Below are 144179 nucleotides of genomic sequence, written 5' to 3' on the forward strand. Positions count from 1 at the left end.
GGAATTGCAGCCTGTACTCTTTTAATAGCAATGGTTTCTGCATAGAAGTATGCAAGCATTACCTGGCACTACTTGGTGGTTCAGACCATTATGTACTGATGTACTCTACCTGCTTTAACCACAAAATTGAGTATTTCACCGTAGACAGAAATACAGGCCTCTGACACCAAACATGCTGACCCATCAACCATTTACATTGAAATTATCCAGAAATCACGGGCAACCCTCTGCCTGAACATGACTGCCGATTTTGCAACACCTACTTGAGGCTGGCTATCCCAAATACTCTGATTCATGCTCTGTGTTTAAAACTTACAGCCTCCTCTAGTGCGTAACACACACAGCTTAACCATCTTAGGCTTCATAGTACCTCTTGGCATGCACGCCCAAGACATCAAGTCCTAATGCAACAAATGAAAAGCCAAACACGAGACTAGGAGAGGAACTTGTAGCAACTCATAGAACTTACATTTAGCCAAGTGTGTGTGGTCAGTCCATGAGGCTGGCAATTGCTCTAATTTTTGTTGGTTTTGTTTTTCAGACAGGTCTCACCGGGTGGCACAGATGGCCTAGAATTCTGGATCCCTTTTCCTCACTTTTTTAAGAGCTGAAATTATAGGTATGTGCCACTACACCTGGCTCTGATGATATGACAATATTTGAGTTTGTTCCAAATGTCTAAGGAGAAAGTTTTCAAGAAGCAGATTGTTAAGTTAATATTGTATTTTAAGATGGGCTTATTGGGACGTCTGTCATCATATAAACATACTGAAAGCCACTGAACTGTGTCGTATGTGGGGATCACTTTAAATGGAACAGTATTGCAGTTTAAATACAAAATGTCCTGGAGAGGCGAGTGTGTTTGAACATTTGGTCCCCTTCACTGTTGTGAAGGTTCTGGAACCTCTACTCTAGGTGGATCCTTGCTGGGGAAGAGTCACTGGGGGCATATCTTAAGGTGTAGAGCCCCACCAACTTTTTGTTCTCTCTCTCTCTCTCTCTCTCTCTCTCTCTCTCTCTCTCTCTCTCTCTCTCTCTCTCTCTCTCTCGGAGCTTCCTTATTGCTGACGCCATGTAACCAGGTGCTTACCCCTCCTGCAGCCATGCCTTTGCTGCCATGGGGATCTGTGCCACCTTAAACTGTGAGCCCAAACAACCCCTTCCCTACTTAAGTTGCTTCTTGTCACTTATTAGGATCACATTCACGAGGAAAATTAACAGATACAAGTGATATTCAAGTTTTACCTTAATAAAACCTTTAAAAATCCATGCGTCATGTGTTTCCTAAAGTTTGAAGCACTGGTTATAGCATGTGTCACCCTCTCTCGTGCTTCCTGTGGGACCTTAGCAATGGTCCTTCCCTTTGTCAGAAACACCTGGATTCTGCATGTCACAGAGAGGCTTCTGCCTGTCAGGGCAGCATATACTTCTGTCTCCCACAACCAAATCTGATGACCTCCCAAGCTATTGCCTTGATGCTCCTGCCTCTGGAAAGTGTCCCTCCATGACATTACTGCCTGCTCTCCGCCGCCGATGTACAACTCCAGAAAGAGGATCAGTCACTACCCACCACCCATTGTGTTTTCATGCGGTGTGTAAGTGTCTGCCAGTGTCCTCGGTACTTACTCCCTAATTCACATCTGTGTGCTATGTCTGCTTTCTTGCTTAAACACGAGTCTACTGTCTGTCTCCCTTACCACAGCAAACACTCTTCTGAGAATGGGAGCTCTGTCATAGGTAGCCCACAGCACCACACCTGGAATGAGACTTTGTTGTCTAAATTTCTTTTAGGTTGAATAAAACACAAACAAATTGATTACTTCTTCCCATGGAGCTGAGGATGTGTCTTCATGGTGAAGTACTTGCCTAGCATGTGGCAGGCCCTGGATTCTATCCTCAGGACCACACACAGATAAAATAGTACTTATTCTTCTTTAAAATTCTACCCCCATTCACCACCCCCAACACCACCCTCACCAAGACCAAGTAAGAATTTCCTCTTCATCTCTGACATTGGCATTGGAAACCTCTCAAGAACCTGATTACAGGAAAGCATTCCCCTTCATCGACAGTCCAGCACAGCTCAGTGAAAACGGTTTCATAAAAGCTACAGTCTCAAGGAGAAAAGCAAGGGACAAAGGCTAGCTGGCACTTCTAATAGTGAGAATCAAAGCCGAGCCTGTCCCAGAGGAGCTGAGACAATGGGTGTCTAGGAGCTGTGCACACAGGGCTGGTCTATTTCTCAATGAGACAGCTCCAGTCAGCCCATCCCCCGACAAAAGGAGGAGCACTTGGACAAAGAGGAGAGCTGCAGAATTCACTGTGTCTGGAGCTGCCCTAAGATTTATAGCAGGCTTTGTGACAGGAGCTGCAGAGCACTGGGCCCCTTCAATATTAAATTAGTGAGAAAGGGAGAAGAAGGGGGAGGAGGGAGAGAAACGAAGAAGAATATGAATTTTCTAAAAATAAGACAAATAAGAGTTTTTCTTCACTTTTTTTCTTCATACAAGAGCTAATGAAGGGATGCTTGCCTAGGGTACAAGAAGCCAGCCCTGGGTTCAGTCTCTAGCACAGAATAAACAGGCTAGTGTTGCACACCTATGATCCTAGCAGAAGCCCCTCTGCTCCACAGTGAGTTTGAGGCCAGTCTGGACACTCCGAGACCCTGGCCCAATAGAAAGAGCTAATGAAGGCATCTAAAGCATGCTAATGGTTGATTCCCGTTTGACATCTTTGACACCTATTGGGATTAGAGAAACAGTCATGTAAAGCTACATATCCATTCTTGAATTTTTTCTCTGTAAGAACAAAGACAGAGGCAGAAATAGAGACAGAGGATCCAGAGAAGGCACCATTAGGAGCACAAAACAAGGAATGCTCAGTGTCTTTTAAACCTGAGAGATTGACAGCATTGACAAACAGCAGGCAATAAGACAAGTGTCAAAGGGCTTTGCTAATTTACCTGTCAGACCACGAGAGACATCAGACCCAGAGCCCTGGATGACAAGAAAGTCTCCAGCCAGATTCTCAGGTCAGGGGTAGAAGGAAAAGCGACTGGTGTAACTGTGTCTCCGGCATGCACAGCAAAGACCAGCACTGTATCTCAGAGGCCAGTAATATTTAGGACCAGGAATGTCCTCGTGTTCAAACAGGAGGACATGTGGGATTACAGAAGGTCTCTCGCACCTAAGCCGCCACTTCCCCCTCCTCTGCTCTACCCCCACATGTCCCCAAAAGTTCTGCCAAGAACAAGTGTGACATCAGCTGATCGTAGGCTCCTTTCTTATCCTTGCAATTACATTGCACCCCGGCAGGAGATGAACCTGGCAATCAAGGCTCCCTTCCATCTCTTGCATCTGGCATGTTGAGGCCTCAGAGCACGAGGTGAGACTGCATGCAGAAGCGAGAGACTGCAAGGCCTGCATGGAATCCCAGTTTTGGCACTTTTCTCATAGGAACTTGGCAGGTGAACTTGGGTCAGCACATCTGATCCCACTTTGAAGGAATATGGGCATCTAACTGTTCTTGGCACTGGTAGCTTCTCAGTAAGTGCCAGTCCCCTTTATTTAAGGCTTCTGAGATGTCTCAGTAGGAAAGGAGCTTACACAGCCTCGAGGCAAAGTGGGTGACCAGATGCCCACGAGGCCAGACTCAAATTAGGCCTGCATTGCTGGCCCAGCTCCTGTTTACAGGTGTCCAGGTACCCTATCATTTAGGCTTTTCCTAAGCTCACCTCCAGCCTCTTGACACAAGAATCAGGAGCTTGTCACCATGATATCCCTAGTCACAACAATTCTACATATTACAGACCAGTCTTGGGATGGTTTATATCTATATAAAGGGCTAAATGTAAATTCTGCCTCATGTTTGCAGTGACACATGGTGACAGGGCTACATATCCCAAACTGGCCTCAAATGAGGGCACGGAGCTGTGGTTAGATGTCACTTTAGGTGACATCACTTCTGTCAAAGGAAAGGTGAGCAGACAGTCTGATTTCCTTCGTTTGCACATCCCTTCTGTCACCATGATTCTGGTCTGGAGAGAGAAGACAACTTTGAGGGGGGGCTGCCTGGATGCAAGACAGAGAACACACACACACACACACACACACACACACACACACACACACACACACACGTTGTGGACAGTCCAAAACAGTCACATGAGACAAAATCCAGTAGCTGAGTATGTTTTATGGGTTAAAAAGAATTTTAAATTGGGTCTAGAGAAGGAAGCCAACTTAGATGTGGGCACAGTTTTTAAATGATGGCTCCAAATTCTAGCTCTCTGAAATCTTCCCTGGAGGAACTTACTTCGAGGGAATAACATCATGCCCACCACGGAGATGGTTACAAATAAATAAAGTACCCTAATCAGACTGGTGGCTTCTGTGGTGACTGTAAGCTGCTGTTCTACACTACACCAAAGGAGCATCAGATAACTCAACACATACCTGTTCCTGCATTATTGATCCAACTGGAAACTCCTCTCAGGAAAAATTTACAGACTGTTGACTAAAATATGGAAAGATTAATTTCTATCACTTCACCATTGTTTTACCTAGATGTCTATTTTTCTATATCTAAAAAAGTGTTCCATGTTTTATTGAATTAAAAAAAACACACTATACTTCACCTCCTTCCCGAGGCTCAGAGACCACAGTGGGAGGATTGGAAAGAGTTTAGGAGCCAGAGGTGCTGAATAACTAGGGAGAAAAAGTGTCTTCCAGACACAGCAGGGCTGCTGCACACATGACCTCACATGGCTGTGACTGTGAGGACAAGACTGATGCAATCCCAAAACAGACCACATCCTAGCACAGAAGGGGAGGTGGGCACAAAGTTCACCACTAGACATGGAGCTATTGGCAATTGATAGCTTCTGGGAGAAAGAAAGTTTTCTTCTACGATTATAGTCCTTGGTAAGCAGACCACACCCCAGTGGAAGGCCACACCACCAAGAATATTTAGGTAGCACAAACTGGTCTTGATATATTTTAAAGGACACAAGATTACCCAAGTAAGGTAGGCAAGTGAATCTTAGAAGAGTTGGGAAGGAGAGGGCAAGTATGATTAAATCTTATTGTATAAAACACTTAAAGAACTAATAAAAAATTAAGGTATCAGCTGGTAACTCACTCAAACTGTCAATCTACGTTTGAACATTATATCTACCAGAATAGCTGGACATCCATTTCACACATGGACTTCAACATTCATGAAATATACCCGAGAGCCAAGTCAGATGAAATCCCTGCAAGCGGACGGGAGTAAGTATGAAGTCACACTCCTGGTGAGGAGCTATTGGCAATTGACAGCTGCTGGGAGAGACAGCAGTTTTAAGAGTATAGCTACTGATACGTTGGCCATGCTCTAGTGGAAGGCCACACATACAAGAACATATGAGCAGCACAAATTGGTCTACATGTGTTTAAGAGGCAGGTGGGCTATGAAACTGGATGGGTAGAGAAGGGGGGGTGGGCCTCAGAGGAGGTTGTGGTAGGAGAAACATGATCAAAACACATTGTATGAAATCCTCAAATAAATGTCTAAATATCCCTAAGACACACAGAAAATGACTCATATTATTTGCTTATATGTAATACACCAATTAGAAGAAATATTTTCAAGACAGCTTGTTCATAAGTGACTCTAAAAGCCTGACAGCTAAATGCTATTTGACAGAAATTAAGTGGAGTGTAAGAGGATAGGGAAGCAGGACCAGGGTTTCCGACCCTGGATGACCCTAGCAGTCTGCTTCAAGTAGGAGAAAGGATGTTCATGGGGGAGCCTACTTCCTAGAGTCTCCATGCCTTTGGTTTCAGTTTATTAAAGGGGGGAAAATACACATAATCTTCCATCTGAATATCTGTATTTCCTTCAAGAAACCGGACTTCAAAGGAAAGACTCTCTTCCCCTCCCCCCACTGTTTTAGGTAATCTTTGGTAATATTTTTCAGGACTTGGATGTACAGTTCCCTAGATTTCTTCTCTCTCTGGATTAAAACAGTTATTAGGAGACTATGATCACGGCCCATCCCTGGCTTTACAGAGCAGTGTCATATCCTTACACCTTTGCTTTTCTCTGGCTTTGTTTGTGCTTTGCAGTACTGGGGTGGGTACTCCCACCTTGTGCATTTGAGGTAGGGACACTTCCATTAAGTCCTAGCCCTCACCCATGCTTTAAATTAAGCACCGATAGAAGATACACCACGACAACAAAGACAAATGCACAAAGGCCCCCACTGCAGCTCTGTTTGTCGTAGCAAAAGGTGGGGAATACTGTAAACATTCATCAGTATGGTACTGGAGAAATGAACCTGACACATCCATATTACAGAATGGTGTGTAGATAAAAAAAATGATATAGCTTTTTTCTGTAATGATGGTGTGATTTTAATCTATTGACAAAACAAGAACACAAGGGTTGCCTCAGAACTGAAAGGCACACATACACTTACACATACTCATATGCATAGACAGCCACACACACATACATTGTCTCAGAACTTATATCTATACTTATTTCCTAAGAAAGAATCCTAGTGGCAGAGGCTGGAGGGAGATATACTTTCTACCAAATACACAAACAATACACTGTATTTGTACCACATCTATTAAAAAAAAACAACACCAAGCCAAAAAGCATGGCTATTATGCAATTCATTTTGGTTGTAGATATTTTAAAAAATAGACCTTTAACATGCCAAATAGCATCCCACAAAAATACCTTCCTGTTCTCTGTGTTTTAAAATGTTGATGTCTACAATGGAGTCTCCTAGAAGACAGACAGTCAGAATCCTTGGGAACTAAATGCAGCCAACATTCTTCAAGATTCCTAGCCAATGACCTTTCTTCTACTGCTGGAACACTTTGATGAGCCCATCTTGCAAAGCAGGACCTGCAGCTTTTGTTGTATGGGGTGTGGTCTCACCACAAGCACTGCTCCCAGCCCAGATGTGAGTACCCAGCGGAAAAATCTCCCTCTTTTACTCTTAGAAATGGATACATTTACTAAGTGCATTCATTTGGTGTTTTTGTTGTATATTTCTTTGTTGTTTTAACCTCAGTTTTGGTAGGCAATCTACCATTGATCTATAGTCCCAGACTTAGGGGTTTATATTTCACGAGAGTTTATTTTTGCATTTTTAGCATAACTCTGTCTCAACTTTCTCGATGCTAAAACGAGCATGATAGCATCTATGACATAGCTTAATACTGGATACCCTAGGGTTAGAGGGACCGATGTTGGCAAAGTACTTGTTTTGCAAGCATGAAGACCTGAGTTTAAGCCCTAGAACCCACATAAAAACAAAAACAACAACAACAAAAAGCAGAGATGCGGGAGTCACACATTTCCTATGCTGGGGCAATACAAAAAGGCAAATCCCTGGGACTCATTGTACAGTCTGTCCAGCCTACATGCTGCGTTTCAGGCAAGTGAGAGACCCTATCTCCAATACGGTAAATAAGAATAAACAACCAAAGTGGATGGCATCTAAGGATCCACACACAAGCTTGTCCTGTACCCTCCATACACACTCCCACATAGGCGCATACACACACACACTCCCAAATGCACCTGCACGGGCACACCCACACACCAAACCCAGCCCAAACAAACAAAGAAGCTGGATGCAGTCTATCATGGAGCCTTTGGAAAGTTGAACAGGAGGGGAAGAGCATTTAGTCATGGCCCCCAAACTTTCTTCTTGAAGTATTGATGTTCTCAGGATTTAGCAGAGATCAAGGCAAGCCCCATCAGCCCTGAGGGCACCTGGAGCCAGGTGGGCAGTGGGTGATCTTCCTGAGCATGAAAGTTAGACCTCTTGTCAGCCACCAGAAAGGCCAGGAGAGGGAGTAGAGGTCAGGGGTGTGGAGGCACAATCAGCCATCCTTGTCACCATGGCCCGGGAATGTTTTCAGGCTTGGGAAAGATCTGAGGCAGCTGTCAAGGAGGTGGCTCTCTTATCTGTGGCTCTTTGGTTGCTGTAGAGACCAAGCTATTTGTAAACACTCTCCAGGACTCCCAGAGACTGCCGCTAAAGTTTGGTGTTCATCCACCAGCTGCCTTCCCCACAGGATCCTCTCATGTAATAAAGAAAAAGTGTGAGGAGATTGAACCCAGGAGGCCCCTACAAGAGTTTAATGGCTATGTCAGATTAAAAACCACAGCATGAGGAAAATATACTTACCCTCACCTTCGGATGTCTAAGGTTGGAAAAGTTCATTCATGATACATTTGCAAACATGCAGATAGGAGCCTAATGATACTTAATGTCCTCTGTGAATGAAAACTTGGGTCAAAATTCCACTATTATGAGAAGTGGTTCTTGCAGACGATAACCTGCCTTGGAGAGGTTGGTAGTGGTAACATGCATTAAAAACCAACCAAATAGACAAACAAAAAAGGGACACATGGCATGTTTTGGCACACACTATTGATCCCAGCACTCACAATGAGTTCCAGGTCAGTTTGGTCTACATAGGCCAGCCAGATCTACCCAGTGAGACTGTTGTAAAAAAAAGTGAGACCATTCAGAGTCTACTGACCCGTTAGAGGTCTCCAAGCATTTCCTCCAGCACGACTATAAGCAGTTACCAGAAAATGGCAATGCACACATAAATCATATTTGTTTCTCTTAGGCACATCACTGTTAGGGTGTCTGTCAGAAATGATGGCATCCCAAACAGGAAAGAGTCCTGAAGGGTGGTGATTCAGAAGGTTTCTATTGTAAATATCTCCAGGTGTGAGGAGAGATACATTTTGTAGTTCATTGGTTGTCACGACAGTGACTCTACAGATGACAAAGGACCCTTCAAGTGATAAAGACTAGATGAGGTATGTACTGTACTCTGAAACGGGGCTCATAATCTTTCACCTAGTATTTCAAGTCTAGGAATGCATGTGAAGGAACTAAAGTAGATGTGGGCAAAGACTAACTTGTAGGGATCATTCATCTTGAAAACAGCCTAAGCATCCATCGCTGAGGAATAAGCAAAATGCATCAGGGCTGGTGATGTAGCTGAGTTGGTGGAGGGTTTCCTTGGTAATACATGAAGCCTTGGGTTCAGTCCTCAGCACCACATAAACTGGATGTGATGGCTGTTTCATGCAACCTCAGCCCCCTGGGGAGTCAGAGGCAGGAGGATTAGAAGTTCAAGAGCATATTCAGCTACACAGGGAGCTTGAGGCCAGCCTTGGCTAGAGACCTTGTCTAAAAAAAAAAAAAAAAAGACTGAGATCCTCAGCGGTAAATTCTGAGCCCTATAATGGGTGGACCTTTTATTTTTACACTAAATGAAATAGAAGAGATGTAAAAGTCCACGTATTGCAGGATTCCACTTACCTGATACACCCAGAAAGGAAAGACGAACAGACACAGAATGCAGACTGGCGGTTGTCTGGATCTGGTAGGGGTGGGGAATCAGATAAACTATGATGGGTACAGGTTTCTTTTTGAAACAACAGAATGTTCTAGTATCAGGTGATGACGATTACGCTGCTTAGAATACAGTAAAGACTGCTGAACTGTAACACTTTATATGGGTGATCTATAAATTACATCTCAACAGAGCTGCTATAAAAATCATTTATCTCGTTGCTGGTTTAAATGGGGGGGGAGCAGAGCCATAAACGACCAACAGTAGAGTTGGGCAAGGTATTGTGAACAGGTGTCATTTTTTTGGATGAGGACACTAGATTATAACAGGACACTTTACCCCAGGAAGCATAAGGGGTTGGTCTGTACACACACACACACACACACACACACACACACACACACACACACACACACACCACACACACACACCACACACACACACACATACACACACACACACACCTTGTCAGGCACTATTCTATGGGCTCTATAGATAAACATTTAGTTTTTACAACAACCCTCTAAAAAGGCTAAGAAAGAGCCTATGGATTTAAAAATTCTCCCGAGACCCTTGCTGTATACAGTATACTGGAGTAGGAATGTGCCCATAGCACATGCAGCTTACAAGTCCAGTCACCCGTCATTTAAGGACAAAGATACAGATGATTTCTTACTGTGCAAACCTTAGAGAACATTTACACAGACTAAGAGGGCAATGAAATCACTAGGCCCTGTCATGGGTCTACTGCTGTCATTTATGGACTATTGCTGATGGGACAACATCAAGCAGCACATGGCAATAAATAAATAAGTGAATTTTGTGTTGTCTGACTTCTTTTTATACCGATAAGACACAGAGTCAAAACCATAACTATGCCTTAAGCATATACAACATCACCTCCAGAATAATATTACACAAAGATGAACTTTACAGGGAATAACGTGTGTGTGCGTGCACGCGTGTGCGCTTTTAAAAACAATGCCAATCCTATGACTGGAGACAATGTATCTCCCCTGTGTGCTACGGATTCTTCCTGCTGCTCCTGACTCACCCTCCTTCCCGTGGGAGGCGACAGGAGAAGGGATGAATGTCCCTTCCGTGCTCTCTCCCACTGCTGGGCCAACATCCCTGGGCCAGGAGAAGGGATGAATGTCCCTGCCATGCTCTCTCCCACTGCCTGGCCACATCCCTGGCAGAAACCCTTTCCTGTGTGATTCAGCATGACGGAGATGCCTAATCTGTGGTTCCAGCTGTGACCTGGCCCAGGCAAGCACTGTTCCTCCCTTTGTCTCCTTTGCCCTCCGGATGCTAAAAGCCTGCCATCATTGCTGGCCTTGGCTGGTTCTTCCTATCCTATGCTAGTTCCCCACCCCCACCTGCACGACATTTAAGCATCCTTGCTGAGTCTGGCTTTATGCTGAATGGTGCTCTGCTTTAACTCCAAACAAGAGCATAACATTTCTGGGAGTGTAGATGACCCACCCAGCATGGAGAAAACACCTTAGAGATCCCCCACGTATCTTCAGCCACAAGATTGCACTGCCAAGAACAGCTGAGGTCAGAAGATCTGTTTTCCTAAATCCTGATATGACTTCTGCCAGATGCACATGTGTAATCTCAACCACATGCCTGGCCTTAGTCTCTTGTCTAAAGCCAACTTTGGAGCAGCCTGCAGGACAGCTACACCCTGCTGTGCTCTCTATGCAAACCACAGTGACCCAGCTCCAACTCTGGCTTCTGGGGCTTTGCTTGCTCTGGTTGCAAAAGGCAGGGAGCCCAAGGGGCCAGCCTGTTATCATGTGGCTCTGGGGTGCTTCTCGTACCCTTGACCTCAGAGCAGACCCTTTTCTTGAGCCAAGTCTGTTACCATGTGCTTTGGGGACACAGACGCATAATCTTGGCCAAGTCAGGAAGCCATATCCAGGAAGTGGGCTGAAGACTAAAGCTAGCAGTGGGCAATAAGGGGAGACAGCTGATGCGGTTAATCTCCCTGTCCTCCTTAAATTAAGGGACTCGAGATCTGGAGAAAGAGCTCAGCAGTTTAGAGCCTTTGCTGCTCTTGCAGATGACCTGGGTTCAGTTCCCAACACTCACATGGGATGACTCACCTGGAACTCCAGACACCCTATTCTGACTTCTGAGGGCATCTACACATGACATACATGTGTATATGCACTTGATCACACATACACATATGTTTTAAACATATTAAATTGATGGACTGGGCACTAAGATGGATGCTACCATGACACTCACTCATGCTTGATTTCTCTGTCTCTGTGTCTCTGTCACCCCCCCCGTCTCTCCCTTTCTCCTTTCCTCCCTCCTGTTTCCACAAGAGAGAACAATAAAATAACCCCTTAATAAGAAAACTGTTCACAGGACAGGAGGACAGCTGCCTCTCATGAGAGACAGACAGATAGACTGTAGGGATCGGGGCTGACTCCTTCCTACACAGCTTCAATATTTAGTCAAAAACCTAGAGGTTGCCTTGCTTTTGTTTTTACTGAGCATTCTCTAACTGGTCTGCCAGAAAACCTTCTTAGCTCAAATCCAAAGACAGCCACAACTCACTCATCTATTCCCTCTCCTATAACTGGCCCGAAGCTAGCAGTCTTCTCTGCTTTTGTCTTCCTTAACTCAGTGAGCCTATCTTGTCAGCTCTTCACCAAGGAGCTGGCATCAAAAGAATGTCCTGTTTAACCGTTTCCTCCTACACTTACAATATCCCTGAACTCCACTGTACCTCAAGAGTCAAAGCTGTATGTCTTCAACTGTATCCTTCTTTTCTGGCCTTTGGGCAGTTCAAACATACTAGCCTCTCTCCCTCCTTCCTTCCCTCCCTCCCTTCCTCCCTCCTTCTCTCCCTCCCTCCTTCCTTCTTTCTTCTGTTGGAGAAGCCACCAAGCTATTTTCCACCTCAGGATGCTTATACCGCTGATCTCTTACCCAGATGCTTTTCCCAGCCCACAATCCCTTGCCCCAGCTCAAGTATCTTCTCCTTACAAAGGGATTCTTTGATTAAGTGGCCTTTCTTCATAGTTGTGTTCCTTACTTTCATTTTGTTATGAATAAATACTTGGCATGAACAAGTCAAGAAGAAGGCTTTGTTTTCATGGTATTAGGGATGTCAGTCCATCAGGGCAAGGAGGGCATGGCAGAGTGGAGCAGTCAGGATACAAAAGTGCAATGAGAGAGAGAGAGAGAGAGAGAGAGAGAGAGAGAGAGAGAGAGAGAGAGAGAGAGAGCTTCTGTGCTGTCTGTCTGTCTGTCTCTTTTCCCTTTGGTTCCTTCCAGGCTCCCCCACTTATCTGCTGGTGCTGCTCATACTCAGGGTGGATGTGCCCCCCAGTTGCTCTTTCATAAACCAAGCTTCTCTGGAAACATCTCCTTGGACATACCTAGAAGTACGTTTTGAGAATAACCCTGGGTGGGAGGGGAAATGGCTCAGTGCGTGAAGCCTGGGCTGCATAAGCAGCAAGGATGAACCAAGTTCTGCTCTGAATGAGAATGGATCTCACAGACCAGGTCCCTGGCTGGTGAAAGTGTTTTGGAAAGGATTAAGAAATGTACCCTTGTTGGAGGAGGGTGGGGGTGGGATTTGAGGTTTCAAAAGCCCATGGGAGGTCCACTTGCTCTTTCTGCCTCCTTTCAGATTAAGATGTAAACTCTAAGCTACTGCCCCAGCTTCATGCCTGCCTGTCAGCCTGACTGCAGCCATGCTCCCAACTGTGATGGTCATGGACTCCCCCTCCGAAACTGTAAGAAAGCTCCCAATTAAATGTTTTCTTTTATATGTTGCCTTGGTCATGGTGTCTCTTCACAGCAATAGAAGAATAACTAAAATACCATGTAAAAGTTGGACACAATAGCATCTATGTCTATAATCCCAGTGTGTTTCTCTGGGGACATGGGAGGTGAAACTGGAAAAATCTCTGGACACTCAAAGGTTAGATAGCCTGGCACCTGGTATACACAGTAGAAAACAACAGAGAGGCTCTGAAACAAGGCAGAATGTGAAAGCCAACAACTGAGGTCATTCTCTGACCAACACGCCCTGCCATCCACCCACCCATACACACACACACACACACACACACACACACACACACACACACACACACACACACACACACCACAGTCTCAGGCATCTCTCAAAGTATCTAAGTTGACTTTGATCATCATGATCAACCATCATCATGGCTATGTCAAATGACATCATTCCATTCCCTTTGTTCCCTTTCCAAATAGAGCATGAACATCCAAAGGCAGGAAGGTCATCAGATCATACCATCACCTCTCAGCATACCTCAAATTCTCAATAGATACCTGTTGACAGATGTGCTGGGTATCAGTACAAGTTTTTAGTAATGTGAGTCTAATACTGATTCACCTAATATTTATTACTGTAGTGTTTGGCTCCACAAGAGATACTAAGAAGTACCTACCACTTGCACGCAACAAAAATCAACTGTAAATTTATAAACTACAAAATTTATATGGCCATACCACTACCTAAGGCATTTATATGATTAGAAACATAAGAAGAACTAAATACAGCTAAAATCATTCAAGTGTTTCTTGCTTAAGCTACAAGACACTTTTCTTGTTACCTCGCATGTTTCAGGTTTCCTCAACAGCTCTGATGAGCACTTAGATCATGCATTGAGCACTAAATATATTGCACAATGATCTTCACACATTGGTGGACAGAGAATTCGGTCCATTGGTTGGCAATGGGATATTTTCTCAAATTCTGTTTTTCTCTGCCTCCATTTTGCTTATTATTAAGCACATACATTTTGGTTGTTGTTGTTGGTTTTTTTTTGTGGTTGTTGTTATATTTGGATGAACCCAGAAATTGCTGGAAAGTTCTAATGCTTTCAAAATGCCATATGACCATACACAGCCTTCCCAATACCACCAAAAGTTCCACATCTTTGTTAAACAGTACTAGGGCTCTTTCTAACTTTCTTTAGCTCTACTCATTGTATTAAATATTCATATGAAGTTGTAATTGAATATGACAATTCAGTCACCTCTTCTCCCTCTCCAACTACAAGCATCAAACCACAGCCATGTCTGCATCAGACCATTCAATTCCAATTACCTCAACACAGAAGCTGATTTAGTCTTGTTAAGTCAATGAGCCTCTATAGCAGTAGTTCTCAACTTTCCCAATGTGGAGATCCTTTCACACAGTTCTTCAGGCTGTGGTGACCACCAACCATACAATTATTTTCCTTGCTACTTTTTAACTGTAATTTTGTTACTATTATGAACTGTAATGCAAACACATGTATTTTCAGATGGTCTTAAGTGGCTCTTGTGAAAGGGTCATTTGGCCCCCAATGGGGTCGCTACCTATAGGTTGAAAACCACTGTTTTATACCCTCAGGTCCGAGAACTGAGTATCTGATCAAAGAGAGAGATGAAGGTTTGAAGAGAAAAGGATTTCCCTATCCTCTCGTCTTTTCTTCTTCATCCTCTTCCTCTCTCCTTCCGTCTCCTCCTCCTGTTCTTCCCTTTCCTCTTCTTCTTTCACTTCTTCTCCCCTCTCACAGTATTGATTTTCCACCTTGCACCATAAACAATATCACAAGAAGATCTAAGTCAGTGTCTGGTTCCTATATCCTTGGCTCTCCTAGCCTCATCTGTAAAAATAAGGTCTGCAATCTGAAATGTTCTTATTAAAACAGTAAGTGAGGACTGAACTGTTTATTCAATTTTTGTCTTGCATACTGGATATTAAAAAATAGCAACAGTTTGCTATGAAATAGAGAGAAAGACTGGGACAGTTACAGTCCTTAGAACATGTATCTAAACCCAGTTTCCCCCTTTGTACTCCTGTGTTCTGATACACACACACACACACACTCACACACACACACATACACACACTTTCTCTTACACACATACACACATATCACACAGTCAGACACACCCAGAACTCAGTTTACTCAAATCACTCAGAAAACTTCATCTTTTAGATCTGTTTGTCTAAGAAACATCCCTTTGTTATAGCCCTTATCATCTTTTCAAGACTGAACAAGTTTAAACAGTGACACCTTTGCCTGGTAGCCAAAGTCTCCAAGGACTTCTTGTCGCTAAAGAATACTTGGCACCAGCATCTAGATTCTGGCGTCTTCAGTTCTGACTTCAGGTTTAAATTCACCAGCATCATTCTGTTTTCACTCGGTTTATAAATACAAGAAAATACCAAGGCTGAATGAATGGCTTCTCTTGCAACAGAATGTTCTCCCCTGCTACAATTTCCTGGAATGGTACAGATACAATATTAAAAGTAACACCTTGGGAGCTGCCCCTCCTGTCATCTGCCAGGAACAGTGTTCAATATTGGTTAGGTGATCCTGGACCCATGTACGGTGGGTGATTCCAGAAGCAACAGAAGGCCTTGTTCATCGGGACACTTTCCTCTATAATGGTGAGTATTTCAGTTGCATCCAGGAGCATTCTCCCATTTGATCTTGGTTGTGTCCTACTGTGAATGTTTGAAAATGCCAATGGATGAGCCTGGGGAAATAGCCCATCCCTAAATCCACCAACACAGCTAGATAGTTCGGTGCCCTTTGGGTTGTACCTAGACCAGAAATAAGCCCTCTGGAAATCCATAGACTGAGAGTATCAACTCGTTTTCCTGAAAATTGCTGGAGAACCTAAAAATCCCTGAATGGTTTCAATAGGGACTGATTTTAAAGCATGGTAACTTGCATAAACAATAAAAGAGACTTGAGCTCCTGGCATTTTTACAACATTTACTAAAGCTACCATCTGTAGCAGTTTTTTAACTACAATTTTATAAATCCAATTTGTCTTTATTACAAATAGTAGCTAATAAGATAATGTAGAAAATGAACATTCACTGACTAACCCAGAGGACATACTATGAATAATGTTTTATTTGAATACTTACTCTAGTTATTTAGGTCAGACCCACAATATTCTCTACCTAGAATGCAAACGAAGCCTCCAGAGTCCATTTCCATGCCACGGATTCTCTGCATACTGATTTGGGTGTGCCTTTAATTGGGGAAATCTGTGCTGTGGGTTACTGGTAAATTTCAAGAAATAAAGCAAGAGTCCTCAGTTTAAATACATATTCCATTCTCTGCAGACAGTTACTAATTTACTTCATGCGTGTAGTGTATTTGTGCGTGCGATGCCTGTTCAAGCAGAAGTCAGAACACAGCAGTTAGCAGTCAGTTCTCCCCTCCCAGTGAGTGGGTCCTGAATTGGCCTGTGGGCATGCCTGTGGGAGACTGCCAATGAATTTAACTGACCTGTGAAGACCCAGCCTTCTGTGAGCAGTACTGCTCCCTAGGCAGGGGGTACTGAACTACAAAAGGAGGTAGCAATCAATCTGGATACAAACAAGCATGGCACATGCATTCATGTCTCTGTGCTCTTGACTATGGATGTCAGTGACAGTCGGCTCCAAGTTCTTGCCACTGTGGTTTCTCTGTACAATGGGCGGCCACCTGGAACTATGAGATGAAATAAGCCCCTTTTCTCCCCTCAACTGCTTTTTGGGAGCAACAGAAATGACACCAGGACCCCGGGGCACTGCCGATTGGCCCCAGAAGGAGTAACTCTCCAAGCTGAAGGGGTATGCATGTTCTAGTGGAAAGTCATCTAGGCACCTCTACTTTGTCTCCCAGTTTCCTCATGTTTAATCAGGGTGCCAGCCCTCATATGGGTACTATGTGTCACAGGCAGAGCTAGGAGGGACTCTCCTCTAGATGCTGCCCATGGCAGAATCGGTGGGACTGTCCACTTCTTATAACTGTGGCTGCAAACAACAGCTGAACGCTTTGCAGGCATCAAGCCCCATTCTAAGTACTTTACATATATTTTCTCAGTAAATTCTTACAGACATCTAAGATGTCAGTGTTACTGATAATGCTCATCTTGTAAATGAAGAATTTGCCAGACAAAGGAACAGAATTGGGATACAAAGACACCTAGGAGACTACGAATCCCATTTTAGCACATCAAACATTTTTATTTAGAGTCATGACTTCAACTGTGAAGGTCATGCTTGAGAGCCACTCAACTGAGTTACCTTTTTTTCCATCTCATAATAACTTAGAAGTAAGTTTACTATTTTGGATTGCATTCATAGTATCCTAGGGTTGGGTTGGACACGCCCATAAGACTGTGTTGGCTCTCTCAGGGAAAGCCCACCTCTAACAGAGTAGAGTGGAGCTGACCACAGAGGGCACCACAGCAGAAAGACACAGAACAAGCCCAGCCTGGAGGCCAGCCATGCTCCTGCCTGGGCATGCTGTGTTAGTGTGGCTAATAGATTCCCTTTCCTCCCTTAAGGGAGGTGAATGATTTTTCTGTTACTCTAGTGATCACTGAGACATGTGACAGCATTAACCCACACAGGTTCTCCTACTCTGGAAATGAAGACTTCTAGGACTATTCTCAGGACCAAACACAAGACTTGGATGTTTTTTTCCCTAAGCTGAGGAGGAGGATAACCTCGGCCCCTGGTTTCCATTACTGACTTACTAACTCAGCTTAAAATGATAGCAATGCCAGTGTGGGCCTGACCTGGGCTCCAGCATGGGCATTCTTTGGTCCACAAGTTAAGGCCAGGTCTATACCTTGTTAACTGTTCTGGAATTTTAAAATCACAAAGTTGACTGTCTGCCTAGATAGATGGTTCCTTGGCAGCTTTGCTGCTGCTGACTCTCTCCCCACATCCCTTTCAGCATGTCCGTGAACTCTGCTTTTAGCTCCACTGACTTTAGTTCTAGTATCAGTAGTTGCTCACCACAGGCAGACACACGGGCCCTTCCCGGATTCCCTATTTTTAGCCTTCGTAGGACACCCCTGATCCCAGCGCCTTACCTAGATTACTAACCATATCTTATTAGTGTCCATACAGCTTGCTATTTTCTGTCTTTCTGGGCTTCCTTGCTCATTTGTATCATGTCCAAGCATCTCCCCAGCCTAGCAATCACTTCTATTTCTAGACTGTTGCCCCACCCGATGGAAACCACCTCCCTGTGGCTAACCATTGTGGTGGACCATAATCACCAATTCCATCCAAGACATACTCATCTTAATTACTATTGTATGTAGAGCTGATGGCACAGAGATGAATAACACATGTCAACGGATGACAAGACATAGCACTGTCCTTGCTTCATACATCCAACAATTTTTATGAGGACTGATTACGTGCTCAGCTCTAATGAGCATGGGTGATTACAACCACACGAAAGGCAAATGCAGCCCTTGCTGTATGGAGAGAGACACAGAAAAAAAATGAACAAATAAAGGGGAAAACTTTCAATGCAAGGAAGGAGAATTGAGGGGACATTGGTATGGGAATGAAAGGTGGCATCTACTTAATAAAGTATCAAAGCTTCTGATACCGTAACATGTTTTCCTACCTCACACCTATCTTTGATTACAATGAACAGTAATGTCTGACTGGTAACAGTCTTGGACTCAAGTAACAATCTGTGTGTTTGGTCTGATTAGAAATAATTTTAAAAGTGTAGTACTTATGATGGGACATGATTCTCCAGTCTTTGCTCCAGAACCTTCCACTCCTGGGTGCCTCCTTTTGACCTTGACCATACATTTATGCTATCTGCCTTGTGGTTCTTACCAGAGATTAAAGTTTGCAACCATAGACTTGGCCTTTCAAATACAGCAATAAGATTTGACCTCCTCTATTGCACTATCCTTAGAATTTGATGGCTTTTTAAGTTGATTTGTCCGAAAGTTCCCCTTGTCTAAATGTTAAACTGGTAATTAAGCTAAAAACAGAGCACGCGCGTGTGTGTGTGTGTGTGCGTGTGTGTGCGTGTGTGTGTGTGTGTGCGTGTATGTATGTCTGTGTGTGTATGTGTGTGTGTGTGTGTGTGTGTGTGTGCCCACTTTGTGCTTTTCCATGCATAATGAAGAAGACACACAGCACGGATTATTTACATGAGAGAACTTAAGCTTGCGGAACTCCAGCCTTGACCATCACTCAGGTCATCACTCAAGAACCCTAATGGAGCACTTGAACCCGAGGATGCGGAAGTGCCTGCTCAGAAACACCCCTCTCTAGGAAACAGACATAAAGCATAAAATGGATGCCATAGATAGAAGCTCAAGAGCACTCAAGTGTGGCTTGGACCATTTGCCGGCCACTGGGTAAAAAGCTACTTAAAAGCAGCTAAGTGGCACTAGGAGTCATGCTGGAAGAGGAGGCTCCAGGCATCATGATGTGGCTGAACAGAGAGCACCCAGCATAATTACAGTGGAGCCCTCACACCTGAAACTCTGAAATTACAAATCAGGCAAATTATGGAGGAGGGTTACAGAAGGGCAGGCCCTATGTTGATGCCGAAAGCAATATCCTCATGAATGCATGTTTGCATTGCATATACCTGGCACATTCCAGAATCTTGTGCAAGTGGCCTACACTGCTCTATGAAAGAGAATATGATGATTCAAAATAAGGCCATCCCTTCCTTTCAAATCAGAGCCCTGCCAAAGGGCTTAGCAAATAGCTAAATCCTTTGAAAGATTTCCATTTTCTCTGGTCTATTCTTGCAGAAGAATGTTTTTTTGCTTACTCCAAGAGTCATTATAGGATTAAATTACATTTCCATAAAACACTTAGTGCACTGATGATGGTAATGCTAATAACTACCTTTGTAATTAGATAAAAATCCTTAAAGCATTAGCTACAAGCCAATGTCATAACCTCAAAATGATAGTGTCAAATGCCATGGCTTAATAAAAATTAGAAATGAAGTCAGCTCAGAAGGCTACACATAAAAGCCAGCAAGATGGCTCAGGTGACAAAAATGACTTCCACCAAGCCTGATGACTTGAATTTGATCCCCAGGCCCAACATGGCAGGAGAAGAGAACTGATTCTTCTAAGTTGTCCTCTACATGCACATGTACATGTACACGTACACACACACACACACACACACATACATTAATAAAATGTAATTAAAAATTCAGTAAGACCACAGATAAAATAGTAAGCAATCGGTCTCATCCACAGATGTTTCACCTTTCTTCACGTGGTATTTTCTTCTACCATTTTTATTAGCAGAGAGAACAAAAAAGTCATTCTCACTTGGGAAGAAAGAACCTTAGATAAAGTGTAGGCACTGTTAAGAATAGGAATCAAGGATAGCTTTTACTATCATTGGCTGAATTTCCATGACTCCTCCCTAGAAATGCTGTCAGCACCCCAAATGTGCCTTTAATGATTGATTTACATTTACATATCTAGGGCTAAAGAGCTCAAAGAGAGCCAGCAAAGGTGTTGATGACCACACTGGATAGGGTCATGCTTGGTCCTCAGGTCTTTACTCCTGGGAGAGAGTTGAGGGCAGAGAAAGGGGACATAGCTTTGTTTGTGTCCACACAGAGAGCAGGTGCATATGGATGTGGGCAACCTTGGCTTTCACTCTTCAAATGCTGACTACTTTCCTTTTTGAGATAGATCTTCTCACTGGCTTGGAAACCCCGGGGATCCACCCATCTCTTCATCCTTGGCGCTAGGTTTAGAAGTGTGAACTACTATACTCAGTTTACTCTCCATGGGTTCTGGGATCGAACTCAGGATCCTGTGCTCTGTAGAAAGCACATTGTTCTGTAAGTTGTCTCCCAGTTCTGTGAGGCAGCTTTTATAGATCAGGCAAGAAACCTCATATAACCCCCCTTTTTTTTTTTTACCACATTCCATTGCCTGGAGCACAGCCTCTGGCCTCCAACCATCCAAACTTCAGTAAGAGGTGCTGCGTAATGGAACCCAGCTGTATAGGACCCAGGAAGTGACAGAAGTGGGTGTGACAAGCCCGGGTCCATGTGGTCTGAGCCTCTTCCTTCTGTCCTCTGGGCCTGGGTCAGTCTTTCCCCTGAGACTGTGTTTCTAAGCTGTAGTTTCCCAGAGCATGCTGCTGTTGAGGGGTGCAAGCCTGGGAGGGGTGCAGGAGCCCCTCTTCCCTTCTCAACACTCTTGTCTCCCAGCGTGGACCCCGTGAGAACCAGTTAGAAGGAGATCTGGCAACATAGATTGCAGACTTCTAGTCTGGGTCACAGTTGGAGTAGGAAGAATGGGTCTGGGGTGAATTGCCAGCTAAGTGACTAGTACAGAATTAAAATTATCCACTCCATGGTGAAGGGCAAGAGGACGCAGACCTCAGCTTGGACCACAGATTATTTGTCTAAGGCCTTTCCTAAGGATCTCTTCTGACAGAGCAAGCCTTGGGAATTCAGCTGCGTATTTAGGAAAGCAAAGTACAAGAGGTGTAACTATGTTGGAAAAACATTCTGGCAACTCAAAGAGACCATCTAATAGCCAAAAAAATATCAAAGAATGGTTAAACACCAGAATGGGCAGCACTGTGCACATCTGACCCCAAGCCCAGATGACAGATGGTGGGATCATAAGGATTTGACTGTGAAGCTAGAGTTCAGGCTGTTATAAGAAGGCTGTAGAAATTAATCCAGCTCCACAAAACGATGAGAGAAACAGCCAAATATCCTTTAGCCCCGGACCTGAGAGCTATTAGATTTATTGGGAAACAACACTAAGACTCATTTATCGACATAAAGCTAAAGGATGGGGAGAAGTAAAGACCGAGTCAGGCAGCACTCAAGGGTGAAGGCCTTGAGATGGTTCTGTGGATATGGATGCCGGCAACCTGATGACCTGAGTTTCATCGTAGGCACTCACACGGTGGTTCCACACTATGGAAAGAACTCCAGCAGGTTGTCCTCTGACTTCCACGCCTACATATATATTCTGTGGTACACACACACACACACATACACACACACACACACACACACACACACCACAAGTCTAAACATTAGCAAGGTGTTATTTTCATGTAATGACTCCCAGCAGGAAGCAGGACCCGCCCATCATCTACTCTGCGTTCCTGGTCTGATCCTATGGCTCTGACTTCAAAAACCACAGATGCTTGTTCACACGTCAGCATCCTGCCTGTGTTCTAGGTAGCAGAAGAAACCCGGGAAGGCAAAATTCTATGACTCCCACCTAAGTCAGTTCCCAGAAAGAATTTTCTCTCAAGTCTCACCTTGCTGGCCAGAAATTGGTCACACCAAATTTACATAGTACGAGAGAATGAGAAATGTTTTTGTTTAAGACAAGCACATTTTCTATAGCCTCAAAGAAGACTGAAGTTGTATTTTTATTTCATTTATTTATATTTTAATGCATGAGTGTTCTACGTGTATACCTGCATGACAGAAAAGGGCATCAGATACTATTATAGATGATCATGATCCGCCATGTGGTTGCTGAGAATTGAACTCAGAACCTCTGTAAGACCAGTCAGTGCTCTCAATTGCTGAGCCATCTCTCCAGCCCTGAAGTTGTATTCTTAAGAATGCTGGAAATGGATTAAAAACAGAAAGGGAGTTAGCCACAAACAGTAATGCTGTAGTTACAAGTTAGTCAGGAAAAGTACTGACAGTGGACACTAGGTTCTGCTCTCACCACCTCCCAAGTCATCCCAACCATCCTTCCCAGGGCTTGGCTCTGTTGGGGATCAGGAGGTACCAGGCTGGGGAGACTGTCTACTGCATCGCTAGGCATTGCCTTTACACCACCTAATGATGCTGTGTCCACTAACAGGGGCAGGGAAATGCTGCTTCAAGTGTGGGAGAGATCCGTATGAAGGCATCAAAGACAGTAGTAACTCACAGCAGGGCCAGGGCAGCCATTCACATGTGACCAATTCTGAGCCCAGCATGAGGCCCAAACTAAGCTTTCAAAACTTCTTCAAACACCTGCAAAATAACAGTAGAGCAGTAGTTCTCAACCTTCCTGATGTTGCAACCCTTCAACACAGTTCCTCTTGTCATGGGGACCCCCCAACCATAAAATTATTTCCACTGTTACTTCATAACTATAGTTTTGCTACTGTTATGAATCATAATGTAAACACCTGTGTTTTCAGATGGTCTTAGGCGACCCCTGTGAACAGGTCTTTCAACACCTCAGGGGGTCAGGTCACAGCCCACAGGCTGAGAACCACTGCAATAGAGCTTCAGTGAGTAGTGACTCCCAGCCTGCCACTGTCGCGTGGTCTCTAATTCTTAGATCCACCGTGGAAAGAACTGTTGGTTCTGATCCTATACTCCCTGCCTGTCTGTTTCCTAGCATCCTCAGTCACCGCCCACCCCTCTCAAGGACTTTCTCTTGCTGCTAGAGTCATACTTAGCCAAACACTGAACACAGGTTCAGGACCAAGAATGAAAGCCCCACATCCCAGAAGTCACCCTCAGTGACAGCCCCTATTGCGGCTGACTCAGCTGGGCAAGCTGGCAGGCATGCTCTCTGCTCCTGTCCAGCTTCCTTGGTGGAGCTGACTTCTAGGTAACAGTGCAAGTTATTGGGGGCCACCTCCCATCCCTTGTCTCATTTCCTACTTCACTAGCGCTATTTCCTGTTTCCCAAGTAAATGTCTTGAGGTCACACTGTCAGTGCTTCTGAACCCAAAAAAGACATCACAGACAAAAAGAGCTATGACCTGTTCTCAAGAGGAGGACATGCTGGTGAGTACACACACACACACACACACACACACACACACACACACACACACCACACTACAATACACTGGCTATGGAGTTATGGAGTTAGATTGGTTCAGATTTCACAACCAGGCGAGTAGAACTGAAAATGCTACTAGTCATTTGGTGCCTAAATTTCCCAGACCACAAAGTGGACCCATTCCTACACATCTTGCATGGCTGGAAAGTTGTAAGTGAAATGATCTCTCATGTATTTAGCACTGTTCCTAGAACATAGGTGTTAAACAGAGTTGGCCACCTTACCTTTTCATCTCCATTTTACAAATAAGGAAACTGAGGTTTAAGGAGCTTTCCCACCTGCATGTGGTCACAAAGGTGTTTAAGTATGATGGCTTGGATTCCAACACCGAAGATCTACTCACTGACTTCCCTCACATGTTTCCCTCGAGGTCTACATTTCCTATGCACAGAGTGAGGTTAGACCTCATTCCCATGTCCCCTTCACACTGTGCTCTGTATGTCACACATCTGGTTTCCAGTTCTCAGAAAGTCCCACATTTAGGTGCCAGTCACACCTATGCTATTTACAACTCCTGTCCCCGGGGAGGTGCATGGATCTTACTCTTCATCACTCAACTAGAACACACATTTCTAATTCAGGGGCAAAGATTTTCACACATTCATCTCCAATGAAGATACAATGTCACTTAAAATAGATCAACTTACAGCAGAAGAGTGACAGGAAGCCTGGGGCAGAATAAATGCACATTATGTGTCTTACCCAGGAACACAGATGACGAGTTCTCTTCTTCTTTATGTTGGAGGGGATGCTGAGACCCTCCTAGGGATTGTCTTAATCCAGGTTTCTATTGTTATGATAAAATGTCATGACAAAAAGTAACTTGGGAAGGAGAAGGTCCATTTCACTTTATAGCTCATAAGTCTGTCTTTGAGGGAAGTCAAGACCAGAACCTAGAGGCAGGAGCTGGAACAGAAGCCATAGAGGAGCGCATCTTACTGACTTACTCTTCATGGCTTGCTCATCCTGCTTTCTTCTACAGTTCAAGACACCCTGCTCAGGGGTGGTACCACCCCCAAGTGGATAGGCCCTCTTACTTCAGTCATTAATCAAGACAATACCCCACAGAGTTGCCTACAGGCTAATCTTATAGTGACATTTTCTCAATTATGGCTCCCTCTTCTCAAATAGCTTTAACTTTTGTCAAGTTGACATAAAACTAGCCAGCACAGAGATGGCTAACTTACCTGCCAGTGCCTGTTGATTTTTTTTGTGAGTAGATGGGGACTGTGAAAGGTAAGAGGGATTCTCTGTCTTCCAATTCACCCCCTCAAACACAGTGCTTTGTTTATTTATTTATTTATTTATTTATTTATTTATTTATTTATTTTGGTTTTTCGAGACAGGGTTTCTCTGTGGCTTTGGAGGCTGTCCTGGAACTCACTTTGTAGACCAGGCTGGCCTCGAATTCATAGAGATCTGCCTGCCTCTGCCTCCCAAGTGCTGGGATTAAAGGCGTGCGCCACCAACGCCCAGCTTAGGACAGTGCTTTGTTAAAGAAAGTTCATCCAGCATCAAGGCACAGGCAGGCATGGAAATCCAAAATATAGTTTGCAATAAGAAATTTAGAAAGGTGGCTGGGGAAATGGCTCTGTAGGTAAAATGTCTGCTATGCAAGTGTCAAGTCCTGAGTTCAGATCCCCAGGATCCAAGTACACAAACCAAATTGTGTATAACTGTATCTAATCATTTTGCACATGCAAAATATATACTCACCTTGACTCATGTCAAAGAACTGTCTCTTTCCTCACGCTCCTATGGGTTAGCCACTGCTGACATCAACTCTTTCTTCTACAGCTTTCTTACCTGGCTCAGGGTGTTGCCCTGGATTGGGTTTAGGCTTTGGGAAGATGTGACGGATTTGGCATTCTACCTAAATTATGAAAATTCTCTCCCTATCAGCAACAAAATTGCTTGCTTTCTTTTTGTTTTGTTTTTTTAAGATTATGTATTTATTTTTGCTTTCACTGATTCTTGGTGGATTTCACATCATGAATTCCAATCTCACTCATCTCCCTGTCCCCTCACATCAACTCTCTGCAATTGCCAAAACCAAATTTAAAAGAAAGACCAATCAAAACAAAAAGACAAACAAAAAAAAAAAAAAAGAAGAAGAATTTTGCTTCCAAAGCTGTAGTGTGGCCTGTTGAGTCCCACAGTTTACCCTTTAGTCCATTCATCTTTACTTCAAAGTGTTCATTGCCAGCAGTCATTGGTCGGGCTCCGGGCCTCTGGTTTCTGCTACACTACCAATAATGGGCTGTCACTGGGGCTCCTCTTGGATATTCTGTTGTTATGCTGTGCCGTGCGGATCCTGCTATTTTAGATCTGTAGGTTCATCCCCTTCACATGCTCCAACAGTTCAGAGATGCAGGGAATGTTGTGTGTGGGGGGATCAACTCACACCCCTGGTTCTGGGCCTGGGTGGTAGTTGGCTTGGTCAGCGCTCCAGCTTTCCCTCACCTTCACTAGCCAGGCGAACTCTTCAACACTGCCTTGGCTAACTTACCCAGTGCATCTGACATCAAGGAGTAGGCTAGTTCTCCTGCTCATGGGCCCTCAGATCCTGGTCCCTCTCACTCGTATCACCAGGACTAGATCTGCTGTCAAGGCGCAGAACCCTTTCTCCAGTTGTTGTGGGGTGCATACAAGTGGAGGGGGAGTCAGCTCTTTTGCTGTCACACCCTCAGGGCTGGTTCTCCTGTGACCCCCAACAATAGGATCAGCATTAGTGTGCTGCCTAGAGTTGGGGAGGTATTCAGGGCCCATTCTCACACTCTTATGACCCCAAGGGCAGCTCTCTTGCCTGCCACAGGTATCATGGGCCGTAGGGGAAAGGGCATCTTTCCCTCATCCATACTACTACCTGGCAGAGGGGGTAGGGTGGGGTCAGCTCTGTTGCTCTCACACCCTCAGGGCTAGCTCACCTGTGTCCCCAACAACAGGGTCAGACAGGAAGCCGAAGATGCCTTCTCCTGTGCTGTAGCCAGTGAGGGTCAGGGCTAGGTTTCCTACTCTTGTGACCCCAAGGTTTATTTATTTATTTAATGTGGATGAGTGGTATGGATGTTTTGCCTGCAGGTATGCCTGTGCAATGTCTAGGGAGGCCAAAAGAGTGTGTTGGATGCCCTCGGCCTGGTTTCAAGAACAGTTCACTCTAAATGACTGGTCCATCTTCTCAGTACTGCTTACTCTCTGTCTGCTTTCTTACATTTTAGTGTTTACAAGGAGACACCCTTTTCCCTCAAGAACTTCTCCTTTTTTTTCCAGTGTGGCTACCTGTTTGGTACAAAAGACATAGCTTTTAGACTTTTTCTGCTTGTGTTTGTTATTTGAAATCAGGTCTCATCCAGGAGCCCAGGCTGGCTTGGTACCTCATAGCCCAGACTGGCCTCAAACTCATGACAACATTCCTTCCTAAGTCTCAAGTGTGAGGTTACAAGCTCCAGCCACCATACCCAACTTCTTTTTCAGCTTTTGACATGGCTTTCTCACTAAGCTCAACCGTCTTTAGCTTTTGATTCCAAGAGAATACTGCAAGAGGCCATTGTTGGGTTGTTAACTGGGTTTGTTTAAAGATCACTGCATCTCAGAGAGTAGGGGACCCAGAGAGAGAGAGAGAGAGAGAGAGACAGACAGACAGACAGACAGACAGACAGACAGAAAGAGAGAGTATAGGGAGGTGGACATTTTTTTGTCAGGCTTGCAATCTCTTAGCCACATAGTTTATGGCACCATGAAATAATTACAACAGTGATATCAAAGATTGTTGGTCATAGGTCACCAAAACAGACTAACACCCTGAGCAACTACTCAAACATACCACAAACAAGTCAGTGAGCATGTGTTCTGGAATACGCCCTGAGTTGGGTTGCCCAAGCCTTCAACTTCTTTAAAAGAAAGTAGCACCATTAACACACAATAAAGCAAAGTGTTGTAAAACTAACCATGCCTGTCTGTGTCAGTCAAGCTATGCAACATGATAAATGGACAGCATTTCCGATGATGAGCCCATAGGTTTAACAGCACTGAAAATTTTCTTTTGTCTGGAGTCGTCATGGACATGTAAGAACAAAGTTCCATGGTGTCACATTTTGTGACACAGCATCACTTGCCCAATACTATGACAGAATGCCATGATGTAATGGTGTGATATACTGTAATACCCTCACATAATACCCTTACCACATAAAGGGTTGTGATGCTGTGAAACAATGGGATATGATACTGCATTCTCCTGTGTGTAGTGATTCTGAAATAAACAAATGCTGTGGTGCCAGGGTAGTCCTTATATCTGTGTACAGTGCCTAAGATTTGATTACGACAGACCCGCTTCTGTCTTAGGTGTTTACTATATTGCATGTTTTCTGTTTTTCTTTTGTCACATGGTTTTGATCCTTTTTTAAAAACTGTTTGTTAGTTTGAGACAGGGTCTCATGTAGCCCAGGCTGGCCTACAAGTCACTATGTACTTGAGAATGACTTTCAATTCCTTTGGATCCTCCTGCCTCCACCCCCAAGGCCAACGATGACAGATGTGTACTATCTCTTATTGTTATTTAGAGTGCCCTTCTTATAGGACATATCAAAGAGACTCAAGTCACCCTGGGGCACTAGGATAGAAGGTAAGCACTGTCAAGGGTTGCTAAACACTGTTAAAGTGTTGTTAATGTTAATGGTAGACTTTTGCTATGAGTATCCTAGACCTTACTTAATTTTATTTTTCATTTAATGAGTTAAGACGTTGAATGTCTTGGGGAATTAGATTTTCTGACAACTGTTAGGCAGGCTATCTTGGATCAAACAGCCTGGTTGTTTTGGATGCTGCATGGATACCTTGAGGAAGCTGCATTTTGGCAACTTGCTGCCAAAACACTCCAGACAGAATGTCTCAAACAGCTTGCACTGGTCTTTTTTTATCACTACAAGCCTGAATGGATGCTTTTGGCTATTGTCATCCATGCCAGTGAGGACATACTTCCCTGAAGGCTCTGGAGAAGACCTATGCCTTGTTTTGAAGACAATCCTTCATTTGCATGAAGCATAGTACCATGATTTGTGGGAACATCTTTTTCACAGCCCTCCGATGACTACATGAGAGGCTGTTCATCTGACTTCTGTGTGGAGTCCGCTAGGACTCAACCTCTGGGGTTGCCCTCAGTCACACAATTAGAACCAATGAAAGGCTTTTCTGAATGGCCTTTTCCTGGCCTACTTTTGACTTCTATTGTAAGCAGAGAAGGCTGAGGTGGTGATCGCTGAGAAGGAGCAGCGGCAACAGCAAGTTCAGTAACAGCACAGAGGCAGCACTAGCAAGAGGGGACAGAGCCATGGGGACACAGGCAGCATAGGGGACAAAGGACATGCACATGCAGAGAAGGCTGTGACGAACAAACCAAAGACAAGGCATTGCAAATTCTTGTTACTAGTGGTGTTTCAGGGAGTGGTCCAATCCTAAGGACTGAGGGTCAATAACTGTGTCCCCAGCTACTGTTAAGAGACCTGGGAGTGTTACACTAGGGGAAGGCAGAGATAGGAAGGTTCCTGAGTCTTACTAGCCTACTGGGAAACTGCAGGTCAGTGACAGGCCCTGTCTCCAAAAAAAGAGAAACAAACAAAAACAGGTGAACAACACCAGAAATTGTTCTTTGGCCTCCATGTGCACATGAACACACACACCTACACACATGTGCACAAACACATATGCACATACCTACACACATGCTTACATATCTATACACATGCACACTTACACGTCTATACACATGCAACTACACACATGCACACTTACACATCTATACACATACACACTTACACATCTATACACATGCACACTCACACATCTATGCACACACATCTACACACATGCACACTTACACATCTATACACATACACACTTACACATCTATACACATGCACCTACACACATGCACACTTACACATCTATACACATGTACATTTCCACATCTATACACACACCTACACACATGCACACTTACACATCTGCACATATGCATACTTACACATCTATGCACATGTACCTACACAATACATACTTACACATCTATACACATGCACCTACACACATGCACACTCACACAAAGGGTTACTATGCAACAGTCTCATTCATCTCACATTTACTGAACCCACTGATTGTATTAAGAAGCGACTCCACTGACCTGCATAGTTGAGGTGTGTGTAAGTGCACTCTGAGGTATATGCAGGACAAAATCCACACCATGACTCACTTCTCAGATCTCTTCTCCACCAGTAAGTGAAGTGTGAGCATAAATTTGCCAGCTCCCAAAGTCACTGAGTGAGGTAAGACCTGTCCTTTGTCCACACTTGAAGACAGGAAACTGAGGAATGAGGCGTTTAAAGCACTTTCCCCAGTTAGAGTAGTTAGAAGTAGGGATAGGGAAAAACCTAAGCCCTCGTCTCACGAGTCTGTTGCTACTCGACATCATACCCACACAGACTTTAACACCCAGAATGGTCCTTTTGTCTGTTGAAGAGGGTTGGCAAAATACAGCTTCCTCCCATTGCTTGATTTCTGTAAATAAAGGTTCATCAGAATAAAAACTTTGTTTTTAGTTTATGTTAATTCATTATTGATACAATTAATATAAATATCAAATATTTGAATATACATAAAATAAAATTGATAAACAAGATATTTAACATTTAATATTTATATTAATTAAATATTTTATATTACTTTATGTGCATGTGGAAGTCAGAGGTTGATATAAGTTCTTTCTCAATAGTTCTCCACTTTGTTTTGATTACTTTAAAGACTTTTGTTACATTTTTGAATTATGTGTATAAGTGTGCATCTGTATGGGTGAATCTCAGAGGTTAGAGGTATCAGACTCCCTAGATCTGGGATTACAGGTGGTTGTGAACCTCATGATATGGATGTTGGGAACTGAGCTTAGGTCCTTTACAGTAGTCGCTCTTAACCACTGAGCCATCTCGCTGGCCTTCTACCTTACCATTTTGAGTCAGGTTCTCCACTGTCTTGCAGAATGGGCCATCTATCCATAGGAATCTGCCTGTCTTGACCTCTCCAGCACTGTGATTACAAGCAGGCACCACCACCATGCCAGGACTTTTTACATGGTGTACTGGCTAGTTTTATGTCAACTTGACACAAGTAGAGTCACTTGGGAAGAATGAACCCCACCAAATTGGCCTATGGGCAAGAATTAGTAATTGATGAAGAATGAGCCAGCCTAATGTGTGCAGCTCCACTCATGGGTAGGTAGTCCTGGGGCTGTATAAGAAAGTGGGCTGAGCAAATCATGAGGAGAAAGTCAGGAAGCAGCACTCTTCCATGGCCTCTGCATCAGCTCCTGCCTCCAGTTTCTTCTCTAACTTCCCTCAGTAACGGAAGTTCCCACAGTGCTAAAGAACTGTGATAAAGCTGAAACAAACCCTTTCCTCCCCAAGTTGATTTTGGTCAATGGTGTTTTGTCACAGCAGTAGAAACTAGAACTAGGACTCACAGGCTCTAAGGGACACGTTGATCCCCATGGTTTTTAGGCAGGTGTTTGCAGACTAAGCCTCTCCCCTGCCTCTGCACCCCTTATTTGATTTCCTGACTCTCTAGCTCTACAAAGACAGAGTTGAGAAGTAATTGCAAACTTGGCCACAATATATTTAAGATCTCACCTTTTGCAGAAAAAAGGTTTCTCAACCTCTGCATTACAGATTCACCAAGCATTCTTCTGATTGCAGGTTTCTCAAACAGGCTACCTAACCATAATGTAGGAAATTCTAAAATCCTTCCCCAAACTCCAGGCTCTAGAGCTAAACTCACAAGTTAAGACTTTCAGAAACTGCAGCTTTGCAGAAGATGTCCAGAAACGCAGGAATCAGCAGAACTTCACCTGTGCAAAATGATGCCAAAACTCCCACAAAACAAACAAACAAGCAAACAAAACCGCTGCACTGAATGCCTTCAAAGCAATGGGAGAATCAGGGCTACTCAAAGGCCAGAGAGGAGCTACTCAGCTCATAGTACTACCTGGCAAGAGGTGCTGTGCACTTAGGGTCATGGCTTCAGATTCAAATCCTAGGTCATTTTGCTCCACCTCTATCTTATCCCTGGTGAAAGGTGAGGAGAAATACTGCTCATTTCCCAGGATGTTGGACCACGTAGCCAAGATCCTAAGCACGGAGTTCTAAGCAAGCTGCCAGCCATCTGCTAACTAGTCTATGGAGCTTTGTTGCTGTGAATTTGTTTATATGTTTATTAACAGTGTCCCATGAGCTTCAGGCTGTCCTCAATAATCCACTGTGTGTTGTATGACAAAACTTTCCCTAGGGAGATGCAACACACTACTAGCACTAGACAGGGAATCCATAACAGACCAAAGTACAGACACCACCAAAATCTAACTTGGTAAACCAATGAGTTTTGCTGGGATTCCTTGTTGTGGGATATTTTGATCACACTGTGACTCTCCAGACTGTCAATAAAGTTTACCTTGAATCAGGGATCAGGGTCAGTAACTAGCTGACTGGAATTAGTTATCAAGAAGCCAGAAATTTTAATATAGAAAACATCCAGGAAGGAAAGAACAGAGAGACACAAGCAAGACTCTGAAAAAGTCAGACATACAGTTGAGAGGGGTCACCGAGCCATGTAGCAGAATTCGATTAATAGAGAAAGCTAAAGAAAGTTCTGGACAAGTTGCTGGACACGGCTTCCTAGTGCCACAGTCTCTCAGGTGGACCAATGCTAGCTGCATACAGAGGCAAGGTTCCCAACTGTGGAGTCTGTTTCCTGGGGTATAAGGCTTGGCTTCAAGGGCCTGAGGGGTCAGGCACAGTGTCACTCCACAGTAGCAGTCTAGTAGTTTAAAGTTTGGCTCACATGGTCAGAGAACACTGCAGATGTGCAGTGAAGCAAGGTCTAGACAGTATGGGGGAAAAAAAACCTCTGAAAAGGTGAAGTATGCTTAAAAAACTGCTTAGGTGCTGAAGAAAATGGGTATAGACAGGCACAGAAAAATAGTTTAAAAATATTCAAGTCTTCAAATGAAGAGTAAAGTAATAAAAAACAAGGCCAGGTAACAACGGGAAATACACAGGGCATGTGGATTCTGTATGGTGCTTTGTTAAGTTCGAATTGTTTAAATGCTAATGCACAAAAAAATGGCAGCTGCTGAGAGCTATTGGATTGTGAGATAACTACTGAACTAAACCAGCCTATATGTTTTAAAGGTGTCTTGACTTTAGAATGGAAGACAGAAAACATGTTGTATTGGGGGAGAGATTGCAGTTTTGTTTCCGCAGGAATCAAAAGGCTTTCCTGAATGGCCTTTTCATGGCCTACTTTTGACTTTTATTCTAAGCAGAGGTGGTGATCACCAAGAAGGAGCAGCAGCAACAGCAAATTCAATTACAGCACAGAGGCAGCACTAGCAAGAGGGGACAGAGACAGAAGGCAGAGGCAGCAGAGGGGACAAAGGACATGTACATGCAGAGAAGGAAGCAAAATGCTATAGATTCCTTCAAAATTAATGAAGGTTAGACTTGACCAGGGGAGCCCTCGTGAAAATGATATCTATCCGGTGGTGGCACACGCCTTTAATCCCAGCACTTGGGAGGCAGAGGCAGGCGGATCTCTGTGAGTTTGAGGCCGGGCTGGACCAACAGCCCCGAAACAATACACAGAAACCCTGTCTCGTAAAAACCAAAAAAAAAAAAAAAAAAAAGAAGAAGAAGAAATCAGGAAAAATTACAAGACAGGTAATGTATATGCTGATCTCTCTACTATGGGAACAGCTCTGAAACTGGATGAGATATGATAAATCTTGTTGGCTACAGAGTCCTCATGCTTTATTATTACATGACATCTTTTCATATGACATGAATAGAGATTTAGTTATACAGTCTAAACAAATGCCTTTTACCTGCTCAAACACAGAACAAAAATCATCTCTAGTTGACTTGTGCACATTGCACATTCTATACTTGTGTTAGTGCAGATATATATGTTATCTTTAAAAGTCAGTATTTTTCAGAAAATAAAAGACCAGTTACCAATGAAGACAAGTATCCCAGCTGATCCAGTCTCTCAGAATGCCTCTGTTGAAGTTTCCTCAAAATTCTGCATGCAGAACAACTTCAAAGCTGCTAGTTAAGATGGTCTGGCCTCAGAGACTACTCTAGCCATGACTTCAGATAAGCCCTACACTTTCCCATCACACAGAGACTAAACAGATATAGCTAGCTCTCCCAGGACTTGCCCATTATCTCAATTTCCTCAGGGTTCCCTAAAGATGCTTTCGATCCCAGATAAGAGGAAGTAATCTTAAGAACAGGACACACACACATTCCCAACAGGTGGAGGTGGGTGGTTTTGTGGGTTATGGATGTTTGTCATCATTTAGGGGGTTGGTTGCACACTGTTACTGGCCATGGTAAGGGAGGAAACTAATCAAGGGAGGTTAAATTCAAGGTTCTCTTTCTAAAAAGAAAAAAAGGAAGATACAGAAATTATAGGATAAAAGGGTAGATTATTGAACCTATTTTAAACTAAAAAGCAACTGCTAGTTTCAAATATTTTACATTGGTGAGATTTTTGTATGATATAAACTTAAAGTTATTTTTATACTGTATATATGTTTCCACTCTTGTTTAAGGTATTGTACCTATGAAGCTCATTTAACAATGTAATGTAAATTTCTAGCCCTTAAAAGTTATCACAAACTATTTAGGATAATTTAGAAAGGCAAGTTAGTAGTTAGTCATCTATAATATTCAAACTTGTAGTCATATTAGGCATATTTTCAAGATTAAACAGAATATTTTAGATAGATAGGTCTTCAAATACTTCAGGGACCTACAGAAATGTCATTTATGACATGTTAATAACATAAGGCTTTTCGTGACAGTGAGATACATTTGCTCCTGGCAGCACCAATTTACTTCCCAAAAGGATGATGGTCTTCAAAAAAACCTATATATGGAGTTTTCTTTCATTGTGGCAAAGTTAGCTATTGAACAAGAAACTTCCCTTTCCTCAACTGTTGACAGTATGCTGTCCAAACTGGACAAGCAGAACACAAAAGAAGGTGACTGCCGAACTTTGCCACAAGGTAGAAGTGTCCTTCAAAATTCCTGCTTCACAGATAAGTCTGTCAGATATTCTAGGTCTGTAGGTAAAAGATGGATGCCCCAACCTTTCAGTGGAACCCTGGGTGATTGTTCAGGCAGCCAGCTGTTTCTGTCTTTTCTATAGTTTTGGAAGTTGCTTGCTCTTCACATCCTGTTTACTCAGGTAATATTATATCCTTCTTAAATCTTTGATGGGTGTGAAGACTACCGTTTCCCTTGTTACCAAATTCAGAAAACATAAGAGATGTAAAGTTTTTAAGGTTGAAAAACATACAAGCTTAAGTTGTTTATCTAAGAATTAGGTCTAGAAATATATTTTTAGGATGGTAATATAAGTTATGAATAGAAAATGGACTCACCAAGACAGGATATATAATGGAGTACTTTTATGTATTTTCCAAAGACAAATGTACTGGATAGTGTAAATATAATTCTTACCTGAGAATTGTTCTTACTGTATACAGTTTTACTATGTTAGAGTTAGAACCTTCCCTTTTTATTTAGACAAAGAGGGAAAAATGTTGTTCAATATTTTGATTGCACTGTGCCATTCAAGACTGACAATAAAGTTTACCTTGAATCAGGAGGTGTAGCAAGTGACTGGCTGACTGAGATTAGCCATAGATAAGCCAGAAATCTGGATCAGGAAGATGTGAGACTCTAAAGAAGTCAGACATACAGTACAGAGCAAAGGTAACAGGGCCACATGGAAGAAAGCAGATTAATAAAGACAGGTTAATTTGAGTTATAAGAGCTAGTAATGAAAATGTCTAAGCTAAGGCCAAGCTTTAATAATTAATAATAAGTCTCTGTGTCATTTTTGCATGCTGGCAGTCCTGATGAGAAAGTACTACTACACTTACTTACAGGAATATGGATCAGGGGTGACTTACAGGAACAGAAATGACTCAAAGACGGCTGTGCCACAAAAGCCCACCCCAGCATGGGTGACAGCTCACAAAAGCTGGGAACCCAGAGCACACTGTACAGCCTGAAGACAGCCCAACAGGTTGGAAGTGTCCTCTCCAGGTGCCTCAGTTAGTCTAAACCTCTTCGAGGCAGCTTGGCTGGTTTCCACTTCTTTCAAGCGGCTGTCTGGCCCCAGAGTCTTCTTCAAAGCTTGGATGGTCTTTGTCATCTGCGCAATTGGACTTCCTTTCTTCTGATAAGAACTCTGAGCTTTTATTGCTTATTCTGGCAGGGAGGGGTCTAGGGAATCTGGTCGGTTTCAGGAACTTCCGAAGCTGTTGGGATTGTTTAACTTAGGAGTTTCCCTGCAGGTTGTAATATTCCAGACTCAGAGGAAACAGTTACACAACACTCAGATAGGCAAAGGGCAAAGAAGACCAAGACCTCAGTTGCCTAGAAGAAGCAGAAACAAACCAAGCTGCCTGGAAGAGGTTTAGGCTGGAGTCACTCAGAAAGAACACTCTCCAAACTGCTAAGATGCCTGCATGCTGTGCAGTGTGCTCCAGGTTCAAGCTTTGGGAGCTGTCACCCATACTGGGGTGGACTTTGGTGATACAGCTGTTTTTGAGTCATTTCTATTTGTGTAAGTAACCCCAATAAAACTCATTTGTTCACCAAGTTGGACTTCACTGGTATCCATTCTTTGGTCTGTCATGGGATCCCTATCGGGTGAATAAACATGTGTGCTGCATCTCCCCCAGGAAAAGTTCTGTCACACAACACTGGGTAGCAGAGAGAGGCCTTGAATGTCTGAGCTTCCTATTTCTGTCTTCCAGGTGATGAGATTACAAGCCCGCATCACCACTTTTAGTTTTATGTGGTGCTGGGCTTTGTGCATGCTGAGCAAGCATTCTACAAACTGAGCTACGTCACTGTCCTCTTACTCATTTATCTTTCAGCCAGGGTCTCCAGATGTAGTAGTGTCTGTCCTGGAACTCACAATGACCCACCGGCTTCCACCCCCTGAATGGGTGATATGTGTGTGCACTGTCATATGTGGCTCAAGGTCAGTGGCTATTTTAAAGAGGCACTCAGTGGTAATTCAGCTGCCAAAGGGCAGGATGACAGCAAGGAACCATAGGTGATATTTATCATAATAAATCCAAATACAGGAAAAAATGTAGTCACATTAACATTGTCCAGGTTAGGAAAACAAGCCGACCAAACAAGCATGTGCCATTAGAGACAGTTCAAACAAAAGATAATGTGACTACAAAGAGGTAGGTCTTAATTGTCTGGAAAAGAATGCCCTAGCTGAAATGTATTGCTGATTCTTGGACAGAGTAATAGAAATGAAACTGCATACAGGGCAGGAAAAAATGTACTGTGCAGTCTGAAGGAAGTGGAACTTGTAGTTCTCTCAGATTGTACAGTAAAAGCATCAATCAAGGCACATGTGTGCTTTCTGACTGACTGTCAGTTTTAAACTATCCTTTACCATCTTTGCAACTTTTCTCTGAGATTTACACAGAGTGTTTTTCTGTATGAAGTCCTGAGGAAGATTAAACTGGAGAATACAGTGAGACACTCATGATTAGAACTGTCTACACCAGCCAACTCATAAAACAAACAAACAAAAAAAAACAGTGCCTGACGCTTTGTCTGGGTCACACTCGGCTTCCAGAAAACTGGAGCCCAACCCTTTCAGATGCTGAAAGGACAGCAAGACTGTGGCCATGAAGGTAGATTAAAAACAACACTGTTTTCCTTTTCTCTCTCTCTTCAAAATACAAATTGAATTAATTTAACAGTTAGAGCAAATAACTGTGCTATGTGCTCAATTTAAGTCTTACAGCCTCACTGGGACAAGGTTTTGTTCCCAGTCTGGGACACATGGCTTTCATTAGTTTATCAGGTCCCTGGTTTTTACTTCACACATTTAACTAGAGCCAATTTGAGCGTGTGTGCGATGGCCTCAAATGCCCCCTATGTTCGATGCATGCACAAGCCACACTCTCCTGTTTTGAAATGCCTCTACGGGAAGGCTATTTGATATAACCAGTTACACCAAATGCCATTTTTACTGGACAGCAAGTGATTTTACTGGAATAGTCACACTATGAAAAAACTCCCCCTTTAAAAGAACATTTTTCTGGGAACTTTGAAAAACTGCTAAAGTTTCAAAAGTTTATTGCTATAGAGTGGTGTACATGTTTGTAATTCAAAGATTTACAAGATGTGGGTGTCGCTGCCCATTTGACAAATTCAGAAAGCTAATTATGACACCTCATGTCACCCTAGTGACAGTGTTTTGTTTTTTGTTTTGTTGTTTTTCTATTTCTTGCATTGCTGAGACTAGAACCCAGGGCTATCAGCATGCTAGGCGAGCACTCTACTATCGAACCATATCCATTGCCCTGATTCCCCAGCCACTGCCAATTCTAGACCACAGCCCACCTCTTTTCTCCCCAATTTCTCCTTCATCTAGCAGAATTCTGCCACAGCACTGAACTTGGATAAAGCAGGAGTACAGCTAGCTGTTTAAGCTCTGTGTCTGTGGGTGCCTGACATTCTGGTCACATATGGCCCCTTCTGCTGTCTTGCAATGACTGAATTGATGGTTTGGGTTCAGTCAGGTGCAACCAGGAAAAGCTAAAAACAATTCCTGGCCCCATCTAATGTTCGCTCCCCCACAGACTCTGTTGGCTGTTGGAAGCACCAGCTGGAAGATGAATGCTGGTATTTCCAGAAAGGCCTTTTGAATCAGGAGGGTTGTGATGGGGCTCCATGCTGTGGCAGAGGCATAATTATTTCCAATAACTGTCTAGGCTGCTTGGTGAGTTTCAAAGCCAGGGGCCTCCTTACAGCAGCCAAATATTTAGGGCTGATTTGGGAGGGTTTTATATTTACTGCCCATGTCAAATTGCATGGCGGAAAACTCTACTCTGCTAAAGGGTTATTCAGCAAAACAGAAAGGAATATTTTTCCTTGTTCCTTACAAACATTGCATTAACAGTAGTATTTGTGGTCCATTATATACTCCTACTGCCAGACCACACAGGAACGTCTTTCATAAATAACAGTGGAGGAGAAAGTACATGACAAAGTGTGGGTCTGTTGTGAGCTTTCTCCGGAGAGATACCCAAGCTCTTGAACTGTGAGTGTTGGGACAAGAATGAGGTGAGTCTTTTGGAGCCAAGTGACAGTGTTTACCCACCCCTAAGCCTGTCACTCACTACCTGTGTGAACAAGTCCTGGCACTTTCCAGGCCTGATGTCCATCTCTGTAAAGCGCAGGAAACTTTGGGGCTGGTGGGGAAGAAGGAAACATTGTGTAGGAGCATTTAACAGGTTGGGGGTATCTGTAGAGGTCACATGAATGCTGCTGACATCACCAAGTGGGAAGTTCATGCTGTTGAGAGGAATGTTACTGTAAGCCGGTGTCTAAGAATGGTGATGCGGAAATCCTTCCTCTGACCATTGCTGTCCCTGCCCTCAGACTGGGATCCGTCTCAGAGCCACAAATGCACTAAGCAAGCCTTCTAGCACAGAGCTACACCCTGTCCTCAACTTGCTATGGGTTCCATATACCAGCAAGATCAGACAGTATTGTATTGCTTGAACTACAGTACCCAGATACAGCAGGAACTCTGATCACCTCCATCTTACAGAGGAGGAAACTGAGGCATGGAGAGTGAACAACTTGTTCAAAACACATTCAGTAAGCAACAGAGTTAGATTTGGGAGCTGGTTGTATTATGCCAGGTCACGTGACACAAGGACCAACATTCCTAACAATAACCTGCGTCTCTACACAACATTAGTACAGCATTGACTCTGGTTACTCAATAAACACTGGGTGATTTGAGTCCAGCCATAACCTTGGAAAGAGCTTTCTTAGTCATAGAAAGGGTGGAGAGTAGGGATTCTATGGTTTGAATATGGTTTAAGTGTGTCTCATAACAGCTCATGTGTTAGAAGCATTGCTCCCAGTCTGGCAGTTCTGAGAAGTGATAAAACCATTTAAGACATGGGGACTAAAGGAAATTAGGTCCCTGGAGTCAAGGTGCTTGGAGGGCCTCAAGGAGTAAGTTCTTGCAAGGATGAGTTGCCATAAGAACGATGGATTTTGCCATTATGGTTTCTCATCTGGCCTTGTAACCTCTCTTTTTTACAAGTATTCCCTTCACACACACACAAGCATTTGTTGTCTGCACTGACATCCTAGTCAAAGTTAAGCATAAGCCCACACAATGCTTTTACGTCTGGAATTATGATCTAAGTCAACTTTTCCTTATATAATATCCAGTCTCAGGTATTTTGCTATAATAACAGAAAACAGATTAGAATGAAGGTCTATAAGAGCTATAAGGAATGAACATTTCAAAGGCACAGGTGAATAATTTTCAGTGTAACTGAACATGAGTTAATATGGTAGCCATTAGTACTACTATTTATTGAGCCTTTACGGGTTATATAACCAGGCATCAGGAGTTTGATCCTTCAGTTCTGGTGAACACATCTTGTTTAAAACTTTTTTTAAAAACTGGTTCCACGCACACAAAAGATTAAAGAATGTGAATATATAGCCTAATAATTATCTCAATGTGAACACACACATATCATCACCCTCTCGCTTCAAACACTTTCTTCCCATCTCAGTTGCTTTTCTCTTGCTTATCAAAAACTCTGACAAAAAGCAACTTAAGGGAGAGAGGGTTTTGTTTCTGACTCATGGTTCTGATAGAGTCTGTCATGGTGAGGAAGTTGGTCACATCACATCACAGAAACAGAGAATAATGCTAGTGCAAAGCCTACTCTCTCTCCTTTTCATTCAGCCTGGAACCCTTTCCATGAAGTGGTGTTAACTGTACTCAGGGTGGGTTTTCCTACCTCAATTAACCTAGTTCAGGAATTCCCTCAGAGAAAGGCCACTGGCCAACCTAACTCCTTACCGGGAACTCCTCTCCAGGTGATTCCAGATCCTTCCAAGTTGACAACTGAAAAAAGCCATCATATTCTCCATCCTCCCACTGTCACCCATCCTAGGGTTACCCAAGCACATACCACAAACATGGGGACTGGGCAGTTCTTTGGTATAGGGTGTCCAGTGTACTGTAGAATTTTCTGAGAGCCCTGCCCTATAACCGCTAGACTCCACGAACATTCTTCCCAAATGGTGACAACCAACAAATTTCTTGGACACTGACAAATAGCCTTTCAGGGAAGAACTATCCTTGACACAGAACTACTCAGCATTTTGATAATGATGTCTTAGGTTTCCTTTCTCCTTTGCCATATGACTTCCTATCCTTTAGCATAATCACTTAGGTCTTCCCAGTACAGGGAATACTTTATCAAATAACTTAAACTATTACACAAGCCCTAATCATAGCCCTCCAAAATAGCCTCCCAGGCAGGGTGACTATGTAATTTACCATCCATCCTGGAGGCACGGATATTAATCAGGACTGACCCAAGGCAAGCCAACATGTTCAACCCACTTCTAAGGACTCTCTGCTGTGAGTGAGCATTATCCTTGCAGCCAGGCACAATTAGTGCTCTCTTCCCACTGGTTAATTGTATATGAAGTGACAGGAGACAATTAAAAGTAGTGCATTCCCCAAGGGCAAAGTAACACAGACCCAAATAAATAGCTCAGGGCTGAAGATGGAGGACTCATTTGACCCTGGGCCTTAAGGGGGTGCACTCTCCAAATAATCTCCTCTAAAGCCAACTTAAATAACTTATATTATGTTAAAATAAAAAGTTAATTTAAGATAAATGCCTTCTTCTAAGATCTGCCCATACATATAGAAACAAGCATGGTCATCCCTAGGTGTGTTGTGGTTATTTAATTGATGTATCTACACATCCCACCCACTCCCATGTATCATTGAAAGCAGCATGCCTCTTATCAATTTCAGTTTCTCTACATTTTGATCTCATAAACCCAGATATTGACCATGTTCAGAGGCAGCTGGGTTTTCTTTATACACATGAGAAACTGTATTGATAACCTATTTGCGGAGTACAGCTTAGCTCGACTTCCATTATGCAGGACTTCAAAGAAAACAGGAGTCAGTTGTCTTTATTAGGCCCTTGTACTCTGCTGAAAGACCTGCCCTCAGACCTCGGTGTACAGTTCTCTTCCCAAGCAACTGTCTTCATGTGACAGGTCACAGGGTCTGGGGTGTTCTTTACTCCAGATGTCATTTATTACAGGTGCTTCCTCCAAAGAAGTCAACCAGACTAAGGGTTTTTTTTTCTGAAAACATTACAAAAACACCTCACAGTTTGTTAGGTTCAACAGTTCAACATGACCCTTCTGTTGAGCCTATGGTTAGGGGTTTATGGTGGGAAGAGATAACACAGTAAGGTGAGAAGACAGTGAGATTCTGTGGTCACATCTCTCTGGAACTGACCCAGGCCCTATAAGCACAACATCAATTCCTCTACAAACTGGTGCCCCCATGAGCAAAGCCCTTCACTTCTCCGTACGGCCACACCCCAGCCCAGGAAACTTTGAAGAACACATCCAAACCGTATCCATCTAAGCCAGCAATAGCTACAATATACAGCCCTCTTATGCAGGACTTTGAAAAAAACTGAGAAGAAACCAGATCTTGAGGGTGTTTTTCATCTCTAAGCAAAATACACCCCTGCCTGTTAACGGCATAAACCAACACACAGGAAAAGACATACTGCTTTTGTGATGTCTATAAAGTGTCCCAAATGCACTTAAAATTATATTTCCCACTTAATAAAACAGTATGGATAGATACACACCCCCTATAACTCAACCTTTTGACAGTAACTCACAATGAAATGACATGATATGTTGCAGTCTCAAATGTATACATCAGCCCACCCTCTAAATCCAACTGAAAGGTTCATAAAGTCACATAATTCTCCTTTACCAGCTTATCATGGAGACGGACTCTTGTCTTGTCATAGAGTATTTGAATATTGATTCTTACCAGTAAATAGAGTTTATGACCTTAATTTTGAAAAACACTATTCTGTGAGATAAGGTTTAGAAAGTGAAATCATAAGGAAGAACCTGGTTTTGTCTTTTAAGAAAAATACATTATAATTTCAGGAAGGCAGTTTACAAAAGAAAATAAGTTTGACCCCTAAATCACCAAGATCGTTCTTACCAAGCATCTAGCAATGCAAATCTGCTACCTTAGGAATTTCTGATAGCCTAGAACCCACATTAACTAAAAAAGAAGGTGGGGGAAAGTCCTAAAGATTTAGAAATGAATTCATTACCAAGAAAAAGATCATCTAAAACAAAATTAAAATGTAGAGAGGAAAAGAGGGAGAGAGAGAAAGGGGGGCAGATGGAGAAAGAGAAAGAGATTATTTGTAGTGTAAGCTCCAAGCCTTTACTTACATGTGCAAACATAACTGTGCAGTTCTGAACATTACTGCAGACTGGATAGGGCAGTCAGGTATTTTTAGCTGTCTTCCATGCACCCTGTTTGTATTTTCAGTTTTTCTCTTCCCACAAAGGCACTACAAAGCCTTAATTAAATCTGTGCCACCAAGTGGGCAAGTAGGAGCCCCAAGTTTTGGGGGAAACAGAGACTAAAAATGGTAAATACTTCTGAGACCTTCTTCTTCTCACACCCTGTCCCACACGCTGGCTGGACTGCAGGTGAGGTTAGCTCCGCCCATAATTTTCTAGACTCTGTAGGTTCAAGTGTAATCCTGTACTTGCTACAAGAGGCCCCTTAACTTTTCTGTAGCTAACATGGAAACATTTGCAGAAAGTTATGTTTGGGGCAAGCACTTGCATGCCCTGAAGCCTGACCTTCTGAGAACTTGGCAGGCAAGGAAAATCAAACTTCTCTGTGAATGTCTTATAGGTAAGATGTCTTAATTTTCCACCATTGTCTTATCCAGATACTTTCCACCCACATTACCAAATACAAGCAAATAAAGTGTTTGGTTAATACATGCACAGTGTCCCAAAGAAATGACAAATCTCTATCTCAAGAAGCTCCGAGTTTTTTTTTTTTTACCTCCTCTGGGAAATATATGTACCACTGGAAGACATGTGCGTATATGTGCCTGCAGATGTTCACAGATTAACCTGCTAGCTATTTTGTAACATTGAACTTGGGAACAAAAATGCACAGAACTCTTGATTCTCCATCAACTCTTAAATATCGATTTAATTTATGTGAAAGAAAAGGCAAGGTAACTATTGTTGATTTGCTTATTCTTTGTTTGCTTTCCATAATCATCAATAGAGCATGACTGGGGTCCCTTCTAGTGACCCAGCTCTGCCAAGGAGCCTAACGTGAAATTATGTGAGTTGCTTAATGGGATGGTCCTCCCTCTAGGATTTGCCTTACCATCTCATGGACTATTCACCACGCCTGCAAACTGCCTGCGGGACTCCTTGACACGGAGCTCCCGGTTCTTTTCAGTACGCTGTGTAGGACAGATCAAAGAAAAGAGCTGCTAGAGAGGGTTAAGGAAGAAGAGGCTTTCCTTCCCCTGCAGACACTGGCTTTGGAAGTTCCTCAGATCCACTCCCTTTGGGACAAGAATCAGCATGTCAGGGATTGCCCTGTAATCTTTAACACATCCTCTGGGTTGGCTGCTACGTTTCTGGGGCAAGCTCAGGCTAACCCTGAAGAATCATGCAGTTTTCCTGAGACTGTGGCCGTCAGCCCCCTGGGGTCTTCCTTCCCCAAGGGGCCACCTTGCAGACGTGGCCCTCTGGGTACCAGCAAACACATCAAGTCAGCCCGCAAAGTTCAGAGGAGTTGGCTCTGGTATGTTTACAAGTCCTAGCAGATCTCAGGAATGTTCAGGATAATTATTACCGCACCCAGAAGCGCCCAGCCCAACCCTCTCACATCTGGAAGGAAGGAAGCGGCCACACAAAGGAGAACGAGAGACCTCCTCCTGCCACTGAATTCTCAGACTCGGGGAAGACTGGAGCCCAGCTCTACCCCTTTGTAAATGGGACCCAGCTCTAATCAGGAGCAGAAGAGCGCCAAGCAAAGGGAGACTTTGGCCTCTAGTCCAAATGAAATATCACTTCTCAAATTAGGATTAAATATGCCTTCTCAGGGTGAAAATGAAAAGTGAAATACTCCAGAAAAATTGACAGGGAGCGGTTCACACGCACACAGCCTCTCCAATACAGGCGCGACTAGGATGTGACACGCCTTTTTACAAAGGGAAACCAAGCCAAACGCTGGGTGTGATAGGCTAACGCCAAGGTCCCCTCTGCTCTTTCCACCGTCTTCCGAGGGCATCTTTGGACAACCGGGTCTGGGATTCAAAGGTTCTTCTCCCTACCTCCTACCAAAGCAAAGAGCGCACAGTCCCAGGCGGCGCGTTCGCAAACCCCACCAGCATCAAAGCCTTGAACCCGCCAAACTTCCTGTCACCACACCGCCAGAGCCACCAAAGCGCGGCGCCAAGTGCCTAGGAACTCTAGTCCAGGCTGCACCAGCCTGGGAGCCTTGGGGCGGGGCTTCCCGGTGGCAAGAGATTGGGGACCTTCTCTGTGGGTCCCCAACCTGCGCGCCGCGCTGGGGGCGCACTCCGCGCCCCTGAGGTGAGTATCGGCCTCCTCCTCCAGTGACAGCGCGCTCCGACATGCCTGGGACAGCCACGCACCTACCTGCTCAGTCGCCTCCTCCCTCAGGCGCGCGGGGCTGTCGCCTTGCTACTTTATTGTCTGCGCTGCGCACCGCGCGGAACCCGGGGAACCCGCTCCGCGCCAGTCCCGCAACTCCGCTGCGCGTGGCGCCTTCCCCCGCGGCGGCTGTCTTCCTCTCGGTCCTCCTCCTTTCCGCCCAGGCTTGGGCTCAGGGTCCAAGCCACGCAGTCCAACTCCGCGGCGGCTAGCCGGGCAGCCAGAGCCCGCAGCATCCCCTGGCCCAGCGTCCTCACCAGGATCCCCACACTCCGCGGAGGAACCCTGAGCCGCTTTCCAAGTGTCCCCGCGTCCCTTGGTCCAGCCTCTGACCGCTGTCAGCCTGGTCTCTCCACCGCTCTCTCAGCGCTGCCCCCGCCCGTCGCCTCTCCGGGGGCCGGGGCGGCCCTGCCAATGAGGCTCGGCGGATGCGCTGTTCCGGCCCAGTCATTGTATCGGGAGGAGGAGGAGGGGAGCGGAGCAGGGAGGGGGCGCTCGGCCCCGCGGTTGCAGCTCGCCTGGCCGCCTGCGCGCGCACAGGCAGCGGGCACCCAGCGCAAGCGGATCCTAGGTTGCAGTAAGGAGGCTGGAGAGCTTGCCTTTCGGCAGCGCCCCGACTTCGAAAAGCTGTGTGACTCTCGATTGCGCTTCACGGATTTAGGCAGCCCAGGACCTTAGAATAAAGGGAGACAGTGGGAAATGCAAGGTGTCTCCAAGGACTTCAGTGGGGCTGAAGAAATTATTAGATCCGAGACTCCTGCAATCTGATGGCTCTGCATGAAAGAAGAAAGGGAGGAGGTGTCTGATACTGTCCCACAATAGACATTTATAACTTGATATTTATTCAATCTGATTCAGGGGTACCATGTTGCACTTTATTTGAAGGCTCAGAGGGATTCCCTCCAAACAGCTAATAGTAACAGCACAGAGGTCGCAATCTGATCTGTTGCTGAGCTTAATGCAGTCACTGGGAAAAGACCATTCATGAAAGACCCCCTACTAAGACATTTTCTCTGTTTTATCCAAATAAGTCGACAAGTAGAATGCCAAAGTTGGTAAGGCCGGGCTGGACAAAGGCGAATCCTAAAGCTCCTTAAATGCACGCCCCCCCCAAACACACATCATTTCTTTACATACTAGCTGTTAATTCATTTTTCAAAGTAAACCCATTACAAAACTAATTATCTTCAATGACACAATTATATAGCTTTGCGATTTGTTAAACAGTTAGTTGACTAATCATTTGTGAATGTTTCTGCAATGCTGGGTTTTGACCCTTTCTCCTCTTTCTTCCTTTCTCCTCTCTGTCTTGGCTTCTTTCTTCTGTTCCTACTCTTCTGCCCATCTCTTTCTTCTCAACAGATCACAGTCCTATGTAGGGTTTGAAGCGGAAGAGGACCTTGTTTTTCCTAGCCCTGGTGTGGCTGCTTATGGAAACGGGAACAAGCAGCGAGAAAGCAAGACCTGACGTGAGTGACAGACACTTGAGGTGGCTTGATGTGTGACAGATATTATGCGTGCCTGGTGTAAATTTTAATTAATTTTTCTTCTGGTGCTGAATGGGCTGTTTGCTTTCCATTAAATAGGAAATACTGAATGAACATCTAACATTTGTTGAGTGGTAATTACTTGCCCTCTCAGACCTGAGCTGTGTAAGCAGATCATGTGACAGTATCTCACTCCCTTCCCATTCCCCACCCCATCCCCTACTACCCACCCCTACCCCTGCAAAGGTAAAGAAGCCCCATACAACCAGGTCCACACCTAACTTTTTCAGCTTCTAAACATACTGTGAGCACATTCAATGTCAGTTGGGTTTATAGACCTCTATTTTTGGACCTCTATTGAGGAAAAACAGGAGGTCAGCTGAACAGTCAGAGAACAGGACTCTGGGAGGAGGTAGTAACCATCTGTAAACTTGCAAACTGTTCCACAAAACTCTTGTTCAATGGGTATAAAAAAATACCCCCCACCATAGGCTAACGTTTTGAGCCTCTGTTTTCTCCTAGGTGGGGGATATTTTGAAGAAGACTAGAGGGTGGGACCTAGCTGGTGAAAATAGGTTACTAGGGGTGGGTCTTTGAAGGTAGTAGCCTGGACTAGTTCCCCAGTTCTCCGCTTTCCCGCCCTCTGGTGAAGTGATGCTGCAGTGAGCATCGCTTTGCCTCCCCCCCATGCCTTTCCCACCGTGGCCGAATGGACCCTCTGAAACTGTGAGCCATGCGAATTTGCTCCTGTTTGTTTCTGCCACAGTGAAGGAATCAAGTCTTGATACAAAGAAGCACGCCTTTTGTTTGGACCAGTCAGTTCTCTAGAAGATGCAGTTGTAAAAACATGGTCGAGGAAACAGAAGAGGGGCAAAATCATTAAAGGCTGTATGGTATTTCTTTTCAAATATACAAGCAATATGTAAATATAATGTGTCTAATATAAATAGGGATGGTAAGATAATCCAAACAGGACAACATCTAGATAATAAAAATAACATTTGTGTTTCAAGAAATAATTAACACCTCTTGCAGTTTTTATAAAATCGGTAAATGTGTAACTCCATGCTGGGTGAGATGGAAAAACATTACAATGAGTCCAATAAAAGATTTATTTGTTGTAATTTAATAGACATGAGGCAAATATTTATGGTCAAAATGAGAGCAGTGAACATGAAGAACCTGGATGCAGAATGTCCAGGTGAAAAATCAAGGCCCAACTAACAACTCCATTACACTAAAAGAAACAGGTTTGACTCAAGATTGTGTGAGGAATTTCTTGTATTCCGTTCCAGTCCTATCTTAGTTTTTCACAGCATAAAGGGATGTTTTGGTATGTGTGATACGAAATTGAGCTACTATGTTAATAAGGTATATAAATATCCAAATTAGAACGCTTCAAAAGTATTTTTTATTTGGATTGATGGTAGACACATGCTCATTGGATTTTTTAATTTATGTGTATTGGTATCATATATATATATATATATATATATATATATATATTTGCCACTTTCATGCATAGTAGCCGCAGAGCCTGGAAGAACTCCCCTGGGACTGAAGTTGTAGACAGGTGTGAGCTGCCATTTGGGTACCCCGAATGGACCAGAGGACTCTAGAAGAGCAGCCAGTGGTCAACCTCTGAACCATATCTGCAGCCTCTCGTTTAGAGATATTTTTGACAATGCAACAAAGTATGTGTGATAGAAATGGAAAAGTCCCCACAGGTTCACTGCTCCAGATAAGCGCCTTTCACCTACATACTCCAGACTTTAAAAATACATGCGCAAACACATATGTAAATCAAATACTTTTTTGATAAGCTGTGTCTTATTCACCCATTCCAATTAAGCTTCTTTGGTTTTCTTTTTTTGTTTGCTTTATGTAAAATTTGAAAGACAAGGTTACAAGAAGGTCATACTCCCCCTGCAGCAAGATTTTAATTTTAGCAAGTTAGCACTTTTCAAAGCTTTCCTGCTGATCACTCAAATTTGGATAAAAGAACACATGACACTCTCATGTTTTGTAGCTAAAGGCTTGCAAATGAGCAAGTGTCCATTTATACGTGATGAGAATAGCCACACTTGGGTTCCCTTTGTATGTGGGAGGTCATTTAATTACACACCTTAGGAAGCATTCACTCCCACAGTTCCCATTCTAGACAAGGAGACAGAACCAGGGAGGACATGCGACGTGCTGAGGTCAGTCAGCTGTTAGTTCAGCTTTGGTTGGCTCCTACGTCTATGTGACTCAGCATGGTGGCCCCACCTGGGTACCAATGACTGGGACCCTACCATTTGAGGTACTTCTGTTATTATTAGGCAACTCTCCACTTGGAGGTTCTCAAGAGGACTTAAAAATTAAAATATTGGGTCAGGCTTGGTAGTGTACAGCTGTAATCCCATCCCTGAGGAAATGTCATTCTAGACCAGCCTGAGATAGTGAGAAAGTCAGAGGCCAGCCTGAGCTACCACAGAAAATTCTGTCTCAAAATTAAGATAGAACCATAATGATACTGGGCATATCCAAAACTGTTCTTGGAGTGACTCTGGTTCAAGGTCAGTTGCTTTGTTTTCTTTCCAGAACACTCTTTAGGTAGCAGCAACTGCTAAGGAAACTCATGGCCATCCAAAATATACTCCAAACCACTGTGTCCTTTCTTGAAGACATCATACATTTCTACCTAATCTCTACACAGACCCTCCATCCCAAAGACATTAATGTACATTGTAACTGACAAAGGGTAGGCTGTTCCTTGCTGCCTCTATAGGAGGTGTTTATTGTCATAATGGCTTCATCTTTCCATTAACCTCAGGGCCTTTCCACAAACAAGAGGAAACCAAATCTTTTCTTTCCAATAAGGTCTCAAAGGCTGTTGTGCTTTACACTCAAATATCGCATAAAATATTATTTCTAATTTCGAGCCTTTGATGTAATGTGAACACATAAAAAATATGTGTTTTAAGTGAATGAACTGGGGTGACCTGAAATTAAAACAGAATATGAAAACTTAAATAATGCTGTTTAAACCAGGGTGTATATCAGGTTCAGTAATGGGAAATTGCTTTCCAGGATCAAATGCTGGCAAGTTCATAATGTTCAATCTAATGTGATTCTATTTCTTTAGCTAGGCTGTGAACATAGGCATGAGCCACTGGGCTGCTCCTCTCTCTTGCTTCCACATTATGCAAGCAATATAACCGAATGGGAACCTCAGAGAAATGCATATATAACTGTCTTTTAAGGGCCTATCACCATGCCCTTCACATGTGAAAATGCTTTTTAATAATGCTCCTTTGCTACTTAACTGGTTGAAATGCCTTGGAGAGCAGCCAGTGCAGCAATCCATCCCCTTATGGGTTATCCTGAGAGTAGAGTGAAGATCTGATGAAATATTACATCGGAGTACTCAGGCAGCAGCATCTTTCCCTGCAAACGGTAAGGACACTCCACGAGACATACACAATTTTTCTTTTTACCATTCTATCGAGTGTTACCTGATCCGAAAGATCCTAAACTGTACAGAGGAATAACTCAGTGTGGCAGTGCAGGACTCATTGTCCTGGAGATACTACAGGCTAGTGTTAGTTCTGGCCCGTGTGGTAGGATTTTGTTGTTGTCATTCTGCTTTGTTTTTTCACTAATTGTTAAAATCTGGAGACATTAATCTAAGTGGGTAGGTTGGTAGGCATGCTTGAGTGTATTTGGAGAGAAGATTTCAGACCCAGGTCACTGTTTGACACCAATCTATTAGTTCTAAAGGGATATTTTCATTTTTAATTGAAAATGATATTGTAATACTTAGGGAGACAAAATGATGTTTCAGTACATGAATATGATGTTTAAGGATCAAGTCAGGGATTCAATTATAATTTCTATAAAGTGAAACATTCAAAATCTTCTCATACAGCATGTTGACATACATGGTACATGGTGGTTGACCACGCCAGCTACCTAGAATTCTACCTAATTGAAACTTAGTAGCTAGTGACCATCATTACACTCTCTAGCACTGTGACATAAAGTTTTATTACATTCACTTATTTACTTTGTCGGTGTGTGTGTGTGTGTGTGTGTGTGTGTGTGTTTGCACTGCCACATTACATGTGTGGAGGTCTGAGGATAATTTGTTGGAGTCGTTTCTCTCCTTTCACCATGTGGGTCCCTGGGATCAAACATGGGTGATCATCAGCCTTGGCAACAAGCTCCTTTACCTACTAAGCATCTACCTCACTCAACATGAGCTTTTCTATTTTCAGCTTCTCATTTAGTGCTGGGCTTGAAACTCGGGACTCTGCAGATGCTTTGCAAATGCCTAACCACTGAGATACCGGCTTCAGCCCTCAATGTGTGTAGATTCCACATAGGAGCATGTAGATAGGGTGGTTTTCCTTTGGATCCCGGCTTACTTCATTGATTGTGTCTTCCAGGGTCATCTTTCCTATTGTAGATGACAGAAACACATAAGGAAGGTCTAACAAAGAGTGGCAGGTGTGTAGTATAGAGCCTAATGTTATTCTAGAATTTTGAACTAGTTTTCCACAAACAGGTCGTGATCTCTTTTGATGCTTCTGATGGTATCACCAAAAAAATTACAGTTTTCTTTACAAACAAAGCAAAGCAGACGTTCTACCAACTTGGCTGTCATTGATACATATGATTACATCAATTGTAATACTTTTACATTGTGCAGGGTGATTAGTATAAACAACATGCATAATAATATAAAAAGAGAAGGAGGGTATGTTCTTTAAAAGTTTCATCAGCTTAACATAGTTTTCTTGCAACTTCTGACATGGCCAGGAGGGGTCTTCCAGTGTCTGGGTGGCTTTGATACATCCTCCTTTATGCCTGTTTCATTTGAGATGCCTTGTTGACTGACACCAACACCCTTTCTCTGATAAAACCTGGAGGATTTGGGAGAGCATTGTGTTCAAGGGTGACTAAGCCAGATGCTTAGGACTAGGTAAAAAAAAAACAGCAATGGGAGCACAGGTGTTGTGATTGAGTTAGAAATAGTCCCCCAGAGATTCATGTGTTTGAAAACTTGCTTGGTCCCCAGGCGATGGCCCTGTGCTGAAAAGTTGTGGAAGCTTTAGGATGGGGAATATCAGTACAGGAAGCAGGTCACCAGGAGCCTAGAAAAATTTCACAGCCTAGCCCTACTTCTTGTTCACTGGGTTTCCTGACTGTGGATGCAGTGTGGCCAACAGCCTCCTGTTCCTGCCACCGTGCCTTCTTTGTCACTGAAGACTGTGTCTCTCCTCAAAGTGCAAGCTGAAAATACCATTCCCCTATCAAGTTGTTTCCTGTCTGTTATTTTGTCACAATAATGTCAAAAACAACTAAACCAAGAGAGTCAGGTTGACAAAGTGGAGACCACCACAAGTGGAAAAACATGTACTCTGTCCACAGGGTCCCCTGCTACCTAGTATCTTCCACACCCCAATTAAAACTATAGCAATCCACATTTGGGGCTTTATTTTTTAAGTCTCTGGTTATTAAATGACAGCAATTAATTTGAAGTCATTTAAAAATAATTAGTCAAACAAAAGCTATCTGTGGTCCTGATAGGACTCAAAGGACCCAAATTGGACCAAACTCTTCCTTTTGAAAATTGGGAAACTGAGGTGCAAAACATGGAGATAATTTGCAGAAGAATACAAAATATCACAGGAAATTGAAGCATGGCTGCTTGACTTCTAGCCTAGGGCTTTTCTAATTCAAACATCTGCTTCTGTTTTCTTGCTAAGATTTAAGTGATATTCCCAATTGCATGATTTCAAGCATTGTGCATTGTTTAAAAAAATAATGACAATATTCATTGGCTTTGAAGCACACAATTTATAATGAATGGTGCTTTAGTCACAGGATCACCTATTCTAACTCATTTCTAATGTTGATGAGGCTAGTTAGTTTCCACTTTTGCTCATGTGCTTTCAAGACCTTTCTGCACCTCTGCTTCCCTGTGTTCCCACTCGCTTGTTGAATCTGGCCAATTTTAGAGAAAGGTAGCATGTTAACTACTCTAAAGTGTGTAAGTAGTAGATGCCCACCAACGAGGAACACACCACGAGTCAGCAATGGTCAAAGAGGAACACACCATGAGTCAGCAATGGTCAAAGAGGAACACACCATGAGTCAGCAATGGTCAAAGAGGAACACACCATGAATCAATAATGGTAAAAGCTGAGCCTTGCAGGCCCTTAGCTTGTGCTGCCAAAGCAAACAAAACACTTAGCAAACTTGCCAGGACCCAACACTCTGAGAAACAGTGGAGATAAATTTTTCTAGGAGTTTTAGAAACTGAAAACCTCCATGATATATCTGAGATTACTTCCTTTTTCTTTTCAGAAAAAAAGTTTTTTTGTTTTTCTACAGCAAGCACACACAACTACCACTTAGGCTCTTCTTTTTGGTTTTGTTTTTTGTGTGTGTCTTTTCCATTTTTAAATTTTATTTTACCTTATTTTAATGGAGCTATACATTTCCCCTTTCCCCTTATTTGTTTTTGATCAAAGTAAAACATTAGAGAAAGCTAACATTCTTTTTTTCTCCTATTCCCAATATTATTTTTTCCAACTTCCCACAAGTAACCAGTAGCGTGGATTTGTCTGAATCTATCCAGTATTGTGTATATACTTATGTATCCATGAATAGTTCTTAACATAGCAATATGTAGTTTGCAAATGCATGCTTCTATCATTCCATCCCTTAGTCTGTGTGTTTTATTTAATAACAGCCTTATAAAGATTTATCCAGGGTGATGGATATAAATCTAGTTTAATCTTTAGTCAGTTGATGATGTTCTACACTCTATTTGTCCATTTCAGTTCATCATTTTCAAGGTCTTAACTATTTTATTTCAAAACATTTAAGTGAGATAATTTTAATGAAAACATCGACAATAAGTTTTAAGCTTGTAATTTTTCTTATCCAGGGCCAAGGTAAAGGACATTTTCTACTTTCTTCTTACTCCAGGATTCTTAATCTTTCTGGCATTGCACAGAGTCTACTGGAAAACTTCAGTATGGAAAAATGTTTTAAATGACATATTTCAGAAGGGAAGGTTAAAGTTCTTGCTTTGAGATTCCTCAGAGGGATGGAGATTGAGGGGAAAAATCAGTATATATACACAATACAGTTTCACTCAGTCATAAAGAAGAACAAAATTATGTCATTTGTAGAACAATGAAACGAGATTGTTTTGTGAACCAAGCCAGTCTCAGAAAGAATGAATTTTTTTTAAATTTATGGATTCAAGATTTTATATAGATAAATAAATTTGTATCGATCTGTGGCGTCAAAGTAGAAACAAACCTAGGAAAACACAGAGGATTAAGAAGTGAGATGGGGATGGAGCTAGGGGAATAGGCTCTCAGTACATTATATGATTTATGAAAGTGTTCTCATGAAACCCAGTACTATGCACAAAGAGTATATACCAGCTGAAGTTTTTTTTCCATGGGATGTGGAAAGTAGCCATTGCCTTTCTGAAACTGTGCCTCTTAACAACACTTTTTTTGAAGGAATTGGCATCTTGTGTTGTGGTTTTTAGATTAAAGTAAATCCAACCTTTAAGTAATGAAGAATGTGTCAAATGTTTGTGACTGTGACAAGTTGCCAGAAACAGGAGCAAGGACAATTAAGAAAAGCATGAAGTGCTCTCTCTTCCACTGTCTTGAAAACCTATGAGTCATTCAACATTTCTGAGCTGCAGTTTCTTTGTTAGTGTACTAGGATAGTTCACATTTCCAACTTGAACCTCTCTAGTAGCCATGACCTCTGAGTCCTCTGAATTATTGGCATGGGTATGAGGAGCCAGAATTTGGAAACTGTTTTTATTTGAATAAAAATAAATACAGGGAGAGAGCTTTGCTAAATGTTGTATATCATGGAAAGCACTTTTTTATTAGAAAGCACAGCCCCTGGATACATTTCTACATTACTTCTTTTTAAATGATCTTGTCAATTGCATACCTCATTATAAAACGATCTTGTAGATGTTGTTAACAGGAATTGTGAGCTGTTTATCTCATGGGTAAATTTGATCTCTAAGCAAAAGGATATAGATTTATAGCCCACGACATTTTAAGAGTCTTTCCTTTTAGCCATAAGCCATAGCCAGTGAATGCTTTTCTAGAGTGCTCAGTTTACATGATTATGAAGGAAGTGCCCTGGAAACCATGACAATGCTCACTCTGCTAACAGTGCATCTCTGATTTCTGCTGTGGCAATGTGGGTGCAGGTTCCCTTGGATCTAAATGTATTTCAGAAATAGGTGCCATTCAAGTAACTTCTGAGCCATTAAGTAATTCTGCATTTTGGCTGTCAGTGGTACAGTCAGGGTTCCACATGGATGGAATCATACCTCAGGTTTGGATCTGAGAATTATTAAATTCTTCCCTAGAGAAGCTTTTGTACACAGTACCTTGGTTTTCCCTACCTGGCTTTCAGCTCTCCCAGGCTCTTGACATGGGGTATCTCTTTCTCTTCATTCCAGGACTAACAAAATGGTCAACTCTTCAGATAATAAATTTCCATGCTTTCCCTAGGGGAACAAAACCCAACATTCTCTGCCTTGCTTGTTTGCATGGCTTTAATTATAGTTCCTTAGTAAAGGGCAGCTTCAAAACATGTAGGGTTTTTTTGTTTGGTTTGGTTTGGTTTGGTTCATTTTTGGGGGGGGGTCATTTATTTACTGCTGTAACATCAGCACCTTGTAGGGATTTACTAGGTATTTCTTCAGATAATGAATGAATGTCTGTCTTTGATTAGTTAACTCAGGAATCATTGGGGCTTTGGCACAGATCATAGCTCTAGAGAAATCTTTCTTAGGGATTCAGGCCCCATCCAATCATCCGATCATATGCCCGAGTGATAGCATGATCTCTGTCTGCTTGGCACCCTCCTGGGTCTCATTTTTACTGAATTTTTGTATTTGGCAATTTGTACAGACATTTTGGGGATCACTCTGGAGGAGAAAGGGTACAAAGTTTCCTGCTAGTAGAACTCAGAGATTCCCCGGTGTATGAAACACTGCAGTACATGCAACGCTGCAACACATGCAATGATGCAGGAGGGGCCACTCAGCAAAGAGGTCTATCCATTTCAAAATAACAGTGGTGCTGCTATGATCCAGGAGCCCTACTCTAAAGAGACAAGAATTTCACATCCATCTGTGCAATTCTTTGCTTGATGTTTGTTTCCCATCACTCAGCTATAAAATAATGTAATGACTAGAACCTGACATTTGAAGGTCATGAACAATTACAATCACCAGGCAGCTCAGTTAACTGTTGGTCTTGCACGTTCCAAAATCAAGCAGGTGAGTCCTATAGATCCCTCCTCAGCAGGAACAAAACAAATGGGTATTTAACCATTTAAACATACATAACAGAATTCAAGAAACTCATTCCCAAATGCAATGAGCCAAGCATGACAGATCATGCAAGTATTAAGATGTACAATGATCCATCACAGGAGCCTAGAAAGAATCTCACAGTGGCCTTGTAGCAAACAAGGGATGCCACATCTTTGACTTTTGGTGTCAATGGCATAGTAGCAGCGTGTGTTTTCCATCCATTTGAGAGAAAGCAGATGTTCCTGTCCACTTGGTGTGAAACAAAGGCAGACAGAATGCTTATGCACAGGTCAAAAGAACTCTTGGTTAGGCCTTGGCAACTATGTGGCAATTATGACAAGGGACAAACCTGCCCCCTTTTAATTTTTGGTGGCAAAGAAGATGACCTAATTTATTCATTATGCTACTTAATGGATCAAAATTATACAATGCAAGAACATGTGTCCTTTAGATTTTCCTCTGAATTTTTAATAAGAAGGCAGGGTTTCTGCTGACTCACATTTTGAGATTATATATTATATTTAATGCATGGGACAGCACAGACTGCTTTATAGATGGTACATGCCACTCATATTTGTCAACAACAACAGGAGACAGTGATAACACTCTGGATTCAAGGTTTTTTGTTTTGTTTTTTTGTTTTTGGAGACAAGGTTTCTCTGTATTGTTTTGGAGGCTATCCTGGAACTTGCTCTGTAGACCAGGCTGGCCTCGAACTCACAGAGATCCACCTGCCTCTGCCTTCCAAGTGCTGGGATTAAAGGTGGCTGGATTCAAGTTTTAAAAAGATTTTGTTTCAGCCCTTGAAGCTACCCACACAGTTTTCATAACTCTTTCCTCTAGGAATTTCAAAGATTTGTACTCTGCGTCTTTCTTCCCTACTGCAAATAATTCCAAATGAGAAACCATTAGGACACAGATGGTATATCCTGCTTATTCTCATCTTGTTTTTATTTTAATCTCTTCAAGTTTCTGAGGACCAAATACAGATACTTCTGACCTGGCGTGATTGTGGTTTTGTTCTGTCAGTCAAGACAAGTTGACCCCCATGTGTTAGAGAGAAATCTGTTTAATTAGCTCAGCAGTTAGACTATTTTCCTAGTTAGCTTTTTAGTTTTTCAGGATAAATCCTGGCACACATTTTAAAACATTCTTCTTAAGTACTGAGCCTCCTGGTTAAGTTCTCTTATATGAAGGGGAGGGAGATGCTGTAAAACCACAAAAATGTGGTGTTGAAATAGACCTCAACCAGTCACTTAGAAGTCAACTTCTAGAGGGTTCCATCAATAATTCTAGGCTCCAGAAGACATGTTTGAGCCTTGATAATTGCACTCATATGATAGAGATAAGAATCTTGCCTCTCTGACTCTTGGACTTCAGACTCTGGCCACAGTCCTCCTGCATGCCCTGTGGGTCATCATCAGCTCAGGCAGTGTCTGGAAATACTTTTGGTTGCACAACTGTCCAAGCAGGGATGTATTGCTGAAATTTAGGCAGTGGGAGATATAAACCACTCTAACCATTCTCCAAGGCATGCAACAGATCTCCTATAACTCAGCCCAAAAGGTACAAATTTCCACTATTGAGGAATCCTGATTCATGGTGTACGTGTGTGTGTGTGTGTGTGTATACATACAAGTGTATATACTTGTGAACGCAATAGGACAAGCTCAGTTGTCATTCCTCAGAAATGCTGTCCACATCTACTTTTTTTGAGACATGGTGTCGCATTGACCTAGAGCTCATGAGTGAGACTAAGCTACCTGGCCGTAATGCGATCCCAAAGCATTCACTTGTCTCTGCCCACACAGTGCTGGGATTACGCTCACACATCAATAAGACTGGCTTTTTTACATAGATCCTATGGACTAAACTCAGGTCTTCAATCTTATGATAGCCAAGACTTTACTAAGTCAGCCTCCACCCTAGTCTCAGACCCAGGCCTGTTCTTTTCTATCACCAACCTCAACTGAATCAAATGTGAACTTGCCTGACAGTTTTTAAGCAGAGTATTTTAAAAACCAGGTTAGACGTTACGTTCTTATCGTTCAAGGAGGTTAAAATATTAATGGGGAAATCAATTGTTTCTCCAATTAAGCCTCCAAGCGCTAAGACTCCATCATGGATCTCTCAAAATAAGTCCTTTATTTTGGTCCTAGGGAAAAAACGTGCAATGACAGTTCTTCAAAGTTCCACCGGAAGCCTTATCATTAAGGAATTCCTGAATTGGAACCTTCTCAGAGACTTCAGAGAAAAAGGCCATTGATTTCCTATAGAATTTTCTTATTTCCTAATGGTCTATATTTGTATTGCGTTTTTATTCTAAAAGAGACAAGATAAGTAAGTAGTGTCAGAAGGCATCTCGGGGACACTCAGTGTTCTTAGAGCTGTGCTGTCCCTTGAGGTGTGACCCAATGAGGCTGTAACAGAAGGCAGCTTGTTGTACAGTGGATGTGGTAATAATGTTCTAGCCTCAGCTAAAAATGCTCTCCTGTTGATTTTCTTCAATGGAATTCTTCCAGACAGAGATCCAGGTCCAAGAATCAGGCTCTCCCAGGAGAAGCTGCTGAGAGATGAGGACCGTGGGACAGGGAAAGGAATGGAATCAGATGCAGAAGCTACTTCAGGTCTAGTCCCAACTCCAGCCTAAAATTCTGCAGGCATCTTCAGAGTTAGGTCACACCCCAGACCTCTTCCTGCAAAGTCTGTTATGAGCTTCCTGTGGAATATATGGGAACTTAGAGGCACTTTTGGATTTCCATTCAGGAAAAGGGCTGTGGGTTTTAAATGTTACCTGTCTTCTGAAGAAGGTTCCACACAGGAAGGTTGGCAGTAGGGCAATAGACACTTATAGAAGAAAGAATCTGGGGACCAGTGTGACCCTGCTACTTTATAGTCCAGAAGTGTGCAACATGGCTTAAGGACTCAAAGACATTCATTCAAGTATTCATTCACTCGGCAAATAATGGTTGACTTTTCACCATGTGCCATGAACTGTGACACGAACAGGGAGGGAATGGGTACACAGCAGATGTTCAGCAAACAAGGCCTTACACATGGTGCTGGAGTGAAGTCCCCTCGAGGAGGGACACCTCATCAGCCTTCAAGAATGCTCCCTGAGTGGGTAACTCTGAGTTTGGGAGGGGACAACTAAGTAAGAGTTATCATGGTACAGAGTCTAGAGTTAAGGGCTAGACAGCAGATGCCTGGCAATTCGAGGCTAACTTACCAGCTTAATGTATCCAAGGTCACCTACCACAGAGGTGGGGGTCCTCAAGAGCTCTTTGCTAGGGTCAGCCAGTGACCCTCAGTTTTGGGGTCTCAGGAGAAGATTTGGAGCTAGTTGGGCACTTGAGGACACAACAGAGTTGAGGACAACCACTTTGGACCAAGATGTATAGGGAAGCTTCATTGTTTTAAAAATTGGAACTGTCCCCTGTTTGTCTGTCAGCCAAACATCACATGAATGAAAGGGAGATGGGTGTAAGATGCTTCTTAAAGTGCCAAATCATGTTGTCATTTGTTTCCCTGCCTTGGATAAAGATCTGGATATGCAGAAAATTTTATTTTTCTCTCTACTTCAGAAGGAATAACAAGTTTATAACAATGAAATAGCACAATCATGTTTCATATTCAGTAGCATGCAGATGTAAACAAAGCACAAACACATAACATAAATATAGCAAAGCGAAACTGCAGGGAATGGGGGAACGAGGTAAAGTGGAGGCCAGCCTTTGACCCAGTGGGAGTTCATCTCAGCTACAGCCACGAGAGTGCAGATGCACAGGCGAGGCTTGCCAAAACATTTTACTCTTCAGAAGCCAGAAACTCCAATTTTAAAATGATAGCCTCAGATTTTAAATGATGGTAGCCAATTCAAAAATCAATGTTAACCCCGTGTAAACTAAACAGAATGCATCTGTGAGCTAGGTTTGGCCCTTGGGCCACCAGTTTGCAAAGCTGTTTCTATGCAGAGGTCAGTTCATCTCTGTTCATCCCTTCTTTCCCATTCCTGGGGCTGATGGCTTGAAGTAGGCAGTGTGATGATGGAGGCGTTTCCCCAGAGTTCACGTTGGCCAAGACTGGTAGAGTTGTCAAAGTTGAGCTTGGAACCAACATAGTTAAGTAGTCTAATTCCTTACAAACCTGGGAAATTTGTCACTTGGTGCTGCTGGGAATGATACAAAGCAATCAATTAAAACAAGACATCTCGGTGCACTTGTTGCTTTTGCTGAGGACCTGGGTTCTGTTCCCTGTACCTACATTGTGGCTCACAGCCATTCATAATTCCAGTTCCAAAGGATCTGACCCCTCTTCTGACCTCCATGGACATCTGTCAGGCACATACAAGCAGCCAAAATACTCAGATACACACACACACACACACACACACACACACACAAAGCACCTTAGGCAACCATTAATGGCAATATACATTGACTTGTCAACCTTATGTACGAAGTAGTCTACTCTCTGCAGTGACAATGAGCATCCTAACTGTATACCAGAGGCTGCATCTTGCTCTAGAGTCAACATTCAAAGAAACAAGGTGTTGGAGCTATAGCTTGGTTCATATAGTGTTGGTCTAGTGTACAGGAAGGCCTGAGTTTGATTCTCAGTGTTATGTAAACTACATATGGTGGTATCTACCTGTAATCCTGGCACCCAAAGGTGATGACAAGGTGATCAGGATTCAAGATCATCATTGGCTATGTCCTAAGTCTGAGCTAATCTCGGATACAATACAATAGTGACACTGTCCTAGTTAGGGTTTCTATTGCTGTGTTGAAAAGCATGACCAAAAAGCAAATTGGGGATAAAAGGGTTTATTTGGCCTATTCTTCCAAATTGTAGTCTATCACTGAGGTAAGTCAGGACAGGAACTCAAACAGGGCAGGGACCCAAAGGCAGGAGCTGATGCAGGGGCCATGGAGGGATTCTACTTACTGGCTTGCTTCCCATGGCTTGCTCAGCCTGCTTTGTTATATAATTCAGGACCCCAGTCCAGGGATGGAACCATCCACAACAGATTGGGTCTTCCCTCATCAATTTCTAATTAAGAAAATGCCTTACAGATGGATCTTTTGGAGGCATTTTCTCAATTGAGGGTCTCTGCCTTTGGATAACTCTAGCTTGTGTCAAGTTGACATGAAAATAGCTAGCACACTTACATCTTGGCAGTAACTACCAGCTGTCTAATTAGACTTACTGCCTGATCAACAGTAGGTACTAGAAACCTAGCCAGCTACCTGGAGTCAGTGGCATCATGGATCTCAGAAGAGAATGTGCTAGTGCCATTAATTCCTAACTACATCCTACATTATTCTTATACCCACAAACAGTGTGGTTGTCACCCTCACCAAAGAAACTTCTTACAACAGATGGAACTGATTACAAAATAATCACAACTGGCAAAGTGCAGATACTAACAGACCATGAAGTACTCAGCCCCAATTGATCTACTTACAACACAGCTCCTGCACCTAGACTTAGGGAACATCTAGGAAGAGGGTCATTAGGGAAGAGGAAAAGAGACAGAGAACCAAGAAGTCTGTTGAGATCATCCCCTAGAAATGAGAGAGAAGCTTCATCCATGAAACCTCAGCAATATGGCTGCCTAAACAAGACCTGAATAAGAACAATACCAATAGGCATGGAAGGTGAAATTCTCTTTACTCTTTGGGGGGTCCACCACCCAGCTCCCAAATAAGTATATGAAGGCTCATTCTTTCTTATAAATGTCCGACCTCAGGTTGGCTTTTTTATAGCCAACTTTTCTTAACTTAAATTATCCCATTTCCTTTTTGCCTCTGAGTTTTACATTTCTTTATTTCTGTATACTTTTCTTTCCTTCTTACTCCATGTCTGACTATGTGGCTTGGTGGCTGGCCCCTTCTTTTCTCACTTCTCCATCTTTTGCTCATTCCTTCTCTTGCTCCTATATCTCTCTTTTTCTCCTATTTATTCTCTTTGCCTGCCAGCCCCACCTATCCTTTCTCCTGTTTTGCTATTGGACATTCAGCTCTTTAATAGACCAATCAGGTGTTTGGTAACACAGCTTTATAGAGTCAAACAAATGCAACATATAAGACTGCAGCACACCTCTGCATCATTAAACAAATGTTCCACAGCATAAAGAAATGTTCCACATTTTAAAATAATATTCTATAACACTTCACCCCTAAAGAAAGAACTCTAGACAACTAAGGAATTCATCTTCCCTAGGTAGATCCCTATAGTCATCCAATACCAAGTGGTCAGTCCTGAAATTACGTACACATAAGCAACACTAAGCACTTAGTTGTACTTATTTATATATATATATGTACATATGCATATATATTATTATCATATATTATTGACACATGAGAGGTATTGGAGGAATAAAGGAGAAGGAGGGAGAGGGAGAAAAGGCACATTTTAAAAGGGAATGTTCATAGGTGATGCTCTTAGTGACTACAGCTGAGGACAAATCCATCAGAACCCCAAGGGTAGGCCAGTACAGATGCCTGAATACAGGTGATGGATAGGTTCTCAAGGGACATACTTAATGAGAATATGTCTTTCTCTTATTTCCTGGCTTTCAAAGATGATCCTTCACAAGACAAAACTTAGTGGTAATTATTAAAATGATAATTATTAAAATAATTGCAGTCATAAATAGCTACCATTGATTGTGTGCCAAACACTGAGCAAAACACAGCACAATTAAAATGTACATGCATCCAGTCAGTCTTCCTGGCAATACTTCAGTGCAGACACAGTGGTTGCTCCCATTTGATACATAGGGACAAATCCCATACAGAAAAAACCAATCTAAACTCATCAGCAATGGGAACAAGATTCAAACTCAGTCCATCTGGTCTAAAAGCTTGTATTATCTGGAAAGATAGTATTATTTATCCCTTTAATGATTGTGGTAAGTACTGTTTTCTTTCTTTTTTTTTGCTTCTTGGTTATTTTGTTTGTTTTCATTTGTTTTTTGAGACAGGGTTTCTCTGTGTAACTGCCCTGGCTGTTCTGGAACTCGATCTACAGATCAGGCTGGCCTCTGACTCACAGAAATCCACCTGCTTCTGCCTCCCAAGTTCTGGGATTGAAGGTGTGCGCCATGACACTTGGCTCCCACTGTTCCTTAATAACTAAAATCATTATCACATGCCTGTCCAAGAGCAGTGTTCCAAAGATAAGTATTTGATCAAAACAGCAAAGGACAGCTGTGGCAGGCTTGAGGAGGATGAGTGATCAATACCAGTTCTCAGCCCTTAGAACAGCAGCAATGCAGGAGTCAGCTCCTCAGGCATCTTCACTGACAAATTAAGCTTCTAGCTAGTCTGACAGCATCCATTCACCCTTCGTAATTGGTTTCCTGGGCTGATTAATAATTGTGAAGTCTGAAACTTTAAATATCTAATTGTTCTGATACCAACAGTAGACTTCCTCTTGGGGCTGGATTTCTTAACATCCTCAGACAATTCAACTATAGCCTTTGTTGCAGAGAAGGCTACCAAGCATGAGGCAATCATGAAAGTACCACAAGGCTCCAGGCCCAGGGTTCTGCTTTCTCTGTGGAGTCTGGCTCAGGGAGGAAGCCTGGCAGAAGATGCGGATGAAGCTGCCTCTGATGACTTCTCATGGGTCTGCAATCAACAGAGCTTACATCAGCACAGGGAAGCAAGACAAAGGCTGCCTTTTACAGAGAAGTCAGAGGTTGTTGTGGTGCAAAATTCAGACTCCTATGTTCATTTCCTTTCTGAAATTCCTATGTTAAAATCCTATCCCACCCCCTACCTAATCCGGGCTTGGTGGCCCATGCCTTTAATCCCAGCACTTGAGAGGCAGAGGCAGGCAGATCTCTGTGAGTTCGAGGCCAGTCTGGTTTACAAGAGCTAGTTCCAGGACAGCCTCCAAAGCAACACAGAGTAACCCTGTCTCAAAAAACAAACAAAATAACAAACAAACAAACAAAATCCTATCCGCCTCTCCCACCCAAGTGACTGTGTTGGAGGCAAGACTTGGAAGGTGATCTGTATCCTTTATAAAAGGAATGCCAGGGCTGGGGGGAGGGCTCAGTGAGTGAGAGCATTTGCCATGCAAGCCTGACAACCCGAGTTCAAACCCATGTGGAACCTAGTGCTGCAGGGTAAGCATATGAAACCCTAGGGCATCCCCATGGGGAGATGGGAGACATAAACAGGAGACACTCTAGAAGCACACGGGCCAGACAGCCTGGCCAGCACGACAGCAGCTCTCTGTCAGACAAGTGGAAGGAGGAAGTCCAACACCCAAACGTGGTCTTCTGGGCTTCACATGAGTGCGGTGGCATTCACTCATTGTGGCATGTGTGTGCCACGTGTAGGAACATGCACACATACACATATTATACACACACATACAACACACACACACACACACACAGAGTTAGCTAGATTTTTTTTCTCAAGCATGAACATAGCTAAAGGCTATCATTTGTGGTGGCTTCTGGGGAGTTGGGAAGAATCAGGTTTTTTTTTAAGGGTATAGTGCCTGATAGACTAGTTAGACTCTAGTGGATGGCCCTATAGCCCTACAGTCCTGAATATACAGGCAGCACAAACCAGAATCACTGAACTATAAAAAGGAAAAGGCAAAAAATATCGGGGTGGGGGAGAACATGAAATTTGGAGAGACATGGTGACAAGGTGGTGAGGATTGAAAGGTTCAGGCATTATGCTGGCCTGCCCTGTTACCTGGCAGAATGCACTCAGGCAGAGCTCTGGCCAGCCCAGAGTTCCATGAGAACCAGTCTGCCCGTGACTCCTGCCCGCTTACCCTGTCTCTTACGCTCTTGTCTTCTTCTCTCTTTCTATCTCACTCTCTCTCATCTTCCTCTCATCTTCGCTTACTCTTTCCTCTCTTACCTTATTCTATTTCTCATGTCTGTCTTCCCCTTTCAGTCTCGCTATAATAAACTATGGTTAATATGCACTCCATGGCTTGTGCTCCATCCATGGCGCCGGTCCTTATTCCATCATTAACAAGGATAGATCTAGGAAGAGTTTCATATGTTCAAAATAAATTGTATTTTATGCTACATGAAATTTTCAAAAAATAGTAAGAATGTTATATTTTTAAAAGATGTAGTTAGCAGCTTTCATTACACACTGACCCTTGATCTTGGATGTCCCAGCCTTCAGAACTGGAAGACAGCAGCTTCTGTTGCTTGTAAGCCACTCAATCTGTTACAGCAGCCTGAACAGACAGGGCTTTGGCCAAGGATGAACAAAGATAAGCAAAAGCAACTATTGGGTCTGACATGTTTGTCATGGTGATTTTCCCCATACATTTTACAGGCCTCTGGGTCAATGAGGAGCAGCAGCAGGTGTTGCTAACGTTCCCTGAGAACACGGTTTCCTGGGAAATGCCATCTCCAGGGAGACTGGCAGACTTCTGGTGCACTGTAAAAGCCCTTTCAAAAGGACCTGGGAGCCATACAAGAAGGCACAGAAGGTATACATGTCTGGGGCTCCTGTGTCACCCAGTCTCCATAAAATGATCCCACTAAGTAATCAGATGTATTAGCACTCATTTCATTGGCTGGGTTCCCGACTGTCTACTCTCTCCCAGGAACCACACAAAGAGATTTATGTCTGTCATCTCTGCCTGCAAAGAAAGTTAAACTCATTGGGATTCATTTTTGCAGCTCCCAGTGTTCCTAGCTGGGCATGATTGGGATTACTTTGCTCCTCCAGTAGCATGCATAGCACCTTCAGCACTACGAAAGCACCCACATGAACAGATGGGCATGGTGCAGCTCACCTAGCAACAGGGCAGTGGAGACAGGCAGATCCCTGGAGCTCACTGGCCAGCCAGCCTAGACTGACTGGTGAGAACCCATTCTCAGTAAGACACTCTCTCAAAGAGTAAGGTGGCAACAGCACCCAAGGTTGACCTCTGGCCTTTACACACATGTGTACAGGTACCCCACACAGAGACACATGTACACTTACACACTCATAACAAAAAAGTGACTTGCAACACACTTATCCCATCTTCTTTATTGCTTTCTATTAAAACCCTTTACAGAAAGGCCCATTGACAGGACTGGGTCACACCTGGTGTGTATGTCTGGTTCTTTTGGTCCCCCTGGTTTCTGACATTCTTATGTTCCTCTTTCCTTCTTATTCATCTGTAGAATAGTTTGAAGAAGTTATTTATGGCTCCAGCTTACTTTCCTACTTATTCTTCCTTCTTTTCCAGACGTTTACAGTAGACCAACTTACTCAGCTATCTTCAATAAAATGAAATCCATTTCCTTTTCCTTCTTGTAACACCTGTGCTATATTTGATGTATGAATCCTTTTAATTCATTATATATATCTCAGGATCTGAAATTCAGGTGCTGCTAACCCCTTCAGATATTAATTCCCTTCTAGTCACATGGCAAGCACATATCAATATTACTTCAGGGTTCAGACTTTTGATTAGCCGTGGAAGGACTTGTCACTACCTGACCTTTTATGGGTTAAACTGAGCCCAGGGATCCATATATAGCTCTTTCCTCCTAAATCCATCCCTTGCTGGTATCTTTATTTTGGTTTTTGGCATTTAGCAGACGAAAGGCTTGAAAGAGGAAGCCGTCTGCATGCAAGGAAACAAACTCCAAGCACTCAATAAGGAAGGAGAAGGAAACGTTCAAGCAGTAACGTTGTCTGGACGTTTCTGTCCAGAGACAACACAAGACAAGAGGAGGCACTTCCACCATGGAGGCAAATGCCTGAGTCACCCCTCAAAAGCCAGTTTTATCCAAGTCTGCACACCACTGTGCCAGTATGCTCTCTCCAACCAACTAGCGCTCTCCCAATGACTCAAACAAAGGAAACACGTTATGAGAAAATGCCAGGCTTATTTTAGTGCATCCAGCCTAGCCCTACATATTATGCTACTGCTTTAAGTACTGTATTTGTCTTTAAACCTTTTGGTTGTTAGTACAGTCTTATCAGGGTAGCTCAGATTGGCATGGAACACATTAGTATGTAGCTCAACCTGGGTTCGAACTTTCAGTCCTCCTGATGGGCTAAGATCACAAGTATGTACCACTACATGCAGCTCTTATATGCAACGTAAACATTTAAATTTTGTGTATGGGGGCAGGCAGTGCATATGAGTACAGGTGCCCAAGGAATCCAGAAGAGGACAGCAGATACCTTGGAGCTATAGTTGTAGGCAATTGTGAGTCTCTCAATGTGGTTGCTGGAAAACAAACTCAGTTCTTCTTCAAGAATAGTGGGTGTTCTTAAATTCTGAGTCATCTCTCTAGTCCTTAAATTTACCTTTAAAATATAAATTTCAGAGGATAGACTTAAAACAATTTTGCTCCAATTTATGATTGGATCACTTAGTTCATTGTAGCCTTCACTTACTTATTATTTTCTGTTTGTTGGCCACACACTTACTTATTCTGCAAATGCTTAATGAGCTTTTGTCTTCTCTTCCACTGTGGAGTTTTGAAAAGTGTATAAGTGTGTGTGTGTGTGTGCATGTGCGCCCAGTTCTGGAAGCTAGAAGAGGATGTAAGGTGTCCCTCTCTGCCACTCCCTGCCTCACTGAAGACCAGGTCTTTCACTGTCCCTGCAGCTTGATGTTTTTCAGTTCTGCTGTCTGACAAGCAGGCTCCAGTCACTTACCTGTTTCCTCATCATCCCCAAAAACGGCACTGGGGTTTTAGGTCTTCATGCGTGTGTAATAAGGTTCCTACTCACTGAGCCATCCTACCAGTCCCATGTCTTCTGTTTTATGTCAAGAAAAAGCTATCTGGAGGGTGTACCTAACACCACAAAGTAGGGATGATTTAGATGTTGGGATCCAAAGTCTCTACATATGACTTCACATTTATACAACTGCACACTCACATGCCACTTTAATATACTTGTATTTTTAAGAATAATCTTTTCCAGAGAACAACTCAGCGACTTGGTGGCATCCCATCTTGATGAAGAGAGTTTCAGCATAGTGAAATGAAGTCTGGATGTCCTGGGAGACAGGACCACTGAAAGCTCCTCAGTTTGCTTTGCCTAGAACTTGGAGTAGAAACCCTGGGTATTTTTTATTGTGCCATACTTCCTGCTTTATTGGTCACATTCTGATTTACAAGAAGTTTGGGGACCAATAATGTTCTTCATCGCTGCAACAACAACAACAAAAAAAAAAAAAACAAAATACTTGACTCAGGCAACTGAAGGAAGGCAGCATTTATTTTGCTGCACAGTTCAAGAGCACATTCCATCATGGAGGGGGTTGGCCACATTACACTCACCATCTCTGTGGGGGGGTGCCACCCACAGTTAGGTTAGGTCCTTTCCATGTCTATTAACCCAATATAAAAGTTTCCTCGCAGGCATGCCCAGGGATTTGTCTCCTGGGTGATTGTGGATCCTGTCACGTGGATGACATTAACACCGCAAGGTGTACAGTGGAGCTGGTAACGCCTGGCCATAGCTGATTGTAAAGATGAATAACATCCCTAGGTTGAACCAACCACATTTACTCTCCTCCCTCCCTCCAGTCTCCACCTTTGTTTTCCTCTTCCTCCTTTTCCCTCTTCTACTTTCCCCATTCTATGCCACTACTCCCTTCCTTTCCTCCTCCTTCCCCTCCACATCTTCCTGGCTGTGGTGAGCGAGCCACTTTCCTTGGCCACCCTTTTCTGCCCTGACACTGCTGCCTTACCACAGGCCTGAGAGAAACCTCTGAAACCTTGAGCTAAAAATGAACCTATCCACGCTGAAGTTGATTTTCTCACAGTAACGGAAATCTTATCAACACAGACAACTAACTCCCCAGCGCTAGCCAGTATCTGATGAAATCTCATGAGCGTGGTTCTTTCTAAGGCTACGTAAACTTGTAAGAGAAGTGATGCTTATGATGCTGTGACTTTTCCTGAAGAGATGAGAACAAATCATTATTCAAGATAGGGCGCTGATGACAGACCACAGCAACAATCCTAGTCCAGTGTAGTAAGAATGAGTTTGCTGGGATTGCTTACAGGAAAATGGATGAGGGGTCACTGGCAGGAGCACACATGATTCAAAAGCAGTGATATAAGCAACAGACCTGTCCCCCAATAGGTGACAACTCACAAAACTCGCATCCCTGGAGCTCCCTGTATGACTTGGAGGCAACTAGGGCCATAGAATCTCTTCTCGCCAGACATGGTTTTTTCTTATGCCTTAAGGAGAGGTATTGAGCATGCATTTGTTTTGTTTTCTTCCTTCATCTTATGAAGCTCCTTTTACCCTCCAGGAAGGAAATAGGTACTCTTTAATGCAATAGTCGTGCCCTGTGAACCCTCCAAGGAAAACGGACAGACAGAAATAGCTTTGACACAGTTATAGTTTGAACGTAAATGTCCCCCTTAATCTAGTGCAATTGGTTCCCCAACTGATGGTACCGTTTGGGAGGTTTAGGGAGTATGATCATGTTTGAGGATGTCCTAGAGTTAGGCTTTGAGAGTTTGAAGACCCCAGACTTTTTGATGTTACTCTCTCTGCTTCCTGCTTGCAGTTTAAGATGTGAGCCCTCGAGGGACTGTGGTGACGCATGCCTTTAATCCCAGCACTTGGGAGGCAGAAGCCGGTGGATCTCTGTGAGTTTGAGACCAGCCTGGTCTACAAGAGCAGGTTCCAGGACAGGCTCCAAAGCTACACAGGGAAACCCTGTCTCAGAAAAACAAGCAAACAAACAAACAAAACAAAAACAAAAACCAATTGTGAGCCCTCAGCTTGCTTCTCCAGCCGTCTCAAGCCACTCTGTCTACCATTAGCCTGCTGTTCTCCCACTATGATGATGATGGACTCTTATACCTCTGGAACTGTAAGCCCACAATCCTTTCTATAAGTTGCCTTGATCATGGTATTTTATAATAGCATTAGGAAAGTAACGAATGCACCTACTGTTCCAGAGGCTGTGCTGTCTGACGTTAATTACTGCTCTTGAGTTTTGTGAGAAACCCAACAAATTCTTTTTTATTTGCACACAATAAATTTCTCCTGCTTTAGCCCAAGCAACCCATGACTAAATTAATAACCATATTTTGGAACACATAACAATTCTGTAATTTTGGATTCCCTGAGCATGGGTTACATTACATTCCCAAAGATCCCCAGCTTACTCCACCAGTGTGGAAGATTATAATTGCAAATGACAGAAACTTGAAATCGAAGCAGCTTTAGGGAGAAGAGAAATTTCTTTGGCTGTTGCCGCTGAAACATCCAGGACTTGCTTTTGGCATGACCTAGTGATGCCACCAGGGAAGTGCCAGCTTTGTTGTTGTTGTTGTTTTGGTTTTTGTTTTCTCCTCTCTCTCCAGGACATTTACTCTGATGCATCTACTGTAATGGTACAGCCACCAGTGACTCCTTGTGTGTCTCCTACTGGTTTAGGACCCACAGAACTTCTATGCTGTGAGTGACAAGGAAAGGCCCAAGCCTATCTCTTGCTGACTTATGCTGGAATCCCAAAATGTCCTAGTTAGGTTTCTGTTGCTGTCATAAAACACTGACCAAAAGCAGCAACTTGAGAAGGAAAGAATGCCACATCACAGTCCATCGTTTAGAGAAGTCAGTGCAAGAACTCGAGGTAGGAACCAGGAGGCAGGACCAGAAGCAGAAACCACGGAGGAACACCGCTTACTAGCTTTCTTCTCCTGGCCTGCTCAGCAACCTTTCTATTCCTTTTCTTTTCTTTTCTTCTCCTTTTCTTTTTATTCCAGACAGGGTTTCTCTGTGTAGCTTTGGAGCCTTTCCTGGAACTCTCTCTGTAGACCAGGCTGACCTCAAACTCACATCTGCCTACCTCTGCCTCCAAAGTTCTTGGATTAAAGACATGTGCCACAACTACCTGGCTCTCAGCTACATTTCTTACATAGCTCAGGTCTAGCTGACTATAGATGGCACCACCCACAGTGGGCTTGACCTTCCCACATCAATCATTAATCAAGAAAATCGATCATAGATAAGACCAAAGACCTTTCTAATAGAGATAATTCATCAACTGGGATCCCCTCTTCCAAGGTATGTTTAATTTATTTGTGCCACGTTGACAAAGACTAGCCATGGCACATCCTTGAATCAACCCATCCCCGAAACTCTGTGGTTCAGGTGACAAGGAATCTCCTGGGATGCAAACTGGATACCTCTGCCTGGTGCTATAAAAGCAGCAAGGTCCTCAAGGGGTTGATTAGGTTATTTCCAGATTAGATTTTTGTATAAAGAAAAGAAAGTCTATTAAAAAATTTCACCTACTTGTCAATTTCTGAATGTTATATGATTAGTCCAATATTTTTCAACCCAGTTCACCATTATACCGTGTGTGTGTGTGTGTGTGTGTGTGTGTGTGTGTGCTGTGTATGCACATACATGTACCTTCATGTGTCTGTGAATGCATGTGCATGTGTACGTTTGAGCTGTGGAGACCAGAGCTCAATGTTGGGTGCCATTCTTCAGTCACTGTACTGGCTGGTTTTGTGTATCTACTTGACACACACTAGAGCCGTCAGAGAGAAAGGAGCCTCATTTGAGGAAATGCCTCTATGAGGTCCAGCTGTAAGGCACTTTCTCAGTTAGTGATCAATACGGAGGGTCCAGTCAATGGTGGGTGGTACCATCCCTGGACTGGTGGTCCTACGTTCTATAAGAAAGCAGGCTGAGCAAGCCAGGGAAAGCAGGTCAGTTAGCAGCTCCCCTCCATATCCTCTGTCTCAGCTCCAACCTCCAGGTTCTAGCCCTGCTTGAGTTCCTGTTCTGACTTCCTCCAATGATGGACTATGATCTATAAGTGTAAGCCAAATAAACTGTTTCCTCCCCAGCTTGCTTTTTGGTCATAGTGTTTCATAATAGCAATAGAAATCCTAACTAGAACAGGTACCACTCACCTTGTGTTTTGTGACAAGGTCTTCCAGAGACTTGAAGCTTGCAATGTAAGCTGGGTTTACCGGTCAATGAGCTCCAATACACAATTTCTTATGTATAGCCTTCTTATTTATGACACCTAGTTCTTTGTTTGAAAGTAACATTATCTCAAAAATTATGCTTTACATAAATCATGTTACTTTGTGTGAGGCACTTATTACACTTACTGAGATAAATAATTTTAGCATTAATCCCAATATAGAGGAGCTCCTTTACCTTCAAGTACTATGAACTGATGGGGGAAGTCCTATGTATATGTCAATAAAGCAATGTTGGGCCAATAGGGAAACAAGATAGGTGGGACTAGAAGTCCAGGAGAACTCTGGGAAAGAGAAACAAAGAGAATCGAGATGTAACACCATGGGGTAGGAAGCCCGGAAACTTCTCCGGTAAGAGACATACTTAGATTAACAATTATGGGGTAATTACTTAAGTCAGAGCTAGCCAGTAACAAACAAGCAAGACCAACAGCTTCATAATTAATATAGTCTCCTGTGTGTTTATTTGGGACTGATGCGGCTCTAGAACCAGGCTGGTGGGAAGGCTTCTCTCAAGGAAAAAGCTTCTCTTTACAATGAACTCTCTCAACAATGTATCCAGCAACCTGGGACCCTCTATCTGCATCATTCCATAGTCACAGCCCCCTCTATGAACAATGGGATAAGTTTCCCCTCCAGACAACAACCATACTTTGACAGTGTCTGTTGAAATATATCCCCAATATTTCCAGGTATGACAAATGGGAAAGCTAATCTGTCCCAAACTAGTTTTGGGTACACATATAATGAGGCAAAACTGTGACCTCAAGTGAACTTTTAGAGAAAATTCCCTATTTCCTATCTTGTCCTTATGCATAATTGGTCATTTATATGATTAAAATCAGATGCATTATGGGAAGAGACATGCAGAGTAGAAAAAATATTATATGACATAATGTACCTATCAAAATACGGACTGTTGGCTATGCTGCACTTCTTTCAAAGCCATGAAAGGAAGCCCTAAATGATAATGTGGCCCGTAAGTATCTTCATCCATGTGGACTTCTGCTCTTTTCCAATATATTCTGATCTGTCCAATTGCTTGTTTAAAGTAAAATTTCTTTCCTACCGTATGAGCCTTTGTTTCAATTCCTTGAATAAGAGACTAAGAACCAGGACACACCCAGCTCAGACCCTCACCGAAGTAACACACCCACTTACATATTTCCTATATTTGATGCCAATTAAAGCTGATCCCTCTTCAGAGCATTCCAGATTTCCAGACACAGTCCCTGGCTTCACTTCTGTTTGCATGTATCCCTACTCATTTCCAAGATACCATCTAAATCTGAACTCAGGACTTCCCTCAGGAGTCCTCCCCCAACTTTCTGCCATCGCCCCAATGCAGACACTTCTTATTTCTCTCCTGAGCAGCCTTTCCAGCCATCTATAGCTGCAACCATATGTCCCAGGTTCATTCCAAATACATGTTCCCCTGTGGTCCTCTACTACCTTCGGGGTACATCTAGTTCAAGGTGGGAAAACTCCTTTCTTAACAGGCCAAATAGTAAATATTTTAGGCTTTGTGAGTCAAGATTAAAGACAATATGCCGTCTACATAATTATGTAGATGTATCAAAGAGCCATTTAAACCAGCAAAATTGTTTTCGTTGCCAGCCCATGTGCATCTGCGTGACCCACTCCCTCTCTGTTCTCCTCTCTTGCCTCCCTCTACCTCCTGCTCTCTGCCCAGCTTTTGGGTCATGCTCCACACTGTTTCCTGCTTCTCCACTTTGCTATTTTATTTCCTCTGCCTGGCATAGTTACCTCTTCTCCAGGTCCACACCCATTTGCCTAACTCTAATAATACCAAGGCTGAGGATTTGCAAGCCAATGAACTGCTGTTGAGTGGCCAACTGTGTTTCCATCCCAGTTGTTTTTTCCCAGATCCCTTCCATTTGTTACAAGAATCTGTAGATGCCAGACACAGGAATCCATCGCCCATAGCTAGAGGAAAGTGTTCAACAAATAAGCCTGTAATGGGGAGATAGAGGACACGCTTCATAGCAAGCATATAGAAAAATAAACACAGGGAAGCTGAGAAAAGTTTGTTCATAATGTCAACTATTAAAGGCAGCTGCTGATTTTTAAAAAGCATGGATAATGATCATTTTTTCTATAATCTTTCTGGTTGCTATGATTCTGCTCATGCAACTTAATTTCTTGATTTTTCACTACCATTTAACATCTGTCTACAGCATTCTTTAAGGCCCTTGAAAAATTTGCAATTCTTACTTTATTACTTAATGCTTCATTGGATGGCTTTATAGCATGGTTGACTTTGTCATTGCTCCTTTGGTGGAAACATGGTGTCCAAAATAAAAGAAGGCAACCTAAAAGCCTCTTGAGTTCCTCTAACCCTCTGATTCTGTCTTATACATAGTCAAATTTACTTCTTCTTATATTGGTGTAAGAAAGAAATTGCATGTACAATTAGAAATAGGGCTGGAATAAATGAGGAGGCAATTTCATCTATCCTTTTGTTTTTCCAGAGAAGAAAATGGAGACACGGAGAACTGCTGAGTTGTCCTGGAGGCCACAGCCAGAGTTCCACTGCAGTCAACACTGAGCTCTTTCCAAGAAACAAAGTCCAAGGCCTTGGCTGACTCAGGGAGAGACAGCAAGCTGGCAGCATGTTGAGCATCTGTCTTTTCCACCCTATCAGCACCATTCATGTCGAACTGCAGAAGCGTATGATGCCAGTTCAGTGGCGTGGCATACATGCCCATCTCCCTGCTTCTGTAAGAAAACCAGCAAACAGTCCCTACTTCTCCCAAAAACTCCCCCCAAATACTATCCTCTCTGAATAAATGTGTGGGAATAAACATGCACCATTTAACTTGTGTATATATGGAAGAAACACCCCATTAAATCCAGCTCATTTGTGCATGGATTTGGTTACAGTTTACCTGTGAATGAAAGGTTACTTTGTTGTTTCTTTAGATCAGGGCTCCTGTAGCCCAGGTTAGCCTCCAATGTATTATGCCATCCAGTCTGGCCTTGAAATCTTAGTCCTTTTGGCTTCACCTCCTAAGTGACGAGATTACAGGCATGTACCACCATGTTTATGTGTGGCTGGGTTCAATCTCAGGGCCTCATGCCTGCTAGGAAAACGCTTCCTACTGAACCTTCATGATAATTTTTAGAAAGAAACTGGGAGAGAGAGAGAGAGAGAAAGAGAGAGAGAGAGAGAGAGAGAGAGAGAGAGAGAGAGAGAGAGAGAGAGAGAGAGAGAGAGAGAGAGAGAATTAGTGAAAGATAAAGACTTGGGTAGCATGGAAAAGTCCATTTGTGCTAGAATACTTGTAAGTCAATATGGAGAAGTTTTGTGTCTGTATTCCATTGGAGAATAAGGGTATAAGACAAAATAAATAACAGCCCTCATATATTACTAAGAGACATACTTTTCACATTTATTTGTCATGGCCGCCAAATTTCCTGAGTGGTGATGTGACCATATGCTTCCTTTCTAGGAATGCAACCACTCCTGTTCAGTATGCTTACTTGGAGCAGAAGATGGCTATGCAGCATATTAAATTCTAATCTCGACTTCGGAATGAAAATTGATGTCAGTTCTGCCCACCCCATCAAGCTGTTATCCAAATGCTAAACTCCTCTGTCTCTGAGAAGCCCTCTCCTATCTCATCTGTCAATGTCCTTTTATTGTCACAGATGCTTTCTACAGAGCCAGTATAACATTAAAATAAACTCTTTCCTGTCATACCTGCTGGCTCCCCACAGCAGCACTTTGCAAGTTGTTAAACACCTATGAACTCAGAGAAATCCTCCAAGTAACTGTCAGAGATAACAATAACGGGCCTATTTTCTGGGTAAAACTTCCTAGAGAAAGAGAGAAATGTCCAACTTACTCATCATCTCCCAAGGAAGACAGACCAGGAATTATTTGTTCTTGTTACAAGAATTCTGGCATTTCAAACTGAGAAACCCTGCTCTCCATGATTTCATGTAAAGTCTCCCACTAAGGGATCCAAGAGCAGACGAAGAAGAGTGACGCATGTAAGAACCAAGCCAGGATAAAGCCATGCCAACAGTCTTAATTTACCAAGTAACTACCTTATGCCACTTGCTGGCTAAATTTTTTGCGTTCACTGTTTCACTTGGATCCTTATAAAAATCCAATGGTTAAAACTACTAGTATCATACTTGCCTTAGAGGACCTAAGGTCCAGAGGTAACACAGTTACCAAGGCTCATGTAGGCAATATGGGATATGGATTATTATCTAGCTATTCATTCAATCAAGCACATTTATTGAGTGTCTACTTCATGCCAGGCGCTGGCCAGAGATGAGGAGTGAGCGGAGATGCAGTTCTGACTTTCATGAGATTACAACTATTTTACTCCTTCTTGGGCTAAAGAAAGAAGGGAACCAGTTGTTCAAGATATAACTGAATAGAGGCTAGAGATACAACTCAGGTGGAAGACTATTTGCCCTCGAGGACCTGAGGTTAATTTGCAGCAGTGCATAAACAGTGTATGGCAATTGTACCTATAATCAGCTGGAGGCAGGAGAATGAGAAGCTCAGTGTCAGTCTTAATTAGTAAGTTTGAGGCCAGTCTGGAATACACGAGGCTTAGTTCCTAGTACACACAACCATCCATCACTGCAGTTACAGAGAATCTGATGCCCTCATCTGTTCTCCACAGGCAATGAACACATATGGTACATATACATGTATGGGTAAAACACTCATACACATAAAAGAAATAATTCTAAAAAAAGAAAAGAGCAAATATATGTAGAATAAAGTTTTTACACTAAAATCTCAGAATAAAAACTAAGTGCTAAAAGGTTTCTAAGAAGGAGGAAGTTCTAGATATTGGGGACAGGGCCAATTAAGATCTCTGAAGAAGTGACATTTGAGTAAAGCCTTTGAAGAAAGAGAAGTTGGCTTCAGGAAGATTTTAGGTCAATCTCTGTCAGGCAAAGGAATCACGCAAATTCTAAGATGAGAATCAACCAGAACACTTGAAAAAAACAGAAGTAAGCGCCTGGTAATATTGATCAATTCTTAATGAGGGTAATTTCATGCAATATTTCTAATGATTTTGTGTGCGAAAGAACGCTACATTTCTGGAAATGTCTGTTTGTGGCTCCCTGTCAGTGCTCAAAATGAGCTTGGATTTCAAAGCTTTTGGATGTAGTATGCTCAACTTAGAATCTTTATCTCCATTGAGCTGGAAAAGCGCTCATACATGGTGAGTTGCTTAGTTTTTTGTCATCCTGACACAAGCTGGGGCCATTCAGGAAGAGAGAATCTCAAGTGAGAAAATGCCTCCAGGGGCCCATGAGCAAGACACAGTTTTGTGATTAATAATTGATGTGGGATGGCCCAGCACACTGTGGGTGGTATCACCTCTGGGCAGGGGACACTGGGTTGAATCAGAAGGCAAGCTGAACAAACAATGAAAAGCAAGAAGCTAGTAAGCAATGCTCCGCCATGGCCTGCACTTGAGTTCTTATCCTGAGTTCCTGCCTGCTGTCCCTTTAATTCAGCTGTAAGCTGAAATAAACAGCCCCACCCCAAGTTGCTCTTGGTTGTTTATCACAGCAATAGAAAGCAACCTAAGATACTTAACTACAATAGCTACGGCTTCAAATCTGAGGAATAAATGGGATGGGAAGGCACCTTTCTAAAAGAGAGGCCTCCAGTCTAGGGACAGCCTCAAGGGTTCATCTGTCAAATAGTCAAATAGTCATATCCTGGCTATTGTACCCTGGCTACATTATTCGGTGCCCATCTTCACAAGACCCAAACTCTTAGAGAAGCCCCACCAATCACACAGACAGGGTGAAGAAGAAAGCAAAGAGAATTGGAGTGACGTGTAGCCTAGCTCTCCAAGGTCCTCTGGGATTCATGGTAGATTATTTGGCCAGTGTTGAGGTCAACAGAGCTGAGACAGTATACTGGATACTTTGAAGAACAGCATATCCTATATACCATTCTGAAACTTCTACAAGCAGCTGCCTTTACTACATGCTTGGTGGAGGGTCTCTATGTACATTCTCTTAGCTGAAATTTGTATTGTCCCAGTTTTGTTTAGCTTCTTATTTTACAGAAGAGAGGAAGGTTGAGTAAGGCTGAGAGCATTGTCCTGGTGCCACCGTGAGACAGAATCAAGGTAGAATTTTCTTTCATTTATGCATGTTTATGATGTGAGGGGGGTCAGGAAACTAACTCAGATGTCTGCAAATCACCAAACAATGCAAACCAAGCCAGCAGAAGCCTCTTTAAGGCCACAGTTCAACACTCTGAAGATCAAATACCTCCACGTTGGGTTTTTCAAAATCATGAAACCCAAGTCCCTGTTCTCTGTGATGCTTTTCTTTGCTGAAGATTACATCAGGTTTGTGTCTTAGCTGCCAAGATAAGCTTGTTAATAGCAAAATTCTTCAGCTGATTGAAACATTTATTCACCGGCATATTTATGCTTTATTCTTTTTGTAATAAAACTCTTCTCTCTTCCCCTCTCAAATCAATTGCTTTCTCAGAGCAAACACGAAAATATTTGCATATGTTACCCTCCACACACTCAGAGACTTAATAACTCTGTGCATCATCAGGATGAAGTCTTTTGGAATTAGACTTTATACTAATGGGTTACAGGCTGCTGATGGTTGTATTCCTTGTTCGTTTTTAATCTTATCACAGATGGCTTCCAAGTGAGCCCTTCTTTTTCTTCCTGCGGTTTATTCTGTGCGGCAGAGTTTAAAGTGTAATGGTGATATATTCCCTCCGTCCCCTCCGCTCTCCCAGCGCTCACATCACACTCAGAAAAAGAATGCCAGGTTTGAAGAGCTTGAAAATGAACTCTGGTCTATTTCCTCTCCTGCCATCCCTCTGGTGGAAGTCATTTTTCTCTTGCACATGCTTTATTTCCTGGAGACTTCCATTTATCCCTACCTGAAGCTGGTCTTCAGAATGAAGGGAGCTTTTTTTTTTTCTCTAATTCCGATTCTTCTGTTCCGATAAAAGGGGAGTAGAGAAAAGAGGTTCCCAAACCAGTAGATCAGCAATCTTTCCAAATGACGGCCAGAGCAATGGTTTTCCTAACAGGTGTATCACATGACAAGGGCACTTTCATATGGCTTGTGGGCTCCCTGATGCCTAGTTTGAGTGTGCAGATAACTGTGATGACCAAGAAGATTTGTGTTCAGTGCACTAATGTGTGTGACACACCTCAATAAAGCTTTAATTACCTAGATGGGCAACCAATGGTGTTAATACAGCACACAGGGAAATGTGCCAATCACCAGAACTAGGGAGCTTAACTAGTCAGAGTCCAGACCTCGAGGTACTCCAGGAGGTAACTTGATTTCCAGCTGTTCAACTTCACAGGCCAGTGCACTGTGGTGCTTGGAGCGTGCATGGGCAAGGCTCCTTCAGCATTATATGCTGCCTAAGCATTCTTTTCAGAGGTCCCCATGGGGGCTGGCCTCACTGAGCCTGATTAAACAGAAGCTGGAGTTCAAGGAGGGGGAGAGGATTGGGGGAGGGGTCGTAAACCCAGCTTGTGAAAAGCCCTCCGGGTGTGTCCCCAGAGACCACACCAGCTGAGGCTTTCTGTCAGGCTTAAGAACGAATAACTCACACAACTAATTAAGAATAGTCACGAATAATTAACATCTGTGCTACCAGCCAGCCCTGCCTGGGGACCATTAAGAAGCACCGCCGCCGAAAGTGAATGGTACACAAAAAGCCCTGCATGTCGGGAGGAGGAGTGAGTCCCGCTTTTGTCTCCATGTCGGGAGGAGGAGTGAGTCCCGCTTTTGTCTCCATGTCGGGAGGAGGAATGAGTCCCGCTTTTGTCTCCCTGGCAGACTAGATTGTGAGATGCATTTCATACGCTCCAGGGAAGGTCTGGGTCAAGGGGCAGTCTTGTCCTGGTCACCCGGGAAGCAGAGAGCAACTCTGTTTGTGCTTTCTGATGACTGTCCCACCTGCCCCGTGTCTCTCCTGCTGTCTTTCTCCTGCTTCTTCCCTGAGATTGCTAAGCAAGGGAACACACTGCACACACACACACACACACACACACACACAGACACACACACACACTCACACACAGACACACACACACACTCACACACACACTCACACACACACACTCACACACACACTCACTCACACACACTCACACACACACTCACACACACATACACACACACTCACACTCACACACACTCACACACACACTCACACACATACACACACTCACACTCACACACACACTCACACACATACACACACTCACACACACTCACACTCACACACACTCACACACACTCACACACATACACACACACTCACACACATACACACACTCACACACACACTCACACACACTCACACTCACACACACACATACACACACTCACACACACACTCACACTCACACACACACTCACACACACACTCACACACACACACACTCACACAGTGGAGGGCATAGCTTGTAAGCACAGACAAGACTAATTCTATCAGTTCTATTCTTGGGAGAACTGGATGGAAGTTGCAAGACTGGAAAGTTCTTTTATAATCTACACATGCCAAGAAAGTTTAAATTAAGCGAGACTGCAGCCACATTGGATTCAGTCAGAAGTTCCCTTGTAGTATAGAGTCTGTATTGAACAGTTAACTAGAACGGTCTCCCTCCCTCCCTCCTATCCTCCCTCCCTCTCCCTCTCCTCTCTCAAAGCTGGGTCTATGTAGCCCTAGAAGGGCTGGAACTCATTAACTCTCAGAAATACACCTGCCTCTGCCTCCCCAATGTTGATATTAAAGGCATATATCACCATGTCTGGCTGAATTATCTCCAGTTTAACTCAAACTTAGTTTTTAATTTTTAAGGCATTCCTATTTTGTCTCCCTTTTGTTTAAAAGTTAGCTCTTTTTTTCTGTTTGCATAAATCATAGGCGTGTTAACTCATGTTCCATATTTTATTGCATGAAACAAGGAAATAAAAGCAGACCATATAACAGAACAAATAACATAATGTATACTTTAGCATAGATGTGGAAAGAATACACAGGAAGAAGGTAGCAGACTCTAATGGTGAAGCCAGAAAGTGTGTTTCCTACAGAGTCCTTTATAGCTTTTCCATTTTGTATCATGCCCATCTGTTTCTTAAACAAACAAAACCCAGTTAAAATATTGTAATAGTAACACAGAAACATACAACACAGGTTGGTCAACCATTATTTCTTTCAGGCCCAATCCCCAGCAATAGGTTGGGATGTAATCTGAATCAGTTCTCCCTGGCCTGGGTGTGTGCATGACTTATATAATTATATGCATACATACATGCACATATAAACACATGTACACATGTGCACCCATACACTCATTGCATAAGTATTTGTGGGTCCTTTGCTGGTCATTCTAGTTGTCTTTAGAGACTTCTTTTAGCTACAGAGCAATAGATGGTAGATTTATCTATGCTGATCTGGCATTGCTGATTTTAATTTGCCGGCCCCACAGTGATTCATAAATATGTATTGACTTACGTTTTCCTCTTTGTGTGGAGGTAGCTTTGAATCAGGCAAGTATAGGTGATAGTTTAGCAACCTAGGACTTTAGTTGGCCTGAGTGGCATACAACCCACTCCTAACTGTAGCTAGCATTTTAGGATTTTACCTGCATTGAGCTGGACATCCGGTTTCCGGTTTCTCTTTCCCCTTGATAACCATCAGTCATGAAAAGTTCCTATTCAAACATATTCCCAGTTATATCTAGGTATGAGAGCAACAGCACTGTCCTTGGGTGCATATACAATAAGGTACAGCGTCCTCTGTGCAAATTTTAGGGAGGGGTCGCCTATTTACTATTTTATGGCTAGGCATATTTGAGAAGGCATAGGTGCTTATGATTATAATCAGATGTTTCATGGGAAGAGACACAGAGTAAATAGAAGGTTGCATAACTCAAGTCTGTTCAATCAAAACAAGCAATCTTCCATGTTATAGTCTTCAGCAACCAAACCTCTCCTTTTCTTAGATGCCATAAAAGAAGCACCAAGCAATACCCTAGGGCCCTTGAGAACTTTTACTAATAAGGCCAGTTGTCATTTTTGAAAGTATATCTTCATCAATCTCTTTGTTTTTTTAATAAAGCATGTTTATTTTTTACAATCTATATGTGTTTATTTTCTTGAATAAGACACTAAGAACGTGGGAATAAGTCTACCACAAGACCCAGCAATTCCACTCTTAGGCATATACCCAAAAGATACACATTCATACAAGGACGTCCATTCCACTGTGTTCATAGCAGCATTATTTGTAATAGCCAGGACCTGGAATAAACCTAGATACCCTTCAACTGAAGAGTAGATAGAGAAAATGTGGTACATTTACACAATGGAGTACTATTCAGTATAAAACAACAACAGCAACAACAAATAAACAATGGAATCTTGAAATTTGCAGGCAAATGGATGGCACTAGAAGAAACCATCCTGAGTGAGGTAACCTGGTCACAAAAAGAGAAACATGGTACTCACTCACATATGAGTTTTAGACATGAATCAGGGGAGTGCCAGCATACAATCCCACTACCAGAGAGTCTGGGAAACAGCACCTTCATCCAGTGACGGATGGAAGCAAAGGCAGACACCCACAGCAAAACACTGAATTGATCTCCTGGAATCCAGTGTCAGAAAGGGAGAACTGATGAGCAAAGGGGTTGAGACTGGGCTGGTTTAACCCACAGAAACAGTTGACTTGAACAAGGGGGGAGCTCTTGGACCCCAGACTCATGGCTGGGAGGACAGCATGAGACTGATCCAGAGCCCCTGAATGTGGGTGTCGGTGAGGAGACCGAGGTAATCTATAGGGCCTTGAGTAGTATTTATCCCTGGAATACAAATGGACTTTGCCTACCCATCCCAAAATGAGGGATGCATTCTCAGCCTGGACTCTTGGGGGAGGGACTAGAACCTGCCCTGAATGAAATGACAGACTGGAGATCCTCCATGGAGGGCCTCACCCTCCCTGAGGATCAGAGTGGAGATAGGGTGGGGGGTTGGGGGGCCCTGGAGGAGGAGAGGGAGAGGGAGCTGGGATTGGTATGTAAAGCAGGCTTGTTTCTAACTTAAATAAAGAAAGGAAGAAAAAAAAAAGACACTAAGAACATAGAAAAACGCAGTCCAAACATACCCCACCATTAACACATTCTTTTTCTTTGTATAGACTTTGTATATTTGTGTGTGGGCATTTATGTGTGTGTGTTTATGTATAAATGAACAGTGTGTTTCTTCTAAATCAGTTGTATAAAACACAGTACAAAGCTTTACGTCTATTTTTAGTAGCTGTCTTGGTCAAGGCTATTTTATTGTTAATAATTGAGATATGTGTCAAATTGATGTAAGCCAAAGAAAGATAATGCCTTTGAAAATATTGATGTCCTTGAAGTTAAGGTTAGCTGCTTGAACAACACCCAACAGGCTAAACTGCTCTTACCTGGTGGCCTTCCACAAAGTGAGCCAAGAACTTTGTGTTTCTTTAGCGAATGGTTGACCTAGACCTTGAATCCTCTGCTGAATGCTGTTCCATTGGGCAGTTGATAAGCCAAGAATGAGGGAGTCTGCAAGAGTCCTTGGGAGAATAACCATCATGACAGGGAGTCACTACTTATGTGCGCATTCCATTGGCCAGCACTCAGTCATGTGCCATTACTTAACCTGCAGAGGAACCTGGGCATGACAATGTAACTACACCCACTTAGAAGAGGAAAACATGAAGTACCACTAGTGACTTATGTCATAGCAGTAAATACAGAAATACAGGCTGGGATAAACAAAGATGAGGCTGATATTTAGGAATCCTAGTCTCTCTCTCTCTCTCTCTCTCTCTCTCTCTCTCTCTCTCTCTCTCTATCTCTATCTCTATCTCTATCTCTATCTTTCCATGCCCTTCTCCCCACCCCCATATCTTGTATATGTACACATGGACATGCACTGGGCCACATTGTTTGCCTTTGATTCTTCCCAAATAACTAAATCATTCTTTGTCTCCTGGTAGACTTATGGTGGGCTCTACCATTTTGTCTGCCAGATGAAACAGAGTACCTTTGCTCCAATTAACTACCTAATTCTAGTTATAAATGCACCCAGTAAGAGTTCAGTTTACAGAGTATGATGGCAGTCCTAGGATGGTTCCTCTTAAAGGGTAACACTTGAGCTGAAATCTCATGGAAGACAGCATAGCAGACATCAGAAAGACAGAGAACTCCATGCAGAGTAAACAGCTTGTTTACACTGGTTGCTATGGGGAGGGGAATGGTGTTACCCAGACAAAATGTCACAGGGATGCACAGCAAGAAGAAACTTTGTAGTCCTTGATAAGAATTTTCTAGTCCTTTCCTTGTGATAGTATATATATATTTACTCATTAGAATAAGGATTACTTTAATGCTTGGGCTAGGGTAACGTTGTTGCTAAGGCAGAGTAATTTTGGCTATGTTTGACTATATACAAAGGATGGGAAAGCAAAGCCAAGCCCTTAGTTATGTGTTAACACTCAATGACCACACAGCCCTCTCTTCTGTTTAGTTAGTTCATTTGTGCCATCAGAAGAGCAAAATGAAGCCATTCACAATGTCTTTTTATAAGGCACAATCACATAAATGCTGCAGTCATTAGCAATGACTGGGCTGAGTCGTGCCCGTTTAGTCTATGGGAAGGTTGAGCTCATGGGGTATTTTCCACTGCCAGTCACTGGTTGACACATTGTCAACACTCATTCTCTTTGTCCCATCGTCACCACCACAATGGATTTCTCTGTTCTGGATAGAAAGTCAGCAGGCAGAAATGTGTTCTAATGATGTGCTGATATGGCATTGACTTCATTTGCAAAACACAGCCTAGATATTAACAGGGCCTCTTACCAAGCACAAGGTTCATTGTTTAAAAGCTGTTCTGCTGCCGGGCAGTGGTGGCGCACGCCTTTAATCCCAGCACTTGGGAGGCAGAGGCAGGTGGATCTCTGTGAGTTCGAGGCTGGGCTGGACCGACAGCCTCCAAAACAATACAGAGAAACCCTGTCTCGTAAAAACCAAAAAAAAAAAAAAAAAAAAAAGCTGTTCTGCTAAGTGATGCTAAATTTCTTAACCCTAATAACAAGGGTTCAAACTCAAGTACAAAATCAAGGGAATTGAATAAATGCTCACTCTACTCCCTTCTGGCCAACAAGCAGAGGGAAAAAGAAACCCAGCCATCAGTATGTTACAGGTCAAGGACTGAAGTAAGGGCATAAACATGTTACAAAGTAACAAATGCTATATATATTATACAAACCACACTGGCTGGTTCTGCTTTGGGTTCCCTAGCAATCACTGTTATGGTTATTCTTTCCTGTCAGCCTGGTCCCACAACCGTGTCATCTCCAAATGAATACTCAGAGACTTATATTAATTATAATACTGGCTGATGACTAGGGCTTCTTATTGGCTAGCTCTGTCTTAATTATTAACGCCTAACTACTAATCTATGTACATGGCATCCCTTTGTCACCTCTCTCTGCCTTCTTCTCCCCAGCCGTCTCTCCTGATCTGGTAGCCCTGCCTTTCTGCCTGGCTACTGGCCAATCAGTGTTTTATTCATCAACCAATAAGAGAAACGAATATACAGAAGGACATCCCCTATCATCTCCTCTTTTCTATCTAAATAAAAAGAAGAGTTCCTTCGAGACCTAACCAGGCTAAAAACATCACGTAATAAAATGGTGCTCAATGTAGGGCATGAATTTCCACTTAAAATCTGATAAAAACTTAAAAGGGGATTTTAGAAACAAAAGAACAGAAACAAGCACAACTTCTTGGTAGCAGCATTTTTTTTCATCTGGCAGGCTCTGTTTTGCTAGAGACAAGCAGAGACTTGAGTGGCTCCTTTAAGGGAGGTTTCCTGACTCATCATAAACTGAAAAACCACATGGCCCTTTTAAGAGGCTCTACTAACAATTGAATGGTGTGTAGAAACAGCCGGAGGTAGCAGTGACTACATCTCCAAGTCAGCAGCATGCTGCTTGATGGAAGCATAGACCAAGGTGGTGGGCACAGTTCTCAGTGTTGGCAATAAATGTACCCCTGCCATCTTGGAAAGACAGTCACTAAAACAGCCATGGCTTCAATTTTAGCATTGTTGTTCAGCAGATAAAAGACTTGTAGCTAGAAAAAGATAAAGATTTACAGTAAAGACAGACTCAGATGAAGTAAAACCTCATTAAGGTTTACAGTGTGTTTAAAATATAGGGAGTCTTGGTAGAGAAAAGAAAAAGTACAGAGAAAGTATAAAAAAGAAAAAATAGAGTAGCTGGGTGTGGTGGCACATGCCTTTAATCACAGCACTCAGGAGGCAGAGGAAGCAGATTTCTGATTTCAAGGCCAGTGTGGTGTACAGAGTGAGTTCAAGGACAACCAAAGTTAGAGAAACCCTGTTTTGAAACCGAAAAAGTAAAAGTAAAAAAAAATAGAGTAATAATAAGTAAATAAATAAATAAGTCTCATAAAGATGGAAAATACACAGAGAAGCTGAATACTGTATGCTATTGTGTTGTCTTTGAATTATTTGAATGCTGAGAAAATAGTAACAACTACTAAAAGAAATGCTGCTGGATTAATCCAATTTATTATATTTTAAAAATACCTTCACTTCAAAATTTAAGTATAAGGATATGTTACTTTGGAAAAGAGATTTTATTTGTGTTTCCATAGAAAATGAAAAGTTGTGGATTCCTTCCAGACTAATATGGTTTCATCAAGTAAGACCCCCTGAAGCAGTAGCCCAGGTGATCCAACATCCAAAAACAGCTGAGATGATGCAGTCACAGACTACTACAGCTAGGATTTCTGGGTCTTCTTAGGAGACCCAAGACAGTGCCCCCAAACAACAGGAAGCAGTTTGGAGAGAATGACACCCATATTCTCAAATATTGTTTATAAATGTCTGTTTTCATTTAATTGGGGTTGGTTATAAATGGTTAATGATAATAAACAATCTCTTTTTAAAGGTAAAAGAGAGATTATGATATAGAATGAATACTTTGCATTGGAGTGGATTTTCATTTATTGATACAAATTTAAGGTCAGTTTTTTGATATGTATATTTCTCCTCTTGTTTAGATATTGTGCTTATATAGCTCATTTAAAAATGTAATGTGTAGTTAAATACAGATTGTATATAGTCACTTATAATAGTCAAAACTTACAGTTAGATTAGCTAGGTTTTCTAGATATACAGAGATGTATTTGAGATGAATAGTCTTCAAATCTTTCAAAGACCTACAGAATATGACAATTAAAATGGTTTATGGTTTTTCATGACAGTGAGACACAATTGCTCCTGGTACACCAATTACATCTGAGAGGAAGATGGGCACCGAAAACTCATTTATGGAGTTTTGTCTTCAACATGGCAAGATTAACCATTTCGGTAAGAAGCTGTTCTTGCCTGGACATGCAGGATCCACAGAAAAGTGACTGCTAAACAAACTTGCAAAACAAGATGGACAATCCTAAAGGGTCCCTGCTTCATGGAGGAGTCTGCCAGACATTCTGCAGGACACAGAGAAAAATGGCTGACAAAGTGCCAATGCAGGTGGACAATTTAAAATTTTCTGCTTTGCTGAGAAGTCTGCCAGACACACTGCAGCCTATAGGTTGAAGATGGATGCCCCAACGTTGCAGAAGAACTTCGGGTAGCAAGATGTCTCTGTCAATTCTAGAGTTTATATACTATCCTTCTGTGGTCTTTGATGGAGACAGATAGTTATGGTTATAGTTTTCCTCAGTTAGGATTAAAGACAAGTTACATATAAGACTTTAGACTCACAAAGATAGAATAGATGATGGAATAATTTCTTTCAATCTTGCTAAATGTTAATGAACTAAATTTTATAATTATAGTTCTTACTTGATAACTGTTTTGTTATATGTAATTTTACTATGTTAAAGTTAAAACCCTTCTTTTTATTTAGACAGAAAAGAGGAGATGATGGGGAATGTTCTTCTGTGTATATGTTTGTCTTATTAGTTGATTAATAAAACACCATTGGCCACTAGGGCAGCAAGATAGGTGGACTAGGATATGAGGAGGATTCTGGGATATGTAGGCAGAGAGGAATCATCACATGATCCCAGGAAGTGACATAGCAGGGCTGAAACTGCCACTAGCTAACCATAGAGGACTGGAGGTCTGTACAGACAGGCAGGAAGTGATGTAGCTGGTCAGAATCAGTATATAAGCAGGAACAAGCAGGAAATCTCTCTCTTGTCTTCTCTTGTCTTCTCTTGTCTTCTCTGTGGAGACACTGAGCAGATGTGATGTAGATCCTAATGGAGTATGAGGCCTGGACCTTTTCTCCAGTAACAGAAGACCATGTGGAGATACTTAAGATTTATAGAAATGGGTTAATAATTAAGAATAAGAAACCTTAGCTAAAGGCCAACAGCTTTATACTAATATAGTGTCTGTGTGTTTATTTGGGGGCAGAAAAGGGCAGTAGGACCTAGCTGGGCCAAAAATCTCACGTAGTAAATCATTTTTACATACACAGTCACAGATCTATGGCTTACAAGGTGCATGGTGTTAAGCAACTTATTTAAGTCTCTGAGCCTCAGTTTCCTCTCTGTTAGTGATTGTCTTAATTATGTAAGATTCTTCATGCTTTAAAGTGTATTTGAGGATCTCCAAAGTGTTTAGCACAATTTCTATCTCTTAATAAAAGCCACTCAGGGTGTCCTACCTCTTTCTACTGAACTATTTGCTATGGGTATATTCAAGGCATTGTCACCTTCAATTTTGAACCCACTGGTGACTCTATCAGGCTCCAAATGGTAGTCCCAATCTGATCATCAAACAGGTGCCCCTGATTAAATAAAATGCGCTATACCAAAAGCCAAAAGTCATGAATCTGGAAAGAGTGTGGGAGGAGGAGAGTAGTTAGCAATAAGGAGATGAGGGGGCAACCAGAATGCAATACACACACACACACACACACACACACACACACACACTGCATAAAATTGTCAAAGAGCTAACTTAATAAAAAAACAATAAAGTTATGATGTATAACAGAGTTTTATAACAAAGCAAAAATTCCAGGTATTCATTCAATAAAATATAGTTTTGAAATAGCAATATATAAGTGGAGGTGTATATAAAAAGAAATAAAAATGTCATAGTCACTGCCTTTGAATAATTTATTTCGCTTTCTTGGGAACATAGCTCAGTGCCACAGCAGGGAGTATATGACTAAGTGACAAATAGATGTTCTAGACTATAGTTCTTGAAATTTAAAAAAAGGTCTTCCCTCAGTCTCTCAGGATTAACTTGACTTTTTGCATTATAATATGATTAAATGAGAGCAAACAGAAAAGTACATATAAGCTCTTTATTACTTTTAAGCATCTCTGGAACAAAAGCAAATAAGGAAATGAAGTACAAGCTATAAAAGCTACAAAGTCAAATACGTAGAACTCACTGTATTCAATAGCATAGCCTGCTGAAATCAAATGGTCCTATAGAAGATTTGGTGTGGGGAAGTAGAGAGGGAACAAAACTTTCTGATAGAGGAAGAGTTTGAAGGAGGCTATGATACATGGTACACATTCTACTCCAGGTGCATCTTGGCTCTCTGGGCACAAAAGTGTATGGCTCATTAGAGCCTTCTGGTAGGAGGAGGACAATTGTAAAAGGGGATTCCAAAGTTAAGAGAAGTGTCTTTCAAACTAGGGTGTATCTATGCTTATTTGATGACACAAGTAGGGCTCAGTGACAAGAGAGGAGAAGAGACTGTCACTGGAGGGGAGAGAGAAAGCCGACTCACTTCCCACCTGTCTAGTACCTTCCCCCTTTTCTCCATCAGGTTGGGCTCCCTACCCCTTCTTACTCCACAGTGATTAGTCAAGTGGATTCTGAACTTCCTCTAGTCAATCAGACGGTTTCTCCGAATATTTTGTTGTTTTTGAAACTTGAGCGGAGATCCAGTGTTACAGTAGTCTGGCCTTGTAACATTATGATATCACTCCAAGGAAGAACCCCTGCCAAGGCAAAGCTTTTCCTGAACCAGCCATAAATGCATTGAATTAACTAAAATGGAATTTGAGTGGTACATGAGTGTGGGTGTTACATGGTTTTGGAAAGTCTTGGGAGGATACTCTTAAGGAGGATTGTCACAGAGCTGAGCACGATTTGGAGGAAACGGTGAAAGCAGAAAGCTCCAAGAAGCTGCCCAACCAAAGTGGGGCTTTGATGAATTTAGAGATTAGTAATGGCTGAGTGCAGTGTGGGATATGGAGGGCCTTTCATCACAGGTGTGAACTAGACACTATAAGAGAAATGAGTTCCGATGAAAAGTGAGGTGACTTCAGGTAATAAATGCTGGTTTGCTATTTGAAATTTGCTACAAGTAGATTATTACGTGTTCCTACTACAAAAAGTAGTCCTATAAAGTGTCAGGTATGCTAATTGTCTTGATTATGGCAATCATCTCAGAATATATACAGTTAGCAAAACATCATGCTGGTATTGGGAGATGGCTGTCTCAAAAAATAGAATGGAGAAAAATTGAGGCAGATATTCACTATAGACCTCTGGACTCTACATCTCCCAATACACATGAATGTTAATAAATGTTTGCCCATGTGTACACACACACACACACACACACACACACACCAAAAACCTACATGTTTACTGCTTGGTAATACACAACTTATTTGGTGAAATTTTGAATAGATACTTATTTTATATAGTATTTAGTTTTTTGAAGTGGTGTGTGACTTAAAAATGGTTACCAGCATTATTCCCGGAGACCATGTCTATAATTGTTACACTACTCTTTCTTGCTTAGCAATAGGGACACTCATTCACATGAGAAAAGGAAGGAAGAATAAACTGGAAGTAGGAGAAAGGCTGAGATAGGCTCTCGGGAATCCTATCCAAGCAAGCACCTAGGAAGCAGCAAGAAACATCTGGAGACTATGTTGCCTGATACACAATCAAAGTCAGGCCATTGAATCGATTTCATTAGCCTGCTGCTGTGCCATCAGTTTAAACTGGTCTAACTTGACAACTTCCTGGATTTCACTGTTGCTCTCATCAGGACCAATATCAGCTACCACACTGGTGGATCCCAAGTTGATGGTCAAAGAGGGGTAGAAAATCTTAGGATTTTCAACATTGACTATTCACCTATGGGCTTTTGTTTTTTGGTTTTTGGTTTTTTGGTTTTTTGGGGTGTTTTTTGGTATGTGGAAATTTTAATCCTCTCATTCCTATCTTGATTTTCCTGTCACTGTTCCTAAACTTATTAATCTCATTTCTCATTGAATCTATCCTTAATTTCCTTTTCCTTTGATTTGAGAATGGCAGCCTTTAGTTACACAGGACTGATAGAATAATTTCTCCAGTTTCCACTATGTTCCTTAGGTATTGTTTATAATCCATGTAGAAGGATGATAGTCTATCTGATCTCTTTTTTGTCAATTATCAGGGCATTGGAATTGGCAGTGATTCCATGTCTTGGATGCTTTGTTTCCTATGATACTAATGATATACTTTGAGTATCTTCCAATGGCCAAAGCAGCCTTGAGAAACTGTATCTCTGACCTCTGTCCTCAGTGTCTTACAAGGATTCATGTAGTTCATTTATTTCTTTTATCTCATAAGATCTTATCCCATTGCCACTACCTAGTATTTCATGAAACACATGAAAAACTACAGTTCTGGCTATCACCCTGGGCATTTCCTGTATCTTTTCTTACTATGCATCTCGGTTTCCTGTCCATTTGATTCTCAAGAGCTTTGGCCCTTGTTAGAACTTTCTGAGATAGGACATGAGCAAAACTGGATGAAATAGAACCCTTCATGTGGCCAGAAACACTTCAAGTAAGGGGAAATATGTGTAATTTACTAGAAAGTTCATTGGAATTTCTGAGAAGACGACAGCTAGAGGTAATTCTAGCTATTCATGTTAAACAGTCATTACTTAAGTGCAAATTTATGTAGTACATTGACTCTACATTGAGCACTAGCACGAGTTTAGATTTTTGCTTAAATTTTCCATGTGTGTTTCATAGGAACTGGGAGAATATCTGGGGGCAGGCGATGAGATGTCAGTCTATGTGAGAGCCACAAGGGAAAACTCTTTAAGCTCTTCCCAAAATGATGATGAATGTCAAGGCTGTGGAATATGAAGGATGGAGACCCCATTGTTTAAAAGTAGAAAAATGATCTCTAAATATCAGGGCCTGAGATTCACCACGTGTGTTGCTTTCCCTTTGTTAGAGAATGATGTCTGCAGTGGGTTAAGTGGTGCCTTAGAAGTGAAGGCAACATTGTTGTTTTAAGTTTTATAGACTGTAGCTGTTCTATAGACTTGAAATGATAATGACGCTATAGAAAATTTTTGGCCCCAAAAATTTATTTTCCCCACGAATATGGGAAGATTATTTTTTCAATAGAGGGACTCATTTCTGTCTTACAAATGCTTATCTGTCATGTCTCAAATTCACTAGAGGAGCCTTTGTCTAACACTTTAATGAATTTATTGGTATACATTTTAATAAAACTTCCAAACATTTATTTCATACAATAAACTCAAGAATATTCTTAATTACAGAGTGTCATCTACCATTGAATGCTTTCTTTCACAGGTTCAGTTTTCTTTGAATATTTTATGATCTTAACAGAAATAATGTGTATATAGTGTATATTTCAAAACTAGGAGAATAAATGGAGTCTGTGACCAAAGAAAAACCAGACCTTTTCTTGGACTGTGTGAAAAGGTCTGGGCCATACATGCTACCAACATATGAGCTCTATAAAGATAGGCCTTTTCCACTTAACAAGCTGTCTCAAGAAAGTATGTGGTACTGTTGTTAAAATGACATTATTTACCCTTGTCAGAAAAAATAAAGAGGCACCAGGCTGCTATTTTTCAATTATGCAGCATTGATTTAGTGTAGACTGCCAAGAAGCAGTCTTTATAAACCTGCTATGTAAATATGTTAAGTACCTGATTCAATAATTCTTCTTCAAGCTCCTCCCATTGTTGCTTTGTCTTCACTGCTCCAGCTCTTTGCAGATTAGGGAACTCATTATTCATGGGTCGGGAGGAACTCAATGAGTCATGAAGAGGTAATTTATGAAGGCAAGTAACTCTCCTCTTCAGTGTGCATAAATAATAATAATTTATTGTCATGATACAATGACCGGTTTTCTATTTATAGCTTTAATCTTAAGAAAAATTAAGTGCACCATAATTTCCATGTAAAAAGATCCATTTATGAGCCACCTGTCTGTCAGAAGCAGACCTCATTTGGAAGCAAAGAGGTTGCCAATAAGTTCCATTTTTTTCCTTCTTTGGGAAACAATACAAACTTAAAGTTGTGACATCCATTCTTGCTCTTTGACAAAGAGAGAAGATAACTTCAAGAGGAATGGTTGGATTATTTGTTTCAAGGATTCTACACAGAATTCTATTTTGATGTGACTCTAGAATGTATTCATTGAATCATTGAATGTATAGTATAAATTCATAGCTTCCTTGTCACAGAAGCCACACACACACACACACACACACACACACACACACACACACACACACACACACACACACACACGTATTGTTCTTTGACTGAGCTGGGGCCAAATTGCTAGATGCTCTGAATTAAAATGAAAAGATTTTCTTTATTTTTGATTATGTACATATGTGTGTACATGAGGGTATATTGAATATTTGTGTGCCGATGTCCACTGAGGCTGAAGGAGGACACTAGATCTCCTAGAGCTGGAGCCACAGGTCTTTGAGACCCAAATAACCTAGGTGCTAGGAACTGAACTCAAGTTCTTTGGGAGAGAAGCAAGTCCTCCTAATTTCTGAGCCCCTTTCTGACCTGGTTTCCTTGATTTTTTAAGGGTCCAGTGACATTCTAAATTTTGAAAATAATGATCCTTTTCACATTTGGATTCTGGTGGGATTTCTAAAGGGTTAGGGGAAATAATTTTCATTCACTCATTTATTTATTCACTCACAAAAGAACACATTAAATACCTCCCACGTATGCAAAGTGTACATGGTGTAGGGAAGGCAAGAAATGGAATCGATATAGTAAAAAATGTCAGAAATTTCAGTACAGAGAAAGTGATAGACAAAAATTGAGCAAAGAAGTGTCTAAAGGAAAGCAATGACAGAAGAGCACAAGGGATTTGTGCTTCAGCTGAGGTGTTCTGGCACCGCTCTGAGGAGTTCACCTGTTGGTGGGAGTTTGGAGGAGGAGAAGAAAACAAATAGATATTTGTGGTGATATTATTTATGATTTATTAAAGCTTGACTGAGGATCTGGAAAGCAAAGTCAGCCACAAACCACAGAAACCAGGTACACACCTTTAATCCTAGCAGCTAGAAGCTAGGAGGTGGTGGTACACAACTTCAATGCTAGAACTCAGGATTAAGAGGTAGATGAATCTCTCTGTGTTCAAAGCCACCTAAGGATACACGATATTGAATCAGTCTAAAAGAATAACAGATACCTCGCCTTTAATCCCAGCACTAGAGGGGTATGAAAGATAGGAGCAGGGTCTTCGGTATTCAGGCATTCATTTTCCAGCCACGCTGAGGAGAGATTACAGTCTGAGGTTTGTTGAGAACTCGTGGAGACAGGATCAGCCCATTCAGCCTGAGGTAGAGGTAAGAAGCTAGTGGCCAGCTGTTTTGCTTTTCTGATATTCAGCTTGAAGTTTGAATCCCAATATATGTCTCTGGGTCATTTATTTTTTTTGTTACATAGAGTGTTAGGAAAACAAAGAAGAAAGTGAGAGAAAGAGGTCAGGGTTGAAAGAGAAGAGGTCAGTGTGCCCAGAGTGTACTGAGCTCGGGAGGAGCTCTACAGAGGAGCCTGGGGACTAGGCAAAGGCAACACACAAGGAGATTCTCTCAAGTTTGTATCTGGAATCTTGACATTAATTCCCATCCCAAACTGCCTGTGGTCTCGAGATCTACTGATGTTTTGGTTACATGAGTCAGAACACAAGAGCATCTTGAGATCAATTATGGAGGTTACCATGCAACACAGAGTCATAGATGGTGTGGAGTACTGAATAAAGTCTAAGATGATGTGCCCAAGGAAAGGAGCAAGGAAGCTGTTTCAGACCCAGATTTGGAATTCATGCAGGGACTTACTCCAGAGCCACAAGAAGAAACTTCCTCAAATGATAATGTCAAGTCTGTGGAATCTGAACGATGGTGACTCCAATGTTTAAAGGTAGAAAAACGATCTCTAATAGGTGGAAACCAATCCAGGTCCAAGTACCTTTAATTTTGAAGTTGTGGCTAATTTTGAAGTTGTTAACATTGTTGGAACACGGACCACACTCTAAGAATACTGAAAAATATTTAGTGATATAGAGCTTGAAAAACTTAAACTCATATCTTGTTATATTTAAATGTGAAGCATCCCTTCCCAGCATCATTTGATCCCCAGCTGTAGATTGCAGAATCTTTGGAACTTGGTCTCTTGGTGGTGGAGTTGTTAATGTCATGGTCTGGCTCTGTCTGCCCCCCAGTTCTCTGCTTTCTGGTCTGTTGCTCCAATGTGACCAAATATTTTATGTTTCCACTGTTGTGGACTGAGTGGCTCCTTTCACCATGGTGTTACCATCTGAACTTCTGAGTCACTGTCCTCAGAACATGCCCTTTGGCTTAAGAAAGATTTTTTTCTTCTCTGTTTATTCCATGAAAGAAAGCTCCTGTGTCTGGTTTCTGGTTCTACACATTTGCTTTACATATCTGTTTCTGAGCACTTCCCTCCCAATGGGGAAAATAAATTCATTCAAAGGTAATTGGAGCCCATCTGCAGAATTCAGGATAAAGTCAATCCTATCCCATCCATATTACCACAAATATGAGATACTGATCCTCCCAAAAAATGTCTTTAGTGATCAAGAGAAGAGAGAGATGCTGGGAGAAATCAAGCAAACAGCCACAGTTATATGTCATGTCTGCTAAATAATCACTGTGTAGCAGTACACACACCCAATTTCTCCAATTTGAGAATTTTTTCATAGTTCTCACTCATAAGACCCCTTCTTGGGTGAGCAGCAGGAAGCAATCTCTTATTTAATGGTAGGGGTGGGAGTTGTGAAGGTAATGCTTGACTTAATCACACCAGCAAGCAAGCCCTACTCCCAGAGATGTCAATCTCAATAATCATCCCTCTCTAATCTGAGGCATCCTGCAGCCTTGCGATGCTGAAAGGACCACAGAGGACTCTAAAGGGAAGTCCAACTCACATAAAGGGAGGAAAAGCATCCCTCCAGGGGGAAGGACACCCTCACATGCTTTGTATGCCAAGCTGAGATTCTGACAAACTTTGAAGAATGCTGGGGTTGAACTCCCACAAACGAGCTGGGACTCCAGGGAAGAAACCTAGGTACCACAATCAAAGGACTTTTCCATTCAGCATTATGCTCCCACAAACATTCCCGACTGAGCTGTTCTTTGCTAAAGTAGTGTTCATTGTGGTACCCGGCTTTAAAGCCTTAACAGGCACACAACAGTAAGTGGCATTATTGGAACCTGTGACAAGTGTCTGAGTATCCACGAGAGTCATAGACCATCAGAAATCAGCCTTGCTGTGATGTATCTGACTGTCATCATAGATCCACAAGTAGAAAGGAGTGTGTGTGGCCTCTTACCTGCTGCATTTTACCTTTCAACTGTATTTGAGGATTTTTTTATGGTAGCAGTCCCAACATTTTCCTGCTTGCCAACAGTTTTATTTATAGTCTAACACATTCTGTTTCATTTAAAGGATGAGAGCCTGAAGAAAAATTTATTAAATCCAACTGAAAAGTTGGCTGGGTTGAAATGCTCCCTTCTCCCTGCAGACAGCTCTCAGCCTTACTGGCTATACTGCAGACAGTCAAAACCAGAGAGTTTACTAGGACATCTAGGGAGAACTATCTAGACTTCTACTGTTTGAGTTGACAAACTTAGTGGAGCTTTTCTGAGTGATTTTTTGAAGTATTATATCTTCATGATAGAAAATTGAGAAGCATTTAAAGTTGAAATGAGAATTCCTCATGATTTTGCAAATGGAGACAACCACCATTCTTACTGAATATGGCTCTGTCCCAATCCTTTCACTATACTGTGAACTGTTGCTTGCTTCAGTTAGAAATGCTTCAGGAAATCAAAGAAAGTAAAATTGGACATGGTGACACACACCTGTCATTCCAGAACTTGGGAGTCTGAGGCAGGAGAATGGTAAAAACTAGGCCACCGTAGGATAAACAGTCAGACTCTGTCTCAAACAAAACAAAGCAAAATGTTAGGTAAGAAGGTAAATAGGAGTATAAAATATAAGTGAGAGTGACTAGGGAGCCAATAGTCTTCCGAGAATGACCAATTAAAGGGAGGGGGAATTAAAGATTTGTCCTATTTCCTGTAACATAGCACCATCTACCCATAGAATAAGTCCACAAAGTCTAGACTGGCTGAAAAGGAAAAGGCTGGCATTACAAAGTGTTGGTGAGGTCATTAAACATCCACAGCTCTCCTGCCTATCTTGATGATGGGAATGACATTTACCAAACCCTGGAAGGCAATGTGGGAGCTGATTGTAGAACATGATGTTTGCTCATCAATAGTTTCATTAGGTTTACTCAAAGGAAGCAACACACACACACACACACACACACACACACACACACACCTATCCTGAACAAAACCTGTCAGAAATATTCTTTTAAAAATATTTAGAAAGCTTTTGGCTTTTGAGTGTAGGTGAATATGTTTGTATGTATAGTGTGTGTATGTGTGTGCCTGTGGTCAGAAGAGAGTGTCAGGTCCCCTGGATCGAAGTAGCAGAAGGTTGTGAGCTACCATGTGCATGCTGGGAATTGAACCCAGTCCTCTGGCAGATCAACCAGTTTTCTTAACCTCTGAGCCATTACTCTAGCCCCTTAATAATATTTTCAACAGTTTTATCTATAATGGCTGAGAACAGAAAGCAACTGACATACACAAAAGTCCAAGTAAATAATATAGGTTAATATACATGACTATTAAAATCATTCTACTAGAAGAAAGAAGCCAGCAAGAAAAGTCAAATATGCTATATGAGTCCATCAAAAAATTCCTAGAACTTCCAGAACATTGGCAGCAATATGCTCAGTCATCCACAATGTGTAAAATTCCCTGGTCTTGGGGAACCCATCTCCTCACTGAGGAGTATCATTTCCCGAAAGCAGCTAATCCTCTGAGTGCAATGGTTTCACTCTGGTTTAGTTTTGAATTCTTTGTTTCCTAGTGACAGAGTCTTTTTCTTTTCATTTTTAAGAGGTGTATTTATTTTGTTTTCTATAACGTTTGCCTTGGAAATTACCATTGATCTATTTTATTTTTCTGTTGTTGCCATATTCTTTTCCCTGAGTTACTTACGAGTTCTTTGTGAACTTAGAACATAGAGGTGATGGCATTTTTGTTGCAAGTTCTTTTCTTTTACAACTTGTTTGCTTTATGTCCTGTTTTAAAGAGCCATACTTCTTTGATGGAATAGTCAAATTTGTTGCTTTTCTCCTTGGATACTTACTTGTGCTTTCCTTGCCACAGGTTAAACTACAGTGATCTTTGCTTAACTTTTCTTTCTTAATTTAATTTGTGATAAAAAATTTATATTAATCTGAATTTACTTCTTTATTCTCTGTTGAATAGTGCCAATCTTTCAAGACAGTTTCATAAAGTGTTCTTCATTGTTTATTCTGTGGTGCATCACAAAGCAGAATTTTATGTATTATGTAGTTGGGTATGTCATAACCAGGTATTTGCTATAGTGAACCAAGTATTTATTACATGAGTAGGCCATGGGTTAAGCTATTGTTTCTGTGAGTCTCATTTAATATGGCTAGTTTTAGCACTCACTTATTTTTTAGATATACTTTAGCTTTTACGGTTAACTTGAATCAAACTCTGGAGCTGATTACCAGATAGTAGTAAGGTAAGTGATAAAAATTCTAAAGCAACAGACAGCTTTGGGATGTTTATGTATTCAAGTGTACAATATAAGCAACTTACTAAAATAGCTAATGTTTAGGGTTTTATATAGGTAGGGACTATTAAATGTTTTACACAAACCATCATATTTATTTCCCACTAATGCTTATATGAAGTAGGTAATTCTCCACTTACCTGTTTGTGAATAAGAAATTCAAGCCTAGCCAGGTGGTGGTGGTGCACACCTTTAATCCCAGCACTCAGGAGGCAGAGGGAGGCAAATCTCTGAGAGTTCAAGACCAGCCTGGCCTTGTAGCTAGTTCCAAGACAGCCTCCAAAGCCACAGAGAAACCCTGTCTTGAAAAAAACAAACAAACAAAAAGAAAGAAATAGAAAAAAACAAGAAAAAAAGGAAAAAGAAATCCAAGCCTTCAGGAGGTGGAGCCTAGCTGTCAGAAGTGGATCTCTTGCAGACTTTGGAAGATTACACCCACCTATGTTCTTTGTGCTCTGCTGCAGTGTGAACAACCACTAATGCTACCATGGACTGTGTTGTGCTGTCCTGCCTTCTCTGCAGTGATGGACTTACACATCAGCAGGCACAAATCTTCCCTCCTTGAGGTTGTTCTGTCAGATCTGTGGCCACAGCCACATGAAAGTAGTGATGGGGACATTTCACTTCTAGAATCTCTGGTTTAAGCCACCATGCATTGTGTGGGATGACTAAGTAGCCATTGCTTTTGCAATCATTTGGGGGAGAGATGGCTTTGCAAAGCATCTAAGTATTGAGAAGTACATGAAAGAATGAGCAGAGAACCAGGAATGTGCATGCATGATATAGGGGTATTCTGATCAGGTAAACAGAAAAGAATGACCACTGAGGCTGGAGACAGTGTTTAGAGGTTTTACACATTGCTCTTAGAGAAGGCACAAGTTTAGTTTCTAGTACCCAAGTGGAATAGCTCACAAACACTTGTTGCTCCAGATCCAGGGGCTTCAGCACACTCATCTGCGCTCATGTGTACATACCCACACATAGCAACAAAAATATACACATTATTAAAATAAATACATCTTATAAAAAAGAACATGCATGAGCATAAAACAGAGTGAGTGGAGGAACTTGATGTTGGCTTTGTTGGGAAAGAGAGTGGTGTCATAGTTAAAATCAACACATACTTACCAATTCACCTTTTCAAATACCAAGGACTGTAATCTCAAGAAACATTTATAGGTATCAATATAAACTCAGGCTGGCTTAGGCATTTGCTATTTCAGTGAAGCAAACATACCCAGCTGCTTAGCCCCGTGTATCACAGGGAGTTGCTTATGCATCTCTAGTCATAGTCTTGGGCCAACCTGAGCAGTCTTGTATGCATTTCCCACAGAGATATTCACTTACTTTCCATGACTGCATACTTACAAGTTTGGTCTTAACGGACCTGACACTGTCATTGTCACTGTTCTGCCCATATCCATTTGGCTTTTGCAAAGTATCAATGCCTACCCTACACACACACACACACACACACACACACACACACACACACACACACAGAGAGAGAGAGAGAGAGAGAGAGAGAGAGAGAGAGAGCAGAAATGCTAGAAGAATCACACCCCTCCAAATCACATCCCTCTCTCCTGTTGGTGTAACTCTGAGTTGCATTTCCAATGCAGGATCCCAGGGTCCCAGACATACTGCAGCTCCAGATGCTCACAGTAAGACTCCTCCCTTTGACTGCCCTACTTCCTTTCTTCTCCTCCCCCCTTCGACTGTTTGACTGCCCTGCTTCCTTTTTTCCTGGCTTGTCCTCCTGGTTTGTCTTAGGGTCTGCCTTGAGAGAAATACCAAGATTCACATTCCAACTGAAATCATATTCTTAGTATTTCAGTGACAGTCTAGTCAAGAAAAGATAATCCACCAGAGGTATTTCCAAAGGAATTGAGTATAAGGAATTTGTTACCAAGAAAGAAGGAAGGCTTTCCTGGCCCATAGACAAGGTGGAATCTTCTACTCTCTCTCTCTCTCTCTCTCTCTCTCTCTCTCTCTCTCTCTCTCTCTCTCTCTCTCTCTCTCTCTCCTGGTTCACTTAAGCATTGGTTTGAGTCTTTAAAAAGATTTATTTGATTTTTATTTATGTATATGTGTGTGGATTTTATATTTGCAAATAAGGGTCAATGCCTAAAAGTGCCAGAAAGGGCTTCTGATCCCTTGGAACTGCAGTTAAAGGAACTTAAAAGTCACCTGACATGGGTGCTGGGGAACCAACTCCAGTCTTCTGAAAGAGCAGAAAGCATTCTTAACAGCTGAGTTGTCTGATTTTTTATTTCTGTGATTATTCAACCAATGTCTGTTTCTAACTAGATTACAAATCCAAGAGGGATTTGGCAGTCCGGCTACCTCTTTTTTGCTTTCTCTTGCAGCCATACTGTTCAATGCAATGCCTAGTACATAGCAGGAGCCCATGAAATACCTCATGGCAGAAACAATGACACCATAGCGTGCCGGAGCCTGCCTGCATGAGCTCATGAAATCCAGTGACAGATCCTCTTCCCAAGTCTGCGTTTAGTGATGTCAGGTGGGTAGTTAAAAATTGGCCATAATGGGAGAATTTATACCATCAGACAATACGTAGCTTTGTGGTATTTGGAGGACTTACTATAAAACTTTTACTTGTAATACATCTCTGAGTTCCATTACACCTATACCCCACTCCTGGTACCAATTTCTTTTCTTTTCTTTTTTTAATTATTGAAAGCGTGGCATTTATTTTAGGCTTATTCACAACTGCCTCTGTAACTTAAATTAATCCATTTACATTTTTATTTTATTTTTTAATTTAAATTAGAAACAAGATTCTTTTACATGTCAATACCAGCACCCTCTCCCTCACCTTCTCCCCTGCTCCTCACGGACCCCCTATCCAATCTCCTTTCCGCTCCCCAGGGAGGGCGAGTCCTTCCATGGAGGATTAATTTTAAGCAGGACCTAGGCCTTCCCCCCATGTGTCTAGGCAGAGAGAGTATCCCTCTATGTGGAATGTGCTCCAAAAGTCTAATCGTACACTAGGGATAAATACTGATCTACTACCAGAGGTCCCATAGGCTTCCCAGTCCTCCTAGCTGACACCCACTTTCAGGGAGCCTAGTTTGGTCCTATGCTGGTTTCCCAGCTATCAGTCTAGGATTCATGAGTTCTGCCTTATTCAGGTCAGCTTTTCTGTGGGTTTCTCCAACCTGGTCTTGACCCCTTTGCTTATCACTCCTCCCTCTCTGCAACTGGATTTCAGAAGTTCAGCTCAGTGCTTAGCTGTGGATCTCTGCTTCTGCTTCCATCAGCTGCTGGATGAAGGCTCTAGGGTGGCATATAAGGTAGTCATCAAACTTATTATAGGGGAAGGGCATTTAATGTAGCCTCTCCACTATTGCTTAGATTCTTAGTTGGGGGTCATCCTTGTAGATCTCTTAGATATTTCCCTAGTGTTATATTTCTCTTTAAACCTATAATGACTCCCTGTATTATGGTATCTCTTTTCTTGCTCTCCTCTATCCTTCCCCTGACTCAATCTTCCTGCTCCCTCATACCCTCCTCTCTCCTCCTCTTCTCCCCTTCTCTTTCTCCTAGCTCTATCCCTCCTTCCCACAAGCTCCCAATTTGCTCAGGAGATCTTGCCCCTTTCCCCTTCTCCAGGGGACCATGTATGTCTCTCTTAGGGTCCTCCTAGCTTCCTAGTTATCTGGCAGTGTGGATTCTAGGCTGGTAATCCTTTGCTTTATGTCTAATATCCATATTTGAGTGAGTACATACCATGTTTGTCTTTTTTGTGACTGGATTACTTCACTCAGGATGGTTTCTTTTAGTTCCATACCAATTTCTTTCTTAGTGTTTCTACTGTTGTGATAAAGTCCGCGACAAAAACAACTTGGAAGCAAAAGGTTTATTCGCTTATATTTCCACATCACAGGCTCATCATTGAAGGAAGTCAGGGCAGGAACACAAGGCAGGGAACTAGAGGCAGGAAATAAAGCAGGGGTAATTGAGGAACTTCTTATTGAATGGCTCCTCATGGTTTGCTCAGTTGCGACCCACCTGCCCAGGGGTTGCACTACCCACAGTGAGTTGTACCCTCCCAAGTCAATAACTAATTGAGAAAATGAGCATCACAGGTCAGAGGCGGTTCTCTATTGAGGTTTCTTCTCAAATCAGTCTACTTTGTATTAAGTTGACATAGAGAGGATATTCATTTATTTACATATCTATATATCAGTCATCATTGCTCTCATTAATAGTCTTTGCAACATCTGTGTTTGTGCACACAGAGGGAGATGTTTTCTTGGAGTTCCCCCCTGGGATAATGGGCTCACATAACCTTTCTTTTCTGTGGTTTAGAGACAGAACAAAGTAGGTTTGGCAACATGTTTATTCCTTCCAGAATCCATGAACACACATTATATCTTGTGGACAGGATGCACACAGAGGCCTCCAATCTAGCCTCTTGCAAATGGATGCTGCCCTAGTCCATGTTGCAGTCACCATTCTCCAAAGCAGTGGTTCTCAATTTTCCTGATGCTGCAACCCTTTAATACAGTCCTCCATGTTGTGGTGACTCCTAACCATAAAATTGTTTTCATTGCTAATTCATGACTATAATTTTGTTACTGTGTAACTGTAATTTTACTACAGTTATGAATCATAATGTAAATATTTGTATTTTCCAATGGTCTTAGGCAACCCCTGTGAAAAGATTGTTCAATCCCAAAGCATTGGGAACCACTGCTCCAGACTATTGTTGATGAGTCTTGTTTCTGTGCCCAGGACACTAAATGCTCCACATGAGTCTTTCTGATTCAGCTTTCTTCCCTTCTCCAATCACCTATCTCCACTGCAGACACAATAATATCTTCACCCACAAGAAACTCAAATGGTAGTTCTGGAAGAGGGAGATCTGCAAGCATCTATCACTTAAGATGTCTTTGAAACAGTTACAGCAATTAGGTTACTAAAGACTTGCGTAGCATGTGAGGAAATCATTCAATATATACATATATATACATATATATATATATATTCATGCTCAAGTGGCTGTTTCATCTTTACTTCCAAAGTCTTTCAGTGTCATTGTTCCATGGCTCAAAAGAACTGAGGATGCCACTCAAGACAGTGGCACCAAACTCTCCTAGAGGGGATTTTAGTCTCTGCTAACATGCATTCTCAGGTGTAAATAATAATTAGCAAAAGACAATGCATGACAATTTCATGAACATGTCCTTGATCCAGGAAATACTTTAGATAGTGTGAAGAGTCCTTCGTTACCATGCCCATACAGAGGAAATGGAGAAACTGGACATGTTCATATGTTTACATCCTGTAAAGTCACATTTTGTGTAGGAAACATTGAATTTTATGTTGTGTGTTTAGCTAATCTAGAACATGAATCTGCCAGGAGGAAATCCTAGCTCAAGGCGGTTAAATGGAGCCAAGGGAAATAGCTGCCAACATTTCAGACTGAAGGATCCAGAGGCCAAAGATAAATCTGCTGATTAGAGATGTGTGCCATAGATACCGAAGGGAAGAGAAGTGTATGTGCCAATCCCAACTTACATTGCTTTCAAAAATACATTTTATTAGCTGGACGGTTGTGGCACACACCTTTAATCTCAGCACTGGGGAGGCAAAGGTAGAGCTCTGTGAATTCAAGATCAGCATAATCTATAGATCAAGTTCCAGGACAGCCAGGGCTATACAAAGAGAAACCCTCTCAAAATCCACCCCAATACATTTTATTGATGATTTGAGAACATCTCACATGAATAAAATGTATTTTAGTTCTATTCCCTCCCCCATTTCTCTCCACAACTTCTCCTAGAACCTCCTCCACTTTATCCTTCCCAACATCATATCCTATTTATTAAAAATATATAGAATTTATTTAATTGAATTTTTAGATTTCATTTGTTTCAAGATCTAGCTGGGAATATCTTTTTGTGTGCATAGAAGAAGTAATACTAAAAGAGGCAAAGTACTTTATAAGTCCCATCTAAGGAACTACATAAAAGAAAACTTGATTATTTAAACATAAATAAGTAACATCAATTTGAATCATCTGTGTAAACTTAAGCTAATTAATTTACTATTTATTTGTAGCCTATGTCATCGTGTACCATGTTAGGTCTTAGATAAACTAAAATTTATACAATTTTCTTCTTGCATCCTAATACCTCATAGCCTAAGACGGAAAAGTTTAAACTTTTCTGATTTTGGTAATGCACTAACCCTGGCCTTAGGGAAGTTTTGAAGGTCATGTTGTAGGTTGTAAATTAAAAACAATGAAGCTGATCTGATAGTAATCATAAGATACAATTCTCATCCCCCCCCAAATACTTCAATGCCCACGAGAGTTGTTCTTGGATTGTACACTTACAGCATGGACTCAGAAGGGAAGTGTATACACACAGTTATCTCCATTGGTTCACACTCTCTTCAGCTGTTCTTCCTAATGAGAAGACAGCATATGATAACTTGTCTGAACTGAGGCCCATTATAATGTCTAGCAGCAATGGAGTTGGGTGATTCAGCATCCGCTCTGAAGCTGTGACAGCTCTTAAGCTTTTGTTTTGACATGTCTTACGCCTGCACATTGCAAACAGAAGGCATACCCACCACGGTAGTCTTCACTCCATTTGTGCAGGGCATGCTGGGTGGCTTCTACACTGCAAGTAATCTTCTGGATCCTCACTCATTGGTTTGGCCTGCATTTGACAATTGAATTCTGACTGGCTGACTTCATTATGCAGCAGCAAAATGCTTATTCTTCAGTTGGTCCTGATGAAAGTGTCCATTCATTGATGGACATCCAGGTTGTTTCCAGTTTCTGGCTATTGTGAATAGAGTAGCAATGAACATAATTGAGTAAATGTCTCTGTGGTAGGATGAAATATCCTTTGGGTACATGTTCAAGAGTGGTATAAATGGATCCTCTTTTTCTAAGATGTATTTATTTATTTTATGTATACAAGTGCTCTATCTGCATATAGATCTGCATGCCAGAAGAGGGTATCAGATCCCATTATAGATGGTTGTGAGCCACTATGAGGTCACTGGAATTGAACTCAAGACCTTTGGAAGAGCAGCTGGTGCTCTTCACCACTGAGTCATCTTTCCAGCTCTCACAAATGAATCTTGAAGATTGATGATTGATTTCCACATCTCTTAACCTTCCTGATTGTGTGTGTGTGTGTGTGTGTGTGTGTGTGTGTGTAAAATCCCACCTCTATGCTAGTATTTTGGAAATCCTCTTCAAAATACTAAACAAACCTGATGAAGTGTTTCCAGTTGAGCTTGCTGTGTTTGTGTATGCACCATTGTTTAGTGGTCACAAGGCAGGTAGACAAACAAGCAGTAGGAAAGAAAATCTGCTGAACTCTTCAATAGTATTTCTACTAAAACTTTCCCAGTGGTTTTGTGCATGTCTAGGGTTATATAGGCAAGCAAATGTGGAGTCTAATACTAGTTCCCCATTCATTAGTTATGCTTTTACACAGAATTTTTTTTTCTTTTTTTTTAATTTTAAATAGCTTGTTTTACATGTCAATCCCAGTTCCCTCTCCCTCCCCTCCTCCCGCACTCCCCTTCCACCCTCCCTCCCACCCTATTGCCAAATCCTTCCACATAGGGGATGTCTAGAGTCTATCATTTTACTCTTGGTAGGGTCAAGGCACTCCCCTAAGAGTCCAGGCTGAGAGAGCATCTCTCTTTGTGCTATAGGCACATGAAGACAGATTGTATACCAGGGATAGACACTGATCCACAGCTCAGAGCCCCATAGGTTGTCCAGGCCTTCTCACTGATACTCACATTTGGGGGGTCCAGATCAGTCCCATTCTGGCCTCCCCCCTGTCCGTCTGGGGTCCAAGAGCACTCCCCCTGTTCAGATCAGCTGTCTCTGCTGGTTTTGCCAGCCCATTCTTTGCCAATTTGCTCATCACTCCTCTCTGTCACTGGGTTCCTTGGGTTCAGTTCAGTGCTTAGTTGTGTGTTTGCCTCTGCTTCCATCAGTCCCAGGATGAAGGCTCCCGGATAGTTATAGACATCAAGTTCATTATCAGGAATGGGCATTCGAGGTGGTCCTTCCACTATTGCTTAGCTTGCCAATTGATGTTATACCTTTAGATCACTCGAGGTCACTCTGGTGCCTGATCTGTCTTCGATCCTATGATTCCCTCTTCCCCCTATTCTACCCCCACCCCCTCAACTTCCTGTTCCCCCATGACCAACTCCCTTCCTCTTTACCCCTCTATTCTTCCCAGGTCCCACTACCCCCCCTCGCCCTGTTCCCCATCCATTCAGAGGATCTTGTCTCCATCCTCTTCTCTTGGGTACTATGCATATATGCATATTTTTAGGTTCTTTCCTGTTTCCCAGACTCTCTATCTGTGGAAGTGCAGACTGGCACTATCCTGATCCATATCTAAAATCCATATATGAGTGAGTACATACCATGTTTGTCTTTTTGCGACTGGGTTACCTCACTCAGGATGGTTTCTTCCAGTGCTATCCATTTCTCTGTGAATTTCAAGATTCCATTGTTTTTTTCTGCTGAGTAATACTCCATTGTGTAAATGTACCACATTTTCTCTATCCACTCTTCAGTTGAGGGGCATCTAGGTTGCTTCCAGGTTCTGGCTATTACAAACAATGCTGCTATGAACATAGTGGAGCAGATGCCCTTGTTGTATGAACCTGCCTCATTTGGATAAATGCCTAAGAGTGGAATTGCTGGGTCTAGTGGTAGATTAATTCCCATTTTCCTGAGGAATCTCCATACTGATTTCCAAAGAGGCTGTATGAGTTGGCATTCCCACCAGCAGTGGAGGAGTGTTCCTCTCTCTCCACATCCCCTCCAGAGTAAATTGTCTTCGGTGTTTTTGATTCTAGCCATTCTGACAGGAGTAAGATGGTATCTCAGAGTTGTTTTGATTTGCATTTCCCTGATGGCTAAGGATGTTGAGCACTTTCTTAAGTGTCTCTTGGCCATTTTAGCCTCCTCTACTGAGAATTCTCTATTTAGCTCTGTACCCCACCTTTCAAGTGGATCCTTTGGTGTTTTGGAGACTTGTTTCTTGAGTTCTTTGTAAATTTTGGAGATTAGCCCTCTGTCAGATGTAGGGTTAGTGAATATCTTTTCCCATTCTGTGGCCTGCCTTTTTGTCTTTTTGATTGTGTCCTTTGCCTTACAGAAGCTTTTTAGTTTCAGAAGGTCCCATTTGTTAATTGTTGATCTCAGTGCCTGTGCCACTGGTGTTATGTTTAGGAAGTGGTCTCCTGTACCAACTCGTTGAAGAGTATCTCCCACTTTCTCTTCTAAAAGTTTCAATGTGGCTGGATGTATGTTGAGATCTTTGATCCATTTGGACTTAAGTTTTGTACAAGGCGATAAACATGGATCTATCTGCAGTCTTCTGCATACCACTACCCAGTTATGCCAGCACCATTTGTTGAAGATGCTTTCTTTTTTCCACTGTACAGTTTTAGCTTCTTTGTCAAAAATCAGGTGTTCATAGGTGTGTGGGTTAAAATTAGGGCTTTCGATTCGGTTCCATTGGTCTACCTGCCTATTTTTGTGCCAATACCAAGCTGTTTTCAGGACTATAGCTCTATAATAGAGCTTGAAGTCAGGTATGGTGATGCCTCCTGAAGTTCCTTTATTGTATAGGGATGTTTTGGCTATCCTGGGCCTTTTGTTTTTCCATATAAAGTTGATTAATGTTCTTTCCAGGTCCTTGAAGAATTGTGATGGAATTTTGATAGGGATTGCATTGAATCTATAGACTGCTTTTGGCAAGATTGCCATTTTTATTATGTTGATCCTACCAATCCAAGAGCATGGGAGATCTTTCCATTTTCTGGTATCTTCTTTGATTTCTTTCTTCAAAGACACAAAGTTCTTGATATACAGGTCTTTCACTTCCTTGGTTAACATTATCCCCAGATATTTGATGCTGTTTTTGGCTATTGTAAAAGGTGATGTTTCTCTGATTTCTTTCTCAGTCACTTCATCATCTGTATATAATAGGGCCACTGATTTTTTTGAGTTTACCTTGTATCCTGCCACATTGCTGAAGGTGTTTATCAGCTCTAGGAGTAACCTTGTGGAGTTTTTGGGTCACTTATGTAAACGATCATATCATCTGCAAATAACGAAAGTTTGACTTCTTCTTTTCCTATTTGTATCCCCTTTATCTCCTTTTGTTGTCTTATTGCTGTAGCTAGAACTTCAAGTACAATATTGAAGAGATATGGAGAGAGTGGACAGCCTTGTCTTGTTCCTGATTTTAGAGGAATTGCTTTGAGTTTCTCTCCATTTAGTTTGATGTTAGCTGTTGGTTTACTGTATATTGCTTTTATTATATTCAGGTACGTTCCTGTTATCCCTGATCTCTCTAGGACCTTTATCATGAAGGGGTGCTGGATTTTGTCAAAGGCTTTTTCAGCATCTAGTGAGATGATCATGTGGTTTTTCTTTCGCAGATTGTTAATATGGTGGATTACATTGATAGATTTTCTAATGTTGAACCATCCCTGCATTCCTGGAATGAAGCCTACTTGATCATGGTGGATGATTTTTCTGATGTGTTCTTGAATCCGGTTTGCAAGTACTTTATTGAGTATTTTTGCATCAATGTTCATGAGGGAAATTGGTCTATAGTTCTCTTTCTTAGTTGTGTCTTTGTGTGGCTTGGGTATCAAGGTAATTGTAGCCTCGTAGAAAGAGTTTGGCAGTGAGCCTCCTGCTTCTATAGTGTGGAATACTTTGACGAGTATGGAATGAGCTCTTCTTTGAATTTCTGGTAGAATTCTGCACTGAAGCCATCTGGGCCTGGGCTTTTTTTGTTTGGGAGACTTTTGATGACTGATTCTATTTCATTAGGGGTTATAGGTCTGTTTAGATTATTTATCTGTTCTTGATTTAGTTTTGGCAAGTGATATCTATCCAGGAAATTGTCCATTTCCTTTAAATTTTCAAATTTTGTGGAGTACAGATTTTCAAAGTATGCCCTGATGATTCTCTTGATTTCCTCAGAGTCCGTTGTTATGTCCCCTTTCTCATCCCTGATTTTGTTAATTAGCATGTTCTCTCTCTGTCTTTTGGTTAGTTTGGACAGAGGTTTGTCTATTTTGTTGATTTTCTCAAAGAACCAACTCTTTGTTTCATTGATTCTTCTCAATGTTTTCCTGGTTTCTACTTGATTGATTTCAGCCCTCAATTTGATTATTTCCTGGCGTCTGCTCCTCCTGGGGAGTTTGCTTCTTTTGTTCTAGAACATTCAGCTGTGCTATTAATTCTCTAGTATGACTGTTCTCCAGTTTTTTCATGTGGGCACTTAGTGCTATAAACTTTCCTCTCAGCACTGCTTTCAAAGTGTCCCATAAGTTTGTGTATGTTGTGTCTTCATTCTCATTGAAATCGAAGAAGTCTTTAATTTCTTTTTTTATTTGTTCCTTTACCCAGGGATGGTGCAATTGTGCATTGTTCAATCTCCATGAGTTTGTAGGGTTTCTGCGATTTGTGTTATTGTTGAATTCTAATGTTAATGCATGGTGGCCTGATAAGATGCAGGGGGTTATTCCAATTTTTTTGTATCTGTGGAGATTTGCTATGTTTCCTATTATGTGGTCAATTTTAGAGAAGGTTCCATGTGGTGCCGAGAAGGTATATCCCTTTGTATTTGGGTGGAATGTTCTATAGATGTCTGTTAAACCCAGTTGGGTCATAACTTCTATTAATTCTTTTGTTTCTTTGTTAAGTTTCTGTCTGGAGGTCCTATCTAGCGGTGAGAGCGGAGTGTTGAAGTCTCCTACTATTAGTGTGTGAGATTTTATGTGCATTTTGAGCTTTAGTAATGTTTCTTTCACGAATGTAGGTGCCTTTGTATTTGGGGCGTAGATATTTAAAATCGAGACTTCGTCTTGATGTATTTTTCCTTTGATGAATATGAAGTGCCCTTCTTTATCTCTTTTGATTGATTTTAATTTGAAGCCTAATTTGTTAGATATTAGGATTGCTACACCCGCTTGTTTCTTGGGGCCGTTTGATTGGAAGATCTTTTCCCAGCCCTTTACTCTGAGATAACGTCTGTCTTTGGTGTTGAGATGTGTTTCTTGTATGCAGCAGAAGGAAGGGTTCTGTCTTCGTATCCATTCTGCTAGTCTGTGTCTTTTTATAGGTAAGTTGAGGCCATTGACATTGAGGGATATTAATGACCATTGATTGGTGATCCTTGTTTGCGCTTGATTTATTTTTAGTGAAGTTATTTTGTGTAGTTTCTCCTCCCTTTTTCTTTTAGTGTTTTGTAAAGTATGATTCTATATTGCCTGTGTCTTTGTGAATGTAGTTATCTTCCTTGGCTCTAGGTTTTCCTTCTAGCATTTTCTGTAGAGCTGGATTCATGGATACGTATTGTTTAAATCTGGCTTTGTCATGGAATATTTTGTTTTCTCCATCTATGGTAATTGAGAGCTTTGCTGGATATAGTAGTCTGGGCTGGCGTCCTTGTTCCCTTAGCGTTTGTAGGACATCTGACCAGGATCTTCTGGCTTTCATCATTTCCATTGAGAAGTCAGGTGTAATTCGGATAGGTCTGCCTTTATATGTTACTTGGCCTTTTTCTTTAGCTGCTCTTAATATTTTCTCTTTGCTCTGTAGGTTTGATGTTTTGATTATTATATGGCGAGGTGACTTCTTTTTCTGGTCAAGCCTACTTGGTGTTCTGTAAGATTCTTGTACTTTCATAGGCATATCTTTCTTTAGGTTAGGGAAGTTTTCTTCTATGATTTTGTTGAATATGTTTTCTGTACCTTTAAGTTGAAGTTCTTCACCTTCTTCTATACCTATTATTCTCAGGTTTGGCTTCTTCACGGTGTCCCATATTTCCTGAATATTTTGTGTTAAGGATTTGTTGGTTTTGAGATTTTCTTTGGTTGACGATGCTATGTCCTCTAATGAGTCTTCAACACCTGAGATTCTCTCTTCTATCTCTTGTATTCTATTGGTGATGCTTGCATCTGTAATTCCAGACCGTTTACCGAGCTTTTCTATTTCCAGCATCCCTTCATTCTGTGTTTTCTTTATCGTTTCTATTTCAGCTTTCAATCCTTCAACTGTTTGAGCTGTTTCCTTAATTTTCTTGGTTGTTTTTTCTTGGTGCTCTTTAGATTCTTTGAGAGATTTGTTTATTTCTTGAATTTTTCCCCCATTTCATGGATTTTTTTGTTTGTTTTTTCTTCTATTTCTTTAAGGGATTTCCTCGTTTCTTCTTTGAGGCTCTCCATCATCTTCATGAAATAATTTTTAAGGTCTGTCTCCTCTTCTTCATCTATGTAGTGCTTTTCAGGTCTTGCTGGTGTTGGATCCCTGGATTCTGGTGGGGTCGTGTTGGTGTTTCTATTGCTGAGTGATCTCTTATTCTGTCTTCTTCCCATCTCTTCTTCCAGTGGGTGCTGGTGGGGGCTTTCTGTTTCCACTGGTCTCCTTCCTTACTGCAGCTGAAGCTGAAGCTGGCCTCGCTGGGGTTGGGGTCTTGAAGGGGCTGATCTCTTTCCTGAAGCTGGGCTCGCTGGGTTGGGGTCTTGGAGGGGCTGATCTCTTTCCTGCGTGGGCGGCTCTTCTGGAAGCCGGGAGCGGCCCCGAAGATGGAGGGGGATGGGTGATGGGCGGGTGGTCCCAGCCAGAGACCCAATCTCACCTGAAGCTGGGCTCGCTGGGTTGGGGTCTTGGAGGGGCTGATCTCTTTCCTGCGTGGGCGGCTCTTCTGGAAGCCGGGAGCGGCCCCGAAGATGGAGGGGGTGGGTGATGGGCGGGTGGTCCCAGCCGGGGACCCAATCTCACCTGAAGCTGGGCTCGCTGGGTTGGGGTCTTGGAGGGGCTGATCTCTTTCCTGTGTGGGCGGCTCTTCTAGAAGCCGGGAGCGGCCCCGAAGATGGAGGGGGGTGGGTGATGGGCGGGTGGTCCCAGCCGGGGACCCAATCTCACCTGAAGCTGGGCTCGCTGGGTTGGGGTCTTGGAGGGGCTGATCTCTTTCCTGTGTGGGCGGCTCTTCTAGAAGCTGGGAGCGGCCCCGAAGATGGGGGGGATGGGTGATGGGCGGGTGGTCCCAGCCAGAGACCCAATCTCACCTGAAGCTGGGCTGGCTGGGTTGGGGTCTTGGAGGGGCCTGTGTGGGCGGTTCTTCTGGAAGCCGGGAGCGGCCCCGAAGATGGAGGGGGATGGGTGATGGGCGGGTGGTCCCAGCCAGAGACCCAATCTCACCTGAAGCTGGGCTGGCTGGGTTGGGGTCTTGGAGGGGCCTGTTTACACAGAATTTTTAAGGGATATTATTGTTTTTAAGATTTCACATAGCCTAGGCTGGACTTGATTTTACTACATAGCCAAGGATGACCTAGACTTTCTGATCCTCTGGCATCCACCTGTGGAGCACAGGCATACACCATCACACCTGCTATTTGCAGTTCTTTGGCTCAAGCTCAGGACTTTGCGAAGGCTAGGCAGGAATTCTACTAACTGAGCCACACCCCTGTCCCATGGGTTTCTACACCTTCAGGCTCCTAGTTCCTCATGTACTAAATGATGATAATAATGCTTACCTCACAGCATCGTTGTAAAAGTCTATTTAATATCAGAGCATGCACACTTGGCATCAAGCTGGTACTCAATAGATGTTTTTCTCCTTCCTCTACAAGTGATATCAGGTCATAGAACTTGCACATTAAGAGGCATACTTGTTAGATGGCAACTTCTTATAGTTCTTCAATGCATCAAATAACCCAAGGCTGGCTGTTCCCAGTACAAGTACAGGGTAAGACACTAAAGAGGAGCACTTAAACCTTCCACTGTCGTTTTAATACACTCCCCATGAAAGTGGGCCTTCCTGTCTCTTGCCATTCTTCCCTCTTTTATGGAGATGAATACTCAAACAGAATGTTTATCTCTTACATTTGCTGCTGGTGAGGTGACTGGTTCTTTGAATAACCACGGCTGAGGAAACCATGTCCTACTCCTGGCACATAGTTTATTCTTCCTAGTCCCGACTCCAGCTGCTGTTTCTGGGGGTCTATTGGGCAAGCAGCAAACCCAGACAGGAAATGAATCTCATCTGTGCTCATCCAATAGATTGTTGTCTCAGTAATCAAAGGACTCAGGAGAGATGATTGAGTGTCTCAGTATGACCAAGGACTACTCTGAAGAAGAAGACTTTAGACCAGTGGTTCTCAACCTATAGGTCAAGACCCTGTTTGGGGAGTCAAATGTAGCATATTTACAAATAACTGTAGCAAAACCGCACTTATGAAGTAGCAATGAAAATAATTTTATTGTATGGGGTCACCACAACATGAGGAACTAACCATATTAAAGGATCGCAGCATTGGTAAGGTTGAGAACCAGTTTTTTTAGATGGTGCTTTCACAAAGTGTTTAGGAGACAGAAGGAATACAAGGGTGCCTGGAAAGGACTCAATGGCAACTACCATAGGTTGCCCAACAGAACTGGATGGTAAGATCCTGTTGTTGAAGATGCTACACATCTTGATTACAGAACACGGAGAAATCACACTGGAACTGAGCTAGAAGTTTTCTCCTGCTGACTAGCCTTCAGTGTGTGTGTGTGTGTGTGTGTGTGTGTGTGTGTGTGTGTGTGTGTGTGTGTGATGTTACTTGGTCTCAAACTGTGTGGTCCTCTGTCACCAGCAATCACAAATTCTTATTGTCATAGCACAGAGTTATTGTCAAGATTTAGCCTGGATCATGTGAGGCCTGCATATCAACAAGAAGGCAAACTCCTCATCATAGCCCTGGTCCAAGACAGGATGACTCGTCAAGTCTTCTTTACCATGTAACTCTGTCCTGATCTCCTACTATGATTAGAAGCCTGGGAGATAGAACTCTGCCCTCTCTGTCTTCCATCCCAAGAAGATGATGAGGGACTCATCTGTTGGAACATGAGACCTGTACATCATAGTCAACCACTAGTTGGGAGGGGATCCCAGATTTCACAAAGTAAATAACTGCTTACTGATTCTGGCTGTAATGCTTGGGAGTGATTTATGCAGTGCTATTGTGGCCATCAATAACTGATAAAAGGGCTACCATTTATGAAATGCTTGCCACATGCTAAAAGCTTTACTCTTATTACTGTTAGACTCTTGAATCCATGACTTTTGTATCCATGTTCCAATCAGCTGCAGATAAAAAACTATCTTTAAACATATCTGTTTTGAACATGTACAATTTTTATAATTGTTCTGTCAACAGTATGGTAAAGCAATTAATTGCAGAGCATCTACTTTTTTTTGGTTTTAGGAGATAGGGTTTCTCTGTATTGTTTTGGAGGCTGTCGGTCCAGCCCAGCCTTGAACTCACAGAGATCCGCCTGCCTCTGCCTCCCCAGTGCTGGGATTAAAGGCGTGAGCCACCACTGCCCGGCTGAGCATTTACTTTTTATTAAGAATGGCACTGAATGGCACTGATGCTACACTAAAGATGGAAAAAGAGTCTTCCTCTTGGAGTAATTTAAAGCAAATTTGAATTTCCCACTTCTCTCCCTGTGTCTTCCATCTGCTTCTAGTTTGTGGTCTATAACCTGCTATCTGTCTGTTGTGTGTCTGATCTGTCTTTGCTGCCTGTCCCTAACAAAGGATTTTGATCTATATTTATTGAAAAGCACAGAAAATATGATATGGGGAATGAATGAAGACTATTTTTTTTCAGAAACACTCAACAGAAATTTTCTTTCCTTTTCTTTTTCAAGACAGGGTTTCTCTGTATTGCATTGGAGCCTGTCCTGCAACTTGCTTTTTAGACCAGCCTAGCCTCAAACTCACAGAGATCAGGCTGCCTTTGCCTCCCGAGTGCTGGGATTAAAGGTGTGTGCCACCAACCCCTGGCATCAACAGAATTTTTCAAAGGAAGAAGTTATTTCACTGACCCAGTGACACACACTAGTACTCAAAACCACACACAAATGACACCAACCTCTATTCACATGTTGCTTCCAACATTTATAGTGGATATTTTTTTTGTTAAGCTTGCTTCTAACCTTTTGGCTATTTTCAGCAAATGGTTAGCACAACATACCAATATTCATACATATACACATTATTCTTAGGCAGGGCCATGGATATGCACATAACCTTGGATTAAAGCTATGCATTTAGCTTAGGGTGTAAAAGTTAAATGTATGCATAATCCATGATTACATAGGAAGTGCAAGACATCCAAAGACTGGTTGCATTGCTTTCTTCCTGGTATATTAAATTTAAATAGCCTGAGCAAACAGTAGATCAGCAGGTCACATACACAGTCATAAGTGAGCCCATGGTATATTATTACCTTGGTTATAAGACCTGGCAAAAGTTCAGTCTCTTCCAAGGTGAGAGATATTTTTAGAAAAAGATACAAGCCACTGTAAGGAGGCTAGCAAGGATTTCAAGTGTACAGAGGGTGTGCACATGTAAGTAAATCTATGTGGTTTTTTAAGAGATAAGGGCATTTATGGACTATGGACCCTATTAGTAATGAAGGATAACTAGATATCACTGACCCGTTAAGAAGTCTCCTAAGGTATCATTAATTCTATTTTATAGGCAAGAAACGTGAAGTGCAGCGAGAGAAGAGAAGGCAGTTTCTTAAATGCATGAGTCAGGACTCTAACACAGGCAAGCTGAATGCAAGGTACTTTCAACCAGGGACTTCACTATCTGACCACTGGTGACCATGACGGTGGTTGACGAGTTTGGCTTGTGAGTCAGTGATTTAAAAGCAGAAAGTGTCAGAAGACTGCTCTGTGACACTTAAATTTGTTTTGTATATATGCACATTTACGTTTGTGTACCTCAAGCTCTAATGCAAAATGTTTCACTCATTGGGAATTTCAGAAAAAGTCTTAGAAGACATTTTAAAATGTAATAACTCTTCTATTATTATTTCTGAATGAAATTATTTAGCAAAATATCACTCCCATCAAGATTATTGTTGTTGTTACTGTGTTTTTGATATGGGGTCTCAGTATGTAGTCCTTAGCAGGCCTGGAACTCACTAGGTAGACCAGACTGGGCTCAAACTCATAGAGATCTGCTTGCCCCTGCCCCCCACATTCCTAAGATTGCTTTTATATCACTCCCCAACCTTCCATTGTTCGGTATTGTAGTTGCAAGGGAGTGGTTGCATGACCTGGCTGGGATAGGAGTGGAGGGGTTCTTTTTCTTCTGTCAGAAGTGACATGATTCTAATGTTCTCATCTGCACTGTTTTCTAATTTTTGTTTTTGTTTTAATTGTCAACTTGATCCAACATAAAGTCACCTGGGAAGAGGTAAACTCAATAGAGGAATCGCTCACACCAAATTGGCATGAAGTCATGTCTATGAGAGATTGTCTTTATTGATGATTGATGTAGGCAGAACCAGCCCACTGTGGGCAGCACCACTCCTAGACAGGAAGGTCAGACCTGTATAAGAAATCCAGCTGAGATGAGCTAAAGATCAAAGCAGTGAGCAGCATTGCTCCGTTTTGCTTCAAGATCCCGTCCTGAGTTCCTGCCCTGGCTTCCCTCAATGATGAACTGTGACCCGGAAGTGTAAGATGAAACAGCCCTTCCTTTTTAAGTTGCCTTTGATGGTGATGTTTATCAGAGCAATGGAAAACAAACACCATTACTTATCCAAGCCTGCTTCTTCTCTTCTCAGAGACAGGAAGTCCTGTGGCTGGATGAACACAGGAGATACTGCTGAACTGAGTGACCACTCCTCAAAAGCCTGGTCAGATATAAGCCACAAGCCTGTCAAGATAGCTCTGTCTTCCAAAGGCTTGGACTGAAGCTCTCATCCTGCTGGTTTCCCTCCAGAAGCCTTTGGTAGCTTAAGCAAGCTAGTCAGGGAACTTTGTGACTGAAATTTATATGCGTTGTCCACACACTGAGGAGTCATTGAAATAAATGCTGAAATTGATAGGTCTTTGAAGGGCCATTTGGGGAACATGACCCTGTTCATTTACTCTCTGTTAAATAGTGCTAGCCAAGCATAAAGCAGGAAAAGATGTGAAGGTAAAGAATTACAACAGAAGTAAGTCTTCGCCAAGTCCCGGTATCTGCAGTTCCCTGGCCCCAACAGGCTGCTGCAGTATTTTCCCCTCTGTGGACAAGGAATCTTTCTTGCCCCAGCCTATTTGATGACTCCTTTTAAGACAATGCAGATAGGGTAGGAAATGTGGAATATTGTCAAGGAGAGGTCTGCGTGCGGCGTCTTCCTGGAGAAAAGCAATCACAGAGCAAAATGGAAAGAAATCAAATCTTGCTTTCAAGAGAGGGTGTTTCGACATTTCTGTTGACAGTTTCATAATGAAACACTGGTATTTTGGTGATGATCCAGGCTGTGCCAGGCACCATGGGCACTTCGATTTTGATTACCTAAGAGGATTATACCTCCTGCTCCCCTCTGTGTAGTAATGAGGTTGTCTTCCATCCTGACACACTCCTACAGGGTTGACACCTTTCACAAGACACGGAAAGCACTCTGACCCCATTCGGGTTTCTCCATAGTCATTCACTCAGAAATACAATAGCTGCTTCTAGGCTGGTGGCTGATCACTGCATCTGATGCATTCATGACTCTGCTTTCTGATGGGTGGGTCTGCATCTTACACAGGGTTAAGAAAACTTGTATGGAATCCAACACCTCTCAAAACTCCCTTAAGTTAGCCATACGGCACAATGCTTTTTTATCTACCATTAAGGCCAAGTCAGTGTTCCTTCCAGCCCTGGAACAGATGGCTGGTTCCATAGCTGGTACCAGCTGAAGCAGTTGGCTTCTACCAATGGGCCATATTGTTTGAGAAATACATCTTTCCACACATCAGAATCACATCTCGGGACAAGATTCTGACTCTTTGGGGGAGATGAGAGAACTGAAAACTACCAAAGGACCCAGATTGCTATCTGCCGCCCCGGCCTTGTTTGTAGAGCACACACCCATTTTGGAAAACTGCTCTGTTTTCACATCCCCTCCCTCTCCCTTCCCTCCCTAATCCAGCTCCATTGGGAGGATCTGCAGGCATTGGCATCTTGGCAGCCCACACAAAGGGGATGAGAAAACTTTTAAGAGGGCCATGCAAGCCAGGTGTGATCGCAACACTGTCACCTCAATTCAAAACCTCAACTTACAATGTCTGGAGGGATGCCGCTGGGTATGCTGCTTGCTCTATCATTCCCATGCCATCGTGCTGTCTCCACAGAACTGTCACCAGCCCTATGAGGGAAGAGGGTGCTCCATTACTTATGCAAGGAATATCTTTCTTGATTTTTATTCAGCTCAGGTAACTCTAGGAGCACCCCCGTAAATCAGCCCTGTGAATGCAAAATGAAATTCCAGCTCACGGTGTTTGATTTCCACAGTATAACTCCCCTAGCAGCTGACTTTATGTTACCCATAGGAAGTCCCTGGAGGCAAACTTGGTGAACATCATTCACCCTTCCTCCAGTTAGCTCTGGTAGCCAAAGGCTCCCTTTGTCTTATCTCCAAGTCAATAGGGCACAATGTCTTGGGAACCACTGTGCTCGGTATTCAGTGGCTAGAAGGCATGCAAGGTAAATTCTAGAAACTGGGCTCAGGCTGCACAATGAGATGTTCCTATTAAAATGTTCTCTGGCATGTTTGGAACAGTGGAACTAAGAATTAAATAAATCATTGTAGAAATAACTACGTGTTTCTGAATAGAGCAGGAAACTGACCTAGATCCGGTGCCACTTTGTTCCATTGCCCCGGTGTTTTTTCCTTTGTCCCCACTTTCAGTCATTTTATTGTGTATTTTATGAATCATGCAAATAGCTTTATGGTGTGAGGTTTTTGCTTTGCTTTGTAAAAAAAATGAATGGCTAGATGATAAGACATCACCCTTTTTTTCTATTTTAACTATGAAAATAGCAGGTACCACTAAGAACAAAGCACCATGTGAAAAATTTAATGTACATTAAGTAGGTTATAATAAAGGCTTTATAATAATTGTCTTCATTAAAGTTTCCATTGGTGTGGAAAAACACTATAACAAAATAATTTTGGGGAAAAAAGGGTTTATTTCATCTTATAGCTTGCAGTCCATCATGAAGAGAAGTCAGGACAGGTACTCAAGATAGGACTACAGGCAGTAACTAAACCAGAATCCATGGACAAATATTACCTATTTATTCATTCGCCCTGACTTTCTCAGTTTGCTTTCCTATATACAACCTAAGACCACCCACCCAGGGGTTGGCACTACTCAAAGTAGGGTAGGCCCTCCTATGTCAATCATCAGTTAATAATATGAACCACAGGCTTTCCCACTGGCCAATCTGGGGGGGAGTTCTCTCAAATGGATGATGATTTTAGTTGATTTCAAGTTGACATCAAACCAACCACCCCAATAACTCATAGTCTTGGCATACAGTCACTTACCATGTGCCAGTCTAGAGGCTGGACATAGTCCAGGGAGTCCTCTCATGGAGTCTTCCCGGAAGCCTCCCCTCCTGTCTACTAAAGCAGATTGTTACATGATAAAAGGTGATCCATCCCCTCCAACCTAATTTATTGCTTAGAAGCAAACTACCGGTTCTACCCAAACAGTAATAGAGGTGATTACCCAAAGACAAGTGCAACACACGGTACTCGATCAAGGTCATACAGACTTATATAAAGGGTGTGGATAAAGAGATAAAGTATACCTCTTCCACTTGATTTATGGACCTCAGGCCAGAGAGCCTGAGACACCAAGTATACAGAAAGACTCAAGAACCAGCATTTCTAGTAAGTTCTCACATCTGATCATGGTCTGGGTGAAAAAAGCAGGCTCTCACTTTGTCCTAATGGGACCTGCAGTAATTTCCCTTCACTATAGAGACATTTCAGAACAACTGACTGTCATTATTAAAATTCAGACTATTGAATGTTTTTTGTCTTCGTCTTTACTTTCAGAATTTGACCATTGGTGGTTAACTGCAATCTACTTGTTCTCACAGTAAGTCTCCAGTTGTATTTTAGTGGTGCTGCTGGGGTTTGAAGCCATAACTTCCTGGGCACTAGACAAACATTCGATCTCTCTACTACCTCCCTGCCCTACAGTACCATTCTGCCTGAGGTCTGCATTCTGGAATTTGGCAATCATTTCTTCTTGGGGAAGTAGTGAAAGGGAACATTTTTTTCTAAGACTGTATGCTAAAACCATAGACTTCTTGAGGGCTCTCAGGGTATAGGGCTTCCCAGTGTCACTGTCTATTTCAGAGAAGCATATGGGACACACAAACAACCCCAAGGTGGTCTGTGACTGTGAACTATATGGATTATAGGTTTTTCGATGTTAAAACCAAGATGGCCCATGGTCACTATGGCAGACTGAAAACTCAAGCCTCCCAGAGTACCTTCCTAGCCTTTGGATTTTCCTTATTTGGAAAAGGGATTTAGCTGATGTAATTATTTAAGGATCTAAAGATGATACTATCCTGGACCATCCATCTTGCCTCTCGTTAGCAAGGGAGCAGAGGAATGTTAAGTTCACAGAAGAGGAGTTGGAGATAGGACTGCTAAGGCTGCTATGACTGCAGAACAAAGCATGCCAGGGAGCAAGGCAGGAAAGATAAGGAGGAGGAAGAGGAAGAGAAGGAGGAGGAAGAAGAGGCAGAGGAGCAGATTCTCCCCTGGAGGCAGTTGTTTGTCTTCCTGCCCTCTCTTCCTCCTCTTCTTCCTTTCTTCTTCTTCTTCTTCTTCCTCCCTGTTTCTTTTTCTCTCTCTTCTTCCTCCCCCCCTTATCAGCATTTTCTATTTTCTCTTTTGTAATCTACTTTATTCAGTCCCCCCCCCCCCACTTTAATGCACTGTAACATGCACTCTCAAAATTCTACCCATACGGCGCACAATGTCTCAGGTGTCTATGAAGTTTCTGTCTTTGTAACCAGCACCATTGAGAATTGAGATGCTGTCAGCAAACCAGAAGGTCATCCTCTGTCTACTTCCTGTTGCAGCCCTTCCTTCCTGCCTGCGGAGGCCGATACACACTGCTTTAGTCTATTTTCTCCATCTGTATCAGGTATGAAGTTGTAGAAACATTTCCATGCTTAGTGATGACTCTTAATTTTACAATTACCTAATTTCTCCATCTTTATATGAAACAAGCACCATCCTTCCCTGCTGCTGTTAACATTTTATAATAGGAAAAAGTTCAAAAAATACACCAGCATTTCTGTATAATCCCTATTTATCAGAGTTTTATTTGTGTGTGTGTGTGTGTGTGTGTGTGTGTGTGTGTGTGTGTGTGCACGTGTGAGTGCCAGAGGAGGCCATAAAGGGCATCAGATCCACTGGAAATGGGATCACAGGTAATTGCGAGCAGCCCACCATGAGTGCTAGCTACTGAACTCCATTCCCTGGAAGAGCAGCAAGCCACTTACCCACCTCTCAAGCTCCAACTAGTGTAGTAGTTAGAATAGGGCTTTACTTTTCTTCCTAAGGCTCACCGTTTAGTTGCTCTCTCAGTAAAGCACTGTGGATACCAAACGATTTCTGGTTGTGGACATCTTAAGTAGACTTATTCTCTCGCTAGGAGGACATTTAGCAGAGTACAGAACTCTGGGGACAGTTACATCCCTCAGCTCTTTGAAGTCCATTACTTCCTGCATTGACTTCTGACATCTGCTGTTGACCAGACATCAACTCATCTTCATTAAAATTCTTTCATGGGAAATCTGCTTTCCCTCCCAGCTACTTCCCAGAGCTTTTTCTTCATTGCTGCTCTGCAGCTTTTCTGGTGTGCTGGTGCCAGCTGCTGCTTTAGATTTACTCTTCGTTCTCTGCATCCATCCTTATCATCTGTTTTTATGCAGCAGACCAGTCACGGATAAAATACTGCTGCCGCTTCATCCTCTTCATCCTCATCTGAAAATTTATCGCCTGAACATTACACCTTCTCAATCAGCTCTCTAGGTACCGGTTTCTCTGACAGTGGTGTTTGTCTCTTGCTTCCTCTTCCCTATACTTTTTGTGATGTCTTTGGTGGATCTTTGCACATGTGCAAGACTTCAATAATAAAGCCCCTGAGGTTGTTCATTGTGATGAGTATTATTTCCTTACGCTTTCTTCGGCTATTCTCTCTGAGAGTAGTATATTGAATTATTTCGAAGTTGTTTTTAGATTTATTTTTAAATGAGCTTTTTTATTTAAAAAGAACTTGTACATAAAAGCATCACACACCAAAATTAACCAGATTCAAAGTCTAAATATGTATTGTAATTGAACTAAAGTCTATAAACTATAATGGAGATTCATTTATTAGCTACATCATGCATGGTGGGTTCTTTGAACTGTTGACTGTGTTGGCTGTTGTCATGCGGCTTTCCTCATCTCTTTTGGAGTAAGTTGAGTGAAAGTCTTTAGTTTCTCTCTCTACATGTGTTTCTCTCTGTGTATCTCTGTCTCTGTCTCTCTCACCTCCCCCACACATTTTTTTACTATCCCTGTGAAACAGTGGATCTTGATCTTCCTAATGCTGCAACTCTTTAATACAGTTCTTCATGTTGTGGTGGTCCCAACCATAAAGTTATGCTGTAACTGTAATTTTGCTAGTTATAAATCTAATGTAAAAATCTGATATGCAGGATACCTGACATGTGACCCCCTATGAAAGGGTCATTTGATCCTCAATGGGGTTGTGACCCACAGGTTGAGAACCACTGCCATAGACCAAACCTAATTCTGTCCTACATCATGTTTCTCTTATCACCTCATGCATTGTGTTCCTGAAGACAGGCGATGCATGTTCCACGGTTACTTCCCAATTGTCCCAGGTCTTGGCTGTGAATCTGAATTTCTTACTCCTCTTTCCTGGATTCTTGTCTTTGTCTAAGCTCAAGACTCCTACAGTCACCCTCTTGCCCATAAAACCTTCCAGACCTTCCATGCTCTTCAGGGCCTCCATGTACACTGTTTTATTGTGTACCATATTATCTCGAGAACAACTGTCCACATGATCTTACATGATGGTAAATTTCCTCACGTTATAGGAATATTTAATCATAATACATCTTGCATAATACCTAGGTAGCTTATGCTGCTAAACCAATAAAAAATGCTTGCAAAAATAAAGAAGTGATACAAATAGGGCTGGTGAATACAATTCAGTAGGTAGAGTGTTTGTCTGCCATGCATAAAATACTGAGTTTGTTTTCTCAGCACCGTTTAAATGAAGTGTAGCAGAACATAACTGTAATTCCAGTACTTTAGAGGTAGAGACAGGAGGACAGAAGTTCAAACTCATGCTCAGCTCTATAATGGGTTCAATCCCTGTTTGGGCTAGAGATCCTGTCTTAAAGAGGGGAATGGTAGAAATATGAATGAATCTCAGTATTTGGTGAAAGTCTATTACGAACAAAACATTTTGAAACTACTATATGGTTGAATCTTATAAAACTTTCCTACTTTATATTCTAAGATCTATTTTTATTTTATGTGTATGAGTATTTTGCATGCACATATATACATACATACATACATACATACATACATACATACATACATACATAATGCCTGGTTCCCACAGAGGATAGGAAAGGGAGTTTGATTCCCTGGACTGGAATTACTGATGGTTGTGAGCAGTCATGTGGTGTCGGGAATCGAACCCTGGTCTTCTGGGAAAGCAGCCAGTGCTCTCACCCTTGAGCTCCTCTACTTCCCTCTCCTACCTGCTTTCTACTGTGTGGTGCTACCCTAAGTCAGATTTCAGCACACACTTCTTTGGTTTCACAACATTTTACAATATAAACTGGTGTTAGGTCTTCCATTGTTTCCTAAGAGTTCTTCTGCACGTAATGAGGCCAGGCTATGGATGTTAACTATGTATTATTAGTGGGAAATAAAATCCACTAGTGGAATAAAGATGCTTGGTTTTGTAAAAACAGTGTGACAGCTGTGTAGTGGATAGCAGCTCATGTGCTTCAGGGACTTACAAGAAGGCTGAACTCCAAGACTTCCCCAAATATCATCTCCATAGTAGAGAGAATGTGCTACTGTCTAGACATATTTGCCAAATCTAGTAGAATCTGGAGGATTTGTGTCACTGGCAACGTTTCCAAATAATGAGTGCTTAGATTTTTCCCAAAATTCATGCTTGTGAATTAATTTGTAGCCAAATCTGAAAACATCATGTGTAAACTTTTACACCCAATGGATTCCAAGTACGCAATGCCTCCAGATTTCTTTTTCCTACACACTGAGTCCATGTTAATTTTTCTATGATTAAAAAAATATTATATATTAACAGCAAAGCAAAAGATGAAGGCCTCTGTTATATAACAACTTCCTCTGAGATTGATGCATTACATTCTGGAAGGACACATCTTAAACACAAAGGTTAACAACTCAAAACAGCTTCAGGAAGTCCATGAAACAGACAAGATTCACTAGGCCCCTCCCTGTCAAACTAAGCCTTAGAAGCTAGGAGGCCCTCTGAGACGCAGCTGCAAAGAAGGCTCTGAGATCAGACCAACTCCCTCAAAGAAGCAGGAACCAGCCAAGCTTCCTAGAAGAAGTTTAGGCCAACCAAGTCAAAGGACACTCTCCAACCTGTTGAGCTGTCTGCAGGCAGTGTGCTTCTGGTTCCCAGCTTTTGTGAGCTACCATCCACACCAGAGTGGCCTTGATGGAACAGCTGTTTTTGAGTCATTTCTGCTCCTGTAAGCATCTCTTCACACATATTCCTGTAAGTAACCCAGTAAAACTCTTGGACTTTGGCAGTATTGGTACTTTGGTCGATTGTGGGCTCCCTCTCCTGGGTAAGTAGATATGTGTGTTGTGTCTCCCAGGAAAAGTTTTGCCACACAACAGCTTATTTATTGGTTTACAGTCTGTGGTTTTTAGCTAGGGATTCGATACTTAAAAAGTTTGCTTTGTTGGAAATTCTGAGGGCAGAAGTTTAAAGAAACTGTCATTAGCCTTAGAAACATAGAATGCAAAAACTCTAAAAAGAAAAAAAGAACTTGCTTGTAATCTTCAAGAGATCAGTATTGGAGCTGGCAAAATGTCTGAGAAGGTGAAGGCACTTATTCCAGTCCTCACAACCTGAGTTCAATTTCCATGACCTACATGATGGACAGAGAGCCATCTCTTATGAATTGTTCTCTGATCTAGACATGCAGGCCATGGCACACACACACACACACACACACACAAATAAATAAATATTAGTAATTAATAAATAGATTTCTTAAAAGGACAGTTAATTAAAAAATAATGGTAAAAAGTAATGTTAAAAAAAAAAGACATAATGGCTAAATAAAAGGTACATGTCAGGCTGGAGAGATGGCTCACCCACTAAAAGCTAGTCTCACAACCAAAAAAAGTACAAGTCTTGATTTGTAGTTGAAAATCATAGCCATTAAAATCATTTAGGAAAGAGTTCAGATAATTATATTAATATAAGATGGGATTATATGATAAGATAGATAACAGTATTGTGGCTGTGTGGGAGGATGACCTTTTTTTAACATAATATTTCTGTTGATTATTTGGGAGCATCACTGATGCACCCTGATCACACTTGACTTTCCAGTTCTTCCAGGTCCAGAGCTCACTGCTTGTGACCTCCCCCAAGGAAAAGAAAAAGAACAGACAAAAAAAGAAAACCAAGTCCAATTTGTGTTGCCCTCATACTCACTGGAGCATGATTAAACTCCCAGTGTCCAGCCCCTTAAAGAAAACTGAGTCCTTCCTCACCTTGCTAGAAGCCACCATCTGTGAAGAGCTACTTTTCAGCAATCCTATCACAATTTTTAAGAGTTCTCTTCAATAGCTTCCTGTTTCTTTTGGGTGGGTGGAGGTATGGAGAGGTTATCACAGAAGTCTTCAACATCTCTCATTCTCAACTGTGTGAGTCCACAGTCATTAATTAACAATGCAAAAGAAGCTTCCTTGCCCTCTGCAACCAGCAACATCATGGTGACAGCACAGGCCCACGGAACTTAATGTGGGCTCCCGGCTGCAGTACAGACCATGGACATCAATACTGCCCTTGACTGCAGCATGGCCCTCAGCACCATCATTGCCCTCAGCAGCAGCACAGACCATGGTATGTCCTTATTCTTAGGAGACAAAGATGAGGATTTAGTGGCTGAAGTGTGTGCTGTTAGGCAGAAAGTTGGGGATAAAGGAAGGAAGAAATGACCAATAGTGTTAGACACGGGAAATACACATGATGAGAAAATGGATGTTTATTGTATTGCTTCCTGTCAACTTTTGTGAATTAACAAGAAATTTGAAGAAAATCGCATAGGTTTTAGGGATTTAGCCCGCTTCCCAGGTCTGCCCTGTATCAACTTAAGAAGTTATTGCAATTCTCTGAGCCTTGATCTTTTCATCTGAAAGGATAGAATCACAGTCATTTTTATTTCAAAGAATTGTTATTAAATGTACACCAGACAATGCCTAAAGCATTGGTGTGTTATATAGACTGGTATCTACTGCTACTGCCGTCCGTATGACCATTGCTGGTTTTAAAGACATGAAGGGGTCATGGAGAGCAACTGAAGCTTGGCATTGCATGGTGGCATCAGTCCTCCTGCAGGAGAGGCTGTTGGTGAAGGTGCAGGCCTCAATTCTACAGAAATGCCAAGATCGAAGTGGTCATGGGAAGAAGCCAGGGCACATGGCAGCCTTAAGCAGATGAGCCTGGGTGTGTAGGAAAGGTAGCCGAAGAAGCCATGGGAAGCAGGTCAATGAGCAGCTCTCCTCCACGGTGTCTTCTTCGGCTGCTGCCTCCCTGTTCCGGCTTGAATTTCTGCCCTGACTTCCCTTATGGTGGACTCTAACCCTGCAAGCCAAATAAACCCTTTCCTTCCACAAGCATCTTTTGGTCATGGTGCTTACCACAGCAATGGAAAGGAAACTAGAACATGGCTACACTTATAAATCAGATACTAATGGAGTTAGTCAATTGATCTTGAGCAGGTTTCTGAGACACTGAACACTGCTGTCATTAAAAGGCCGCGTGTACAAAGGTTTGGCTTTAGTCTTAATGTCTAATGGTAATATTGATAACAGCAGTGTTCTGGTTGTAGATGTTTTAGTTTGTTTTCTTGTCAGTTTCCTGCAATCTAGAGTTATCTGGGAAGAACTTCAATTGAGAAAATGCCGCCATCAGATGCCCATAGGCAAGACTAGGGGGAATTTTCTTCATTAGTGATTGATGTGAGAGGATCCAGCCCACTGCGGGTGGTACCATCCTTGGACAAATGGTCCTGGAGTGTGTAGGAAGGCAAACTGAGCAAGCCATGGAGAACAAGCCAAAAAGCAGTGTTCCCCCAGCTCCTCTTTGGGCTCTGCTTCAGTCCTGTCTCTGGGTTCCTGCCTTGAGTTCTTGCCTTGACTTTCCTCAGTGATGGAGTATGACCTGAGAGTTGTAATCTAAAAGAAACCCTTTCCTCCCCAAGTTACTTTTGGTCCTGGTGTTTTATCACAGCAATAAAAACCTAGGACAAGCGGCTCCTGCCACTTGAAGCCTGCTGTGTGCCAAGCTATGTTTATATTAACGAAATTATGTTTCTTCTGTAACTCTGGGTGGATGTAGCCGATCCTAATATTTCTTCTCTGATAAAACTGAGCTATTAAGAATTGCCAAAGTGCTCCTTCCTTATGTGAGGCCCAAATGATATAAGTGAATGTGCTTGAAACTGTGAAGTGCTCTGCAGATGCAAAGTGCCATTCGCTTCCTTTGAAATATCACCTGGAAGACGCAGGGGGAAGGGTGTTTGCATCCTTCTCTGGAAACCCTTCTGTGACAGCCTGGGAACACAGATGTGCTTGGAACCTAGAGTGGGATGAAAAACATGTTTTTCTAGTGAAATTGCAAGAGATGAACTGCCTGTTGCTTCCCAGTGTTCAACAATTTGAGTTTCTCTGCCTTTGTTCTTTTCATCATGAGATCATCATTTGCAGCTTCCTAGAAGTCTGCTATATTATTTATCTTGATGGAGCATCTTGGGAGACTCACATAAAGCACTAAGGACTTGGCCAGAATGAAAATAAGTAAACAGCCAACCTGTTGTGTTTCTGTTGGTAATAAAATATTATTGCTATTTTTCAACCTCAAAATTTATGGCTGTCTTATTTGTCACATTACTAAATGGATCACTTTTTTAAAAAGTCCATGACTTGAAGATTATTTTTCCTGTTACTCGGTATTTGTACCATTTTAAATGCCACTGATTTTCCACAGCCATATCAAAATACCAAAAGGCAGGTGTGACGAAAATGCAATTCCAAACTGAAATTCAATGAGACTGGGTGTGTCACATAGAAAATATTATTTTCCCACATCCCTATTATTTACACTTGGGTGTTCTGTGCAACCCAGGATTCAGAACCTGAAAAATCAAGTAAAAATTTTAAGGTATTGCTAAGATCATAGTCCATGGTGCTATTTCTCTGCTTATTATAGACCAGTGATGTTTATCTATATTCACGAAGACCCATATTTTAAGACTACATCTCACAAGCAGATTGAAGGAACCTCATAAAAGCAGGCACCATTAAAAGAATGCTGGTGTGTGGGGCAGCTCTGTGAAATGTGTGTGAAGAACTTAGTGCTGCACTATCAAATGCTATTTTGTCACTGTCGGTAAGAAAGTTAACATGGTCATGGTGGCTTAAGCCTGGGTTCCTAGAACTTAGAAATCTGAGGAGAGAGGATTGCCTCAAGTTTAAGGCCAACCTGAACTGCATAGATTTTTCAAGATCCTGCCAATAAATAATAAACGAATAAATTTGGTTTAAAAATCCAAATGCTGCCATTGCCTAGAAAAGTTTAATGGGTTTGTTATTATTTTTAAGTGTGTGTGTGTGTGTGTGTGTGTGTTGCACATACAAAAGCCACAGCCACAATGCAGAAGTCATAGAACAACCTCAAATAGATGTTGGTCTTTGTTTTCTACCTTGTCTGAGACAGGGTTTCTTGTGAAAGACCTCGGCATCAAAGCGCCGGGCACTGAACCGAACTCTCTGCCCAAGAACCGGGGCCAGACCACTGGCTGCAAATGCAAGAGGTGATTTATTGAGTACACAGGCGCCTGTGGATGCTACTGCAGGGAGTACAATATTTATAGAGTTTTAATGGTTACATAAGTAACAGGCATTTCATTGGCTCATCTTGGGGGTAGGGGTAGTTCCCACTGACTAAGTTTCCTGGTATTACTTTATGAAAGACCCCGGCACGCTTCAGCAATTATTATCCGGGTCCCATGACTGCTATCACAGACATCCTGTTTTGAGGGTGAGACACCTGGTCTGGGTTTCTTTCATTAGGCAATGGACTGGCCTTGCTTTTCTTTTCCTAGGGGGTCCTGGGTAGGGGTCTTTCACTTGTTGATCACTGCTGCATACACCAGGCCAGCTGGTCCCCAGCTTCAGGGACTGTCCCATCTCCATCCCCCATCATAATGTGGGGGCTACACACCTACTCTGCCGTATCCAGCTGCGGGTTCCAAGGATCCAAACTATCCCAGGTCCTCATTCTTGTACAGCAAACACTCTACCCATTGGGCAACTTCCCAGTCCCAATGGGTTCATTTTTAAAATTGAGCTACTGAAACTTGTTTACTAGAATATTCTGTCTTATATTAGTGCACCACATCCCCACATGTACACTAAAAACTCACAAGCAGTTGAAATCGGAAGAACTGTAGATTTCTAACTGGTGATCATAAACTATTTGGTTCCATGGATGAAGGAAACTATTTTTTAGAATGAAATAGTTTTAAAATTTTTATTAATTTATTTTTTATTCTAATCCCAGTTCCCCCTCCCTCCTCTCCTCCTGCTCCCCACACCCCCACCTCCCATCTGTTCCACAGAGAGGGTAAGGCCTCCACTAGGAAGTCTACTAAGTCATCATCTCGTTGAGGCAGGACCAAGGCACCTCTCCACCCCCCACAGCCCTGTGTCTAGGCTGGGTAAGGTATCTCTCCATGTAGAGAGGGCTCCACTAAGTCAGTTTGTGCATTAGTGTTAGATCTTGGACCCACTGCCAGTGGCCTCATCTATTGTCCCAGTCACACCATTGTCACCTACATTAACAGAGTATAATTTGGTCTTATGCATGTTCCCCACTTGTTAGAGCTGAGTCAGTGATCTCTCACTAGCTCGGGTCAGCTGATTCTGTGGGCTTCCCCATCATGGTCATGACTCCTTTGATCATATTATCACTCCTCCCTCACTTCTATTGTACTCCAGGAGTTTGGCCCATTGGTTAGTAGTGGATTTCTGCATCTGCTTCCATCTGTTTCTACAAGACGATTCTAGTTTCTATAGGGTTGTGAAGTGTAGGCAGGGTATCTTTCGCTTTATGTCTGGTATCCACTTATGAATGAGTACACACTATATTTGTCTTTCTGGTTTGGGGTTACCTCACTCGGGATGGTTTTCTCTAGTTCTGTCCATTTGCCTGAGAATTTTAGCATGTCATCTTTTCTTACTACCAAGTAGCACTCCATTGTATAAATATACTACATTTTTTATCCATTCTTCAGTTGAGGGGCATCTAGATTGTTTTCAAGATCTGGTTATTACAAATAATGTTGCTATGAACATAGTTGAGCAAATGTTGTTGTGGCATGAATGTGCCTCCTTTGGGTGTATGTCCAACAGTGGTATTGCAGGATCTTGAGATAGGTTGATCCCTAATTTTCTGAGAAATTTTCATACTGTATAAATTTGCACTCCCACCAGCAATGGATGAGTATTCCCCTTTCTCCACATTCTCTCCAGCATAAGCTGTCATTGGTGCTTTTGAAGCTGCTGCTCCAGCCCTAGAATGAAATATTTTTAATAATAATGGATTGTTCTGCATGTTCTGAGTGCATGTTCCATGCATTAGGCTAGCTAGATCTTTTGACATAATTGTTACATGTTTGTCATGAACTGCACACAAGTTGGTAACTTCAAAAAAGCCAACCCAAACTTCCTCTCCTATAAAACACAAGTGCTACACTCTGGAGGTAAAGATCTATTTGGAAGTCCTGAGTAATTTATTGACTGAGATGGAGAAAGGGAAATTTGAGAATCAGAAGTCGAGGGGACCCCTGATAACATATGATGTCACCAAATGACACAATATCCAGCCTGGAAGGATAAACCTTCTTCATCCCTCTTAGAGAGGACATTTACTTTTGTGACCAGGTGTTACCTCTGTTTTGCAAGTGGTCAGCTTTGCCTGAGCCATGATACAGCGATCCCCCTCACTCACCTGCAATCTGCTGGGGTTCATGGAGATTGAGGTTAGAGACCCCTGCTGTGTGTAGCTGCAACCACAGTCTGAAGTCCCAAATTTCTAAGGAGCCCGTGGAGCTCTCTCTCAAGGTTGCCGCAGCCTGAGAACAGCTAACTGGTTTATTCATAGATAAAGATTACAGAGAAGATACATAAATTGCAGCAGAGCAACAGCCTCAGAAATGCATACATTTCAGAGCAACATGGGAAGGGTTCCTTTTGTTTTAAATGTCATCAACCATCAACCTTAAAGAGACCTTCCTGCCCTATTGCAACAGGATGCCTCAGTTGTGTTACCTGGGACCCAGGCTTCTGTGCCTGCAGGTGCTGACCCAGTATTTCAGAGTGTGGCTATCAACTTGCTTTAACCCCCGTGACGGCTCTCCTTAGGAGACACAAAAATGGGAAAATGAAGGACAAAAAGGAGAGGAGGGAGGAATAAGTCCCGGGGGAGGAGTGGCTGTATTCCCTGCCTTTGTTTGCTTAGGAAAGTTATATCCACACAATGCACACTTTCAGCTCTCCCTTGTCCTCCAGAAACCAGGAAGGAACCGGAAGGCCCCACTCTCATGTTGGAGCAACCTGTTACATAGACATTAAGAACCTAATCAGGGATCAAGGTGTAGCACACATTTATTCTTTCATTTAGCAATTCCACATGTACGAGTTTCCCCTAGGAGGTATTCAGGTGAATCATCAAAGGGCCTCACCAAATTCTGAACCACAGCAAAGGAAAATAGTGTGATGTCCATCAATAGAGGATTGATTAGATAATTATGATTAGCTGACCTGTGTAGAGATGAAATAGCATGTTATATTCATTTGGATTTTAGTTAGCTGATTATTAATTAAGATGAATATTGACAAAGCAATAATTGCTAAGCGAAAAATACAGCATAGAATAAGAGGCTGCCAAGCCAGCCCACTGTGTCTGACTCAGCGACAGGATGGCTAATCAGTGACCTGTCAGTCACGGCCCTTCTATGAGTGACAGTGGTGTGATTTCAATTTTCCTTATTGTGATTCACCATTTGGGGAGGGTGTTAGAAAGATTGTGTGACATATTGATAATTAAAATTTTATTTTATTTAGACAAAGTGTTCTCTCTATAAAATTCACTCTCCTTAAGTACTTGCTTAGATAAAGATGGGTCTTTTGCCTGAAAAGAGGGTCCTCCTTTGAGGAGAGAAAGCTAGACAACTTGTCTGTGTTGACATCAGAAAACTGCAGGGCCTACAAGGTGAGGCTGTGACATAGGCTTAATTTTGTGATTGTATTGCTTGGCCATAAAGACCACAGGCATTACCTTATGCATGTCGTGAGATGTTAATTCTATTCTAAATGTTATCCCATTCATATTGTTAGTGTCACTTCCAACATGTTCCCGATGCTCACCTGATGCTACAGGAAGACAGTAGCATCCCTGTTTTGCAATGAGGAACCATGCTCCATTTCCTTGTTAAAGACAAGTGAGTACCACACTTATGACAATAGTTCTTCAGAGAGGATAAGCTGAGGTACATAAAATGCTTGAGACACAGCCGGTGTATACTGAGTTCCCACGGTGCAAGCTGTTACTGATGTGGTCAACAAGACGAATGCAGCTTAGTTTCACAAAGCTCAGATGAGCCTTGTGTTCCTAATCACACTGTTGAAATTCTCTTTGAAAGGACAGAGCTGTTGCAACTCCCACCAGAAGCAGAAAGCTCTGTGAAGTGCCATTTCAGCGATGAAATAACTCAGTTATGTTTTGTTTGAAAGTCCAGAGAGTATTAGGCATGTGACTGTTTCCGGATATTCGTGTCCAAAATGAACTAATGCAATAGTGTTGGGACTTACAGCCAAATAAGAGGGAATAGGGGCCTGGATGGATCAGAATGGTTCCGGGGGAATGGTTCCCTTATCACAGGAGTGGAGTTGTTATCGAGCGTATGGTTCTCACTTGCTTCCCTTTATAGCATGGAGGGCCTCATCAGATGATAGTGTTGGGTTCTTAGATTTTCCCACCTCCAGAACGGGGTGAGCCAAATAAATTTCTACTATTTATAAGCTGTCTAGTCTGTGACACTCCATTGCAGCACAGCAAGCAGACATGTATTAAAACTTTTTATGGAAGCCAGAAATGTGCACTTTGTAGGAAATACATGCTAATCTCCTCTTCTGCCCCTTCCCCTTAGCAAAAATTAACTTGCTTTTTATCTAAATTAAAGCCAAAGGAAAAAAATCCTAAGCTTAGGTCCATTTTGCTTAGCCTATAACAACTTGAGTAATATTTCTTCATGTTTACTCAGAAAATTAAATAAGATAAAGTAAATACTAAAATCACGTTGGTAACTATATTCTGTCCTATCATTCAATTTTAAATTAGAAATACATTCCTGATATGAGCAAATGATCACAGCATGTAATAGAATTTAAAAATGGCAGACAACAAGACAGCATAGACCTGCAAGACAAAGCAGGAATAATAAATAATGATATTTATTGTTTACCTCATGACAGACAAATGTACTGACTGATATGTGTGTGTTTGTGTGTACATAGATAGATAGACAGATAGATAATAGACAGATATCACTAGTTCCTGTTCACTCCTCAGAAGAACCCTAAGGGGTAGAGGTGATTGTTTTCCCCCACATTAGAGCTGAGTAAAGTGAACTATGAATAAATTGTCCAAGGTCCAGCTGGGATCAGAATCTAGGTGTGACTATATGAGTTCTAAGTATTTGACCATATAGGGAGGATGAGTGTATGTGTGGGAAAGGTGTGTCTGGAGGACAATAAAAGGGAAGACGTGGAAAAGGGAGGAGAAGGAAGAGGAGGAGAAGGAGTAAAAGAGAGAGGAAGGAAAAGCAGAAGACGGAGGGAAGAAAAGGGGGCAGAGGAGGGAGAGTGGAGGAAAGCTTGGTTCTGCAGCAGAGGCTGAACATCGAGAGGTAACAGCACTTCTCATTGTCTTTCCAAATCAGTTTCTCATCACTGCTAAGCCCAGTTACACAACAAGCTACTGTAATCAGCTCCCTAAGAATGGCATTTTCATAGACAGGCCTGCTGTTCTGTGCAGTCTGGAGAAACATCTACAATAACTATGCTTTTGGTTTTGAGTGAGTGAGTTTATTAAAGAGTATATAAAAGAATTGTTGTGGAGTATTAGTTGAAGATGTGTTACATTTGTTTATGCTGTGGGACATTTGTTTAATAATGCAAAGATGTGCTGCATTCTTTTATGTTGCATTTGTTTAACTCTGTGAAGCTGTGTTACGTTGCCTGTCTAAAACACCTGATTGGTCTAATAAAGAGCTGAATATGGGCAATAAGTAAGCAGAAGAGGGATAGGCAGGGTTTCCAGACAGAGAGAATAAATACAAGCAAGAAGAGGGAGGAGCAAGAAAAGGAGAAGGAGAGGAGAACATCAGAGTCCAGTCACCCAACTACACAACCAGCGTTATAGTAAGAAAGAAATAAAGATAATTAGAATAGAGAAAGGTAAAAGTCCAGAGGCAAAAGGTAGACTGGCTAATTTAAGAAAAGCTGGCTAGGGCCTCACCCTACTTGGTGATCGGAGAGGAGATTGGGTGGGGGACTGGGGAACCTGGTGGGATGGGTGGGGGAGGAGGGGAGTGAGAGGGAGCTGGGATTGACATGTGAAACAAGATTGTTTCTAACCTAAATAAAAAAAAGTTCACAGTTTAGGCAGCAAAAAGAAAAGAAAAGCTGGCTAGAAACAATGCAAGCTAAGGCTAGACATTCATAGGAAGGAATAAGTCTCCATGTATTTATTTGGGAGCTGGGTGGTGGGCCCCTAAAGAGGAAAGAGTAAAAAAAAAAAAAGACTCAACTATAGAGATGGACGCCACAAATAAATAACTAATCATCAAAATAGGAGTATACATTACACAGCAAAGATGACTGAAGTAGCCTGATTGACAGAGCAATTAAAGGTGTGACAATCAAGTCAGGGGCTTATAAACACCCAACAGACATCTACTTAGGAAGTTGTAGCACAATAAATAAAAGACCCAGGGACAGATATTGAGGTTCAAGCTTCAAGCTGATGATCAGTAAAGCTAAGCAGCCGGCCACTAGCTCTCACCTCTACCTTAACTCAAACCAAAGGGGTTACCCTCAAACTTCTCCCAGCTTCACTGATCCTTTGATTCACTCAGACTGCTTTGCTCTCCTCTATGTGACGAGAGGCTAACTCTCAGACTGAATACTCTACCTTTTATACCTCTTACATCCTGAGATTAAATGGTGGTCTTGCACTCAGAGATCCATCTGCCTTTCTCCTGAGTCCTGGGATTAAAGGTGTGGCCACAGCGGGCTTTGGTGGTGCACACCTTTATTTAATCCCAGCACTTTAGAGTCAGAGGCAGGCAGATCTCTGTGAGTTCGAGGCTAGCCTGGTCTCTAGAGTGAGGTCCAGGACAGTCTCCAAAACAAAACAAAGAAACCCTGTCTTGAAAAACCAAAATGAAAAAAAAGTGTGGCCACCACTGTCTAGTTTCTATAGCTGCCTGATATCTGTATCTTTGATTTCTGAATCCTCAGGCAAGCTCTAATAAATCATAAACAACATATATCACCACAGAAAGCCAAGACTGGATTCCTACTGAACTTTCTTGCCACTGGTGAGCTTACTATTGCTGAACATTCCCATTGTGGACATTTTTATATCATAGGATACAGTCTGTTGGAAATGGCTTGTCTTCTGTCTGTTCCCATTGACACAATGTTTTCATTCTTGGGCTATTTTACCATTCACTTCCTTCCCTGCCAGAGTTATGCAGACCAGCCCATCACCAAATAAGAGATCTTAGAGTTCAATTTGAGACAAATAATCTCAGGTCTAAAATTGGGGGCTATGCCACTTCCAAAGCCAGCTTCTCTATAAATATGACAGTTCACCAGTATAATGTACGCCATAGCTGGTGGGGAAGACTTCCCTTGCAACTGACCAGAGAAGATCTCCCGACCCCTCCAGCAGTGGGGAGACCTCAGCCACCTGTCATCCCAGCAGCTGGAGGGCCTACAGGAGTGGCCTCAAAGAATGACCTTTCTGTGACCCACAATGACACTTTATGGAAGCATTCATGTGGACCTAGTGCTACCCAGGAACCCGCCATTCACTGTGTCTGGTTTCCCGGACACCCTCCACGGCATCTTGCCTTCCATGGAAGTTGCTCAGTCAAGTCTTTGGTTATCAACAATATCCTCATGCCATCTCCAGAAATGTGACAAATGTTCAAAGGTATCAGCTCTCTCATTGACTTATCTGAAATATTTGTGGGGAAGTAAAAGACTGCCATCCCTGTAATAACAAGTAACAGTTCAGGACATTGTTCCAGGCACTTATTACCTTCTCAGCTGTGAGATAGGCTGTGGGTTAATAGTAATGTGAGGCTCTAGGAATTGCCTCACTTCTTGTAAAGCTAGTTATTTTCCTGCTTAAGACAGTGTATCAGAATTCAACAAATTAGATCACAGTGGGAACAGCTTTTAAAATACACTTATTAGTGAATTACTGCATTAAAAAATGTTTACAGTGATGGCCACATCATGTATTCATTTAATCTATGCAAATTTAAAATATATTAGTATAGTGAAATTAGCACAAATTTGCATGTTGGTACCCTTTTAGAAACCTTGTTAGCATACAGATGGTATCTATAAAAGATGAGGCAGAAATAGTGGTAGATATTCACCTTAATCCCAGCAGAATCTCCACTGCTGTGGGATGCAGGCCAATCAGGGTCACACAGAGAGATTCTGTCTCCACCCAAAAAATATATAAATAGACTGAATTCATACTGTGCTTTGGGAATCAATTTATTTTTCCCCAAAAGTAATTTTAGATTTGAACACTTTTTGGAGACAGAGTTTCACTCTGTCTCAAGTTAGACTAGAATCCACTGTGTAGGCCAGGCTGACCTTGAACTTAAGGCAGTCCTCTTGCCTCAGACTTCCAAATACTGGGATTACTGGTGCTAGCCACCAGGCCAATCTACACCCAATTGTTTTAAGCAGCATCTCCTTCCTCTTTCCTTGTCCACCATCATCACTAGTACAGTAGGGCAGTGGTTCATAACCCCTTTGGGTCAATTTGTAACAATGAAAATACATCCTGCACATCAAATATTTACATTATGACTTATACAGTAGCAAAATTAGAGTTATGAAGTAACAACAAAAATAATCTTACGGTTTGGAGTCACCACAACATGAGATGCTATATTAAAGGGTCACAGCACTAGGGGAGGTTGAGAACCACTGTTTTAAGGTATGACTCTATTGCTATTATAATAAATTAATTTCTATGTTTCTCAGATCGACGACTACCAGTTAGTGTTAAATACTATTGGCAACGAATCTGAGGGAGCAGCTGCTTTTCTTGGTTAGAGTTGTGAAGCTTACGTCATCTTCTGTTAATATTGCATGACCATCCCTGCAGGGGACCCGGTAGTGCTTTACTCCAAATACCTTTCCTTTCCACTGGGCTTTCTAAGATATCTGAAAACTCATTTAACTGAGTGTGTGTATAAGTGTGTTCATGTGTCTGTGTGTCCATGTGTGTGTGTGTGTTCGTCTGTGTGTGTGTCTGGGTATGTCAGTAGCAATGGAATATGAAACATGGTGGCAGTTTCATTGATATTAAGAGGACTCAGGCTTGTTTTTCCTACACAGAACTTTAACGTTGCCTTTGTAAAGCAGAAATCTGAATATGTTACTTTTCCGTGCTTCACATCCCCTGGCAACTTCCTGTTACAAGAAAAAGTCCAGATTTCATGGCAACAAGACCTTGTAATGCTCAGATTCTTCTGATGTTCATCTTTCTCCCCATATCATCCCCCTTTGCTCTAGACAGTGGTAGCCCTTGGTCCAGGCTGCCTTCTGTGTCTTTGGGTTCTCCACTGGCCTTGAATTATAAACAGTATTTTTAAAGACCATTTTAGCATTCGTTGTTGTTTTAGAAACAGGGTCTCATATAGTCCAATCTAGCCTTTAACTCACTGTATAGCCAAGGTTGTCTTTGAATTTCTGATCCTCCTGCCCCCACCTCTTCAGAGCTAGATTTACAGATGTGTGCCTCTGTGCCCAGTTGATGAAGTGCTAACAATTGAACTCATGGGCTTGTACATGCTAGACAGCATTCTACTGACTGAGCTGCACTCCACACCTCATAAATAATATTGTTGACAAACTTACATCATGACTCAATATATACAGACATATTTCTTGTCATAATTCCCCAACAATATAACAAAGCAAGTATTTGTGTAACATTTACATTGTACAAGGCAGGACAAGTAACTTGGGGATGAGTTAAAGTATGTGGGAGGATGCGTATAGGTTATACGCAGAGAAGATGTGTTATACAATGGACTTGAGTATCTAAAGATTTCAATAACCCAGAAGGAACCTAACCTTTGTCCCTGTCATTCTCTTTGCCAGGAATTGTCACAACTCTTATCCCCTGGTGGATTTAAAGACCTTTTTACTTACGTAGTTTATATTGGCATATATTCCTGGTACATAGTGCTAGATTTCAAAATGATGGTTTCTTTCAAGTTTCTCGTGTACTTTGGCCATATTGACCTACCCACTCCTCCTCTTATCCCTCCTTTCCTCTTTTATAACATCTTCCCCACCTCATTTCTTCTTTCATGATATATATATGTGATTTGATGTGTCTATATAGAATCTGGGACACACAAATAAGAAGTCTTTTTCTGCGTCTGGTTTTATTCTAGTTAATGTGATGATCTGAAGCTGCATCTATTTTCTTTAAGCAAAACAGTTTCATTCTTCTTTACGGCTGGATGAAGTTCTTATTGTCATATATGCCACATATTCTTTATCCATTCCTCTGTTGATGGACATCTAGGCTGATTCTATGACTTGGCCGATGTCAATCGTGCCCCAATTAACATGGATACAATATGTACATCTTGAACATAATGCTCAAATGTCACTTCCTCTGTCACAGCATCCATGACCCCCTGAGCCAGATTTGGCAGTGTTTTCTCTTCCACATCGTCAGTATATTTTAATGTGTCTATAGGCAGTTATCAACCAGTAAAAATGAAAGAAGATTTTTAAACATCCAAATACAAACACACACAGTCTAAGTTGAGGCGATTGCTTTACATATTTTTCTAGTCCCAAGACCTAGCACAGTTCTGGAACACAGTATTCCTATAAATGTGAGTGAATAAGTGGCAGACAAAGACATAGTCTTAGAATTCAATTTAAATTCTATGAGACCAAAAATAAGCAGGACTCCAATGAGTTTCCCACCAAATAGACATGAAATTCCTGTAGAATGTCTGTGTATATATTTGAGCACACATTTATGTGTTTAGCATCTATCAACTTTCCCAAAGGAAATTGTGATGCAGGTTACAATTCCAGTATAATTCAGTCTCCTCAAAAAGCTAAAGCATATCACTTTTCTGTCACAAGATTAAAACAAACAAAGGAAAAAACAAAACAAAACAAATAGCAGAACTCAAAGGGACTTTGGCTTAAGAAGCTTGCAAGACCTTGAAAGTCTAGAACCTAGCTCATTCACTCCCGTGTCCAGAGTGGAATTATCAAATGACAAGAGGGTGTGGGTGATGACAAGTGAGGTAGATTCTTCTCTCTTCCTGTTGAGTCATGGCTCCAACCAGAGGAAGTGACCTTAATTTGTGGATAGCTTGTTGTTTGAAATTGGAAGCTACATCACAGCCCCGCTCGATCGTTGTGGCTTTTCCTTTCTAGCCTCATAAATTATCCTTATGTTTGCAGCCAGACTGAGTTATTCACCATTTCCCAATCTGGTGTTCACATAGCATCACAGGCAAAAGTTAATATGCGTTCTGGCTGCCCCAGGGACTCCAGTGAAGCAGTAATGATAGAATTCATCTATCAGTGTGGTCTCTAAAAAGCACCTCCAGGCCAGATTCTTGAACAAAAGGAAGAGGGGAGCAGAAAAGATCTGTTGGTACCACCACCATTATCTAAATGGATGCAAATGAAGCCAAATTGAAAATGTCTGGCCTTAGCAGACGGATAAGAATCAACAGACCTGCCATTTGCATGTTTTATCATAATGGTGAATCCAGACACAATGATTGAACAGGGATACAGGCACATCAGGAAGGTAATTGATCCTCACATTTATTTTCAGTCTTGATGGGGAGGCTTTCTGAACATTTGTGAGCTTCCAAGCTGGGAGAGGGTGTCGACAGTTTAGGAGAACTTGGCATCTGTGCCAGAGAGCTGAGTCTCACTCCCATCTTTTCCTGTTAGTTCATGTCAAATGGTGGCTTTCTGTGCCGAGTAACTCGCTTTTATTGAACACTAAGTCTAATTCTGGTGCAGCACTAAGTTCTTTATACACATTTCATCGCTCAAGTCTCCTGTCAATGTGGCAGAATCCATCTTCATTCCAACTTTACAGAGAGAAGGCAAGTTAGTAACCCCGTTTGCATAGTAAATGGGTGATTCCAAATATAAATTCACATTTGGCTGATTCCAAAGTCAGAGTTGTGGGCACATCAAGTCATTTCTTTTTTTCTGCTACCACATCATCTGTTTACCAACTATTTCATTCAGTAAAATTTATTGAACACTTACCATAAGGTAATAAGTTATTAAGTACATGAGTAAAAAGCAGTATAAATACTGCACAAGACTCCAAATCCTTGTCTGTAGTAAATATGCTAGATAACAAAAAGGAAAATTTTTCATTTTATACAAACATCAGCAGGGGTATTTTCTTGTCATCTTACATCATTGTTCCTTGTCGTCCTCCTCCTCATTATCATCATCAGCAGGACATTTTTATTGAATGTTTACTCTGTGGCTGGTACTAAACAAATTGCCTTTGCCTCCAGTAGCCCCTGAGGTAGTCTGGATACACAGTGCAAGTAAAGAAATTATTACACAGAACCCATGCCACCCAGGTTCTAATGGCAGAGGCAGTGTATAAATCCAGGATTGCCTGATCTTGAAGCCTCATATTTTAATAACACATATGTACATATTCACATTTGTGCATTTTCATGTATGAATATTCATGGGTGTGTTCATGTGTGTGAATATCCATGTCTGTGCACAAGCATGTGAAGATCAGAAAAACAAAGGATAACCTTGAATATCCTTCTTTAAGTGCTGTTCACTTGTTTGTTTTGTTGTGTTCTGAACCACAGTCTGTTGCTGGCCTGGAACTTACCAAGTGGGCTAGGATGGCTGGTCAGTGAGCCCCAGAGATCAGGATGGCTGGTCAGTGAGCCCCAGAGATCAGGATGGCTGGTCAGGGAGCCCCAGAGATCAGGATGGCTGGTCAGGGAGCCCCAGAGATCAGGATGGCTGGTCAGGGAGCCCCAGAGATCCTACAGTCCCCACATCGCCAATTCTGGGATTACAAGTCAGCAGCACCACACCTGGATTTTTCATATTCAGGTCTTTGTTGTTGTAATTGCAAGCACTTCACTGTCCAAGCTGTCTTCTTTGTCCCAAAGACTCATATTTTAATAAGAGTATGCCCTGAGGATGCAGAGGGCTGGCTAAGAAAACAATATCCATGTAAAGACCTTTTAAAAAATGTATTGTTTGGGAGTTTCATGCATGTGTATAATGTGTTTTGAGCAAACCCACACTCTACTCCCTGTTCTCCAACTGCTCCCACGCCACCTCCACTTTTCTCTCCTGACTGCACACGCTCCCTTTTAAATCCACTGGATATAGTATGTGCAAGGGTACAGGACCATCCACTGGAGAATGGGCAGCCTAGCAGACGGCACACCCTTGAAGAAAACTGGCACTCTTCATGAGTCTCTCCCCCTTTTGATTCTGGCAATTTGACTGGCTTGATCTTGTACAGATCTTGGGCATGCAGCTACAGCTGCGGTGACTTCTCATGTGCAGTGGCCCGGTTGTGCCTGAACAAGTCTGTTTCACAGCGGTCCTCTGCAACCTCTGGCTTTTACAGTCTTTTGCCTCCTCTTCTGCAGCAATTCCTGAGCCTTGGAAGTGGGGTGTGTGACATAGTGTCCCATTTAGAGCCCAGCACCACACGGTCCCCGATTGCACATCGACCAGTTGCCTGTTTCTTTATTATTTGTCAGCAACTTGGAAAACAAGCTGCACTAGTCTGTGGGGTTAAAGATGAGTATTTAGGAGGCAATTTAATATCATTTTCCATTAGGATTGGGAAATGGTTTAGCAGGTGAGCACAGCTGCTACTTTTGTGAGTGACCTGGGTTTGGTTTGTAGTAGCTACATGGCAGCT

The 144179-nt window shown here is 42.2% G+C and overlaps 1 long non-coding RNA gene across 2 annotated transcripts; it reads left to right on the forward strand.

The window, feature by feature from the left end:
- Positions 1-45069: 45069 nt before the first annotated feature.
- On the forward strand, positions 45070-76278 carry LOC121136651. Of its 2 annotated transcripts, XR_005873695.1 has the most exons (4): positions 45070-45649; positions 47093-47199; positions 75059-75307; positions 76040-76278. It is a non-coding gene; the product is annotated as an uncharacterized LOC121136651 (long non-coding RNA). The 2 variants fall into 2 exon arrangements; XR_005873694.1 differs by lacking the exon at positions 76040-76278 and having other exon boundaries at positions 75059-75395.
- The last annotated feature ends 67901 nt before the right edge of the window (positions 76279-144179 follow it).

The sequence above is a fragment of the Mesocricetus auratus genome, unplaced genomic scaffold (genome assembly GCF_017639785.1).
Source record: "Mesocricetus auratus isolate SY011 unplaced genomic scaffold, BCM_Maur_2.0 Super-Scaffold_100676, whole genome shotgun sequence".
NCBI classification, from domain to species: Eukaryota; Metazoa; Chordata; class Mammalia; order Rodentia; family Cricetidae; genus Mesocricetus; species Mesocricetus auratus.